Genomic DNA, 139107 nt, shown 5'->3' on the forward strand with positions numbered 1-139107 from the left:
GTGGGCCAGTGCTTGATAGATGTTACTGGAGACAAGCCATCTCGAGGTGCAAGTCCATTCACATTTCATCAGTCCACACAAATTGTTCTCTGATGGTCCTAGAGGCTTAGAATCTTAGGGAGAGTAATACAGATGTTTCAAGGGTACCAGGAGAGGAAGGTCTGCCCTCCAGGGCAAGATACAGGCCGTATTCTTATCTTGGGTCAGTACTTCTGCTTGTACCGGATTATGTCCCGGCCTCTCATACCATACCCTCTGGCCAGATATCTGTGGCTGTATGACTATGTCTGGCACCAAAGGAGGAGTCCTGATCTGCCATAGGGACATGATAGGTGTCCCTTTAGCAATAAAGACCGGAGTATTGATCACGATGTTAGTAGGCCATGTACCTATCACCGAGGAGGTAACTGAACCTCCCACTTCCACTAGTCTTCCCCAAGGTGCAAGTAGACCACACCACTTGGGTCCTACCTGCACCTTCCAGGGCCAATTTATCTTATGGATTCCAGGACACCCAGGTCCCTCTCAGCAGAGCTCCTCTCCAGCAGGTCTTCCCCCAGCCTGTACATGCAATTATTCCTCCCTAGGTGCAAGACTCTACAATTGCTTTTGTTAAACCTCATGTGGTTTCTTACTGCCCAGTTCTCCAGTCTGTCCAGGTCTCGCTGAATGGCAGCACAGCCTTCAGGTGTGTCAGCCAACCCTCCCAACTTCGTGTCATCAGCAAACTTGCTGAGCGTGGTCACTATCCCCTCATCAAGGTCGTTGATGAAGATGTTGAACAAGACCGGACCCAGCACAGACCCCTGGGGGATGCCGCTAGTCACAGGCCTCCAGCCAGACACGGCACCGCCAATGACAACCCTCTGCACTCTGCCAGTCAGCCAGTTCTCGACCCACTTCACCATCCACTCACCTATCCCATACTTCCTCAGCTTTGTTATAAGGATGTCATGGGGGACCGTATCAAAAGCCTTACTGAAATCAAGGTAGACTACATCGACCGCTCTCCCCCCGTCCACCCAGCTCATGACATCTTCATAAAAGGCCACCAGGTTGGTCGAGCATGACTTCCCCTTGGTGAATCCATGCTGACCACTCCTGATAACCTCCTTTACTCTCAGTTGTCTGGAGATGGCATCCAGCACAAGCTGTTCCATCACCTTCCCTGGGACAGAGGTGAGGCTGACTGGCCTATAATTACCTGCCTCACTAAAGTAGCACACTTTATCCCAGGAAAAAGACTTTTTCTCCTGAAAAAGCAACTGTTCATCCCCAAATGAAGCCATTTTCTACACAAAATTCTTCTTTTTAGACTAACCTTGTGCTTTCACCCCAAAATAGACATTTTTGTCTACAATATATACCAATTTCTCTCTTTAACATCAATTTCTGTTAATACTTAGATATTTTTTATTAATATGACTTTTTATTTCAGAAATAACCAATTTTCTTTTATGTATAACACTCCCACTAAAAGACATTTTATCTCCAATATACCTCTTTTCATCCCCAAAAGAACACATTTTCTACAAAAAAATCCTCATTTTAACACAATATGACGCTTTATACCCAAAATAATATTTTTGACTCAAAAATACAATTTCTCCCTGTAATACCGATTTTCTACAAATTTTAAACTTTTATGATATAAAGCATCATTTTGTAGAGAAAATGTCTTCCTTGGGGGATGAAAACTAGTATTTTGGGGAGAAAATGCTATTTTTAGGGATGAAAAGCATCATTTTGGTAAGAAAATTATATTTTTTGCAAGGATAAAGAGTGATAGTTAAGAGAGAACTTCTTATTTTCTAAATTTTGACAGAAATTGATATTTCGGGTGGAAATGTCTTTATTTTGTAGAGGAAAACAGGTATTCTGGAAACTCCCAGATTCCAAGAGAGAGAGCTCCAGCCTGGGATTATGTATGTCCTCTGCCCGTGACTTATCTCTGGCCGTGAAGTCCTCTGGGATACGTAGTTTTCTTCTGAGAGCTGAGTATTTGAGACATTGTTATTCCACGGAACTGGAGTATGAACCTTTTAATGATCCATACTTTACATGATGTTATGATGTGGAATATTGACAGCAACATTACAAAACCATGACAATATATATATTAAAAGGCAGTAAGGTGATGGTAACCAATTAGGATGTACAGGGAATTGTGGGATTTGAACATGCTGTAAATGATATGGAATAAGGAGCAGATATTATGCTGTTTTTAGATGCAACAGAGTTTATTTTCTTCATAGTGTCTGGTTTTGGTAGAAAAACAATGCTGATAACACACCCATGTTTTGTTTGTTGCTGAGCAGTGCTGAACAAATAATCATAGAATCCTTAGAGTTGAAAGGGACATTTAAGGGTCGTGTAATCCAATTTCCCTGCAATGAACAGAAATACCTGCAGCTCAGTCAGGTGTGCAGAGCCCCGTCCAGCCTGACCTTCAATGTCTTCAGGACAGCAACTACCACCTCTCTGCGCAGCACGTGCCAGTACTTCACCACCTTTATTGTAATAAACTTTATCTGCCATCTAAATCTCCCCTCTTTTAGTTTGAAACCACTTCTTCTTGTCCAGTCACAAGAGACTCTGCAAAGGAGTCTGTCCCCTTCTTTCTTACAGCCCCTTTACGAACTGAAGGCCACTCTTGTGTCACCTCAGAGCCTGCCTTCTGCACAGCCCCATCTCTCAGCCTGTCCTCGGAGGGAGGTGCTCCATCCCGTACAGCATTTTTGTGGATGTGCTCCAACAGTTCCATTTCTCTCCTACACTGAGCACTCCACATCTGGATGCAATACTCCAGGCGAGCCAAGGATGTTTTAGCTTCTCATAGTGTCCTGCCAGCAGACAGTATGGAGGCAGAGAGGGTACACAAGTAGCTGAGAGGAGACTGTACCAGGACAGCTGACCCAGGGATATTCCCTACCATATGATGTCATGTGAGAAAGCTATAAAATAGAGGGGAGTTGGCTGGGGGACAGCCACTGCTCAGGAACGGGGTGGATGTAGAGCAATTGCATTGTGCACCACTTATTTTGTAAATATCTGCATACGTATATAAAATCAACATTACTATTATTTCTCCCTTCTCTTTCTTAGTACATAATTTTATCACAAACTGCAAGAAGTTCTACTTTTTGTTGTTGTTGTTGTTCCCCATTTTTTCCCCCATCTCACTGGGAGAGGGGAGTGAATGTCTGTGTGGTGCTTAGCTGTCATCCAGATTAAGCAACAACATGTGTGCAGAGCAGGGAGTATGCTAAAGGCAGGAAGAAGTATGAAAAAGCATGGGGTAGTCTTATTGTACTTGAGTATTTTGAGGTTTGAGTACTTTGAGGCAGCAGAGGAAGGAGGACATAGAATCCAATTCTGGGATAGAGTTAAGAAAGAAGCAAGTATGGATCTAGGATATCTGGGTTTGGGGCCTGAAACTGGCTGTCCTGTTCAGTGAAATACTTCAAGGTCTCAGGTGGCATCACAAGTCACCTGCACAGTGCCTGTGCAACCTGTTGTCACGGGGTTCTCTCTAGAGCTCCCTCGTACAAGGGAACAAACCCAGGGGAGCAGGAACAAAAGTTCCTCTCTTCCCTAACAGTGCGGTGCGGCGCGGCCCGGCCACGTGCGCTCCGGGAGAGGGGACAGGAAGGGAGACCGCGAATGGGTCTAGGAGGAAAAAAAAAAAATGAAGAAAGGATGATCTGAGAACGAACGGCAGTTTAAGAAACCCAGTAACACTAAACAACAACGAGAGAGTTTCAACAAGGAGAAAACCAAATCCCGATCTCACCGAACGGCTGCGGGAGGCGAGAAGTTCCGACCACGCTGTCTCCTCTCAGGGCGCCGGGCCAGAAACCCCGTCCCCTTCCCGACCTCCCCTCCGGTGCCGCTCCCCACGTGCCCATTTAAGGCAGTCCGCAGAAAAAAAAAACTTGTCCCCCTAACTCCCATTATCCTACAAGATGTTTTGATGTGGAATACCAACACCAACCACATTATAAAACCATAACACCTGTAAGCAGTACTTACCACTTTCCAGCTTCTTTCAGCCCCAGGGAGAGGGACCTCCACCAGCGTTTCCCTTCATGGCTTCATCATCAGTGGCAGCCATCAGGGAGGCCACTAAGACACCCAGAAACCTGGAGGCTGGAGGTAATACTGAGACTTGTTCCATTCAGTTCTTTAGGAGCTGCAGTTCGGAAACTTGGCACCAGAGGGCTCACAGAAATGCACGACGCCTTTACAAGCCTCTGCATCTTCTACATTATTAACTTTTCTGTTTTTGTGTGCTCAATTAGAGAGATTCCAGGAGTCTGGTGTAAATGAAAAGATTTCAATATGAAATAACAAGATATTTTCTTTTTTTTTTTTCTTTTTAATTTATTATTATTATTATTTTTCAGCTTTCTTTGTTTTTCTGCTTCAGGAATAAGCAGTATCAATAATCTCCCATTCATATGGATCCAGACTGTTACATTTTAAGTATGAATAGGTGAGAAAAGGAAAACCTTTATGTCAGACACTGTATGGTCTGCCTTCATCCCAGACTTCCTAATTTGCCATTTCTCTCATCAGTTACATGGGACTTCCATTACTCAAGTTAAAGTGTTAGCTTTTCCCATGGCAATCCTGTTGCTGAATGTTTCCACACCAGTTCCCACAAACTCTGCTTGCAGAATTGGCTGCACACAGACATGAGATTTCTTTGCACTAACTAAACGAAGTGCATCTCCTTAGTTCACCAAGGATAATTTTGTGATAACCGAGCATGTTCCTGACATCCACTCATCCTTTTGTGGAATCCAAAAATGTTTGTTAACCACACAACCGTCTACTGAGGACACAGAAGTACATTCCTGGAGCACCCAAGCTTTTCCCCAGGGCAATCAATCATCTCCTTGGAGCAAGCAGCTTTCCTTTTGTGAGTCTCAAGTATCCCCAAGGGTATCCCAAACAGCTCCACGCTGAACCAAAGCACCTCACTAGGCCATACAGGGTCTCTCATGTTGATGATATGAGAAGCTTCCTCTTGTAAATCTGCCTTTAGCGAGCTAGAATCAGAGAAGGGCCATGTGTTTCTTCAGTGATTATTACTTCCATACTGCCCCCACGTGGTCCGAATAGCAGAAACACTAATTGAATCCGAATAGAAGAAACACTAATTGAATACATACCGCAAAACAAGTTAACAGCAAATTACTTTTTACTTTTAGCGCTTTGAGATTACATAGTAGCTCCGTCCTACTGTGACAAGTCCCTGTTCGGTACCTGGCCAGGGCAGCCGGACTGGGTGCTGCGGATGGGGAGAGCAGACATGGCCAAGGGGCACTCCTGGTTCTGGAGCTACAGCCCCTCGCTGTAGCCCTGCAGTAGCAGAGTGGGATGTCTGGCTGACAACAGCAATTTCCAGCAACCGGCAATCTTCAGAAGAGATGAGGCAACAAGTCAGATTCCTTTTGCCTATGGTGTCTGGCCAGGATGGCAGAGCCACAGGGGAGAGGACCACCTCCAGCAGTCCAGTTGCAGGAGAAGGCTTGGGTGCTGGTCCACCATGGTTCAGGCTAGGGTGGAGAGCTCAGGTGAAGCTCTAGGAGCAGTTGTTGCTAGGCAAGGTTCCTGGAGACACTGGGTAAAGAGTCCAGAGGGCAAGAAGTGTGAGGGGCAGCTGAGGCTTTTTTGGGGTTGTTGGGTGGAGTCAGGAGTTGGACTTGATAATCCTTATGCGTCCCTTCCAACTCAGGATAGTCTGTGATCCTTGGCAACCACAGATTTCAACGGCTTCTTGTGACTAGGGAATGCTGACTGGACGCTTTATGTCATAAATCATGACTTATATTGAAGGTTATGAGTACTGTTGCAGCAGTGCAATATTGTAACCAAATAAATGATCAAAGGGAAATCTGCTGGGGCCTCGTGCTTTGTATGCAGGGTGCTGCTGGGTGATCCGGCCCTGACAGCAAACCCTGGGGTTGGCACAACTAATGTCTCCAAACACTGTTTCAGCAAAACCATTCCTCCCCACTTTCTGTCCTGTAGGTGGTAAAGAGTAACCTGGTCTTCAGAGGCGCTTAAACAAGGTGTCTGCATCTAGAAATGCAGGTAGCAAGGGAGAGTCTGGTAGTTCCCCTCCCACACCAGAGAAATGTTCTATCAAATCCAGTCAAAGACAAATCAGTCCAGGACAAGCACAATATGATTCTCCTTCAAGGTCAGCGGGGCCTTCTTGGTGCGGTTAAGCACTCAGCCTGGTAAGTCAGCAGCCAGCAGTTGCTGCAAACTGGAGAGCCTCCAGCAGGTACTGCACACATCTGTGTGGAGGGATCCTTCTACCTATCACAAACCTTGGTTGAAATGCATCTGGCTGCTGAATTGAGCCTTTCCAAAGCAATCAAAACCAGGAAATAAGCCTTGACTGGATATTTCAAGAGGTTTTTGTCCAAGTACTTTTGCATTTCTTTGAACTCCCCCAGTCTCTTATAATTTGGAGACACAGGCAATGACTATGAGTTTGAGCCCGATAAGCTTCATTTGAATATGGGGATAGTGATACAAGCTGCTAGGTCTGCAGTTCTTCCAAGGGGCTGAGAGAGAGGCAGAGGTGTGATTTGGACACTAGATGGAGACAGCAGGATTAAGAATTGACACATAAGAGCCCTGTTCCCTAACAGCAGGTGGATGCTGTGAAACATCAACTGAAGTTACTGTCCTGAAACCGCCTCAGAGAACTACTGAACCCAAAAGCAGGACACAAAGTGCAATACCAAAGTGTTGGAGTAATTGAAAGACAAAGCCTCTGTAAACGAAGAGGGATTTTATCTAAGAAAACAGGTTTATGGTGGCTCGGTTCTGATGTATGACCAGCTCACTCCCAGCTGCTGTACTCACACACTCTCCCTACCTTTGACCCAACCCTGACTCCTCATCTTGTCTCTCAGGAGCATATCAGGCTTCCTGATTAGGGATCTGCTTAGCTGCCAAGATCAGCTGTGCCCAGCTCTAGGTCCTGCCAGGAACAACCTGTATCAGCTGGCTGTACGTGTGCTCAGCGTTAGCTCATTCTGCCCAGCCTGCAGGCATGTCGTGCCACTTGCGGTGCTGCCCCAGCCTATAACAATTCCCTGTGCAGTGCAGTGGTGGCAGTGTAGAGGCAGTGGCTGGGGACAGCAGGTGGTCCTGTGCGTGAGCTGCCTGCTTGGTACTTGCAATTAATTTGCTACAGCGCTGCTTTCGACTGAAACCAGCAGTGCATTGCGGTTGAGCAGTGTCTGCATCCTGGAGTCACTGGAGCCGGGCAGTAGCCCAAAACAGCGGCACTGCAGTGGGTTTCATCTCCTCTTGCAGTCCCTTTCTGAGAGCCAGCCCTGGATCTCATTGCTCCAGTGGAGGTGCGCTGCGCTGCGTCCTCAGGGGCCGGCCACGCTCCGTTCCGGTGCGCTGCCGGCAGCCCCAGTGCGCTCAGGCCGGGTGCGCTCAGGCCCGGCGCTTCCGCCCCGCCGCCGTTGCTAGGCGACCATCGCGCTCACCTCCGATCCTGAGCAGAAGGGGCGGGGCGTCCTCACACAGCCAATAGCAGCCTGCGCTGCTCTTCCCGAGAGCCCGCCCTTTCGTTCCCGTCCATGAGCATGAGGCCCGGCCCCGCGATGCTGCACGCGTTACTTTGAGCCAGTCAGAATCCTCACTTCTCCAGATGGACAGCGCCGCCAGCCAATGACGGGAAGAAACGCTCGGAGGAGGCGGAAGCAGCTCGGCTCCGCTCCCCGGGGGAGGCAGCCAGCCGGCGGTGGGCTCCGTAAGGAGCTCCGAGCACCGATTGGTGGGTTGGAAGGAGGTGCAGCGCTGGGCGGCCAATGAGAGGCGGCGGAGCGGGACGGAGCGGCGCTGAGGCCTGTACCGGTGTGGGCGGTGGAGGCCGAGTCGGCCAGGGCTGACCTGGTCTGGAGCGTCACTCGTCGAGCGGCGAAGGGGCTCGAGCTCGGGAGGTGCGGCCCGGCCGTGACCTCGCGGAGACGCAGCGGTGGCGGGCAGCGCCGTCGGGGCCCGGTTCTAACCGCGCTTTTCTCTTTGAAAGGAATTTGTGACTTTGTGCCGTCCGCCGGGCACAGCGCTCCAAGGAGTTCGTGCGTGCCGCCCCCGGCCCGGCGCTGCCATGCTCTGCGCTCTGTGCCCGCCACATCCCGTGGGCGTCGGGTACTCGTGGCCCCGCGCTGACCTGTGAGCGGCCGGTCCGGGCGTGGGGTACCGCCGGCTGCCCGCTACCGCCGGCTGCCCGCTACCGCCGGCTGCCCGCTACCGCCGGCTGCCCGCTACCGCCGGCTGCCCGCTACCGCCGGCTGCCCGCTACCGCCGGCTGCCCGCTACCGCCGGCTGCCCGCTACCGCCGGCTGCCCGCGTTGCCCCGACTGCGGCACCAGGAGTCTGAACCGCGCTCTGTGGAGATGGGGGCACGCACCTTCGCGCTGTGGTGGCTGGAGGAAGGCCCCGGTGGAATGTTTCCTGGGAAAAGGTTTTGACAAAACTGTTCGCTGTGTGGAACTGAAAACGGCGTTATCTGAACTTCTTGGACAAGGAGACTCGGGACGGCCGGAATGGCTGTGAGCATGGATGATGACGTCCCCCTCATCCTCACCCTGGATGACAGCGGCAGCAGCGCCTCGGCCCCGCTGGACGGCCTGGATCGGGAGGAGCTGCCCAACGAAAGTAAGGTCACGCTGTCTTCTCTCTGCCTGCTGTGATGTCCGTGTTGGTGGTGCTGTCCTGCCTTGGGCGTGCTGAGCCTGGCAACTCGTGAAACTGCTGCTCGGCATCCAGCAGCTGCCTGAGAAACTCAGGCTGGGAGCTGGCTGTCATGCTGCTTGGTATAGGCAGTGCCCACATATAGCAGGTGGGGCAGAGGATGAGGAGGGACCAGCCCGTTCCTTTTCTAGCATATTCTATCTGGTTTTTGAATAACACCTTCTGACTCCTTCTTATTACACTCAGCTCTCCCCACGTTGGTGCAGAGCTTCTCCTTGACAGCAGTCCTGGCACTGGCCTGTGGTGCTGTGCTATTACACTGTCAGGCACAGTAGCTGCGTTTATGTAACTTGGTGTTTTCCTGGAGAGTGGGGATCTGGCTTTCACAGCTGTTGTTTTGCCTAATTCTAGTTTACATTTTGACTTTTGCAGGAAGGACATGGACGTGTGCTGATAGATCTTAAAAATCCTTATTTTGTTGTTATCAAAGAATCAGGAGTATTTGGAGACGATATATACGCAGCCCTATTAACCCTAGCTATTCAGTGGGACATAGCCAGTCTTTGGCTGCTGAGAGAGGGAAAACAAAAGCCCCCATCACTCAGAAGCACTGCTTTCACCTTGGTGTGCATTTATTAGAGCTGTAACCCCTCACTAGGTGCGATGCACAGATGAGGTGTATTTAAACATGTTCAATGAATTTCTTGTTTAATGTGATGCCTCACTGAATGTATTTTAGCAATTTTGTTGCATCTCTTCGACTCCCTGTCGATGTTGCAAGTGTGCACGCCTGCACAGATCCTGTGATCCTATGCAAGTTCTGCTTCTGCATGCATAACACTTCTAATAGATGCACAGTTTCCTGGCCTATAGTTCTTCACTGCATTATACCTCTGTTCCCTATCTCCTCGGTGATTCTGTAGTTTGATTCCCTCTTGCAGTCATACTGGTTCCCTTAGTTTTCTCTTCCACTGACTTCCCGAGCTCGTCCCTAGTTTCTGACAGTCACAGTATTTCCTCTTCTGTCCCACCCCTACAGCACGAATCCCTGGCTAAATCACCCACTCTGTCCTGCACTGCTGCCCCATCACATCTTCTTGTTTTAACTTAAGCAGGAGGGTGCATCCATGTTTTGTTCAGTAGAAAGCCTATAAGTACATGACAATTTTACTCACTTTTCTGTCCTTTTTTCTTCCACCCTCTAAAGAACTAATATTGGTTTTATCATTTGATTAAAACCGACAGGATTGTGTTGAAGTCCAAGCATGAGAATGAGCATATTAATGAATAAAAATAGTCCACAATTTGCTTCCTTTGAAATATAGGGAAATTGTCGAGGAACTAATTTTATGCTTCTTAGAAGATGGCTGTGTTTGAGAAGATTGTGTAGTTTTTGAGAACTCATTTCCTGGAATTCCTTAACCTGGGTGTCTCTTGATGTTGAAAAGCTGTTACTTCACTGTATGTTTTTAATCATTGTTAAAGTTAAACTTGGTGAAAAAATATTAAGTCTGTTCTGTGGAAGCGATCCTGGATTATATGGAGTCTTCTGTGGAAAGACTGATTAACATGTGAAGGCTGGCATCAACATCTTGAGAGGCGTCATTATCTTTGCAAAATGGGAAGCTTAAGTGAATGAGTGGACGCCATCACTTGCAAAATAGGCTTGTTAAAATGGGGCGTGTAGTCCAGCTTTCCTCCTTGCTCGTGAAGAAAATATTTTGTGCAACACAGGAAAGTTGTGTCTGGTGGAGGCTGTGAGAATTCCAGTGTGTTCCTACTCTGGTGAGCACTGGAATGGCATTAATAAAACATGCACTTGTGTTTGTATCAGAGGCCTGTCTTCTGGAGGGATAAAGTGTGTGAGAAGTCCTGTTTTCAGGAGCTTGCCAGAGGGATGAGGATATGAGGACAGGGAAAATCGGCTATTTCCTTCTGTTTTCTTATGCATAAACTCTGGTTAGAGGACATTCAGCCAGAGCTTGGAGCATCAGCTTAGCTATTACTGTGCCTGACTGTGGGCCGCTGGGGGCTGGGTTTATCCCCAGGCAGTAGCTATTCACAGCAAAACACCCACTGTCTGCTTTCCCAGGTGACACTGAGGGAAAGGCGAAGTGTCTGTAACCGCCCTCACCAGCCTCCAACACATGATTTAGTGTAACAAAAAGTTGCACACCTGTTCTGTGTTTTGCTGTGTCATTAATCACTCCAAACTTTAACCTGTATGCTGGGCTGTCTCAGCCCTCGCTTGCTAAGATGTGTATGTGCATTCAGATCTCGCTACTGTGTTCTGTTTCTTTTTTTTTTTAAAGGAACTTCTTGTGCCTTTCTTAAGTTGATCCAGCCTTTGCTGCCAGATCCTTTGGCAAATGAATCTCTAGTTCTAGACTCTGAGATTTGGTTGTCTGGAAATGCAGACAAATTACGAGGTTGAAATAAGTAGCAATAGGATTTTTTGAAAACAAACTTGTTGCTGATGTAAAAAAAGAAAAGTCAGAAGAATAAGAGTATGTTTCTTTCAGAATCTTGCAGAAGATGTCTCTGCTGGGTGAGTGATTGCTTTGGGATTAGAATAAAAGAGCTAAATGAGAACACTATGTAGTGTTCTGACATTCTTGAAGAAAATGTCCAGCTGCAAAAATTAATCTCCCTAATCATGCAGCTCTTAAGAGAGCTTAAGCTCGTAATGGAAGAAAATACTTGCATGGGGAAGAATATTAAAGCTCTGCCTTCCTTGAATTGTGCTGAAATACATATCTGCAAGGGAGTTCTTGTTTTCAGCTTGCCCTGGAAGGTAAGAATCCTGCAGAGCCAACTGGAATTCAGACTGCAGCTAGATAACTGTGATGACTGCATTGCAAAAAGTTCTCTGAATGCAGTGAGGGGGGCTGTATTTCTGGGTAATTTTTCTTACAAGCTCCCGCAGCTGGAGGAGACAGAGAGAAGAGCTTTCATCACTTTCTGTGGCTTACAGTAGTTTATACAAATCTGCCCTTCCTTAGTACAATTTATCTGAGAATCTGAATACTTTGTGCACTGTAATTAGGCTTCCCGACATTTGTTCATTGTGAATGGATTTTACAGAAGGCAGAAACAGAGATGCTGTTGTATGACCTTGCCCAAAGTCGTGCACTGTAAATGGTGAGGAGCAACCCAAGCTGAGTGATTTCTGGTCCTTCCCAGAACTCCAAGGAAGTGTTCAGAGTTCTCAAAGTGTGAGGTATGTTTTTGCTAGACAAAGGCAGTGTGCATAGCCTTGAAACTCTAGGACAGTGTCTCTCCTTGAGCTGATGGGAAGTATAAGAAATAGATGAGTACTCATTGATTTATCTTGTATTAGATCAGATATAAAAATCTCCCTTGCCGCCTGCATGGAAATTGCTGTAGCCTCAAGTGGAGCTCAGTGTGTTCAGTGCAGAAAGTACAGCTCATAGTATTGTGCAGGGAACAATGATATTTTATGTCTGTTTCTCCCACACAATGGATTATGGCAAGTAGAAGTCATCATCTTTAAATTCTGGATTCTTATGTGAAAGCAACTGCATCTGCTGTTGAGGTAAAAAGGAATTACCGTGTATGACCGAGGAAGTGGTGGGGAGCATCCGCAGCAGCAAAGTGTGATGTTTTCTGCAAGCACTGGTGGAAAAAAAGGAATTTATAACTTTGAATGGCGAGGTGAGTCTTTACAGTGTTTGTTCCTGCTGTCTAAAGAGTAAATTTTCAGGAAAAATGGATTTAACGTGACCATTTGTGTAGAAAGCATGGGGTTGTTGGTTATGTGCCTCCTCGTCTGCGCACTGTTGTTGAGCAGAAGGTAGCTCAACGTGCATAAAGAGAGCACGCCTCACTGCAGGTGAGGATGGAGGGGCTGCCCTAGCTGTGCATGGAGGAGGAGCTGGGTTTGAATGAGATGAGGACTGTAGGACAGCAAGCACCTCTGTGACTGCTGCTTGCCTCTTCTGGAGCAGAACATGAGAGTGCAGTGTCTGCTGGGCTCTCTGGGGCTGCTGAAGGAGGGTCTGTTTTCTGGGCTTGCTTCCTTGATGAAATGTGCTGGGAGGCTCTTGGCAAAGCTGTCCTTCTAATTGACTGACAGAAACTCTTGTGAAGTTTTTGAACACAAATTACAGCGTATACTGTATAGAGCAAACTCATCTTTCTTTTGAAAAAAAAAAAAAAAAGCATTTAATAAATCAGGTAAATGCTTGCCTCTGGGAGTGGCACAGCATCCTGGACAGATAATGGACAGCTAATATTCTTATGAAACACGTGTGCACCTTGGATTTCAGTGTTTTCAGTGATCAATACAACCTGAAGTGATGAACTTCTCTGCAGAATCTGTTTCTAGAATATGTTTCTATCAGCAGTAGAAGGAAAACAAGTCTGTCTTCAAAATCTGCAGCTTATCTGGTCAGCAAGTCCCTATTGCCTTCCTTCTCCTGCTTCCTTTAGTGCAGTGAGAGGAAGAGGGAGATTGCAAGCGTTAAACAAGCATGTTTTTTTGTTTTGTTTTTCTGGGCTGCAGGAATGGACAGCCACTGGAAAATGGATAAATACCTGTTTTTTGGAAAAATGTTGTGGCTGCACAAACCTGTAGTAGCAGTACGTTGTGAGGAACTACTGTTGATGTTGTGAAAGCATTCTGACCTTGCTTCTTTTGAAGAAAAATAGGTGTTTTAAATGTTAGCTATCTTGTGGACTTAAGTAATCATCTGGGATCTCTAGGCTTTTGATCTTTGAATTCAAGTGAGTACTTAGAAGCTGTTTGCTTGGACTTGGGCACTCGTTATGCTGTGGAAATGCTGTAGCTAACTTGGGAGGAAACTGGACAAATAAAAAAGCAAATGCTTGCCTTGGCCTTGCAGACCCTGAGATCTCTGACAGCCTTTAGATTATCTGGTTGCTTTCTTGAATGCTATGCAGGGTATTCTCTCTCATCATGGCTCCTAGTTTTACTAATTTGCCTTCAGTTAGTTCCAGTAGCGGCATTTTCTCTGTGGCATTTGAGGTGAAGCATAGCCAGATCATGGGACTGGAACCTTGTCTCCTGAAGCAACCTGACTGTGTTGGATCTGGTCTTTTACTTAAGAGACACTACTCAACATTGCTGTGGTTAACTTGCCTCACCTGCAAAGTGCAGATTGCACTGTTTTTTGGGAATGGGCAAGTGGGCAAAATTGTTTTATTATCAAGAGCGTCTGGTTTGCAATTCTGTGAATGATTTGTTTTTTCTTATTATGTACCTACTTAAAATTTATATACAGGGGATTTGTTTTCTCTGAAGTGCAACTTCAGTGCTGAGTTGTTGCTTGTGCCTCAAAGTCTCTTCTTCAGCCTAACAACCTTGCATTTTTGCAACTCATGCCAGTTCTTCTCTAATCCTTGCCTGGCCTAGATGATTTGTAATGAATGTCTTAAGCAAGCAAAGCAGAGCATAACTGCATCTGAGATGAGCGAGGGGTGAAAATCTTGGAAAGGGAAATGAAGACCCAAAACATAAGGAGATTATTGTTTTCCCCTTCAGTCAATTTTTCCTCTACAGTTCATTTCCCTGGCTGATGAGCTCTGTAAACTCAGAGGAAGGAGGCAAATGCTGCTTATTAGGATATGCTGGGCATCTTTCAATATCATGTTAGAAACAGTGGAAAATGTGTTTCTGCTGTGAAGCTCCAAATACGTCATCCTGTGGAATCTCATTTATACAGAGAATTCAGGTTTTAAGGCAGGGCTGCCTTGGCTGCACTTAAATACTTGCTGTAATGAGAGGGTAGAGCTGGTATCTGTGATTCAAGAGGAGCAGCACTCCATGTTGCCCAGACCTCACAAAAACATTTTTATCAGGAGATTCTCAACATGACTCTGAGAACATGGTACCTGCAGAAGAGAAACTGTGAGCAAAGTACCGAGAGGTATTGTGGGCTGCAATCAGTGTGTGTTTTTTTTCCAAGTCTGCCTTGTTTTCTTAGCCCTGCAGGAGATCAGTTTGCACAATGCACACATTGTGTGTTTCACAGTAGGATGCTTTGTCAAGCAGGATCCCTGCACTGTTGACTCTTCTGTGCTGTAAAAAAAATCATAGTGATTTAGTCTTGAATGCCCTGTGCTGTTCAAATCTGTGCAAGTAAAATGGTATATGAGGTAAAGGCAACTTGGGTTAGCATTCCATTATCCCAGAGTCCAATGGTTCCTTCTCCTTTGTCATCACCAGTGTTCTGGAGATGGATATAATCTTTCATGCCCCTTGTAAATTTGTGAGGAGACTGTAGAGGAGCATGATCCGCCCCTCTGATTATTGGACTGATCCACCCCTGTGATTATTATCCTCTTTCGGTAGTTCAGGCTGGCAGTGACAGAGTCACTGAGAAATGCCTGAGGAATATCAAGAAAGACTTCAGGGGACTGGGGCGGGTAGTTGAAGGAACAGGTGTGCAGGTGTTTTTTTTTCTTCTATACCTTCAGTGGCAGGGAAGGATACTGAGAGGATCCAAAAAACCCACCTCATAAATAAATGGCTTAGAAGTTGGTACAAACACAGGAATTTTGTTGTTTTGTTTGTTTTACCATGGAGCAGTTTACTCAGCACTTAGTATGGTGGCTGCAGATGGAAGTAGCCTGTCTCCAAGGGGTAAGATGATCCTAGCTGAGGAACTGGTAGGACTTATTGAAAGGTCTTTAAACTAGGTATGAAGGGAGAAGGGGACAAAATGAGGGCCACTGGGGTTAAGTGGGTAGTTCGAGGCTCAAAACAGAACATGATGGGTGAAGAGGGTGGAGTTCAAAGGGATGAAGAGAGGCAGGGGGATGCTGCTTCCCTAAAGCGTCTGTACACTAATGTGTGCAGCATGGGAAGTAAACAGGAAGAGTTGGAGATCTGCGTGCAGTCACAAGGCCATGATCTCATTGCGATCACGAAGACATGGTGGGACAGCTCGCATGACTGCAATGTTGTCATGGAGGGCTATGTACTTTTTAGAAAATATCAGCTAGTAAGGCGGGGTAGTGGAGTTGCTTTTTATGTGAGAGAGCAGCTAGAATGTACTGAACTCCACCTGAGGAAGAGTGATGTAGCAGTGGAGAGCTTGTGGGTAAGAATCAAGGGGCAGGCTGGTAAGGGTGACACTATTGTGAGTGTGTACTACAGACCCCCTGATCAAGATGAGGAGGCTGATGAGGCCTTCCATGAGCATCTGGGAGTAGCATCATGATCCCAGGCGCTGGCTTACGGGGGACTTCAATTATCCAGATATTTGCTTGATGGGCAACATGGCCAGGCACATATCCAGGTGGTTCTCGCAGTGTGTTGAAGACAACTTTCAGATGCAGGTGGTGGAGGAACCGACAAGAGGAGGGGTGTTACTGGACCTTATTCTCACTAACAAGGAAGGACTATTTAAGGAAGTAAAGGTCGAGGGCAGCTTGGGTTGTAGTGACCACGAGATAGTGGAGTTCAAGATCTTGAGTGGAAGAAGTAAAGCAAAAAGTAGGGTTGCTACCCTGGACTTTAAAAGAGCCAACTTTGATCTCTTCTGGGACCTACTTGGAGCTATCCCATGGGCTAGGGTGTTAGAAGGTAAGGGGGCCTGTGAGAGCTGGTCAGCATTTAAACAGCTCTTCCAAGCTCAGGATCAGTGCGTCCCTGTGAGCAAGAAATCAGGAAAGGGTGGCGGGAGAGTTGCATGGATGAGCAAGGAGCTCATGCACAAACTCAAAGAGAAGAAGGTCCATGAAATGTGGAAAAAGTCTGACCACTTGGGAAGAATATAGAAATGTTGTCAGCGCCTGAAGGGATGTGACGAGGAAGGCTAAAGCCCACCTGGAACTGAATCTGGCAAAAGCTATAAAGGATAATAAAAAAGACTTTTTTAAGTGTGTTAACAGTAAAAGGAAGACTAGGGAGAATGTGGGTCCCCTACTAAGCGAGGGGGGTATTCTAGTAATGTGGGATGCTGAGAAGGCAGAGATACTGAATGCCTTCTTTGCTTCTGTCTTCGGTGAAAAAGCTCTCCCTCAGGAATCCGGTTAATGAGAGAGTCTGGGGAACAGAGGACTTCCCTTCAGTCAGGGAAGAGGTGGTCCGTGAGTGCATAGGCAACACCAGTGTTCATAAATCCATGGGACCCAATGGGGTGCATGCACAAGTGCTGAGGGAGCTGGCAGAGGTAATTGCTGAACCGCTTTATATCATCTTTGGGAGGTCTTGGAGAAAGGGGGAGGTGCCTGAAGACTGGAGGATAGCAATGTCACTCTGGTCTTCAAAAAGGGGCAAGAAGGAAGATCTGGGTAATTACAGACCAGTCAGCCTCACCTCTGTCCCTGGAAAGGTGATGGAACAGCTTGTGCTGGATGCCATCTCCGGACAACTGGGAGAAAAGGAGGTTATCAGGAGTGGTCAGCATGGGTTCACCAAGGGGAAGTCATGCTTGACCAACCTGGTAGCCTTCTATGATGTTGTCACTGCCTGGGTGGATGTGGGGAGAGTGGTGGGTGTAGTCTACCTTGATTTCAGTAAGGCATTTGATACTGTCTCCCATGACACACTGGGGTGTGCCCCCAGTGGCGCAGTGGTATAAGCTGCTGCTTGCGGCACCGGAGTGCCCGGGTTCGAATCCCCCCTGTGGCGCAGGGGGTAGAAGTGCCACTTCGCTACACAGGGGGCTTGAAACCCGGGAGTTGGACTCGATGATCTCTAAGGTCCCTTCCAACTCGCACGATACTATGATACTATGACATCCTTATAATAAAGCTGAGGAAGTATGGGATAGATGAGTGGACAGTGAGGTGGGTTGAGAATTGGCTGATTTGCAGAGCACAGAGGGTTGTCATTGGTGGTGCAGGGTCTGGTTGGAGACCTGTAACTAGCGGTGTTCCCCAGGGGTCTGTGCTGGGTCCGGTCTTGTTCAACATCTTCAGCAGTGACCTGGACAAGGGGATAGCGGTCACCTTCAGCAAGTTTGCTGGTGATAGGAAGTTGGGAGGGTTGGCTGACACACCTGAAGGCTGTGCTGCCATTCAGTGAGACCTGGACAGGCTGGAGAGCTGGGCAGTAAGAAACCACATGAGGTTTAACAAAAGCAATTGTAGAGTCTTGCACCTAGGGAGGAATAATTGCATGTACAGGCTGGGGGAAGACCTGCTGGAGAGGAGCTCTGCTGAGAGGGACCTGGGCGTCCTGGTGGACAACAGGTTGGCCATGAGCCAGCAGTGTGCCCTCGTGACAAAAAAGCCAATGGCATACTGGGGTGCATTTAAAAGAGTGTGGCCAGCAGGTCAAGGGAGATGATCCTCCCCCTCTACTCTGCCCTGGTGAGGCCTCATGTGGAGTACTGTGTCCAGTTCTGGGCACCCCAGTACAAAAAGACAGGGATCTCTTGGAAAGAGTCCAGCAGAGGGCCACAAAGATGGTGAAGGGCCTGGAGCATCTCCCCTATGAAGACAGGCTAAGCAAACTGAGTCTGTTTAGCCTTGAGAAAAGAAGACTGAGAGGGGACCTGATCCAGGTCTATAAATATCTGAGGTGTGGGGGCCAAAGTGGCAAGGCCAGACTCTTTTCAGCAGTGTGTAGAGACAGGACAAGGGGAAATGGTCAGAAACTGGAGCATAGGAAGTTCCACACGAATGTGCACAGGAATTTCCTTACGGTGTGGGTGACGGAGCACTGGGACAGGCTGCCCAGGGAGGTTGCGGAGTCTCCTTCTCTGGAGATATTCAAGACCCGCCTGGACGCCAAGCTGAGTGACCTGGTGTAGGGAACCTGCTTTGGCAGGGGGTTGAACTCAGTGATCTCTGAAGGTCCCTTCTAACCGCTACCATTCTGTGATTCTGTGAGGGCTCTGGAAGCTTCTTCATGCTCTGTGCAAATGACCTTGCTGCTTAGAGAGGAGCACCTGATTCCTTCACACATCTCTTGTATGGCATGCTGCACTCACCTCCTTGGTGTGAGCACAAAAGAACAGGCAAGGCTTTGTGTTTCCTCCCTGTATGGACTGCTTTAAGTGGGAGATGCATGGATGTGGCCTCATGCCACAGCACTGGGGGGCTTGCTTTTTAGGCAGGTGGTCCTTGATCTGTAATGTTAAGGAGTCTGAAGGTGTCTGAGCTGCAATTTTCAGTCGACAGCTTTCCAGCTCTAACTGGTCACTTCTCAGCCACTGCAGCTGACTTGGGAATATTTGGCTCAGGAAGCAGAACAACAGTTGGAGACAAACAGCAATTACTTTTCTCATGGCTTCCCAGGGAATGCATCAGTTTGTTTGTTTTCCTTCTCATTTTTGTGGCTCCTGTGGATTTTTAAGGCACTGTAGTTGCAGGATATTCAGTTTAGCCAAGCTTTCTTACTGCCAGATTAAAATGAGCCAAGGCTGAGCACGCTGAGTTCACTCATCATAACCAATACGATGCTTCTCAGAACTTCCTTTGCCCTTGGAATCTTCACTGAGGAATCCTGCCTGCTGCTGTCAGCCCCCCTGTGTCGAAATCCCATTTCACCCATTTGAATGCTGTAAGATGTGCTGTATAAACTAAACAGGAGCATCTGTGAAGTGGTTAGAGTTGTTGTTGATTGCCTTTTCCCTATTGCCTTCAGAGGATTTAAGCTTGAATTTGCTGGAAGTAGAATTTATGAGCCAGAACACTCCATTTCTGATCCTTAAGCTGGGAGAAGTGTGGTGAATTTGATAGGTCTTTCTCTCCCCTCCAGTGTCTCTGGCTTTTGATCTGGACCTCACAGGGCTCTCCCTCTGCCTCTAGCATAATTGCTTTTGCATATTGAGACACAGCCTGATTTTTACATGGTTGCTTTCTTTACAGAGGGCAGTTGGAGCAGCTATAGGATTTGGGCCATCTGCCGCTCAAAATGGTGCAGCAGGAAGCTGGGGCATCTGTGCTGTTGGCTGAGCTGGGAGCGAGGTGGGCAGGGGGCTGTGCACTGCTCTGCTGCAGCACCGCAGCACCAGCAAAAGATCTGCGGGGCACTGGGGGGTCTGCTGGGATTGAGTCGTAGCATGGACTATTCAGTGCTGCTCTTCTGATCGCAGTCTGGATTGCAAGGAAAGGCTTCATTTTTTCTGCTCACACAAAGTGAAATTGAGGATGAGTGCCCATGCACTACTGTGTTAAATGTGGGGCTGAATGATTTAGCAGCTCTCTGTGACTGCCTCTCACACGTGTATGTAGATGTTGTCATCTGGGAATGCCTGATCATCTCTGTTTTATTCCAACTGTAACCATATTTTTGAGAGCACTTGCAGTATCTTCAATTGGTTTGAGAAAGTTTATATGCAGAAGCAATGTAGTCCTCTGAAGGATTTCACTGGCATACGCAAATGTGTTCCTGCTCTTGGTAGCTAAACAAACAAGTGCCTGTAGCATTAAGACTTAGTGATCTATCCTGCTCATGGGAATGCTAAAAACTCTCCAGGGTCAAACTGCACTAGCAAGTTGGCCACGTGTCTTACAGTGTGATCAGATACAGGTAGAGTAAGAAGGGGGTACCAACTTCTGCAGCTAGTGTTGTCAGCCTGCAGTGCTGGGGCTTCAAAGGCAGGAGCCTTACCATGGCACTTTCACAGCCTGTCTCCCTATGGGGTGATCACACTGGATGAGGAGTGATCAGTGCTTGCTCAGAGTCACAAGGGCTGGGGCATCATCTGTCCCCATGTGCAGTGTTCCTACAACACTGGCCGGCTATGCCCAGCTGGTTGCTTAGCTCACTAGTGGTGAGTCACCACTGAAACAGGAAAACGCTGCTGTTGGCTGCACAGCTGCTTGTTTTTCCTGGCACAGAGGGGACTGCTGTCTATGCAGGGTGCTGAGCAAACTAGAAACACTGAAATGTGGTTGAGTAGAGGAACGTTTACTGAAACTTGCTTGGATCTTCCCTGTCACCCTCGTAGTATTGAATGAACTGCTTTGTTCTGATCTGCTGGCAGGTTCAAACAAGTGACCACATTGGTCCTGCCGAATTGAATAAATGCTCCTAAGGCAACTTAGTACAGAGAACTTTGGCTTTAGGGTCAGGGAAGGGGGAAAGAAGTAGCTAAGGTTAAGGCCCTTCCTTTTAAATACAAGAATGGTGACAGGGCCTTATCTCTAGCTGCGGAAGGAAAGAGTTCAGAATGCTGAGTTCTCACTGCTTCTGAAGTTCAGCATTTAAGTATCAGCAGATTTTTATTTTTTTTCCTTCAGTCTCTGGGAGTGACCATCTGACTGCAGCTGCCCCAAAAGGAGATCGACAGGACGGCAATTGCACGCCAGCCAGGCAGACAAGATTTCCAAGCAAAATAATGGGAAGCCAGCAGTAGTTCTTCTAAAGCCTGGAATTAAAGGACATTTTTTTATTTTAGGTCAGTCAGTGTGGGCTTATGGGCAAGAGCATTATATGAACCCAAAGTCATGCATTTATTTATTTTGTGAGATGACGAGATACTTGTGTAGCATTTTCAGCTGAGCTGAAACCATGTTGGGATACTTGCTTTCTTAGGGGCACATGTATTCCTGCATCCTTCAAATAAGTAACAGTCATGGTAGGGAGGTGATGTTCCCATCTGTGCTGACTGGAATAATGGATGTGTTAATGCTTGCCGTGCTTGCAGTACACTTGTTCCAGCTTGTTGGAGGGGCTGAGGAGAGCAGCGCCTTCAGCGGGTGGCTGTTGAGATAGGGCAAGAGCAATGCCTGCTGGCGGAAGCTGAAGAGGTTTGTGCAGGTGTCTGACGGCAGGGCTTGGAACCGTGCTGTAAGAGTCAGAGAGGGTTCTGCGGTGCTGGGAAGTTTTGTTATCAAAATGATGCGTTTCAGCTCCATATGAAGTCAGATCTGATGTAAGGACTGATTTGTGGACAGCCCACTGACATCTGGCTTGAAGCTGTCAAACTGATGGTTTAATTCCTTCTTTCTTCTCCAACCTGTGACTTTTCTTGTGGCTGCCAGCAGCAGTTTCCACCAAATAAGCAGGAATCTTTCCTTTGTAAAAAAAAAAAAAAATAGCAGTTGCACAGCACCGAAGGCTGGGCTTTTCCCTGTCGCTTAATGAGCATCTTCCTCTGCTGTTGGCAGCTGTTTTTCCCTGACTGGGATGCTGGTGAGGCAGCGTCAGTGTAGCAGTGCTGTATTTCAACTGGTGTAGTCCAGTCTCACTAACATCACAAACTCTGCTGGGCTTTGTAAATCACTTTCTTTTATCTCAGCCTGCGGCAGAAAGAATACTGCTGTGAAATTACTGAATTTTACTTGTTTTCTTGCTATCACTGTGTCTTTGGGGTAGAAAGGTCAGTATGACACATAACCAATTACCATTGCGTTTGGCCAACTCCATCCTAGCTCTGCTCCAGTGCTGGCACCAGGATGCAATGTGTTCTCTGTCTGTAGTGACTAATGGAGATGGAGGCCCATAATCTAGGCAATGCCACTCTGCAGTAATTGAGAGGGCTTCACCACAAGGTGCTCATCCTCTGCAAAGAAGCTGGCCCAAATTGACCTGGGCTGAGCTCTGCAGAATGTTACTGCAGGAATGTGAATTGGCATTGTGCGGTGCAGAGCATGCAGGTTTGTTGCTCAGATTCTTGCTGCTTTCTCAGGTAAGCAAAGCACTTTCTCTTTGCTTCCTGCCACTGGCATTACAGCTTCTCAGGGAGCTGCATGCGGCTGTAGCTGGAAGGCAGACCTGACAGTGCACTGCTTCTGCTGCAAAGGCCAGGTTGCAGCTTTGGATTTTCCTGATACAGTTTGGAAAGATAAAGATTCTGCTTTGGAGAATCAAAACAATGAACATGTTCTAAAAATGCTGACATTGTGTTGATACTGATGCTAAAGTGCCATGTTCAACATTAACATTTTAACATGTTAAAATCATGAGGTGCTCCTTTTTCCCTTTTTGCAACAAAAAGAGGAAATACATTCGTGTAACAGGATGTGTTTTAAAAAAAATAAACCACAAAACTTTATCCAAGGGTTTCTGATGTTGCCTCTTTCCTTTTCTGCTACTTCCTTAAAAATATGGGCTATAAGCTCACACATACATCTCATGTCTGGCCTTTCTCCGAGTCAGAGCCTCAGGCACAACTTGTCTCTTTTTTAGTTGTGTTCAACAAAACTTCAGTGTGTCTAGTTTGGTTGGTTTCTTATCTGTTCAAAATTAGCTGTTTCAACAGCTCACTTATTTAATTCCAGCTATGGAATACAGAGTCTCTTTATCTCTAAAACCCTGGTTGCTGTAAAATGATTGGGCTGGCAGGATTATAGGGCATGATTCTAGCTAAAATTTGGGTAATGTGAGGTTGTAGGAGATTCTTCTGTTGTGGCTTTGGCTTCCCCTTGTGGTACAGAGGTAAGATTGCAAAGGACATGAAACGCAGCAATTTGGCTGAACACAAAAGCTGGGGTTGTAATTCTTAATTATGTTTCCCTAATGCAGCATTCCTCTTCTGTGGGTCATGCTGTTTGTAAAATACTTTGCATCCTGCACTGCAGTTGCAGCTTTGATAAAAGAAGCAGGGTTGTTCTGTGTACTCAGATTGTGCAGGTGCCTGGTTCTGGCTCCCTTGCAGGAACATGTAGACCTTTTCATGAAGTCTGTGAATTATTCTTATCCCTGTTTTCTTTGAAGCCTATTTCTGTTTATTTTCTTTGATTTTACTTAGGAATGTCTCTTTGTCCCCAGCAGGGAGGGACAGGAAGGAAATGTTCATGTGAATCCTCACAGCTCATCAGTTAGTGAGCATGGAGCAGGTTATTACCTCAGTGCTGACTCTTACTCTCAGAGCAAGAGCTGTGCGGAGGCACGGTGCCTACTGGAACAAAGCAATTTCCTGTGATGCTTTAGTTCTTCTGTCATTGAGTTTAGCTTATGCATTGGTGTTTTGTAGTGTTTGTGGTGCAGATGTTAGTGAGGATATAGCGGTCCTCTAAACTATCCAGCGTTTGAATTGTATTCAGTATAAAAAGATAGGCAGCACAGTTGATAAGAGGCAATAACGTATAAAAAGTGACTTACCATGCTGGGGGACATCTGCTCGTTGTTCGGGCAGATTCAGCTCCCTGTAGTGTGGCAGATGACAGTGTGAAGTGAGCTCGTGTTTATGCTGTAGGAGCTCAATGTGTTCTCAAATAAAAGCGAGGACGGGAACCTTCAATTGTCTTTTACCACTAACAGGAAGTGGCAATATGCATGTTCTGAAAACTTGTGTGTATTACCTAGGAAGCTGAAGTGGCTTTGCTTGTTGGGGTTCACAGCCAGTGAGTGCTGTCAGAATTCAGCAGGACAGAGAACCCAAGGATGCTGTGTGTGTTCTGACTCAGTTCCACTGACTTGATGTATTCAGCAGTGTGCTATTTCTCCTGCACCTATGCTCTGCTGGAGATGCCCTGTTTTTCCCATTCAACAAACTGATGGTAAATTGTTTTTAGGCTTCCTTGTGGCTGCTAAGTTCCTTTTCATCTCCTGAAAACAAGAGGGGCACTAAGATATTTTGGGCCTAAAGGATTTGTCATAGGATGCTTCAACTGGTGCAGAGATGAACTGGCAGCCAAGCACTAACAGCAGTGATTCTGCTCTCACCTCTGAGATTGATAGCTAGGAGCTAAATCACCTGTGCATTCCAGGCAGCTTCCAGCTTGCTTTCTTCTGGGTTGGTGAGCCTGGCCTTGGAGAGACAAATGTTTGTTCATGCCTCAGCACTTGAATAAAAGAAACAGTTTCTTATTGACTGCATTTGTGGGGAGTGAAGCAATAAATCAGCTGGGGGTGAAGCTATGTGGCACTGTAGACCCTTGGAAGAGAAAATGCCAATGTTGATGCTGATGCACTGCTAACAGACTTGACACCTTTAGGATCTGCCTGCATCCTGGACATTGCTGGGATTTATAAGCAGCCTTATATGCAGTTTAAAATCTGGGCTTTGGGACTGAAGGTACCTTAGAGCTTGTGCTGGGGAAGGGTTGCCGCCATTTTTTCACGTTTTCATGGAGTTTCATCTCCTGTAGTGGGCAAACCATGTGATTCAGCTGATAAAGAGCTATCCAGGAGAGGAGTGCTTCTGAGGGTCTTTGGAGGTAACAAAGACTCTTTGTCATCCTTTTTCTGTACTGTCAGTTCATGCTCTTGGGAGCCAAGTTACTGAGAGAACCAGCATGGCAATCTGATGCTACAACCAGTCCCATGTGTGAGATCAATGGGATCCCCAGGACAGCTTTGGTGCTGCTGGAATCTGCCGTCTTCCATAGCGCACGTACAGTGTTGCTGGATTCCCGGTTACGTTTCTCTTAAACTGAAAGCATAAACCTGTCTCTAGCAAAGTTTGGGTAACAACAGGAACGCAGTCCAGATGGATGGTGAAAGAAATTGAGGTGGTATGGCACTGAGAAATGCGGTGCTTGAAATGAGAAGGCACCAATTAAATGCTGAAGTGCAGCAGTCAGTGAGAAACTGCAGCCTGGGCTGCTTTGTGCTCTTGCTGCTTGCACAGTGATCAGATGAGGGAGGTGCTCACACCATTGAGGCTGAGTTGTAAGTCTGTGCAGGCTTGTGCAGCACGCTTAGGAAGCATGCCCAGCTCCAAGTGCCCTGGTCAGCAGGCACTTCTGGAAGGGTGTCCAGCTCCAACCGGAACCCTGCTCTCCCAGGGAAAGGTCTCTGAAAGCATGCTTCTTGACTGAGAAGTGATGTGCCCATTTGCCAGGTTCTCTCAAGGCAATGTGAGTGAAGATGTCCTGCCTCCTAAGTCTCACATCCTCTGCACTTCTTTGCTTGCCAAGGGACATGCAGCTAGTGAATACAACTCCTTACATTAGTAGATTGCATTTTGTTGTTCTACACTGAGTATATGGGGTATGTCACTGGTATGAATGACATATGTAGCTACAGGAACATTTTTGCTGAATTACATTACTTGCCCTGCCTTACATGCAGTTTGCAGCTCTGTCAACAGGATATGCTTACTGAAACAGCATTGTGTGGACAGGATGGCAGCCAGCAGCACCACCAAGACCTTTCTCAGCCTTCAGAGAAGGCCCTCTTAAGTCAGGTGAAGACATGTGGCTTTGGAGTCTTAACTGGAGGCATCTAAAGCTGTTTCAGTGAAACACTGTAAGCAGCCTGTTGGATCTGGAAAGCAGAACATCTGCAAAACAGGCTAATGAGAGCCAAAATGGGGAAACTCTGAGGCAAACATAAGAGCTAGCCTGTAGCTAGCTGATAGGAGGTTACCAGCTGGATCTTTACATTATTTTCTTTTACTAAAACAAATGCAAGCACCGAAGATCAAACACTGAAAATCCTAATTATCTTCAGCTTAGCATAAAATATCCTGGCTGGGAAGGATGGCTTCTCCCTGGTTCCTGTGAATGTACTTTGTTCCCCATTCCCTCCTTGGCACTTTCCTACGCTCTCGATATGGCTGTGGAAACCCGCCTGCCCCTCTCCCCTCTAAATGAGAGAAATTTGTTTGCCTGGAGAGCGTTTACTTCCCCTGAGTAGGAAGTTTGTTTTGTGAAGGGAAAGGTTTGGGCTCTGGAGAGTTTATGCTCATTCTTCCTTTCTTTTTGTTTTTTGTTTTTTATTGTAATGATGACATATGGAAACTATTTACACAGGAGCATGCTCCACTGCACTGAATGGAAATATTGGAGTCCCGGCAGTATCATTCCGGATGCCTTGTGTAAGCAGCCAGCTGGTTTTGCTTTTTCTTTTTTTTTCCTGTCTTTCTTTTTTCTCCTCCCTCTTTCCCATCTCAGGGAGCACCAGGGATGAGTTGCACAAGTGTGGAAGGAAGCTCTGCCATCTGTAAGCAGCTCCATTTGTTTGTCGTCATGCCCCTCACACCATGAATTTCACCAACCTCTATTTTCCTTTTTTTTTTTTTTTTTTTGCTGAGAGAGGTTGGGGAGAAGTCTTGCTACAACGAGTCAGCAGTGTCAGCACTCTGACTTTTCCCATTAGTTCCTCATACTCTCTGGTGAGCAAAATCCTGCCAAAATAAGAGAGCTTGATGTGCGAAGCTTTGCTTTACAGCCATGCTCATACTTAAAATGCCTTTGTCCAGCAAACAGCCATCCTGTGTTCAAACATCCTCCTCTAGGACAGCAGTAGGGAAGCACTTCAACTGAAGTCTGAGCCACCTTCCTCAAAGGGGAGGGGAGAATGCATGTAGTTATGCAGAGAGCAGAGGAAAATGCTTCTCCATTAGTGAGAATTGACTTTGGAAGGGGGGAGCCCTGGCTCTGCCTTACCTCCTGCTCCCCAGCTCCCACCATACAGCACTCCTGTGCCACAGTTGCCATGCATTGGCGAGAGTGGCCTGCTACCTACCTCCGGGACTGTGGGAGCACCGTGGAGAGATCCTCCTATTTCAGTGAGCTCAGTACTAATGGTAAAGCTGCTGGGGATGTTCTGCAGCACGGAGCAGAGGTTGTATTAGTCTGTGTCATTGTTATCATGGGAGCAGCTGAGGAAATTAGCTAGCTGGAGGGCTGCCAAGCAAACAGTCAGAGATGCTCTTCAAATTTATTATTGTTTTTCATATTTGTTACACAGATGATGTTCTTGCCTCAGGGGTGCTAGAGCAGCCTTCTGGTACCTGATGGGGGAAGGAACTGATCCTCAAAGTGTGGCTCTGCACTGAAGCGCTTTGCCAATACACTGTTTATTCTCTGTCCCTACAAAATGCTGCTGGTATAGACAGGAGGAGGATGTCTTGGCTTCTAGAGTGTTTGTTGTTGTTTGTTTGTTTGTTTCTGGCTTCTATCTCTGATAACTGTTTCATATTCACAAACTTGATCTCGCTGGGACATCTCTTCTGTGTCTTCTGTGTAGTAAATATATCCTCATTGTTTTTATTTATTTGTTTTTTCTTGTGGCACAGCTTTTCCATGAGTTAGTCCTTTATAAAGCATTATTTGAAGACTGGAGGTAACTTGGTACCTTTTGGTATGTGCAGGATGCTGGTGTTTCGTTCAGTACTGCACAACGTTGTAGATTTGCACATGGTATGCTCTGATGTCCTTAAACACTTGAACAGGTTCCTGTGACATGGTGGCATGGTTGGTAGCCTGGTTTATATGTCCCTTTTCCAAGGATGAGCTAGTGTAGCCAAGGCATTGATTCCATGCCATCTCAGTACCTTCTGAATTGCAGGAGATGGCTGGATGCTCGCCAGGTACTCACTGATCAAAGGAGCTATGCAGGGGTCTGGGCTCTACTCCTGCAGCTCTACCACGCAGCCCATGCTGTTTGGAACAGGGAGTGCAGGAGCTGTGGTGTCATGCTGCAGAGCTGCTCAAGTAGTGCTACAGCTGGCACAGACAATTTTCAGTTTGGCATGATAGAAATAGGCCGTGCTTGGCACCTGTCACCCAGCAAAGTGTGTGGACGTTGGGCAGCAGTGGGCTACACTGAAACATGCAGACTTGGCGTGGTGCTTTAGAGAATGGAGAAAGCAAAGAAGAGGAGCAGGCTTAATGCTGCAGGAGTCTCAGCAATCTGCATAGTCTGGAAAGCTTTCACAGCTCAGGTAAGTGTTACCTTGTGTGTGATGGGGTTTTCTAACCTCACAGGGGCAAGCAGTGCTATTCCTCTTGATGTGCGCAGAGTCTTGGATGCAGACTCTTGTAACTCCTGAGAGTTTTGTAGAAAACCTGAATCCCCCAGTTTAGCGAGGGTTATTTGATCATAGAAAAGAGGTGCAGCAAATCCTCAACATACCTTCATAAGAGAGGAAAATAATCTTTCTGTCACTTTTCCCTACTTCCCTAACACAGAGAAAAAACTACTTTATTACAGCTTCTGTGCTTTTAAAAGGGGGAAATCAGCACTTTTTGCATTATCAACATATTTTAGATGTCCCTCTTTGGCAACACAAGGCTATGGAGGATGAAAGTGCTTAAGGGTGAGACCCGTGTGGTCTGGGAGCTGTCAGGGCTGCAAGGACCTGAGTGCAGGGGCAGCCCTGCACATGGCCCTAGAGCTGCAAAATAATTGTTCCTGTCCCAGAAGAAGAAACAAAGAGATGCTATCTTTTTGCAAGATACATGATGACTGTAACATTTTTGGTTTTGTTTTCATGTGTCTTAATAACACTGAGGTTGTAGAATGCAACACGGGCAAGTATTGTGGTGTTTCCATGTGTCCTACTTAGCTTTCCCCTGGGAAGGGCATTCTGTGTGTCCATGCTTGGGACTTGCTTTTTTGCAATTCAATTGTATATTTAAAATGGAATTTTTATTTTTTGAAATCTTGTACAAATGTTTATTTAATAAAGTATTGCTTTATAATGCTTTAATGCATCCCTTAAACAATTTAAATAAGTCTCAGATCAGCAAAATCTGGTTTTTGTCCTTTTTTTTTTTTCCCCTTTCATTGGAAGGATATCAGTACTCAAAGATGCATTGTTCAGTGACTGTGGAAAGCTCTGCCAAAATGGCACATTCTCCTGTAAATACTGTGCTACTGCTGTTAGTGTACTGTACAGCCTCTGCTCTTAAACTGGTTTCTCATGTTATCTGTAGTCCTGTTCTCCCTTCTTCCCCAGTCCTCTTGCTGTTAAATGCAAAAAACAGTGTTTCTCTTGTAAGGTCATGTTTACTTAGTAAGTTGGACATCCTCAGAGACTTCTGTTAGCTTATTTATAGTTTGGCTGTTGGTTGTATTTTGTGAACGTGACAGCACAGATCTTGTGAAGGGCAGGTACTGCCTGGACAACTTAGTGGACTTTTGTGGTATAACTGTCCGTGGACAAGGGATGTGGTACTGGTGTCATCTGTTTGGACTTCATTAAGGTCTTTGACATGGTCCCTCTCTATTATCCTTCTCTCCAAATGGGAAACATAGATTTCACGGGTGGACTCTGATGGATGAGGAACTGGTTGTGAGACCATACCCAGGGAGTAGAGGTCATAGTGATAATGGCTCAATGTCCAGATGGAGATCTGTGATGAGTGATGTCCCTCAGGGGGTCAGTCAGTACTGGGACCAGTGCTCTTCCATGTCTCCATCAGTGACATTGATGGTGGCACTGAGTGCACCCTCAGCAGTTTGCAGACGACACCAAGCTGTATGGTACAGTCCACACACCCAAGGGATGGGAGCTTCAGCAAATCCACATGAAAGGTTTTGCACCGGCATCATGGAAATCCACACTAGCAGTACATGCTGGGGGATGAAAGGATGGAGCACAGCCCTGCCAAAAAGGACCTGGGGGTACAGGTGGATTGCAGCTGGACATGAGCCACCACTGTGCCCTCACAGCCTAGAAAACCAACCATATCCTGGGCTGCATCCAAAGCAGTGTGGCCAACAGGATGAGGGAGGGGATTTGCCCCTCTGCTCTGCGAGGCCTCATCTGGAGTGCTGCATCCAGATGGGAAACGTGTTGCTGTGTGCGCCCATGGTTCAAATCCCCTTACCCCAGGGACAGCAGGAACGGTCAGTGCAGGAGAGATGTGGAGCTGTTGGAGCACAGCCAGAGAGGGGCCACTAAAATGCTCCAAGGGATGGAACACCTCCACGGACAGGCTGGGAGAGCTGGGGCTGTACAGCCTGGAGAAGAGAAGGTTCCAGGGGGACTTGAGAGCAGCCTTCAGTATCTAAAGAGGCTGCAAGAAAGAAGAGGACAGACTCTACAGCAGGGTTTGTTGAGATGGGAAAAATGGAAATAGTTTCAAAGTAAAAGAGAGTAGGTTTAGATTGGATATAAGGAAAGTCTTTTACAGTGAAAGTGATGAGGCGCTGGCACAGGCTACCCGGAGGGGTGGTAGATGCTCCGCCCCTGCAGACAGATAGCTCTGGACAGAGCTCTGAGCACTGATGGAGCTGTGGTTGTCCCTGTGCATTGCAGAGGTGTTGGCCAAGGAAGGGGCCTTTAAACATCACTTCCAACTCAAGCAATTCTATATTCTCCTGTGCCAGGAGACCCACTTACTGCGTTAAATGGGATTCTGTCTTTTCTGTTGATTTTCTAGGGGCATTCTGATGTCAGTGCTGAGTCCCAGTGTGTCTTTTGAAAGATCCTGTTGGAATGGTCCATTACTCTGTGTACAAACTGCCAGTTTTCTTGGGTTCTCTGTCACATCTTTATGCTTTTATCTTGTCCTACCGCCTGGCTACGTGGTATTCTCCCTGATCGATCTCTACTCATTTAATTGCAAACCAATTTTTCTCTTTTTCTCTTTGTACTGCTACAGATGGAGGTAGCTATGACGTTATTAATGAAGCATCCAGCTCTGCTCCAGGGGACTGCTGTGCACAGCAGAGCTCTGCCCAACGCAACTGGGAAATGAACTACCAAGAGGCAGCAATCTACCTCCAGGTGAGCCCTGATGCTTGGTGTGTGGTGCAAAAATGGTTTTCTGATGTTATGATAGTTCTTGATTATAAGAATGGCTTCAGTCTCCAGGGTTTTTTGTTGTTGTTGTTGTTCTTGTTGTTGTTTTTTGTTTGTTTGTTTGCTTTTGTTTTTTAATTTAGAAAGGAGTCTGCTTAAAGAATGGGAATATGCTAGAGTGTACCTCAGAGGGTTTGTCAAGACATTTGGGGGACCACTGAAAATGGTGGTCCTGGCTCCCTGGCCGTCCTTCCTCCCTGATCCTCTTTGTTCTCTTTTAAAGAGAGTTGCATTGCAACTTTAGGTACTTTGGACTTGATTGGCTTTGTTGCGTAAATTGCTGCAGTGTGTCTGATGTTTGTTCCTCCAAGCTCCTACCCTGCAGAACTGAGGACTATCATTCCCCTGACACATTATGACCAGGCATGCTAGGACCTTGGTAATGCTTCAGCTTAGTTGTATGCTGGAGCAGCAAAGGCAATAGAATGGTAACCCCAGCCTCTCCTAGGCTAACTCATGATTACTGGAGATGCTCTGCAAAGCTTCACTAAGTTGTTGCAGTGTCTGATGTTAATGTACACAGCAGGCTTGGTCCTTCAGATGCAGATTAGTTTTGCTCCTGCCTTGACCAATGGCCATAATTACAGTGCCCTTGAAATGGAGTAGAGGTAACTTTAAAAGTATGCAGATTGTTTATGTGAACCAGTAGCTGCAGGCAAACATCTTGTCTAAATAGGAGGCCTTTACTGTCCAGCCACATTTATAATTCTTTGGCTACCAAGAGGCAGAATTTAGACTGTTTTTTCATTCTGCAAATGTGTTTTTTCAGGCATGAATAAGAATGTCCTGCTGATCTAAGCTTGCTCTCCCTTGGAGTGGGGGGCTTACATTGGATGGAGCTTGCTGCTGCTTTTGTCCTGCCCACAGTCTGGCTCCCTGACCTGGCAGTGTTTTTTGTTGTTGTTTTTTTTTTTGCTTTTACTCAGAATGTGAGCTTGCCTGTGTGATGGCAAAATAAGAAGCACTTCAGACCGTCTCCTGATTGATTGAATCTAGAATGCCTCCTCTGTCCTGTTTCCCGGTCTTATTATCCATTTGCGATCACAATTATTCTGTTGCAATGGTAGTTGTTTAATATCCTTACAGAAATTGCTTACCTGGAAATATATTTAAATAAATATATACATGAATATCACATCTGGGGAAAAGTGATCTCTTAGGACAGTTTCCTATAAGTGACAGAAGCCCTCTGTCTTGGACCATTGGCTCAAGAAAAAAGCTGCTGGATGGTTCTATGTGAAAACTGCTCTAAATTCTCAGCAAACTAAGCTTTTTTCGTAGGAGTGAAAATAGTGATGATGCAGATATTTAAAATCAGCTGTAGGCAATTTGTTCAGGTGGAGTATTTGACCCCTTAATATTAAGATTTCTTGTTAAGAGAGAGTGACAAATCAGCATAGATACATGTTACTTTTTCATGGAGTTTGTTTCCTTTCTTATAATCCTTTACTGCCTGTTCTGAAGCATGTTTTCACACAAGCATCCTACAAGGCCAAGATAAGGAGCAGAGCAACTGTCAGCCATGTGCTCTAGAGTTTATCTATGTGTTTTTGTGTTCTGTCCTGGAGAAGTTTAATGAAAGAAAGCTGCAGACATGTGCAAATGGTTGCAAGTAAATGACGTGCAGTGTTTGTGTTGGGATGCAGACTGAAGTTTGCCTGCCTTTATAAAGCTTTGTGCAGCCGCTCTTGTTTTTGAAAAGACTCGAGAGTTCCCAAAATGGAGGTTTGTGGATTTTAATGAGTTTCATTGCTGAAATGTGCTCATGAGTGGAGTGAGATGCCCCATGCATCTTCAGTATTCTTTAGTAAGCAGAGGAATGTCAGGCTGTAAAGTGGGAATACTCTGGGAACTATGTAAAGTTAGGTGGAAAGCTCTGGTATAGTACTGAATCACTAATGCTGCTCTCTTCATTTTATCCCTACTGCCATAGGAAGGAGAAAACAATGATAAATTCTTCACTCACCCCAAAAATACCAAAGCACTTGCTGCCTACCTCTTTGCACACAATCACCTTTTCTACCTAATGGAGCTGAGTGCCGCTCTGCTTCTCCTGTTGCTGTCTCTCTGTGAGGCACCAGCTGTTCCTATGCTCCGTCTTGGCATCTTTGTAAGTACTTTGGGGACATAATGTAGAATTCTGCTTGTTATGCAGGGATGGGTAAGAGTAAAAAAGTTTAAAAGGAGAGGAAGAAGGTAGCAGTAGCAAGAGAACCATCTGTCTTGTTCTCTAAAATGGTTGACAGCAGATATGCCAGCCAACAAAACATGCTATTTTTTTCTTTTTTTCATCTGAGGTGCATAAACCAACTTTGAAAGTTACACTTTTCTAGTTACCAAGTTTGTGCAGATCTTAACTCCTATAGCTGTGTAGAAGCATGTTTGGGTGGTGGGGTTTTTTGTTTGTTTTTTGTTGTTGTTGTTTTTGTTTTTCTTGAGAAAGCTCAGGAATGTCTGTGTGCTTTGATAGGGTGGCTTAATGAAATATAACTGGGGCAAGTCTTGCATCTGGACAAGAGAAACCCCACGTACCAGTATAGGTTGGAGACTGACCTGTTGGAGAGCAGCATAGGGAATAGGGGCCCGGGGGTCCTGGTAGACAGCAGAATGACTGTGAGCCAGTGCCGTGTCCTTTGTGTGGCCAAGAAGACTGATGGCATCCTGGGGTGTAATTGGAAGGGCTGTGGTTAGTAGGCCAAGAGTGGTTCTCTTCCCGTCTCCTGCCCTGGTGAGACTGCATCTGAAATATTGTGTGCAGTTCTGGGCCCCACAGTTCAGGAAGGACAGGGAACTGCTTGAGAGAGTCCAGTACAAAGCCACAGAGACGATAAAAGGGAGTGGAGCATTTCCCTGATGAGGAAAGGCTGAGGAAGCTGGATCTCTTTAGCACTGAGAAAAAGAGACTGAGGAGTGACTTCATTAATGTTGTCAGCATGTAAAGAGTGAGTGTCAGGAGGATGGAGCCAGGTTCTTCTCAGTGATATCCAGTGACATGACAAGGAGCAATGGGTACATAGGCCTAGAACGCACTGGTTCTCAGCATGGGACAAGTCGCTAAACCTTCTCATGTCCTCTCCTCCTGCAGTTGTCAGAACTCTTTTTAACACGTGTTTAACTTAAAGCTTTACATCTAACCCTCAAAAAAAAAACAACAGTTTTCAAGAAGGAATGGACAAGCTGGGGTGTATAGTATTGGTCCACAACTGCTTCATAAGGTACCACTGTCAGGCACAGTGCTAGGAGCTGTTGATCCTAGAGGGAGAATTTACATCTGCTTTTGGAGCTGCTAGTGGCACCATGAGTATGTATCAAGATGAAAAAGAATTTGATAGCCTTTGAATCTAAAAGTTCCTTAAAATGAGTCAGAGCTGCATAACTGCATTTGAATTTTAAGCTATGATTAAAGTGGAAGTTGTAAAATGTACCACAAAGACTGAAATTTCTTACAAGTCTCAACAGAGAAGGGGTCCTTCCCTGTGGCAAGATGCTCCCGTGTTTTTCCTGAGCTTGATCAGGACACTGTGGTTATTTGCAACCTATTTCAAGAGAAAACTCTTCTCTGTGTAAATCACCTCTGCAGTTCTGCTTTGTGCACTTCAGCTAAAAACTTGTAGTCCCAAGCTGCCAAACTCACATGCTTCTTGGAGAAAGAAGGGGCGGAAGCATGGCCTCTGTGCTTGTGTTAGTAATCAGAAGCACTGGTTTATGCTTTGCTGTATTCTAACAGGTCCATGCAACCCTGGAGCTGTTTGCATTAATGGTGATAGTCTTTGAGCTCTCAATGAAGATGAGATGGCTGGGCTTCCACACGTTCATTAGACACAAGAGGACTATGGTGAAGGTAAGTTCATGGGACTATAAAAATATAGGGGGTAGAAGGGACCTCTGGAGATTATCTAGTGCAGTTTTTTCTAAAGCAGATTCCCTGCAGCAGGTGGCACAGGGAAGTGTCACAGGAACGTGTCCAGGTAGATTTGAATATCTCCAGAGAAGGAGACTCCACAAACTTTTTTTGTAGCTTGTTCCGCTGCTCTGTCATCCTCAAAGTAAATTTTTTTTCTCATGTTCAGATGGAATCATAGAATCCTTAGCAGTTGGAAGGGACCTTTAAAAGTCACCTAGTCCAACACCTCTGCAATGAACATGAATATCTACAGCTTGATCAGGTTGCTCAGAGCCTGGCACAGCTTGGCCTTGAATGTCTCCAGGGATGGGGCTTCCACCACATCTTTGGGCAGCCTTTGCTGGGCAGCCTCACCACCCTTGCTGTAAAAGACATTTCCTTATATCCAATCTAAATTTACCCTCTTACTTTGAAACCGTTTTCCCTTGTTCTGTCACCTCAGACCCTGCTAAAGAGTCTGTCCACTTCTTTCCTGCAGCTCCCCTTTAGATACTGGAGGTCTCTCTCAGATCTCCCTGGAGTCTTCTCCAGGTTTGAGGTTCTCACAGCCCCAGCTCTCTCAGCCTGTCCTCGTGGGACAGATGTGATCCATCCCTTGGAGCATTTTAGTGGCCCTTCTCTGGCTGTGCTCCAACAGCTCCATGTCTCTCCTGCACCGAGCACTCGCCATCTGGTTGTAGCACTCTAGTTGAGGTCTCCCAGTGCAGAGCAGAGGGGCAAGTCCCCTCCCTCCCCCTGCTGGCCATGCTGCTTTGGATGCAGCCCAGGATATGGTCTGCTTTCTAGGCTGTGAGGGCACAGTGGTGGCTCATGTTGTCGTGATTTTTATAATTTTTGCTATTGGTATTCCAAATCATGACATCTTGTGGAGCACAGAGAAGAACTACATGTCCCAGAGGGCCTCACGGTCAGAGTGTGAAACATGTCACAGAAGTGATGCTGGCTCACTCTCTCACTGCCTGGTAGCAGGTGTAGGCGTGCTTTCAAGCCATGGTGCCTTCAATTTCAAAGCAGGCTTCTCGGTCTTTGGAAATCTCTCTCTCTCTCTCTCTTATTTTACTTGATTTATTAGCCTCAGTTTCAATTAGATTGTACTCTATTGTGTTATCTTGTATTCTAATATCATAGTTAGTAAAATAAGTTTTCCTCCTTAGATCGTTGCTGCTTCTCTGTTTGTTTCCTTGACCCCAGCTCCCATCTCCCTACCCCTTTCCCTTTTTCTCCTTCCCATTTTGTTGGGGGCCGGGGGGCCCACGGGCCTACTGCCCCCCTGTCACGGACATAGATTGATCTAGATAACTCCATGACACATGTCCAGCTGCCATCCACCAGTACCCCCAGGTCCTTTTCGGTAGGGCTATGCTCAATCCTTTCATCTTCCAGCTTGTATTGGTAGTGGGAATTGCTTCAGTCTGCATGCATATCTCACACTTGGCTTTGCTGAACCTCACAAGGTTCTCCTGGGGTCATGTCTCAGCCTGTCTAGGTCATAATGATGAAACTTCCTGTGTTAGAGTTTGTGCCCATTACCCGTTATCCTGTTGCAGGACACCACCAAAAAAGGCCTAGCCCCATTCTCTTGACTCTCTCCCTGTAGATATTAATAATTATTTATAAGATCCCCTCTCAGCCTTATCTTCTTCAGGCTGAACAGTCCCGGGTCTCGCAGTCTTTACTCATAAGGCAGATGCCACAGGTCCCTCATCATCTTTGTGGCCTCCACTGGGCTCTCTCCAGCAGTACCCTGTCTGCTTCAAACTGGGAACCCAGAACTGAACACAGTGCTCCAGATGTGGCCTCACCATGGCAGAGCAGAGGGGGAGGAGAACCTCCCTTGCCCTGTGAACCATGCTCTGTGCAGTGTATCTCAGGATACTATTGGTCTTCTTGGCCATAAGGATGCACTGTTGGCTCATGGCTAACCTGTTGGCCACCAGGACACCCAGATCTTTCTCTGCAGAGCACCCTTCCAGCAGGTCAACCCCTAACCTATTCTGTTGCATATGATTATTTCTCCCTAGGTGTAAGAGCCCTACACTTGCCCTTGTTGAACCTCATCTTCCTCTCCCCCCGTATCTCAGCCTGTCCAGGTCTTGTTGAATGGCAGTACAACCTTCTGGTGAGTCAGTCACTTCTCCCAGCTTTGCATCATCAGCAAAGCTGCTGACAGCCATCTGATTGTCAGTGTTTCTCCATCAGCATCCTTGGGGACCAAAGAACCACAGTAACTGTTGCCCTTTACTGTAGAAGTGCAGCTTAAAGATGCGTCTCAGCTGCCAAATGATTAATGTGAAGTTTCTTGGAGACTCTTCCCGCTTTGCAGCTGCCTGAAGAAATGGGTGATCAGTGAGAGCTTTGTCTTTCCTAAGGAATACTGGAGCTGTGCCTCACATTAAACCCCTTTTTTGCAGACTTGTGTGCTGTTTGTACAGTTTATAGAAGCCATTGTGGTGTTGGTGCGCCAAACCTCACATGTCCGCATAACGAGAGCTCTGCGCTGCATCTTCTTGGTGGACTGCCGCTACTGTGGTGCAGTCAGGAGGTGAGTGGTCAGATCACTGGGTTTTCTGTTCTCATGCCTATGGCAAGGGTGGAGGATGCAGGTCCAGCATGCTGGTCCTGCAGGCACCTCAGGGAAAAGAAGTATCTTTCATAAGCACTTCAGTTCTCAGCAATCTTGTGTAATTGAGATTGTTTACTTGTTGTCTTGTCTATGTAGGGAAATACTGTAGGTAGTAACTTTGGCTATAGTTGCAGACACAAGCTTTTGTGTACTGTTCTCATCAGCATAAGCTACCTCAAAGACCACCATGTGATTGGCTATGCATTGCCTCTGGCTCCTATATTTGCCTTTTAAGCTGCTCAGTGCATTACAAAGGTAGTGTCTTGAGTCTGGAGAAAGAAAGCTGACAGAGTAATTCTCATCACTTGAAGTACCTGAGCTGATTGCAAAGGGAAGATAAGTAGCTTGCAGTCAGTTTACCTTGCTCTCTACCTTTAATACTTGGAGAAGGTGTGGGAGGAAGGTCATTCTCAAGTGTACTTTGTTGTTGTTTGTTTTTTGTTGTTTTTTTTTTTTTTGTCCACTTATCACATAGAAGATAAAATATGCAAGTTTTAGTTTATTAATGTTTTCTCCGTTTTCAGAAACCTGCGTCAGATCTTCCAGTCCCTCCCACCATTTATTGACATTCTTCTCCTCCTGCTTTTCTTCATGGTGATCTTTGCCATTCTGGGTGAGTTTTATTTACGGAAGTATGTATTTCTGATGCTCTGTCAACTTCAATAAATTTAGTCTAAACTTCCATGAAGGCATGTCTGTAGCATACCTGTTATAGTCCTATCTTCAAAATGCCTGTTTTCCCAAAAGATTGGTGAAATGTCACTGAGATGTATTAACAAAAAGTATGGAGAAGACCTTCCAGGTATTTGAGGAACATGGGCCTGGCAAAGAGAAGAGTCAGGACCCTGAAATTCAGGAGGGCAAATTTGCAGCTCTTAAAGAAACTGTGAGATCACCTGGAAAACTGTCCTTAGAAACATAGGAATGGAATGGAGATGGCAGCTCTTTATGGACACCTTCCTGAGACCGCAAGAGCTCTCCATCCACCCACTTAGGAAACCAGGCAGGAGAGGCATTCAAGGCCAGGCTTGATGGGTTCCTGGGCTGTGTGATCTAGTGGATGGCAGCCCTCTTCGCATGGCATGGGGTTTGGAACTTGGTGGTCTTTGAGGTTCCTTCCCCAAGCCATTCTATGATATTCTCCACTTCATGATGCAAAAGAATGGCTTTCTGGTTCTTGGTGTGACTTTGTTCTTTGTGAACAGAGATCCCATGATTTTGCTTGAAACTAAACAGACTCTGTGTTTCTTCTCTCTCCTCTTCTTCCTTCTGTTTCTGTAGGTTTTTACTTGTTTTCTCCGAACCACTCGGATCCAGTGAGTGTCACTGATTCTTTGAACGGGAGCTGAAGAGCCATCTTGTCTAGTTTAAGAATCAAGTATTACTGTGTAGATGTGGCTGGGAGGCCAGATGTTAGCTGTTGCAGAAGTGCAGAGGGTGTGTCTGACAAGGCAGTTGGCAGTTTTACCCAGGGTTAACGCCTGCTGGGAAGGAAAACAGTACATGGAACTTCCTCAGAGTCCCAGAGGGAGCTTTCATGTAATTTGTTCCTTGTTCTTGGTGTCTTAATTCAGTCAAATAAGCCACTTGCTCCTGTCCTCAGGGAAGGGGGGTATCTATCACTTTTCCAGGCAGTGACTGTCAAAGTCCAGCAGCCACTAGTTGCTGATGTGCTATAAGTCTGTAACTTACTGGTGATTACTGCAAAATGTGTAGATGAGCTTTTAATTAAGCCTCCGCATACCACCTTTCAGGGGCCTTTAAAAATGACCAGTGCTGAAGTACCCTCCTACTAGGAGGCATGAGGGAACTGTAGAAGTGCCTGTATTGACATGTTGGTTTTCTAGTTTCTTTTTGAATGAAATGTCACTATGAAATTTTGCTTGCATTATATCATGAGTGTTTTTTCTTTTAGTACTTCAATACCTTAGAGAACAGCCTCGTGAATCTCTTTGTCCTTTTGACCACTTCAAAGTAAGTTTGGAGCTGGAAAAGCATGTCTTTCCCTTTATCCCAAAATAAATCCTAGCAGAGTCGAGACTTTATTTGCAGAAATGCTGTCTGCAAATATAACCACTTCCCTCCGCACGAGAGAGATTTTCCTAGGTTAGCCTGCATGGGGAGGACTGGTATTTTGTTTAAGGGTGCTGTGACCTCAAATACAGAGTTATCTCTAGGCCACTCAGGCCAGTTCATCATTGTGAGGGCAACAAGGGCAAGATTAGACCTGGGTCGAAGGAGGGAAAGTTGCTGTTTGTACTCCTTTGTTAGATAACAGTTTATTGTTGTGAAGTAACTTTTTATTCCTCTGCTTCAGTTCCCCTATCTAGTAAAAAAGGGGATAACAACAGTGAGTAAATATTGACCTGCAATTAGGGAGAGCTCTGAGGACTAGAAAATTAGCAAAAGGCAATAAATCTTAGGTTGTCATTCTGTAGTTCTCCTTATACCAGGGCTATATTGCTGTCATTGATATGTGTTAAAATCCTTAGCCATGCTACAAATCCACTTTGTTTTTTCAGGATGTGCAGGAAACTTGATCTTTCTTTTTCTTTTTACTGTGCCTCCATATTCTTGCTGCTTGTTGCTAGTGCTGTAAGCAACTGTGATTTGCAAAGAAGTGCAAGTTCATGAATGTGGGTGCACACACAAGGTGTTACCTATGTAGTGGGAAGTGTAGGATTTGAGTGCTTCAGCCTGTCTTTTGGATACAGTTTCCCTGATGTGATGATGCCGTCTTATGCTCGGAACCCTTGGTCATGTGTCTTCTTCATAGTGTATCTCTCCATCGAATTGTACTTCATTATGAACTTGGTGAGTACCCTGTTAAAGCATTTGACTTCTCTCTGCCCTAATTTGGAGTTCATTGCCCAACAGTCTTCCCTGTTCCCAGAAGTGCTCTAAAATAATCTGAGACTCTTTGGCAGAATAATTCTAGAAATGGTAATTTATCTACTGATAGAAGCCTACTAATATTTGACCATAAGGAAATGAACTAAATCACAGAAAACAGAATGATACTGAGTATCTTTCAACTTTCCTCACATTAATATCATGCTTGGAGTGACATACTCAGTTATACAAAACATATTGTCCTTCCCTGTCTTAATTATTCATTGTAAAATAGCATTTTATTATTTGGACTTTCCTGAAATCCCTTGTAAATCGGTTGGAAAGGGGTGGAATTGCTACAGATGGCAGGATTTGAAGAGTGCTGACATATGGAGTGTGACAGTGGCTGTTATACTTTCTCTGTTTCTTGCACCATCCAGGGCAGGGCCAAAACCAGCTCAGGTGAGGATGCAGGCAGTGAAAAAGGGGTTTTCTAAGTTGTTGAGGAATTCTGCAACCCAAGTGATATGATTTTGATGCCTGGAAGAGGCTTAGATTTCACTACTGCCATACTAGATGGAGGGTTAGTTTTGACATATATACCAAAGCTCCCATATAAGGGATGAGTCCAGACAGCAGCCCTCAAAACCCACTTTCCGGGAAGATTTTCAGCATTTTAGCAAACCTTTTCATATTGCTTTCTGTTAGAATACATGAGGTGTAGCCTTAGCTATGGAAAACAATAGTGAATAGATAAGAGACCAGGCTCTCTTTGGCTTTATGATCAGTGAGACCTCACTAACTCTGTTCTGCTTCAGCCAGCATAGCACTTTATAAGATTCCTCTTGCAGGCAGTCTCTCTCTAGACTGGATGTTCCTGCCTGTTTGAGGAGCTCCTGACTCAAATGGTTGCAAATAATGATCAAACCTCTCATCTTCTCTCTGCAGCTTCTTGCTGTTGTGTTTGACACTTTTAATGATATTGAGAAGAGGAAGTTTAAGTCTTTGCTGCTGCACAAGCGCACAGCCATACAGCATGCCTACCGCTTGCTCATCTCCAAACAGGTACAGCGTACTGCAGAGGAGCTGAGAGCAGCTTGTGGTGTGGCAGGTGGGGAGGTCAGCCTCTGCAGAAAAGTAATTTGAACATCAGCCCCCATGCAAGGCAATGGAAGTACCTCAATAAAATGAGAGAAGCTTGTCCTGGAGTGCAGGTGGTCATTGAATACTTCCTGTTTCCATGTGGGTTACTTGAGGACTTGTCTGTTGAGCACCAGAGCTTACAGGAGGAGTGTGTTATACTTGTGAAGGTACAGTCCAGCTGCTAGCTACTGCATGAATAGATGGTGTGAAGACAGTACTAATTCACCTGCAAACAATTCTTTAGGGGGACAGAGTTCTTTAGGAGAGAGTTGGTTTCTTGTTTAACTTACAGAGTGGGAAAAGAGGTAGGGCTCAAGAATAACTATATTTCCTCCAGTAAATTCATTCATATTTAAGTCATGTTGATTGTACTAAGGATTTCTGAAGAAGAGCTTATAGTCTGAAAAAGGTGGTAGTAATAGGGGACCTGTTAGGACATCTGATTTCCCAAGAAGAGTGTTTGAGCTCTGCTTGGGATATCTGGTTGAACAGCTCTTAAAGGGTGGGTACAACAGAGAACAGCTCTTCATGAGCTGGAAGAGCCAACTGCCAGGAGAGCTTTCTGTGTTCTGGGATAAACTCAGCAGCTTAAAAAAAGCTTCTGGTACTTTGGGGGTCAGTTGTCATAGCATCTTGTGGTCATTTAGAAACCCTGCTTAAACAAATCCAGAGCGATAGTTCAATGTGGTAGTTGGTATGTGTTTCTGTCTGATGTCCCTACCCATGACATTCCTTTTTTTCTTTTTCCCTAGAGGCCATCTGGGATTTCCTTCAGGCATTTTGAAGGGCTGTTGCGGTTTTACAAGCCTCAGATGTGCACCCGGGAGCGATATCTCACTTTTAAAGCACTGAATCAAAGCAATACTCCTTTACTCAGGTTGGATGGTCTTAGTGTAGCACCCAGAGCTGTGTGCCTTAATGTGCCATGAAGAAGTGTTGAAAATGGCATAAGGAGAAAGGCTGAATTCTTAGATGTTGACACCTAGTGATGGCACTAAAAGCCTGAGAATTTCAGCATCCTAGCTTTCCAACATCTAAAAGCTGTTCACAGGTCTCACACAGAGCACCTTAAATAAGCACTTATGTTGTAGTTTCTTTGATTTTGTGTCTCTTTTCACTTCTTGTTACATTGAAAATAACATTTTCAAAAGTGCTTGAAAAGGGTTATACAAGTAGTTAAGACAGTCCAAGATTTCTTTATGGAGAGCAGTACAATCTCTGTCCCTTTGAGCTTGCTTTCCAAGCCTGAGGTCTTTCCTCAGTGGTAGAGTTCCAGAGTTTAGCTATCAGTTTCCTCTGTGGGCTTTAGATCTTACAGAAGAAGGTAGCCTTGCATGCTCTTCTGAGTATTGCCAGCCAGTAACCTCTGGACAGATGAGGAAGAGGTCAGTGCTGAGTTATTAGAACTGCAGCCACAGCTGATAAGGAGTGTACAGTTTCCAGGGACTCTCTACTGAGAGAGCCTGACAAGGATGATTAAGGTTTTAATCAACTCCAACGCTCTGATCAGATGTTTCTTTCTATTTTGCAGTCTAAAGGATTTTTACAATTTCTATGAAGTTGTTGGCTTAAAATGGAAGGTAGGTGCATATTGGGTAGAGAATAGTGGAAATGTGTGGGGAAAGGATCACAAAAGAAGCCAGTGATTAAAGAGAAGGTGGGAAAGAAGCAAAAACAGTTTAAAAGCAGATGGTAGGGATAAGGTGGGTCTCCATCACTGCGTGTGTTCCAGGTGGATATAACATTGAGTTATTTTGATCATGGCTCTTGTGCATCCAGGCAAAACGAAATCGTGAGCACTGGTTTGATGACCTTCCACGGACAGCATTCCTTATTTTTAAAGGTAACAAGCTATTTTTTAATGACAGCATGCGCTGAAATAAGATTAAAAAAATATATATTGTAAAAGTTAGTACAGAGTCCTCTCAAAGAGCTTCATTGTTTTATGTAGAAGATAATTCCTGGCAGTAGTGAACTAAACCCTGTGTGAGATCATGGAGGGCTGTTTTCTTTTATCAGCGGAGATGTTTTCCAGCACAGGGGATTTATGGTTACTGAGTCTAGCAGAGCTCACAGTTTTTTTTCCTCCATATCTCAGGTAGCAACTCAAAGCAGAGATTGTGGAGTGGGGCTTCTGTTTTCACAGAAGCTGCTAGGCTTCCTAGTCCCATTATGTGAATGCTGTGCTCATACAGATCAAGTGCAGCTGTGGGGAAGGAGATCGGAAATATCTGTCCATGTAATCTGCTTTGCAAGTGTGGTTTATCTTCCATGCCCGAAGTTTCCTGATTGAATGTAGCCATTCAGAAATAAGTTCTTATTTGTAATTTTGTTTTTGGTGTTGTATGCTGGAGGGAAGCAGTTAACATCTTGATTCAGATGTACAGCTGCCATAAGTGTCCTGCTTATATCAGCATTTACTCTTTCTTGACTGCATGTGTTGTTCCAAAGATGGGTTGTTCTTCATCAGTTGCTTTTACCTCTGTCCACATCACAGAATTGGTATATGGGGGTGGGGAGAAGGCATCTGTAGGTTAAGGATACGAAGTTCATTGCCACTAGAATTCCTCAGGTAATTTCAACTTGGTCCCAAAGAGTTTATAATCTACAATCTATTAATTTTTGTGCTGAGGATTGGTATGATGTGTAAGGTGTAGAAGACTGCTTAAACATTTATTTTGTCATGCTTTCCTTCCTTCAGGCATCAACATCCTTGTGAATTCACGTGTATTCCAATACACCATGTGTGAGTAGGAGCAACAGTCTGTTTCTCTGTGATGCTCCCTTGATTGCATGGGTCAGGAGTGCAGTCTGTGCTAGGCCCTTGAAAGATGCAGCATGGGGAGGGGCTGGTCTTTGGGCTGAGCTATGGTTCCTATATGAATTCTGGAGTTTGGATAGAGAGGGAGGGAATGTGTGCTTGTACCAGCCACTACTGCAGCCTGAATTTGCAGCTCTCACTGTGTTGAGTCTTCTGGAGAAGACCATTTCACCTTATTCTTGTGGATCTTACTGTGGAGGAATTGTCTTGTTGCATTTGGATACGTTGGTGGTTAGCTCTCGCAAGCCTTGAGGTTTTTATCTTGCAACTGAAGGGTGCTGGATAAGGAACTGTCTTGCCAGTTGGCCCGTTTATCCTTCAGAAGGTGCATGCATCATTGCTGCTGGAGGGATTGGTAAAAAATGGCTGAGCGTGATTCAGATCATTGGTTTGGTTTCTTTCCTTCTGGAGACAAAAGTCTGGGTAGGAGTTTTGAGACTCTTCCAAGCTACAGTTTAAGTTAATTGAATTGGAAATATTACCCCTTCCGCATGCCTTACATTGTAATCTTTTTGTTAACCTATGAAGTAGCTATCCTCTGATACAGGAGTGTTTTTGTAATGGATTTTTACTTTGTTTTTCAGATACTGTGGTGGCTGTGAATGGAATTTGGATTCTTGTTGAAACCTTCATGCTGCAAGGTAGGAAACTTAGCAGCTCTTTTCTTGGCTATGATGCTGGGTGATTGAATAAAGGGAAGGCTAGAAAAAGTTCTTCTTGTGTCTTGCAGGAGGGAATTTCTTCTCCAGGAATGTCCCATGGAGCTACATAGTCTTCCTCACAAGTAAGCTGATGCCACCCAACATGGCTGTGTCGTTTCATAATAAGCTGAGAATGTAGTGAGGAAATAGACAGCTCTGTTTCCAGAGAACGCACTCACAGGATGCTGCCAGAACAGAGGGGAAAGTAGATAGTTCCTCTTTGAGGTCTCTCTCTGTGGGCCAAGGCTAGGCTACCCACAGCATCCATATGCTAGATATTTTTCCATGGGATAAAAGGAAGTGCACAGGCAGGACTGAATTCTGGCACAATGTTCTGGCCTTATGTATGAGAGCATTTTATAGCATGTTAGCCAAGTTAACTGCTTTGTAGGCCACTGAAGAGAAATGTGTTGTTTTAGAGGGAAATTGTTGTCCTTTTCACCTCACCAAGAGTAAGGATGGCTGTTGGGTGTCTGTGAAACCAGTGTTCAGCATTCCTCTGTTCAAAAGGCTGCTCATCTCTGAAAAGTGCAAGACTTTGTATAAGCCCTCCATGTAATGCTGCTTATTTTTGTCCATGACTCTCAAATTGTTTTACAGTCTATGGTGTGGAGCTGCTCCTGAAAACCACTGGACTGGGGCCCGTTGAGTATCTGTCCTCAGGCTGGAATCTGTGAGTGTACAGTAATGTTTTGAGAGGTGATAAAAATTGCTGCATTAGAAAGACTGACTACTAACAGGAAGCAAGCACAAGCTTCTGCTCTTAGCCTTGTGCATCCTGTTAGGGTGAAGCAGCACCAAGTGCCTGCTCTCTGCTGAAGTACTAGGGACGTATCATTGCTCTTGCTTTTTGTTGTTGTTTTTGTTTCCAGCTTTGACTTCTCAGTCACCCTGTTTGCATTCCTGGGGCTTATGGCACTGGCGTTCAACATGGAGCCATTCTACTTCATTGTTGTCTTGCGACCTCTTCAGCTGCTGAGGTGAGACAGGGACACAGTGTGGGGAGCACAGAGAACAGGTGGGGAAGAAAACAGCAGTGTGTGTTTTCCATCATTTCAGCTGGGGACTGAGCTCCTAACCAGGAGAGGGCAAGGATTGCTCTGTGGGTATGTGACCATGGCAAACACAAATCATGTAGAGTAATGAGATTAGACAGTGTTATCAAAAGGAATGATAACAAAAAACTTCGGATGGGATATGAAATCCCGTGCTTTGGAGCTTAAGCTGATCTCTAATAGAGATCAAGGGATTTACCCGGGGGCAGATTACCCTATGTTTGCCTTCATGGGGTTCTTACACCTCCTCTGAATTGTCTGATGCTGTTCAGAGAAAATCTCCTCTGTCAGGGTGAAACAGTCTGAGCCAATTTAATAATTTCCATTGAATTACCTGAAATTACAGTTTTCAAAGGATACTGCTTTCTGGGGTGAAGTACAACCCTGCTCTGGCTGCATTTCACTTTAAGCGAGGCTGAGGCTTGTAGCCTCTGCTGCTCACTAAGATTTGTCTGATTAACCCTCTTGTTTTAAGGTCCATTCACCATTGTAGACCACTGGGAGAGTTGTATGTGGAAGGCATTTGAGAAGCAAAGTATTGCTTTGTTAAAGGCAAGCTAATGCAGTTTAGCTCTTCAGTGAGGATTTAGAGAACAGTTTGATGCTCCAGTGGGGGGATGGAATGTTTTCTCTGCTGCCCCCCTGCCAAAGCCTGTGTTTGTCAGCTTTGCTTCTCCATAACGGCTGATGACGTCACCAAATTTGGAATCAGCAGGCTCAGTGTGGTTTCCTTACATCAGTTTTTACTTGATCACAGAGTAAACTCAGAAAAGTTTGTGTCTGTGGAAAGGAGTATTGAGTCCTGACTCTGTGGAGGACTAGTTGAGACTCTTGTGGCTTTTTTTTTTCCTAAAAAATAAGAATAATGTAAAAATCTTTGGATCCTGCTGCATAAGAAGATGTGGGGGTCTTTCCTTGAGAGTCGTTAATCCTGAAGGCACCTACCTGGATGTGTTGCAGGCATTCAGATGAAACAGCAGAATGTTGTTTAGTAAACAGAGATCACTAGAACAAGTAGAGATCCTGTGAATTTGGTGTCAGAAAACCTTATCTCTTTGTTCACCTGGGAGGTTCAGAGAGCTGTGATATTCTTTTTAATATTCCCGCCAGCTCCAGAGAAGTAGCAGTGCATATGTAAGCTCTGGCTTCTCCTTTCAGGCTCTTTAAATTGAAGAAACGCTACAGGAATGTCCTGGACACTATGTTTGAGCTGTTTCCTAGGATGGCCAGGTACTGATTCACTCTCTTTGAATGGAGAAAGGGGGGTGAAGTTTATTGGCTAGGGCTGTGGTTCCTTTTTTTTTTTTTTTTCCTTTTTTTTTTTTCTTTTTCCTTTTTTTGGAGCAATTTGTGATGGGAAGTTCTTCCGGGACACCTCCTGCTTCTATAAGGATAAGTAAGAGCTGATGTTTAACTTTTCTACCTCGACTTTTGATTAGAGGGAGTCCCATTTGTGAGGAGTATTGGCATGAATACATTCAGTCCCAGGTGCTTCCTTGTTCTTCATACACTTCAGAGCATTACTGTGAAATTGTGTGGCAGAGCTTGGTGTTTGAGTGGGGCGTCATTGGATGTTATTGTCTTGGAGCAGATCTGGGCAGAGCATTTTATACGTAGAGAGCATTGTTCTTGGCACTGTCCCAGCATCTGAGGATGTGGAGAGGGCAGAACCAGTGTGTTGGTTTTCTAACTAAAGAAAGTTCTCTCCACGGTTTTTTTAGCAGAAAAAAATACAGACTGGGAGAAAATCTAGATTGTTCTATAATGTTTTTTAGAACACTTCTGCCTTGAGTGAGTGGAAACTCCTTGAAAAGGCCTTTTGAATGAACGCATAAACAACAGCAGAGCGATGCTGGCAAAGAGGGTGGTGTGTGGGCTTTCAGTGCTGCTTCCTATCCCTTGGGAATTCCTTCCACAGCAACCAGCTTGTGACTTTGTATTTTCCCTGCTTTAGTAACCTCTCAGTATTACAGTATTTGTGGTTTTTGCCTGCAGCTTAGGTTTAACCCTGCTGATCTTCTACTATTGCTTTGCCATCGTTGGCATGGAATTCTTTGCTGGTGTGGTCTACCCGAACTGCTGCAAGTGAGTGCTGCAAATCCATCCCTGTCTGTAGTGTGTTTGGTGCTAAGTTAGTTAGCAGTAGCGCCTCTGGCAGCTCTGTCTTTTCGGGGGAAAGGGCCAGAAGATGTGTCTAAGTGGGGCTTTGTAGCTAAGGCAATGTTCTGGGAAAATCTATGTGATGTGCTTCACTTCTCTTGGTAAGATTGGATGAAATGGCTTTTACACTGCTTTTGGGAAGGAAACATTTGACTGGTTTTAATGAGATGTGTATTGCTTCTCATGTAGATGTACTGGGAGAACTTCTTTCTGATATTGTAGCTAGGAATGCTTTTAATTTCTGCTCTAGAGCAAAGCTGAGACTTTCATTTCTGTTACACTAGGGCTGCTCTGCCACATGAGGCATCTGGGTTCTCTGGTCTCATGTTTGCTGAATGACTAGAAAGGCTCTCTGGGCTTGTGCTAAGCTCTGAGGGCTTTTTCTTAAAGAAATAAGTGTTAGCCAAGAGGTAGAAGCTGGGTGGCAGATTCCAAGTGTTTCTGTTTTTGTCACCCTAAGATACTGCAGCTCTCTTCTCATTCTTTGTCATGGTTTCTTCAACCAGCACAAGCACAGTTGCAGATTCGTACCGCTGGGTGAACCAGACAGTTGGCAACAAGACAGTTGTGGAAGAAGGTTATTACTATCTCAACAACTTCGACAACATTTTGAACAGCTTTGGTAAGGACAGTTTTTCTCTAGCAAAGATTGTTCTGTACTGCATCTGTGTTCCTGCAGAGCTGGATAGCATCACTGCAATGCTCATGTAGACCTGAGACTCTCTAAGAGTTGTCCTAGCACACCTCAGATAACATCCTTCTCTTCTGGACAATATCAGCTGAGTAATAGCCTGCTTGCTTTGCAACAAAGTCAAGACACAACTCTTAAAAGCCAGTGTTGCATATCTGTGCTGACTGGTAAGGAGACCACATTTCCAAAAATGTGTAAGGAGAGCTTCAGCTTTCTGCTTCTGCAGAGCTAGCAGTAATGCTAGTATATTTATTTAAACCCGCTGATAAAGAATAATTTGAATATGGTGGTTACTCTTAACAATTGTTCTTAATGTGTGAGCAGAGATACTTATCTCCTGGCAATTTCAGAGCTCTCTGTACTTTGTTGGGAAAGGGTCAGGTCTGTTTCTGACTCTGAAGAAATACTGATTAAGCCATGTTCTATTTCTGTGTGTCTGCTCCCTTTTGTCATCAGTGGGAAGATGACAAACTGCAGTGATGAGGGTCTGCATTCTGTATCTGGAATTGCTGGCTGTGTTGAAACTTGGTATCTTGCTTCAGTCTTCCCTGTCAAGTACCTTATTAAGAAATCATTCTAAAGTAGGTCAGGTTGGATAAAGCAATTGTCTTTATTTTTCTCTTACTTGTATGCAGTTACACTGTTTGAGTTGACAGTCGTCAATGATTGGTACATAATCATGGTAAGTAACCTTCAGCTACAAACATCACAGTCTCTTGCCGGTTGAGCTTGATCTTTCGTGCAACCACTGCTTTCTCCCCCTCGCATTTGGAGATGGGCAGGATTACTCCCAACACTGTCACTTGCTGTGGTCATGTGATTGTTCTTTTTAATCCTTGAGTGATATTTTACGTACCACCTGACATGTTTTCTTGTTAAACTTGACCAGCCCTCAGGCTAAATTTTGCAATCTGGACAAGTGAAGTCACGCTATATTCCAGTGTATCACCCTGCTGTCCAGGCTGTGTTCTCATAGTAGCAGTGGTTCATACAGCCACAGGCCTTAAGTGTTTAGCGTGTTTGCATATAGGATCATCTCATTTTGCCTTTAGAGACAGATTACCTGCAAGACCCAGTTGGGGCACTGAGCATTGTGCAGTCAGTCTCTGTGGTTAGCTATGGAGCCATGAGTATGAGACAGACAGACAATATTTATGCTGCCTTACTTCTCTTAGCAAGCAGTTAACAACTAGTTCTGCCTTCTTATGTGTACTGGTGACTTTTTTCCTTTCTTCTCTAGGAAGGGGTGACATCTGAAACCACTCACTGGAGCCGCCTCTATTTCATGATCTTCTATATTGTGACCATGGTACGTTTCTAAAGATGCTTCCTGTATCAAACTGGGGAGATGGTGAGGGAAAACAGCTTTTGCTGTGTTACAGAGGGAGCTTCCATCCCTAAATGAGCACAGCTTTGTTCCTCTGCATAATGTCTTCCAGAAGAAGGTGCAAGCCCACATCACTTACAGGAAGTCACGTTTTTAAGCCCTGACAAAGTTGGTGCTGCACAAATCTGGGCCTGAGGTAAAGACTAGGGCAGCACAGCCTTTTTCTGGCCTCTTTATGGTTGTCACTGGTTGACTTTCAGGCAGATGTGTGAATTGGGATATGTGCATCTTGAAGCACCAGGAGCTGAAGCACAGGCCAAAATGCTCAGCTTTCTGTTGTTAAATTGGACTGCAAGAATCCCCCAGCAGCAGCCTCCTGATCTCTTCTGTTCATGTTCTCTCCCAGGTGGTGATGACAATCATTGTGGCATTTATTCTGGAGGCTTTTGTCTTCCGCATGAACTACACTCGGAAGAACCAAGATTCAGAAGGTTAGAACTGAGGACTGGCTGACATTGCATCTTCTCTCTGGTGTCTTAAGTTCTTTACCAAGGGAGTGGTGAGGTGCTGGCACAGGCTACCCAGAGAGGTTTGTGGAGGTTTTCAAAGCCAAGTTGGATGGGGCCCTGGGCAGCCTGATCTAGTATTAAATAAGCAGATTGGTGGACCTGCATGTGGCAGGGGATTTGGAGCTTTGTGATTCTTGAGGTCCCTTCCAACCCAAACCATTCTGTGATTCTATGATTATGTCTGGAGGAGAGAATCAACTGACTAGTAAGGACCAGATTTTTTTTTTATTTTTATTTTTTTTAAAGCCTGAATTCCTAAGCTTATTCTTATCTTTTTGTATGGTATTTCTATCCGACCTTTCTGTTCTGCCCATCACATGCACAGCAAAGAATGCTGCCTATCTAGTCCTACCTGTCTCCCAGTTGTACTTTGACCGGTGACCATATGCTGGGTTTGGATGTACCTTTTAAGAACAGACTGTGACTGGTCTCCATCCTGTCACGCCTCTGTCAGTTGTCACTTCCTCACTGTCCTTTGTCTCCTGATCTGTGAATCTGTAGCTTCAAGGCCTGCTAATTTAGATACCATCAACATATTAATTTCTTGAAGGCCTTCCCTGCTATTCCTAGGTGATTTACACCCAGACTTTTCTATTCAAACTTTGTGTAAACTAATCTTAATTCTCTACAATTTTCTGCAGAGAATCTATACTTCAATACATTCAATGCCAGAGAATCTTCCTTGCAGGAAGATGCAGTGAAGGCTGCAGTCAGAGGAATAGCTGTGATTAGCTCATCTGATCTTTCTTAGGTGCTTAAAAGATCCAGATGTATGGCATCGTGTCATTAGAAACCAGGCATTATTAGTTAAAAAGCCATTCCTCATCCTGACCCTTCAGGTTCCCAGTTTGAAGGGTGCAGTGAAAGGCATTAGTTAACATTTATTTCTCAAGCTGTGTTGGGCAGCTGAAGGTCAAAAGGCAGCAACTAGTGCTTGATTGTTTGTTTTGCTAGTTAGCTTACAGGTAGCAAAAAGCTACAAGGCTTTAGCACATCAGGCTTCTTGGTATCTTAAAAGGTGAGACATGCTCGCTGACCCTAAACACTAATTTTCTTCATCCTTCTCTTGCTGGGGAACAAAAACATATGTGTTCCAGTCAAAAAAGTAGATGTAGACTGTGCCTGACATCCAACTTAGACCTGCTTGCTTTGCCTTCCAGGGTTATGGAAGCAGAATTCATCATGCTGGCTACTTTCTGTTTCTTTTTCTTGCCTGTTCAGAAGACAATGGCATTGTGCTGGAGAAGGAGATCTCCAAGGAGGAAGTGATTGGGATAATCGAGCTGTACAGGCGGAGTTCAGCTGTCACTGAAATTTCTCAGCTGCAGAAGATTGTTTTGCAGATGGATAAACATGGGGTAAGAGGAAACCCATCATGCAGGTTCTTGACTTGAAGGGAGGAAGGCACACCAGGCCCACAGGTACCTTTTTGCTGTCTTCCAGAGGAAATCCATGTGCATTTTTGTCATGTTTAGAGCTGAGCTGTAAAGAGGAACTGTGTGGAACTGGCACAAAGTTGTGCTGCTCTGGAAAAGTAGCAACTGAATGTCCTCTGTAGCCTTGACAAAGACTGATTACAGCCTGCAGAATTCACATAGAGCTGTCTTGGCCCAGTACTGGCTGGAAAGGGAATATTTATCTTTATCTAGAAAAGCCATTCTTATTCTCCCACCTCTCTTTCTGTGCCATCATACACTTAGGCCCAGACAGTCCTGAAGCATAATGCAACAGTGCGTTCATACTGATTCCAAACACCAGCTTTCTGTCCTCTGAATCATTTTTGTTCTGGGACAGGATGGACAATTGGAAAGATGAGATGACCTGTCTGGTTGGGTTGATTGTTAAAAGTTGACTTCTTGTTCGCACAGAATAGTGATAATAATGCTACTTAGAAACCGATTTCAAGTCAATTAACCAAAGGATGGTGTCTTCAGACTTGCAGTGGAGTACAGAACAATGGTCTGGAGTTCCTTTCGTTCTCAGTGCTGTTCAGAGAGTAGTAATTCATAACTCAGCCCTCTGCTTATATGATCTAAAACATCTAGGCCTGTGGAGTAAGTGGTATGTGCTAAGCAGATGAGACCTGAAATTCGTCTAAGCTGAAATCTTCCTTTGGAAGGTTGGGTTTGAGCCTTATTTCAGATGGTATGTTCCTCTGACAAAATTGAGTGCCCCTGTGTCCATTTGAGCTGGTGTCCTGCAGCACTTTGTAGCCTTCAGGGATCCCTGCAGTGAAATACATCTCAGCCTGGAGCAGATGCCTGCATTTAGTCAGGTGATGTGTGCTCTAAAATAGCATTGTCTCCTGGCAATGAGAAGAGCCTGGAACAGCCTAAGCGCTCCAGTGGGTGACAGATGTCTGCCTGGAGGGTCCCTGAAGGGTGCCTGAAGCTCCAGCACTGCTCCTGTGAGCTGCTCAGTGACTGATGAATGCCATCTTTGTGTTCATCTCCTCCTTTCCTGCAACTCCTTAGCAAGTGTCAATGCTGTTTCTGGGACGCAGATCGAGGACCAAGAGTGACTTGAGTATGAAGATGTATGAGGAGGAGATCCAGGTATGTGGGTGTGAGTTGGAAATACCAACAGGCCTCTGTCATTAACAGAATACTTCATGTTGCCTAGAATAACAAACTGATGTTTTTAAATGCAAGAGGCATTCTCCCTCTGAGATGCAGGCAGCTCTGTGAAAGGAGCAGGCAGTAGATGCACCGTGCTTTAGATTCATTAGTGCTGGTGTTCAGGGGCTTTCTTAAACACATCAGAGCCTCCTTGGTGCATTCAGAAGCCCAGCTGTGTTGATAACATGCATCAGCAGTGGCAGTAACAGTGCTGGCTGCACGTACATGCTCAGCTTGCCAAGCTTACCCACACTCATGAAGGTGGGCAGTGGTTGCTGGCTAAGAGCACATGCGCGGTGTTACAGGGACTTAACTGCATGATACTAATTTATTAAGGCTCTGGAATGTGATTGTGTTTGAGCTTAGGTGTGTCTGTCCAACAGAAACCAAGTGCGCTGCAAGTGCCAGTTGTTCCTTCAGAATAGTAGGCAAATGAGGATGAAAAATGTTTAAATTAGCTGATTCTCTGGATAGTTTAAGGCATTGCTGTTAAGTGTTCTTTGAGGTTAGGAACCTTATGCCATGAATTTAGTTACTGTTGAAGAGTCATGGACTAGTATAATGATTATCAATGAAGGCATTAATCTCATAACCATTTGAATCTTTCCTTTGTCCCCTGAGCAGCTAGTTTGTGTACGAGTCTTCAGTCATGGTAACAAAAATAAGCACGTTAATTGTTGTGGAGCTGGATGGTAATCTGCAGTGAAGCTCCCTGCTTCTTGTGCTTGGTCTCTGATACAGGGATGTAATGTCTTTGTTGTCTCTGGATGCAACTTTGTAAGCTGCAGACATCATAACTGCGATGTCAGTATGACAATCCCTGGGCACTGGGCGACATCTGAGTGTGATGTTTTCTTGCTCTGGTTTGTCAGGCCTGACAGCTCAGCCAGCTGTAGCTGAGCCACAGTTGCTCCTTCTTGCCCAGGCTGTGAATGCTGATATGTGAGTGCACCCTTCATGGCTGTGCTGTGAGACTGGCCCATAAACAGGGCCTTGGAAAAAGCCCCTCTGAGCACACGCAGACTGGGGTCCTGCTGGTGACCGTGTGGCAACTTTGGTGCAGAGACTGATCTGTTCTGATCTTCTGTCACAGGAATGGTATGAGGAACATTCCAGGAAAGGGGAATCCCAGGCACCATTTCAAGACTCTGCATCTGCTTCCCAGAGCTCTCTGAAGCCCCTGAGCCTCCGACAACGTTCCCAGACCATCATCTAGGCCTGGGTGCAAGCTGCCTTCTATGCAATAACCTAGAGTATTACTTCACAGCGTATATGTTGAGATGATGTATATAGATCTGTTCCATGTACTGGTTGGTGTTAGGGATAAAAGCTCTTCCATTAAGCAGCAAAAAAAAACAAGAGGACTCTGCTACAACCAGACTGAGCACAATGTCTGTGCTCAGCACAGAGCGACCTTCTTGGATAGAAATGGAGACCTTCTTCCTCTGAGCTGCTTCCCAAGCTCAAGCCAGCTGTTTGTTTTAGCAGTAACAGACCCTAGGGAAAGGGATGTGTAATCCATTAACAGCAGGAAATGCGCTGAGGCTATGTGCTTACAATTTAACCAAACAAAAGAAACGGTCCCTTTTGAATGTAGAGAACTGTTCCTTGAGCTGGCAAACGCTGACTGGGTCAGGCCTTAGGATGGTCATCTGCTAAAGGTCTTTACTTTTCCCTTGAATTCTGGATGCAGAACTGTGGAGGACAACGATTCTTCTCGCCTGCCTGCTTTTCAGTGTCTGGCATGGAGGGTGCCAGACCTGGTAGCTGGCAGAGGAGGAAGGAGGGGAAAAGGGGTTCCCTTGCCAACTCTGATGAGTTAATTCTGGGATCATGGCAGGTTGCTTATCTCTTGTGTTTCATTACTGCAAAGTGGTAACAGCCTGTCTCTGAGTTCTTTTCTTATACTGTCACCACAGAAAGTGCTGAGAATGAACAGTGTCAGCATGGAGGTTCTCTTGCTGTTTGGTCTTTTCTCAGGTTCAGATTACATCTGGCAGGGATGGGAGGCTTTCCCTTCCTCTGGGTGAATCAGGCAGTGGGATGTAGGGAATGGGCACACAATCCCACATACCTGTTTTTTTTTTCTAAGCAGTACCAGTACGTGGCACAAAGACAGAGGGACAGGACTGACCCTACATGGATGCGCAGAGAGTGTTTTAAGGAAAACAATGAGATTTTCAATGGCAGGAAACGTGATCTGTGCTTCTCATCTCTGAACAGCCACATTGCCTGGGTGCCTCAGGGCAGCTTTGTTTCCCTGCTGGGTTCTACAGGTGGTATGAAAGTACTTCTGAAATGAACCTTGTAGGAAAAGAAGTTTGAGTATGGGGCCTCCCCTACTATTTACTCTTCCTCCCTACCTTACCCACAGACTAATGACAATCATTTTGTAGGGAACGAGGGAGGAACACTGGAGGATTTTGTATGCTGGTCTTTTGTTTATAAAGATAATTTTATGGACGTGTCTGTAAAATGTTCTATTTTTCAAGCACACTAATAAAGAGCATTGCATTCTCGGCTTTGTAGAGGCAGCAGCTTTTCTCCTGCCTGCTCCTTCAGAAGCAGGGCTTGGTTTCAGTTTACAGATTGCCACACCCTTTGGAGATGAACTGTCCCAGCCCCTTGCAGGAGCACTTGCCACATGTGTGAATCCTTGCTCCTGGCCCTTGCTGGCTCACAGCCCAGCTTCTTTCTGTCCCCCGGCCACTATTCCACTCTATGTTACCATAATACTTTCAAACTTGTATTTTGTTTTTATAGCTACCCCCAAGGGGTAGGAGGGGCTGCAGAAGCTGTTGCTCCTTCTCCTTGGTGTTCGGTGCTGTGTGGTGGTTGTTGGAAGCTGGGGCTGGCTGTGGTAAATCCAGGGCCGAGCCAATAGCAGCCAGCAAACAGCATCTGAATTCTTGTGAAAGCATTTATCCCAACAGAGAAAGGAGGAGCGATCTGGGTCCAAAAGGAAAGAGTAGCAGGGCTGGAGATCAGGGCTGGAGGCTGCAGTCAGTGCTGACCTGTGCACTGTGTTGCAGTGCCAACAACTTCAGCTGCATGTGACTGCTGTTGGGAAACATGCAGGCAGTGACCCCAGAGGAAGCTGCGGGGCCTCTGCCTCACCACAAGCAGCCTCAGGTCCTCCCTGCAGCCCAGCCAGGGCTGCACACACACCACCTCACAGCGAACACCACCCGCAGAGGCTGTGTAGTTTTTAGTTGCAAGTTGTCCATTTTTACAGTACCTAAACCTAGTTTTACTGTGAGTATCTTAAATATTGCTTAAATAAAATAAAAAAGCAGGAGAAAGCAGGCTTCCATCAGCTTGTTATCAGCTTCATATGTATTAAGCCCAAGAGCTGCTCTGGTGCTTTGCCTCAACACCTCCACCTGCTCTTTCAGTTCACCTGCTGAAGGCTTGCTACCCCTTACAATGACAGACTATCATGAAGTTATCTAGATCAATCCATGTCTGCGATGGGGGGGTAGTAGGCCCATTGGTCCCCCAGCCCCCAAAAGGGAACGGGGTAGAGAGATGGGAGCTGGGCTCAAGGAAACAAACAGCAGCAGCAATGATCTAAGGAGGAAAACTTATCATAGTTAGTAAAATATCGGAATGCAAGATAACAAAATATAATACAGTCTAACTGAAATGAGGCTAATAAATCAACTAAAGACCAAGAAACCTACTTTGAAATGGAAGGCGTATGGCATGGAAGCACACCCACACCTGCTGTCAGGCAGTGAGAAAGTGAGCATCACTTCCGTTATTTTCCTCTCTGACCATGAGGTCCTCTGGGACACGTAGTTCTTTATTACTCCACATGATGTCATGATGTGGAATACCAACAGCAAACATTAGAAAACCATGACACAGATATTGCTAAGTTGCACTCAAGCCTTTACTTTACCATTTTTCTATAGTTCATGGCTGTCAGCCCCAGAGGAGCCCAGATGGGGAGGTGAAGGGGTGTCCCAGCATGTGCTCCCTATGGCTGCTCCAGTCCTATGCTCTGGGGCAGCAGCCAAACCTTTGCCCTCATCCTTTTTTTAGAGACGTCCCAAGTTAAATGAAGTTCAACAGAGCAGAGCGAGGAAATGGTTAGTGCTTAACAAATCCTCTTCCTTTCCCAAAACACAATCAGTTCTTTCTCCATAGAGCAAATGTGTGGCCCAGCAGGCTGCAGCAGGGCAAGGATGTGGCTCTGCAGCACTCAGGTGGCAGCCAGGTGGATCACCCGGAATTCAGTGAGCAGAGCAACACATATAAAGGCCAAGTAGTAGAGGATGAGACAGGTGCCGTATGCCTTGCCCAGCTGGAAGCACTGTGCTGGCACCGCCACAAAGGAGAACACCAGGCTCAGTCCCAGGGCCCCAGCCAAGATCCACACCAGGAGACTGTCAGGCTCCAGCTGATGGAGAGACAGAGGGACACGGAGTGACAAGGGGATCCTGGCAGTGCCAGCCCGACTGCACTGCAGCCAGCAGCCTTACCTTCACCACTGTCTGGCTGCTGGTCATCTGCAGCAGGCAGCCCAGCCCCATGCCTACCAGAATATCTGAGGCTAGTTCAGGATGAAGAAACAGCACAGCATCCCCCCGAGCCCTTGGGGTGGAAACAGCACCATCCCTCTCTCCCAGCCTGGGTAAGACCATCAGAGTACTCAAGGACAGGTGGCTCTGGCATGGTCTGAGGCTCCCTGGGCTGGCACAGCCTCTTCTCCTCCCTCCCTGTGGTAGATTCCAGGATGGATCCTGTGCAGTTCAAGTCCCCTAGAAGCAGGGCCAAGTAGCACCCTGCCCCCAGCAACCCAAAGGATACTGAAGATAATGCCCCCAAAGCAGGCAGAGAAGGCCATGCGGGGGTAGCCCTGCCGTGCCATGGTGAGATCAGAGAAGGTGTCTGCAGGGCAAGAACAGGAAGTGCTGGGAGCCAGCTGCACCCCACTGAGGTGTGGCATGCCCCAAGACAGATAACACAGGGCCATTACCTCCAATGCTGTTGCCCCAAGCCAGCAGGGTCAGGCCCAGCACAGTGTTGCTCAGCTCGAAGATGATGCCCAGGGTCTGCAGGATGTTCACCACCTCCGTGGCTGCTGCATTGATCCACAAAGCACTGGACAGGAACCCAAGGAAGGCAAATACCTGCCGGGACCAGGTGAGCTGGGCCCTGGCTGCACTCTCTTGGGGCAATGGAGGCACAGTCCTTGCCCACGTGGTGCTCAGGGCCAGGGGCACCTTACGCAGTGGTATTTGGGTGGCACTTCATTGCATGTGGTCACAAAGACAATGATGGCCAGGATGGAGCCAACCAGTGCAACCAGTGCCCAGACTGGGAAGACACCCTGGATCTGGTACAGCCCATCTGTGTCATGGAGAGAGAGAGAGAGGGCAACTGCATGGCCCCACAGGCTGGGCAGGACCCCACCAGGCTCGGGGCACAGCACCAAGCCCTGTCTCCTGAAGCCAGTGCTCTCCTGAGACCTGGATAGAGGGGCCTCAATGAACTCAGTGCAGGGCCGTGGCTGCAGTAGCACAATGGGAGCCCCCCATCCTGACAGAAGATCTTGGGGGGGATGGAGAGGATGATGCCATCCCACTGCAAGCCAGGACTCCAGCATGAGGCTTTGGGGCCATCCCAGTCTTGGCCCCTCCTCAGGGGTCATGAGGGTAGCATAGACTCTTACAGGCTCCTGACTTGAGGGTGAGGACGCAGAGCAGGGGCCCAGTGATGATGTGCAGGCAGTTGAGAGGTCTCTTCCAGTTCTGGTCATTTTTGTCGGGGTCCACCACAGGCACAGTGAGCAGCAGTACCAGCTCCACAGGGACCTGGGGAAGAGGGGGCTCATAAGTGCCACATCCCCCAGCACAGTGCATTTTTCCCATCCCCTCCTGCTCACCTTGAGCACCTTGAAGAGCCGCCAGTACCAGGGCTTCCTCCTCCACTTATGCTTGTCCAGGGGGTTGAGTGCAGTGCTGAGGATGTGCAGCGAGGTCTCGTGGTAGGGCAGCAGGGGCCGATACTCCTCACCTGTGTGGGACCACAGGGCTGTGCTCTGCAAGACTCCCCCAGTTCGATCCACTACTGAAGACAGCCCCACAGCACACCCTACCATAGTCTTCGCAGTTGGCGCTCGAGGACTCCTGCTCCACAGCATCTGTTGGTACGGCTGTGGGGCAGCAAGGAGAAAGTGTGTGTGGGGGTGCCAAGGGATCCCCCCCCCCCAGCACTGCAGAGTGCTCCTTACCTGGCTCCCATGGCCCAGGGTGAGACGACCCATCCCCGCGCTGCCAGTGGTGAATCCAGGTGCACACCACCACAGTGAAGACATAGAAGACGTAGAGCCCCAGGTATCCTGCCGTGGGGCCAGAGAGGTCAAGGGACCCCTGGGCTGACCCACCCTCCCCTGCACCGCCACAGTGCTCACCTAGAGCCTCCCAAAGCGTGATGTGGCCGAAGTAGAGGACCAGGAAGGTGAGGAAGATGGCCACCATGTAGAAGATGATGTCCCGGAGGAAGGGCCTGGAGGCTGCTGCAAACGGCTTCACCAGGGCAATGCCGCCAGCCACCATCGTGGTCACAAAGATACCAGCGCCTGCCAACACGACACAGCCCAGTCAGCGGGGTCCTGTGCCCCCCTGCACCCCCAGCCAGCACAGGTCTTACCAAAGACGGCCCCGACCGCCAGCCCAGCTGTTCGCGGGTCAGAGAAGGCCACCACAGCACTGAAGACATCCGGCGCCCCATTGCCAAAGGCCAGGAAGGTGACACCATGGAGGGTGGGTGTCAAGGAGTACCCCACCAAGCCGGGTCCCCGCAACTCCCTATCCCCCCCATCACCCTGTAACCCTGTGCCCCCATCCACACGAGGCCAAGGATACTGCCACGTTATGGGACAGCTTCAGTTTGGTGGAGATGGCCGACAGGTTGGGGCAGAAGCTGGAAGAGCACAGAGGGGTGGTGGGGACGCGGGGCCGCAGCGCGGGGCCGTTCTCTGCTCCTCGTGTCCCCGGGACTACTCACAACTTCTCCGCCGTCACGGCGAGGATGACGAAGAGGTACAGGAGCCACAGCGCCTGCGGGCGGAGAGACGCCGCGTCGCCCGTGGCCGGCATCCCCCAGCAGGGGCCGCCCGCCCGCCTCCCCCGTCCCCGCGCTCACGTAGAGGCTGACGGACAGCGGAAGCAGCGCGGCGGGGAAGGCGCAGAACGCTCCGCCGAGGTAGTCGAGGAACCCGCCGTCCAGGCGGCAGTCCGGGGTGCCGCGCACGAAGCGGCACCGCTCCGAGCTGTTGCGCCTCCGCACCTCCCGGCACTGCGGGAACAGCCGCGTGTCCCGGACGCGTCCCCGGCGGGCGGCAGACGCTCACCCTGGGGTCGCGGCCGCCTCCGTCCCACATCCGTGTGGCGGCGGCAGAGGCCGAGCAAGGCCGGGACCCGTCGTGCCCGCCGCCTCGTATCCCCACTCACGTCCAAACCCCGCTCGTGTCCCACGCTGTCAGCGCGGGTCCCCGCGTCCAGAGCCGCCGCCGGCTGGGACCCGTCGTGCCCCGCCAGCGCCCCGGCCACGCTCAGCGCCCCGGCCACGCTCAGCGCCCACAGCGGCCTCATCGCACCCCACGGCTCCGGGTCAGCTGGGGCTCGGAGTGGGGGAGGGTTATTACTCGCGGGGGATAGGAGCCATGGCCGAGGGGAGAGACGGGGTTAGGAGCGGGAGTGGAAATACGAATGGAAAGACAGGGATAGAAATAGGAATAAAAACGGGAGAGAAAAATAGGAATATAAAACAGGAATAACGTTAAAAATAAAGATACAAATTGAAATCGGAATTAAAAGAGGCCACGGGCGGCAGCCTGGGAACGCGCCCTGGCGCCGGACCGAGTCGCCGCGTCCGCACTGCGCTCAGGTCCCGCGGGAGGGGAAAACGGAGCTGAGCGCGGCACGGGAACCCCGCAGGGAAAGCCCCGAAGCCCGGGGAGCGCACAGACCCGACGCAGCGACGAGGACGCAGCCCGCAGGAACCGGGGCTACCCGGGAACCCTCCCGCCCCCGCACCCACCGCGTCAAGCAGCACCGCCACCGTGCACGGGCAGCTGACTTCCCCCCTGCCTTAAAGGGGCCGCCACCCCCCGCTCTTAAAGTGACAGCGCCTCTTTGTGGCACAGGAAGGGGAAAGCCGGGGGTGGAAGCCGGCAGAGCCCCCGGTGTCCCTGCGCTCCCAGGGCACCGCGCTCAGCGTGGCTGTGGGCGCGGGGCCGTAGGTCGGGCTCGCGGCGTAGCGCCGCTGACACGAGCGTGCCAGGTCTCGGGCGGGCGCCCGCGGGGCTGTGAGGGCGCGACCGGGCGAGTGCTGCAGGGCCGGGGGAGCTGCGTGTTCCCCGCGGGTGGGGGAACTGCGAGCCTCCTGCCCTCGCTTGGCGCCTCCCGGGGACTCTGCCCGCCGGGTGCAGCGGGGAGGGAGGTAAACAGCCGCGATTGCGTAAGGTCAGGGCCGCTGCCGCGCTCCCGTATCACCAGCGGCCCGACTCACGCCGCTGCGCAGAACCGACGGCGGGGTTGGGCGGCCACGGCGAGGAGGGGCCGCGGAGCCGCCCCCTGCCGCGCACGACGTGGCCGGGTCGCTAACGGCCGTGTCCGCCCCGCGTGGGTGTGGGAGGGAGCGATTGGGACCGCGGGGAGGGGGTTTGGGATGGACGACGAAGGAGGACGCCCGCAGGGCAAAGGGATGCCGGGGGTCCGCAGGTACCGACGCAGGAACGAGGACCGATGGTCCGAGGGGCGACCGCCGCCTGGAGGGCGCGGCTTATTTCGTAGCCCGCCCGCCTCCTCTCACCGCACCGCCCCCTCGGGCTCGGCACCGCCCCTCCCGCGATGGCGGCGCTGCGGGCGCTGTTGGCGGCCGCCGCTGTGGCGGTGTGGGTACCGGGGGTCGCGTCCGGCCCGACCCCTCCGCCCCGCAGCGCCTCCGTGCTTCTGGAGCCCGGCTCGGGCCGGCTCCGCGTGCTGCCCGGCCGCCAGCCCGCCGCCGTCGCTTGGGCCGAGCTCACCGACCACATCCAGGCCGTCGGGTAAGGGCCCGGGGCCGGGCGCGGCCGCCCGCGCGCTGCCCCGCTCTGAGCGCGCCCCGTGCCGCAGGTGGGCGTTCCTCGAGGTGTCCGCCAACGCGTCCTTCAACGACACCCTGCAGGCCTACGCCGCGGGGCTGGCCGAGGCCGCCGTCACCGAGCAGGTGCGGGGCGCGGGGCGTGGGGCGCGGGGCGGTGGCGGCGGCGGTGTGTGCCAGCGCCGTGTCCGCAGCTCGTCTACATGCACTGGATGAACACGGCCGTGGGCTACTGCGGGCCCTTCCGCTACGAGACGCAGTACTGCCGCCGGCTGCGGGGCTACCTGGAGGCCAACCTGGCCTGGATGGAGGAGCAGATGGACTCCGGACGCGACCGCGCCTACTGGCACCAGGTGAGGCCGTCCGGGCCGGGAGCCGGGCAGCCCTCGGGAGCCGTCCCTGTAACCGCGGCCCGAGATTGTCGCCTATCCCCATTCCGCCGTATCCCTGCCCACCCCCCAGGTGCGCCTGACGCTGCTGCAGCTGCAGGGGCTGGAGGACAGCTACCGCGGGCGCGTGGCCCTCCCCTCTGGCCGCCTCTCCCTCTCTCCCTTCGGCTTCCTGTAAGGAAGGGGTCCGCCCCCAGGACGGGCACACCGAGCCCCCCTTACCGCGACGCTGGGAGCGGCGCTCGGTGCGGGGTGCCCCAACCCAACACCCCGCCGCCCACAGCCTGCTGCAGCTGGGGGGGGACCTGGAGGATCTGGAGGCGGCCTTCAACTCCTCTGCCCAGCAACGGCCACTGGGCTCTGGTTCCTGCTCAGCGCTGCTCAAGCTGCTGCCGGGCTTCCAGGACCTGCTGGTGGCCCACGACACCTGGGCACCCTATCAGTCCATGTTGCGCCTCATCAAGAAGTACACGCTGCCCTTCCATGCCGAGCCTGGTGGTGCGTGCGGGGCTGGGGTGTGCTCTATGCCCCTGCTTGCTGCCTGACCCCCTGCTCTGCTCCCCTAGGCACTGCCCGTGTCCCAGGTAGTGTCCAGGTGTTCTCCTCCTACCCTGGCACCATCTTTTCCGGAGATGACTTCTACATCCTGAGCAGCGGGCTGGTGAGTAGCACTTGCATCCTCAGTCCTCCCGCCAGCCCCGCTCAGCCCTCCCATCCCCACAGGTCGCACTGGAGACCACCATTGGGAACAGTGACAAGTCACGCTGGCAGTACCTGCGGCCTCAAGGCAGTGTCCTGGAGTGGCTGCGGAACATTGTGGCCAATCGGTTGGCCCGCAGCGGTGCTGAGTGGGCCAGCATCTTCCAGCGCTTCAACAGTGGCACGTGAGTGGGGTTGGGGGGAGAAACATCCCCTCCTCGGGGCGACCACCAAAGGACATTGTGTCCTCCTGCAGGTACAACAACCAGTGGATGCTGGTGGACTACAAAGCTTTCTCACCAGGGCATGCTGGCCCACAGCAGGGCCTGCTGACAGTGCTGGAGCAGATCCCGTGAGTGCCTTTCAGCCCCCAGTGCCCATCCCACAGGTTGCCCAACGGGCCAAGGTGGGCTTCCTTTGCTGGTGGTGGTCCTTCTGCTGTGGTATGACAGCAGCGGTGCTGCTGCTGACAGTTCTCTTGCATGTGGGTGATGGCCCCCGGCACCCTGCTCAGGACCCCCAGGTGGGTTTTCCCTCATCCCCATTGTGCTTTGCCTTCTGCTCTGACTGCTGCCATTCCTGCCACAGGGGCTTGGTGATAGTGGCTGATAAGACAGAGCTGCTGTACCAGCAGGGGTACTGGGCCAGCTACAATGTGCCGTAAGCTTCATCTAGCCTAACCTTTCTGTCCAGCCCTGCCGTCCCGTGTTGAGAGCAGGTGAGGCTGACTGTCCCTGCCCTCCCATGCAGGTACTTTGAGGAGATCTTCAATGCCAGCGGGAATCTGGAGCTGGTGCAGAAGTATGGTGACTGGTTCACCTATGACAAGAACCCACGCGCCCAGATCTTTCACAGGAACCAGTCGCAGGTCCATGATGTGGACTCCATGGTCCGTCTGATGAGGTGGGTGCTGCCCCCTGGAGTCTCCTCCCAGCTTTCACCCCCAGGAGTTTACTAGCCCTTGTATCAGATCTTCACTGCAGTTGTTGTGTTCCTTCCTGTGCCCCATCTGTCTCTCTCCACTGCCCGGCAGATCCAACAACTACCTGCAGGACCCGCTGTCGCAGTGCCGGGGCTGCGACCCACCCCACAATGCTGAGAACGCCATCTCCGCCCGCTCTGACCTCAACCCGGCTAACGGCACCTACCCCTTTGCTGCCCTGCGCCAGCGCTGCCATGGTGGCACTGACACCAAGGTGGGCACAGCCCTGGCCCCTGCCGTGCCGTCACTTCCTGGCACTCACATCTTCACGTCCCCCCCTGCCAGGTCACCTCCTTCGGCATGGCCCGCAACTTTGGGCTGGTGGCTGCCAGCGGACCAACATGGGATGATGTGCCACCCTTCCGCTGGAGCACATCCCCCTGCAGCCACCTGCTGCACATGGGCCACCCCGACCTCTGGAGGTTCCCTCCCATCAAGGTCCGATGGGACTGAGCCGGCGTGAGACATCCCCACGCCTTTCCCTGTTTCTGCAGGATGGTGGGGGCTGCAGGGAACTGCCCCCCACATTTTTCTTCCCCTGCTTCTCTCACCATTTGCTGCTGCATAATGGGCTGTGCCCCATCCATGCCACTGTGCGCAGGATCGGTCAGTGGGCTCTGACCCTTGTCCCAGAACCAAGCACGGAAGGAACCCTCTCAGAGGGCTCCTCATTCAGGGAGGCCGTCCCTGGATGAGGGGTTCCAGGAGGTGGGGCTGGTGCTGGGACAGCTGCATGGCAGGGAGGGATGAATGGCTGGGGTTGGCATAGCAAATAAAATGCCCTGTGTGCAAGAGATGCTGGTGACTGCACTTCATGTTCTGCCAACGTTCTGTGGTGCGTGCTGTGGTTACCCCCATGTGGGGATGTTTTTCTGGTGTGTTCCCCCCTCTGCTGGGTGCTGCTTCGGGAGCATCGAGCAGTGCATGCAGTGCAGTACTGGGACGCTGCAGATTGGGGTTCTTGGCCTCTGTTCAGCAAGGATTCCTTCAAGTTCCTGGCAATAGCAGTGTGCACAGCCCCCATCTGTGGACCAGCTGGAGTAAGCAAGCAGTGAGAGAGTGGGAGCACTGCCTGCCCCAGGTGACTGTCCTTGTCCCTTTTGTTTCCCCTCCTCAGCCACCTGTGTGCTTCCCCCAGCCCCAAAACCTCCAGTGCAAAATCTTCATACTGCAGCTCCCTTGATCTGCTCCATGCAGTGCAGCTTGTTAGGAATAACGAGGTAATTACTGGGGGATTAATGAGCTGACATTAGGCAGTGCTTTGAAGGTATGAGGTTCCCACTGGCTCCAGGCTGGCTGATATCCTACTGCCTCCCACTTGGCCGTGCCCCCGTCACTCCTGGCACACACTGGCATTTGTCACCTCCAGAACAGCACAGCCTTGTCCTGTGAGGACCCATCCTCCTTCTCCCTGCTCAGGGCACAGCCGTCTCTGAGTGTGTACGGTGGGGGGGGAGGGTGGCCTTACCTGGGGGTTGACAAGAAGGGGCTGTCCCAGGGCAGAGCAAGGCTGCTGGCCCCACAGCAGTGCAGCATTGCCAGGAGCCCTTCCCCCAGTACTCGCTGTGCCTGGGGCATGCTGTGCCATTTCCGGTGCCAACAAGCCATGGTACGGCTGCCTGGGAGAGCTGGCTGCCATCCTGGGCCAATGGGACAAAGTCCTCAGACCTGCTGGGAAAGGGCACTGCTGGCGCAGGACGCAGGGACATAAACGCAGCCCCTCCGACATCACTTTGCCCTCCTCGTTCTCCAGACATCATTCTGGGACCTGCAGCAAGCCCTGCAGAAACCAGGTACCACGTGTCACCCTGTGGCCATGGCAGCCCAGTGCAGGGGGAGCGAGAAGCCCTTCCACATCGTGTCCCCGCTCCTGGAGAGCCTGGCCCTGTCCCGGGCAGCAGGGACCCAGGTGTACATGAAGCTGGAGAACGTGCAGCCCACCGGCTCCTTCAAGATCCGGGGCATCGGAAACCTCTGCCAGGAGGTGGGTGTGCTACGTGGGTGTGTGGCCTCTGGATACCATGGGGGGCGCATGGCCACGTCCTTCTTCTGTCTCCTTCCCTCAGGCTGCCAGGAAGGGCTGCCAGCACTTCGTTTGTTCCTCAGGTAATTGGGATCTGCGCAGGGCTTATTGGGGGCTATAGCATAGGGGTGCTGGGGAATACCCCCCTGCTCCTGGCCCCTTGTACCTTCCCACTGGATTTTGGGGCTGGGGCTGCTCCAAGTTGGGTGTCCCCTCTCTCCACCCCCCTCAGCACAGTTCATCCTGTGGGTCTGGGATGAGTGGGGGTGGATGGGGAGGTGGAACTGCTCAACCCCTCACTCTTGACAGGAGGGAATGCAGGCATGGCCGCAGCATATGCAGCCAGGAAGCTGGGGCTGCCGGCCACCGTGGTGGTGCCCAGCAGCACCAGCCCCAGCACTGTGAGCAGGCTGGAGGAGCTGGGGGCAACAGTGGAGGTCTATGGAAAGGTAAGGCACTCACACCCCAAACTGTGGCTGGGGGGGGTGTTGCAGCCCTCTGCAAGGCTGTGGATATGTGCAGACCCAGTGTCCCTGTCCCAAAATGCATCACCCACATCCTGCTTGGTTTTCCACTGTCCTTGTGGCAGCAAGGGAGGGGTGATGGGAATGGTGCACTAGAGCTGGCTGCAGCCTCACTGAGCACCCACCACCTCCCAGGTGTGGGATGAAGCCAACCAGAGAGCCCTAGAGTTGGTGCAGAATGAGGGCTGGGCCAGCATCCACCCCTTCGACGACCCCTTGCTGTGGTGAGTGCTGCCCACCTCTGCGCTCTGGGCAGGCCACAGGCAGCTACTCACTGTCCCCAACCTGCAGGCAGGGTCATGCTAGCCTGGTCCTGGAGCTGAAGGATGCACTGGACACAAAGCCTGACGCCATCGTGCTGGCAGTGGGAGGTGGGGGGCTGCTGGCTGGTGTGGTGGCCGGGCTGCAGCAGGTGGGATGGCTCGATGTCCCCGTCATTGCTGCTGAGACCTGGGGGGCCCACAGCTTCCATGCGGCGCTGAAGGCTGGGCACCTCGTCACCCTGCCCGACATCACCAGGTGGGTGCTGGTGTCAGCATGGGGACACCTCCATTAACATAGGGGTCCCCAACAAGATGGAACATAGAAAGTGCAGGGGCCTTTGCTATTGGTGCATGTCATGAGTTGGCAGGTCTCAGACAACACTGTAGTAGAGCCCTAAGGGACAACAGGTCCTGGGGCTACTCTGATTGTTCTCCAGTGTGGCCAAATGCCTTGGGGCCAAGACGGTGTCAGCAAGGGCACTGCAGTGTGCCCAGGAGATCCAGGTCATTTCAGAGGTGGTGGAGGATGCTGAGGCCGTGCATGCTGTGGAAAGGTTCCTGGGTGAGTAGGGCACGGGGATAAGGACTTTAGAGGGGTGTGACAGGGACAGGCACTCGGCATGTCTCCATCCCTGCAGATGATGAGCGGATGCTGGTGCAGCCGGCATGTGGTGCAGCGCTGGCCCTATTCTACTCGAGGCGGCTGCAGCAGATGCAGCATGAGGGACGCCTGGGGACCCCACTGGGCCGCGTGGTGGTGGTGGTCTGTGGTGGCAGCAGCATGACAGCTGCACTGCTGCGAGACCTGAAGAACCAGCTGGGCCTGGAGTGACCCTCCTGCCACCCCACGGCCTCCTGCACTGCACTGATGGCTGCTGGACGTGCCTTGCGCCTGTGGCTCTGCAGGATGGGGAAACTGAGGCATGGCAGCATTCCTCCCTCCAGTCCCAACAAATGGCCCTGGAGATGGCCACATCCCTTGATCCGCTGTGTCTGGCACTGACCACAACTCCCCACTCCAATTATCAAATGCTCCCTCTCTGACTGATTACTTTGCTGCCGTCTTGGTGCTTTATTATTCTAACAAGCTGTGAGCTGTGGGGCCTTGCTCTTGCTGGGGCTCCCAGCTCTGACTGGGGCCCCGTTTACCACCATTTCTCCAACTCACACCAGTTGATCTATTTCACTCCAGTGTCCATTTCACCCTTTTCTGCCACAAAAACCCCCTCTCAGCCTCCTCCTGCCCCTTCCTAGCAGCTAACAAAGCTCCCCTTGCCCAGCTGCCTCCCAGGAGCCCCCTCCTCCCCACCTTCTTTTTTCCCTTTTCCCCAGTAAATCCCCATGGCCTGGTAGGCCAGTGCCATGCTTCCCGGAGGGCCCACTCCATATATATTAAATCCCCACTGGTCCACTGTGGGCAATATCTTATGTAAAAACTTGTATCTAGGGAGTGCCAAGAGGCTGGAGAGTCTTATTGTAAGGCACACAATTAACCATAAGGAGTCAGCACAACCTCCTCCCATAGTTTTTTAACCTGGGTCCACAACCAGATTACTTTCCAGCTTCTTCACCCTGACCTCCTCACACGGAGCCCCCACTTTACCCCAGTGCTCCCCTCCTGCAGCCTGGGATGGGTGCTGCGGATTGGTGCACCCTGCAATTAGTAGAACAGTGATAATACGGTCCTCATAACAATAGCAGCCAGTATGTGCCCTTGTGTCCCATTTTGCAGCCCTCATAATAACTGGCCCACACGCCACCCATCTGCACCCTATTGCCCTGGGGTCCCACTGGGGCTGTACCGTGCCTCAGTTTCCATTGTGCTGAGTGTTTCAGGTGCCCCTGGCTTGCCTGCAGCCCCTCATTACCACTCATCATGGCACAGGAAGGATAAATTCCTTCGCTTGGCTGAACAGGGAAAATACACAGCAAGGTGGCTGCCTGTCATCCATCACCAGCTCTCAGTGGCACCACCACGCCAGGACTTAAAATTCAGGTCAGAGAGAAGGGCTCTCGGAAGCCAGCAAGGGAAGGTAATTTATTCTGTTTATATCTTTTTACTACAAGACAAGGTGTGTGTGTGTGTGTTGGGGGGGGGGGGGGGGAGGGGGGTAAACTCTTGCCTTGATTTTGCATTTCAAATATTAGCTCAGTGCCGCTCAGTGCTCAAACCCCACAATGAAAGGGACCAGGTGCCAGAGCAGGTAACTAAAATGGTTTTTATTCACATTTAACAACACAAGCTGGTCACACTGACAGCCTCTGCAATAGGCAATGGGGACAGGAAACCCATGGTGCACTCAGAACACAACTTTTTGTCTTCCTTTTTCATCCTCTTTTTCCCTTCCCCCCCCACTCCACTCTGTCCTCTCTCCTTCCACTCACCACCACCCTTTCCCAGCCTCCAAAATAGAAAAAAACTCAGCTTCCAATGACTAAAAGTACAATAAATAATCAGTAAACACAAAAACATACTTTATTTGTTTTATCCTTTATACAAAATAAAGAAACTAGAAGCAAAATCTATAATACATCCTCAGACTGTGGGGCCAGGGGGGCTTGGCTCTCCTCCACTGCCACACTGCTTGGGTGGGTTTTGTTCTATCTGGTTTTCTCTCTGTTTCTGTTTGTTTTTCCCATTTCTGTCTCTTCCTGGATTTCCCAAGCTCCGTGCACCGACCCCCTCCCCACCCCCACCCCCCCACCCCAACTCCAAGATTCTGGTCCGAAACCACATCCTCCTTGGGAATAAAATGGGATCAATGGGAACAAGGGCCCCAAGAGGGGGCTAAGGGAGGGTCCTGCTGTCCCCCATTCCCCCCACCATAATGCTCGGATGAACGGAGGCTGAGGAAGGGGATAATTAAAAAGGGTGCTAATTAGCGAGGGGGGAGCCGTGTGGCAGCCCCCGCACCGGTGGGACCCATGTCCAGGCGAGTTCAGCTTTGGTCCGAGAGCGGCAGTTCCAGGTGGGGGGAGCTCCAGGCTGGTGCGCTCCGCCGCCCCTCCCCCTCGCTCATAACAGCACGGGGGCGCTGAGCGGTGCGGGCGGGCAGGGAGGTAGCGCGGTGTCCCTGCACGGGGTTGGACACAGCGGGAGGGTGCAGCACTGGGGTGTCAGATATCCGTCGATGGGGCCGCAGCGAGCTGTGCCCCGTGGCTGAGGGGCAGCGGAGTCCTCCCGCTCGGCCCTACCACACCGCTGCCTCGCTCAGCTCCGGGTTGGGGTGTGCGAGGGCCCCGCTGTAGCCGCTATTGCTGGACATGGAGAAGGGTGGGCTGGGCCCCCCGCTGAAGACCTCCCCCGGGATGGGGTGCAGCGAGCCCGTCATCCCTGGCTCAGGGCTAGGGGTGTCGGGGTGTGAGATCATATCCGTGTACCTTTGGTTTTCTGAGGAGTGGTGTCCGCTAAGGGGGGGCTCCAAGGGTCCCAGGGGCGTGGAGCCGGGTCCTGAGTTCTGAAGGTAGCTGGGGTCGGCCGGAGACTGGGCCTGGGAGGGGGGCCCATGGGGAAAAAAGTCATAGTTGCCTCCTGGCCCGTAGTAGTCACCTTGGTAATCTGCAAAGGTGGGGAAAGATTGGAGCTGGTCCTAGGGGTCACCACCCTGAGCGCTTGCAGGAAGTAGAGCTGCCCTCCCACTCAAGGATGAGCATGCCTCCCGCTCCTCCCCTCCAAAATACCCTCCTGGGGTGCTTGGTGCTGCTGGAATGAACGTGGGGCTGAGCAGGGAGAAAAATGGGCCCCTCCATCCTAATGGCTGCAGTGCCGGTGGAATGGGAAGGGGAATAGATGGAGAACAGGAGGGGCTGAGGGCAACCCCGGGGCAGAAAAGATGGGCATAATTTCATTCTTAGCAACAAGTGAAAAACATATGCATATATATACATATGCATATATATATACATGTATGCATGCATTTATACATACGGATTATATAATACATATATATATCTAATAGGAAGATATATATAAATGAGATATATAAATAAAGAGGAGGTATAGGAGAAATATAAAAATAAAAATAGGGAATACTTATAGATAGGAGGGAAAATATACATCATATCTACATATATATTAGTCACATAGGGGTTCTGGCAGCAGTAGGGCCAGAGGGGAATTGGTGAGAGCACTTTGCCCAAAAGCAGGATATATTGTCCCAAATGCCATGGGGTTCCCTGTCCCACCCCCATCCTGTCAGGGTGGTGGTGACCTTCCATATGCTGCAGGCCCGGGGGGTAACTGGGACAAATGCAGCCTGAAAGGGGCACAAAAGCCTTCAGCTGAGGCTTTGTTTCCCGAGAGAGAGACCGTGCTGCTGCCACCGCCGCCACGGCCCCGAGTCTGGGCGGCAGGGGAAAGGGAGTGCCGAGATGGGGAGGAACAAAGGTAGGGGAGGAAACGGGGGAAGAATGCGGTGGGATGGCATGGGGACGGGACGGCGGGCCCACCTCCGTAGTACGTGTAGGGCGTCGAGCCGAGCATCTCGGACTCGTCGAGACGGCCGCCCAGGGGCCGCATCCTGCGCGGGCTGCGGAAGAAGGCGTGCCGGCGGGCACCCAGAGCACTCAGCTGCTTCATCCGGCGCTCCTTGGACCGGCGGTTCTGGAACCAGACCTGCGGCCGGGCTGGCGTCAGCACTCGGGGCTGGGTTGCCGTGGGGACCCCAAATCCTCAGGGCCAGCCCTCCCCACTTAGGCCAGGGACGGATGGGGGCAGGGATGGAATATCTCGCTGGAAGGGATTTCCCAGCTTGGGGTTGTTTTCATGCTACACCCTGCTGACAAAACCCTGGGAGGCAAGGAAAGCCCCGGCACCTCACTGCATCCCATTTGGTGTGCCGTCCTCACAGCCTACCTGTCCCCGGAGAATTTTCTCCAATGGGAGAGAAGGATAAAGGAGGGGATAAACAGGGGGGTCACGGCAGGAGGCGGGGATGGGGCTGGAAGCGAGCCGGCCGATGGGAATAAAAGGGAAGGGCGGTACAACAGCCTTCCTCGGGGGCATTCTCCCTTCAAAGCATAGCTCTGGTGGCCGGGGGGGGGGGGGGATCTGCATTATTTCCCTCCACATCTGGGCACGTCTGGAGTGTGCACACGTCCCACGGGTCCTGCTCCCCTCTGCCGGGAGCTGAGCCGCCTGCTGCAGAGCCGGAGCTTCCTCCCCTATTAACGCCGCTAATAAAGCCCATTAATCCCTACATTTCCGCAGGGACTTTCTTGCCGGGGTGGGAGGGGGGGGGGGGGGATGGGAAGCGCGGTAGGAAGGTACAGGGACTGTCTGCAGGGCACAGTGGCCTCTCCTTGCTCCACCTCCTGCGCTCACATTCAGGGCCCCATCCACATCCCTTCCCTGCTGCCACCCCAAACTCTGCTGTCCTAGATCTACGTGGGTTGGGTCGATGATGCCATGGGCTGGCCCGGTGACATCACGAGGCGTGGGGGGGGTGGAGGGCTGTGGAATGGCCGTACCTGGATGACCCTCATGTTGAGGCCAGTCTCCTGCGCCAGTTGCTCACGGATGTGTCGGGTGGGCTTGGGGGTGGCCGCAAAGGCAGCTTTGAGGGTCTCCAGCTGCTTGGCCTTAATGGTAGTGCGGGGCCCCCTCCTCTTGGTGCCAGAGTTCTGCTCCTCATTCTCGTTGTTGGCGGTCTCCTTGTCTGAGGAGGTGGAATTGTCTGTCTCCTTGGTGTCATCCTGCATGGGGTCCTGGAGATCCGGGGACAAACTCCTGTCTGTACATGAGGACACTGTAAAGGAGACCCGGGGAGGGGTGGGTGGGGATGGGCTTAGGAGAGAGAGATCGACCCCCCTCTCCACTGCTTTCCCCTTCCCACCGAGCCCAGATGCTTTCCAGGAGAGGGGAGGGGGTGCTGGGCAGAACCAAGAAGTGCAGATGGCTGTTGCCCCCGGGAACCCCTGAGGCACTCCAAACAACTATGAACTCGGGCTGAGCATCTCACAGTTAGGCCCCCTACATCTGAAAGGCGAACTTGGCGGCACCCCCCGCCCACTGCTGCACAGGGGCCGTGCAGCCGGGAGGGGGCACGCTGGGGATGGGGCGTCCCCACCGAGCACCCCGCAGCTTCCGGCACTTCCCTTATCCCCCCACACTGCGCTTCTCACACTAGGATCCTGGATGCGCCACTGGGAGAAATTCAAAACTATAGGGGCTTGTGGGGCGATCCGGTCACTGCCTTGAACATGGCTCTCCTCCCCCAGCCGCCTCCCCCGGGCCCTGATGCCGGCACTACCCAGGCCAAACTCTACTCGCCTCGCTCGCAGCAGCGGCCCCACTGACTCGAGTGACAGGATCCGGCCCCGGGTGCTGGACGGAGAAAGAGCCCATGGCAGGGGGTGAACACGGGCGGCCGGCACTGCTGGGCCAGCAGGAGGGGGCCTGATCCCGCGGTCCTGACGCAGAGACAGCTTCCAAGGAAGTCAAATGGGAGCTTTGCCTCTGGGTGAAAGGAGGCGGAGGATCAGGCCCTCGGCGCGAGGGGACAGGGCAGCCTCGCAGGGAGGGGTCCCGGGATCGGAGGGTACATGGGGAGCTCAGTGGGGCCGTGCACGGGGCAGCCGCGGGATCCACGCGTGTCTGCATCCCGCGGGGAGCACGAGGTGAGCGCTCGCATCCCAAATCCATCCCCCCAACACCCCCCCAAGGTCCACGAGGCGCTGTGGGGCCAGAGAGAGAAACCTCGGCACCGGCAGCTGCTGGAGCAGCTCCGTTAGCAGCGCCGGGAGCGCTGCGCTGCCCGTGGGAAGCGGGCAGGACTTGGCCCCACTGCGGTTCTGTTCCCTGGGCTGCACCGCGAGTACCTGAGTTGAGGCTGCCTTCCTTCAAACTGGGAGAGTTCAAATAGTCGTCTTTGCAAACAAATTTGTTTTCATCTATGATATACAGTTCCTCGCCAGTGGAGAGCTGCTTGTTGCAAACCATGCAGGTGAAACAGTTCAGGTGGAACACTTTGTTCCGGGCTTTCCGGACCAGGTCGCTGGGGGATATGCCCTGTGAGCAGCCGGCGCATTTGGTGCCAAATCTCCTGGAGGGGAGAAAGATGTGAGCTGGGACGGGAACGCGCTACTCCCCTCGCATCTCCGAGGCTCCTATCCCCACCCCATCCGAATTTCGATTTTCATGTTCCCAGAGAGGCACACTGGGGCCACCACAAAAGGTGAGGATTTCTTTCTCCGTGCCCACCGGGGCAGAATTTTGGTCTCCCCGTGCCCCCAGCACATCGCTGTGGGACTGGGGGGGGGGGGGGGGGGGTGACAGTGTCAGCAGACCCGGAGCCCAGTTCACCCCACATTTCTTTTTCCCCTCTTCTTGGAACCGCCTCTTTGCAGAGCTCCTCTTTCCCTTCTCCGGGGTATGCTTTTATTTTTATTTTTATTTTTATTTTTATTTTTATTTTTATTTTTATTTTTATTTTTATTTTCCAGGGTAGGCAAAAATTCAGAAAACAAACTTCCAGAGGGGAAAAAATAAAAATAAAAATAAAAAACAAAAAGTCAAAGAAAATAAAAGACAAAAGCTCTCACAGCGGCTGCCAGGCTTTGGGGGGCCAGGGCTGCCAGGCCCAGGGGGACACCAAGGCTCTCCTTTTCCCTCTTGGCTACGGCACAACTTCAGCCCCCCGAACTGCTGCCTGTGACGTTGATGTAGTGAAGGCATTACAAGTCGTAAGTCATTTTCCCCTTCCCATGCCGACCCCTAATTTCCTCCTCGGCACATTATCGCAGTCATTAGGGGCGTTTAAGGTACGGAGCAGCGTGGGGGCCCCCGCGATGGGGTGCTACACAAAGAGAGGAGTTTAGGTGGAGAAAGGCTGTGGTAGTGAGGAGGTGAACGACCCCAGTGCTGAGGCCCCCGGGCCTGCTGCGAGGCGGGGGCTCTGGCAGAGCGGGCCACGGGCCCGGCTGCTTTCGGAGACAAGGTCACCCGGAGCGGGGGGACGAACAGCCTGTCTCTCCGGCTCGGGATGCAGCGCAGCCCCTGGACACCGAGGGACCGGGGCCCCGGCCAGAGAGATTCGGCCAAGACCCACGGAATAGATGGACGAGGATTGGAGGGAGGTCCCCCAAGCGCCCACCCCCTGCTTTAAGATCCCTAAAGGAGCCCCAGAATCTTGCTGCTCCGCTGGGCTGGGAGCGGCGGTTCCACAGCCCCTGGAAGCGATTGTGATTGCTGGGGGCTCACTCACCTGAAAAAGTCGTTCTTGCAGTACAGTTTTCCTTCCCTGGAGAAGCATTTCTCGGTCAGGTTGCATTTGCACTCGCAGCACTGGACGCATTTGATGTGCCATGCTCTGTCCAAGACGTTTAGCAGGAAGCGGTCCAAAATCGGCCTCTCGCAGCCCGCACAATGCACCATCATCACCGCGCCGGGAAGGAAACGCGCGGACGAAAGGAATCAGCCCCGCGCCAGCACACGGCGGGGTCTCAAAAATTCAGACGTCAGGAAGAAAAATGCTATTAAAAAAAAAAAAAAAAAGAAGAAGAAGAAGAATCCCCAAAACCAGAATCAATCACCCTAATAATAATAATAATAATAATAAAAGGGAGAAAGAGAATAAAAATATAAGGAGAATTAAAAAAAAAAAAAAAATCAGAAAAAAAAATCAGGGAGGGGGAGCGGAGCTGCTGTCAAGTTCTTCCCCCTCTTCTCTCCGGAGTCTCGGTAGGAAAAAAGCGATGCCCCGAGTGAGAAAAGCCCGAGCCCCCCCGCGGAAGCCCCCCGAGTCCCTGCGGAGCGGGTGGGGAGCGGCGGGCGCGCTGCGTGCGGGTGCGGGAGGGGTGCATGAACGCCCCCGCAGCGGCCGGCGGCCCCGGTGCCTCGCTGTGCTCCGCCGCCGCGCCGCCACTCTCATGCTGTCCCCATCGCCAGCTTTGTCCCCCGCCTTAGTAATTCGCGCATCCTTATTCAGATTTGGTGACGTGGGGGCTCGCGTCGGGCTGCCGGCGGCCAATGACAGCGCGGTGGCCATGGCAACCTCTTAATTTATAGCATATCTAAATTGGCTCCAGCCTTGTGCTTGGCACAGAGGGAAAAAAACAACGCGCCTCTATTGTTGAGGGTGGCTTGTACCTGCGCCGCCAAGTGAGTACGCACCTGGCCTGGGGTGCCGGGGGGGCTCTGCTCAGCCTTTCTCTCTCTCTCTCTCGTTTTTGGATTCTTTCTTTGATGGGGATGTTCGTTCCGGGGGTCCCGAGGGGACGGGGCGGCCGTCACCTGTTCTGTCACTGTTCGTAACACTCCCGCAGCTGTTCCCCTCTCAGCCCGCTCTGTGACCGGGGTAGGCGGTGAAAGCACGAAGGGGGTGAGGGTGGTGGGGTGGGAGGAACCCGGTGGTGGGGACAGAGGAGACGAAAAGTTACGCGGCTCCTCGCAGTGTTGTTCCCCCCCCCCTCATCCCCCCGAAGGCCTTTGTATCGCAACCGTGTCCCCTCCGGGCCGCTCCTTCGGGAGAGGGGCTGACGCTGAGAGGGAGGGATGGGAGGCGAGGAGGAGGAGGGAGATGCCGGAGCCAGGGATCGCCGCACTTCTCCGCTGTTTGTGCTTTTCAGTTTCAGGTGCGGCGGAGCTGCAACAACCGGCGGCGACGAGGGACACCCGGACACCGGGTTTTGGCGCTGGGGTGGCCCTCCGTTCCTCTCTTCCCCGCAGCCGGCCGCCCACATCCGTTCCCTCTCGTTCTCCGCACCGTGGAGGAAGGACTAGAGCGGCCGGGCTGAAAAAATCTCAGTCGCAGCCAAAAAAGAAACCCCAAATCCGCAGGACAAGGACATCGCCGGGCAGGGGAAAGAGGATTGCTGAGTTTGGGGATAGAGAACCGAAAAGGGGAAATGAGGAGACCAGCAACAAATTTAATGAGAAGAGAGGAGAAAAAAAAAAAAAAAAAAAGAGAGAGGGAGAAAGAAGAGAGAAAGCAAGAGGGAAAATAAAACGAAAAATACAGAAACAAATCAAACAATAACAACAAAAACAGAACAACCTCAGAAGAAAACAGAAGACACGATAAAAAGGGGAGAGAAAGAGGAGGAAATAACTAAAAATAAAATAAAATAAAATAAAATAAAATAAAATAAAATAAAATAAAATAAAATAAAATAAAATAAAGGGAAGTGGGGAAAATAAAATAAAAAAAAAACTAAAGGAAAGGAAAAATAAATGAAAAAATGAAGATAAAAGAAGAAAAAAAGAAAAAAGAAGATAAAAGAAAAGGAATCAAAGGAAGGTGGGGTAAAAGAACGAAAAAGAGGGAAATAAAAATCATGAGAGAAGAAATAAATGGAGAAGAAAACAGGGAAAACAACAGAATGGAAACGAAAGGAGGGAAAAAATAAAAGGGAGGAATAAGGGAAAGAACGGAAAATAAAGGAAACGAAAAAGGAAAAGCCAGGGGAGAAGCGTCTGAGAAAGTGAGCAAGAAGAGGAAGGACGTGAAAGAAAACAATGAGAGGAGTAAATTCAGAAGGCGGTAACTGGAAAAGAAAGAAATAGGAAGGAAAATGGAAGCGGAGAGCAGACGCCTCTCGGACCCCGAGCCCCCTCCCGCTGCGCCTCCGCCAAAGTTTGCCCTTGGTCCTCTCCGCTCCGCGGTGCTTTGTGTTGCGGGAAGCGGCGGTGCGGGGCCAAACCTCGGAGCCGGGCTCATCTCGGCTCAGCCCCGACTTCTCAACTCTTTGCTGCAGCGCAGCCGGTCCCGAACCCAGAGACCTGTTCGCCCGTGTGCGTGCGTGCGGCGATGTGCGCACACAGCCACGCACACCGATGCGTGCACACCTCTTGGCGAGGGCAGCGTGTGGGCGGCGGAGACGCTTTTCACTCTAAATTTTATTTCTACGGCTGCTCCCTGTGCGCCCCGTCGGCTCCGTGCGGGGCTTCGCGGCCGCGATGCGGTACCGACCCCGAGACCCCCCCGCGCACACCATGAGGGTACGGCCGGGGATACGAAGAGCTGCACTTCCCCCCCCCCCCCCCCCCCCCCACCGGGCTCGGCCCTCCGTTTCGTTGTAAAGCCAAAGAATAAATAAAGGCAACGGGGAGGGAAGAACGAGAACGCAGCCTGGTGCCCCCCATCCCGTCCCCGCCAGACGCATTCCCTTATGGTAACAGCTGGTAATTCAGGCTGCGGAATACCGCCTAAATGTAACTAATAAACCTATTGTGTTTTAACAGGGCAACAGTGGAGAAGCGGTGTCGCTTATACAAGATGTTGATGGAATTTACTATATAAAAAAAATCCCCTTTCAAGAATAAAGTGTATCAACTTACAGCACAACAAGCGACAGAGGGATAAGTGAAACAGACAAAAGACAAACAAGATAATAATCTGTTTCCAATCAGTTAAGCCCTGTAGAATTTGTAATACGCGGTTTGCATATTCCCCCTGTGTTTTGTAATTAATTGTCTATCTGTTAGGATGCTCCTCAGACGACTTTGTTGATATTTCCAACTAGTTTTGGTGGAGCCGCCAGGGAGCGCGGAACAGCGCGGAGAGCGGGGCCGGGAGACGAGCCCGATCCGCACCCGTCCGCGGGGCTGCGCGGGGCTGCGCGGTGCTCCCGCCGCTCGCCCCCCCAACCCCCTTACCCAGCAAAAGCGGGACAGCGCGGTTTTAACATTAAACAAACCCAGCAAGCATCTCCTCGCCGGGCCATAGGCGTTTCTGAGTGACTGCGTTACAAATTGTAAATTTAAATAGCTCACAGGATTCATTACCTCCCGCGTCTGATTTCACCCAGCCGTGAAAAATTGTCCTGGTGTACCACTGAGAAAGGGTTTGCTGCAAAGAGCCCCGGTCTAATCACCAGCTTTCTCTCTTTAACAAAAGTGTAATAATTTTGTTTTAGTGTAACTATAACCCACGGTACAAAACCAAACCAAAACAAAAAAACAAACCAACCAGAAAGAAAGAAAGAAAGAAAGAAAACTTCCAGCGTCTGAATGCATTAAGGAGACGTTTAAAAAGATCCGTCCTAAATTAACACCAAGGTTAAAGGGGGGAAGGCATCTGGGACGTGGAAATTTCCTCGTGCTACGGGTGGCGGAGGTGAGAGCGCGGACAGGGTGCACTCCCACTTCCCGACTCTGAGCACAAAGAGCCAAAGAGCCGCGCAGCGCTGCGCAGCGGAACAACTCCCCCCCCAACCTCCCACCAGGGCCCCCTCTTTTCCCATCTCGGTGCCGGGGTGCGGCCCCCCCTCTCCCCCCCCAGACCCGGGGCTGTTTTGTTGACGGGTGGAGAGAGGGTGGGGTGGAGAGAGAAAACAAACAAACAAACAAAACAACGAACAAATTCCCCCTCCCCCCTCCCCCGCCGAACCGCGATGAGGGGGATTTTCATTCTTTTTTACCCCTCTCTTTTCTTAATTTTTACGAATTGATTTTTTTCCTTCCCTCCGAGCTCCAGCCCGCTGTCGGAGAAACTAGAGCCACAAAACGAAAGCCGGCGTCAAGGTGAGGCCCCGGAGAGGCGGAAGGCTCCGCGATTAGGTTTGCTCGGTGCCGTTTGAAGTGGGTGGAGGGCAGATGCGAAAGGGGAAAAAAAGAAAGAAAGGAAGAAAAAAAAGAGAAAAGAAAAAAAAAAGCAAGTAAGTAAGCAAGCAATTAAACAAACAAAACCGCAAACCCACAAAAGCAGCAGAGGGGAAGCCGAGCGGCTGCGGATCCCCGGTGACGGCAGCCCCGATTCGCCGTCTCCCGCTCCGCTAATCGGGCGCAGTCAGTCCCAGCCCCGTCCGCAGCTCTGGGCAGGATTTGATGGGGCACAGATTTCTCTGGTGTTTCAACGGTTGCTTCTCCCTTCCCTCAGTGCTGTTTTAATTGGCTGATTTTATTAAATACATACATACACACACACATATATATTATATTTATATATGTATGCATATATATATGTATATTTATTTTTATATACTTATATATATAAGAAATATATATCACACACATATATTTTATATATATATAAAATATAGATATAATATCTATTTCTTTTATACATACATATATATATTTTAAAATATATATATATATATTTTTTTCCCTCGCTATATCAGGGCCCGGTTCCCGTCTCTGTTTCCCCGGAGCTGGCCTCTCCCTGCTTTCCCTCCGCGGGGTCCCGCTGCCCCCGCGCCTCGGCTCTGCCGCTCCCTGCGGTGCCGCCGTCGGCTCGGACAAAGCAGGGCTGAGCCACGCGTCTCGCAATAAACGAAGTGGAGGCTGCCAAGCCCGCAGCGTCGGAAACTTATTTACTTGGGGGTTGTGAAGAACTCTCTTCAAATTTCCTCGAGCGATCCCCGGCCCGCTCTAGCCTTTCGTTGCTGTGACCGCCCCCCCCCCCCCCCCCCCCCCGGAGGGGCTGCTCGGGCCGTTCCCACCCGCTCCCCCGCCGCCTTTCCCGCTAATGAGCGTGTGTGTTGACACGGCGAGGCGATGCCCCCGTTTGCCTTTGTTTAGGAGGTGTGAAAGAGGGAATCTGCATAAGAAAAGCCGGAGGCAACCGTGGAGCTCCGAATAGCAGCGGCGGGACGGAGAGAGCCGGTGCGTGGGGATTGCGCCCCTTCGGGCAAAGCCCCTGGAGCTGGGGGTGGCGAGGGGCACGGCTGCACCTGAAGCTCGCCTTGGTGTTGGCAAGCCCGAGCAGGAGAGGATTTGTCGTGTTGCCATCGGGGGTCGAGGCTGATCCGGCTTTGAGATGGTGGGGGGGTGGGAGCTGGAGCTCACGTTACCCCAGAGGAGGAGGGGAAGAGCCGACAGAGTGGTGAGGCTGGGTCGCACCGAGCCCAGATGTGGGTCTTGCCTCACACCGGGAATGATGGGGAGGAGGCACGCGTGGAGAGTGCTGGGCGCGCCTTGAAGCCGCATACAGTGGCGGACAGCGGAGCCGACAGGGATAGAAGGGGCGGTGGGAGCAGCTCCTGGAGGGGGTCGGGGGTGGTATTTGGGGTGGTATTTGGGAAGATTGTTGGCGGCGGAGAGCGGCGATGACTTTCTTCCATGTCTTGGGTCAGGGAAGGGACACGAAGACAAGAAGTTTTCCTCCGAGGCGGGTCTGGCACTGTCCTTCGGGACGAGCCTCGGGCGGGGGTCACGGGCCCCGGGGGGTCACGGGCGGCCCCGAGCCGAGCGGGGTCCTACCTGGACCGTCACCGCGTTGCCCACGAGCCCCCACCGCGTCCTCGCTCTGTGAGCAACCCGCCGGCGGGCCCGGAGCTATCCAGGGTCCTGAAAGGAGAGGCGCGATCTATCCCGGACCTCGTCCCCGCCTCAAGCCGCGGGTACCAGGAATCGCGCGCAGCCCACTTTTTCCACCCCCGACCCCTCTCCTTTCATTTTGTTCTTTAGCTCTTTCACTCTTCCCCGTTCTGTTTTGCTTCTTCTTCTTTTTTTTTTTTTTTCCTGTCTCAATTTTTTTCTCCCCCCCCTCTTCTTTTCTTATTTTTTTCTCTTTCCTCTTTCTTTTTCTTTTATTTTTTCTCCTTCCTTCCTTCCTTCCTTCCTTCCTTCCTTCCTTCCTTCCTTCCTTCCTTCCTTCCTTCCTTCCTTCCTTCCTTCCTTCCTTCCTTCCTTCCTTCCTTCCTTCCTTCCTTCCTTCCTTCCTTCCTTCCTTCCTTCCTTCCTTCCTTCCTTCCTTCCTTCCTTCCTTCCTTCCTTCCTTCCTCTCTCTCTCTCTCTCTCTCTCTTTCTTTTCTAACATATCCTTCTTTTTGCTTTCACTATTTCTCATTTTATCCTCTAATTTTTCATTCAATACCAGTCTCCCTGTCTGCCTCTTTGTTATACCCTCCTTTTCCCATCACACTCAGAAAGATATGTTTGCCAGAAAGCAAGGAAATTTGGCAAACATGATGATATAATTAGAAGACATTCATTGGAGCCTCCCTGTCTTCCCAGTGCTGTGGAAGCATTAACAACTTCACTCCAATGCAAGCCAAGCTATGCTTCCTGGATAAGCCACCAGCTCCAGACACTGGATCCAGGATAGCTGCTGGCAGCATTTCAGTGTTATGCTCTTACTCAGCTCAGTGGTTATGATTAAATCTGGAAACCAAACTGCCATCGGTGGGGTGGACAGGCACAGCCTCTGCCCCCAGTAACTGTTATCGAAGAAAAAAAAAGTAATGAAGGAAAAGACATGAGTGTCTTGGAAATGTGATTCTCGGAAACATCCCATCTCTTCTACAGAGATACTCCTTCCCTTGCACACTCCTTTCATTGCCCCCAGGGTAGTGAGTAGGCTGGGCCACCAATATTTTTGGGACATCACTGTCACCTGGGCACATAGACACATTTTTTTCACTCCTCTCTTCCCCTCTCCACCAGCCCCCACAAAAGAGGTGCTGACTCCTCTCCATAACCATGCCCAGGGGCATAAAAGCAGCCAACCTCAGTGTGGTCCCACATCAGTACCACTGTACCATATGTGCCATGGACCAGGCGAGGAGGAGAGCAGAGTCCTTGTGGGATGGGGAAGCAGTTGGTTGTTTGCTTTCCATTTTTCTTTAAACAATTCTTATATATATACATATTTCTGGAGCGAGACAAAAACCAGTATGGGACAAGCAGGTTCAGCATTTCGATGGGAAGCAACCTCTTCCAGCTGAGCTGGACAGGGATGCTGATGGAGGTCAGCTGGGCAGTGTGAGCAACATATGCCATTGGGCCTCAGAAATGCTTGGTGAGGCAGAGACACCTCAAGGATCATCGTGGGCACTCAGCAGGTGAGTCCCAACATGGAATGGCTTCAACTTTTGCAGTGCCTATGTGGTGACAAAGCTCCCTCGTCTCAAGCACAGTCTGGTTCAGTGGATTAGCAAAGGCAATAACAAGCATTCAAATGAGAGTTTGTTGGGCAGTGCTCTGCTTTATTATGTTACTTTAAACAAATGATGTTTTGGGCAGCCCCCTGTATGGGCTTGTGTAAGTTTGACAAGTGGATTTGGGTAGGGAATACAGGCAGGGCTGATGCAGGCTTGCTTGTTAAGAAAAGATCAAGTATCTCTATTGGTATATGCAAATGTGATGGCAATGCACACATATACATCCAGCATAAAAAATACAGATGAGGCCAGGGGAGCACAGTCTTCCCTTGGCACTCTGTGCAGCCCTGGCTTTGCTCATGTATCCCAGTGTATTTCTGCCCACATGTTCATGCACACAGGTATAAATGGCATGGGGCTGAGGAGTGAGCATGTTCCTCTGTGCCCCACCTCCACAAACTCATGGCATCAGAGGCTGTGTTCTCTCTGCAGAGTCTGAACCTGATTCTGTACCTGAAAGCCAATGGGGATGAGACTCAGCAAAGGCAGGTCAGGTCTTTGGCTTGCAGATGCTTTGGGCTGCAGCAGGGACTGTACAGATACTGCTGAGAGCAGACCTTGCTCTGGCTCACAGTTTCTTTGCACTGGTGAGAACAGCACAGAACACAGGAGCTGCATCTCACAGCTCTGTGGTCACTCCTCACACAGCATCTCTCATTGTTTCCCTCAAACCCTTTGAAAACCAGACTTTGGCTGGCTGCAAGCTGCAGACAGCAGACCTGCAGTGGGCTGGGGACATTTATGTGTTTTTGTTTTTCTTTTCCTCCAGAAGCATAAGGGATAAACACAATAATTTCAAAGAAGTGATAGCTTCCCACTGGAGAAACCAACAGGGACCTGCTGCAAAGTCCTGGTACGGTGTGTCGCTGACACTGATTCAATCTGACACCTGGGTGCCTCCAAAGCCATCACATTGTGCGCTGCAAATGTATATTAACATTAGTATGCATTGGCACAATATGGATCCATTATTCCAAATGCTTATGAGAACTAGGTGCTGCATAGGAGCAGCTGCTGCTTTTTAAGCCTCAGAGCATCAATACATTCATAGAGTTTAGGGCCAGAAGGGACTCTGCCGAAGGCACAGCCTGACCTCCTGCAGAGCGCCAGCCACAGAGGCTCACCCTCTAAACTCAGCCGGGTAATTCGGTGATCTTGGCATCCTGCCTGGCACCTCCCTGCCCAACACCGCTGGCCTGGGCTCAGAGCTAACACCAAAGAAGTTGCTGCTGTCCTCGGTTTCATCATTCTCCTAGTAATTCACTGAAGAGGATTTTTTATTCCAAGGTTTGTCTTGTGCTGATGCAGCTTCACACCACCAGGTCCTCCAGTGTCCCCCCTTCTCCCACACTGCCTTCTGGTAGATGTGAGGAAAATGCTTTTCCACTTTTATTGAAGTGGTGACTGCATAACAGAAAGGGAAAAAAGAAAAGAAAAAACAAGCCAAACCAAAACTAAACAGCGTTTTGGAATGTCCATCTTGAGAAGGATTCCTGTGGGTGGGAATTGCATCTGGGAGTCATTGCTGTTTGGGGTTATTTCCTGACTGTAAGACAAAGCAAAAGCTTTGTTTTGAGAAATCTGCATACGTGCTTTCTGCAGCAAAAAGGTAAGGCAGCAGAAGGGCTTTGGCTTGCATTCCTTTGCCTTCTCTCAGGAAATGAAACAACAACAACAACAACAAAAATCAAAGAGAAAGAAAAAAATTCAAAGAGAAAAAAATCCAGCAGATCAATGAAATAAAAAGGAAGTTCTATCACACACACACAAAATCTTCAGACACTGCTGGTGTGACTTTTAAAAATGGAAAATGGGTGGCTGTAATTCACACACCCATATTGGTGGTAAATGGCCTGAGATCAGCTCCAGGGTTACCTGCATGGGAGTTTGTCTCTTTGGTCTCAGCTCAGTCCTGGGGACAGCAGCGCTGCCACGGAGGAGGAGAGGCAGTGCCATCCCATATCCATAGGACAACCTTGACACCGAGATTCATGCAGGAAGTTATCTGTGCAGCTCCTGGCCGGAGGACCTTAGTGGATTAAGAGGAAGCTGGACCAGCTAGCAGGAGGGCAGTTCCTGGTGGCATGGTGGAAGCACTGAGAGTACAGCTGGCTGTGCCTGGGAGAGCATCCCAGGGAGCTGCTCCAGCCCTTGCCCTGCTCTGCTGCTCAGCTGGGCACTGCTCTGCTCTGTAAGAGGTTTGTATTTCTCCTGCATGGGGTTTCTCAGGGTCTGAGGACGGAAGGACTGCTGGCACTGCTGGAAAAGATGCCTGCAGCACATCTCCTCCTATTCTATCTTGAGTGAATTGCCTCTTTCTTGGTTGCTAAGCTGGATCCTGGTTTGCCTTTTCTGTTCCACTGCTCGGCTAATGTCACAGCAGACATATCCCTCACCTCTCATAATATCTGACAATGATGAGAGGAAATGAAAAAGGATTATTTAGTATCATTTTTTCCTTCTACTAGACGTTTCATGTAGGAAACACTTTCAAAGAAGAGGGATGAATCACACAGCCACAGAAATTAGAGATGGAAAAGACCTTTTAGGTCAGCCAGTCCATTTCCCTGTGAATGCAGAAAAGCTTCTGAGTGCAGTTAGATTTTCAAGGACTTTGTCCAGTTTAAAACAACTCTGGTGAAAAAAAGCCTCAACTTCAGTCTATTCTGAGCCAGCTGTGGCTGACAGAGGGCTGCTTTTTGGCCAAGTGTGGTTTGAAGGCTCTAGAACTTGGTGCCTGGAAAGGTGCAGACCTGCCATAGAGCTGAGTGCTGAGAAGATGCCGTGCAGCTGGGGGCACAGGGTGACAGGGTGCCACCCTTGGCTCTGTGCTAAGGGCTACCTAGATCCAGCAGAGATCTGCTTCCCACAGGGAAGGGAGAGAATGGAAAATATAGGGAAGAGGGGAGGAGATAAACACAGTTACATTAATGATCAAAGACACCTCCACTCCAGTTCTTTGCTGCTGAATGCAGCCCTTTGGCTGTATGAACTTCCTCCTAGCAACTCTGTGAATCCTTACATTTATTTATCTATCTATTTTTTTTTATTTATTCATCATTACTGGGAGGCAGAGGGTCACTGAGCATGGTTAGCTACCCAGAAGGATTTTTCTAGGGGACAGCAGGAGGGACAGCAGCACCCTTCATTTGTGCTGACTGTGCTGTTAGGGATGGAGCAGGCTTGCCATCACTCCCCTCGGCACTGAGCCTTAATCTCTGTCCCCAGGCCCAGCCCTGAGCCATACAGGGACAACCACGTTCCAGAGACAGTGCTGTAACATGCCACCTCCTTCTCATAAGTGGTCACCTGCCAGTTTCAACTGGAGGCATAATTACCATCCTTTACGCCTGATCCATCTTATTCCCCTTGAAGTCAGTGAGAAAACCTCCCAGACTCTGCTGGAAGCAGTATTAATGTCCCCCCATCTCTTTTGCCAGGATTTATCTCCTCTGAGGACAGGCGTCCGCCGGGAGCAGGAGGTTTGGAGGGAGCGGGTGCCTTGGGGAGCGGGACAAGGGAGAGAGAAAGCAGAGCAAACACAGGTCCATTAATCCGCAGTTAGTCTGCCGTTTTTGTTAGGAAGATGAACTTGATGAGTTAATTAAGCCACAGCCTGTAAAACCAGTTTATTTGCATAGCAAACTCCAGGGCCAGTGTGCTGTGAGTGGGCATAGACGTGCAGACAATTCCGGGGAAATTACAGCCTCATTAATATGCTAATCTGGTTGCAGGCCTGGAACGAGTTTTGGGTTTGCGATGCTTTGGGGGGGTGGGGGGGGGGAGGGGTTCGGAGAGGGTGTTGCTTAGCAACCCTTCCCTCCAGGTATCCCTTCTCTTGCTTGCCCTTGATATCCCCCAAGGATGGGGAGGAACAGGGGCAGGGGGAGCCCTGCTGCTGTCACACACCAGTGAGCAGTGTGCCAGGGCCCAGCACTGCCTCCTGGTTGCACCCTACTCCCAAATCTGGGTACAGAGGTGTACGTTCTCTCCATCTCACCCTGTCCACCACTGTCTCATCATTCTCACTGTCCCCTCTTGATGTCCCATAAGCCTGGTGGTCCCTGTCTGCCCCAGTGTTAGGTGTGCAGGTGTCTGCAGCACCTCGGACCCAGAGCAGATCTCCAGGTTGTGTCTTCTTCTGCATGGTTTCCTCCTATGCCTTCAGAAACACGGAGTGAGCATTCATATCCTGTCACGACTGCCAGGGTAAGAGACATGCCCTGTTGTCCCTGTGTCCCCCAGTGCTGGGGCCCGCTGGCTGCCCCACATTGCTTCTACTGCCCTACCAGCACATTCCATGGGACATCTGCAAAACCAGGCCAGGGCTGAGCAGGAGACCTGGGTCAGTTCCATCCCATCCCATGCCTCTGTCTTGGGACCATTTTTGCAGTGAGTATCAGCTGGAGGTCACAGCAGGGTGTGCTCAGACACACAGTTCCACCACCACTGTCCCAGACCTGGTGAACCAAGATGTCACTGCTGCGGGATTGAGATGCCTAAATGGCTCAGAGGTCTGGACACTCTGCTTTTCAAACCTGGATCATCAGATAGAGATAAAAAGCTCATGTGGGGCAGATGGCTCTCCTCTTCCAGGATGCACTGCCTAGGCAGATTAAATAGTTTTCTCTGAAGGGTTAACCAGCATGTAACCCAAAAAGTTGTTGAAGCAGAAGCAGCCAGAGGAGGCTGATATAGTCCTTGGATTAGTGGGATCACTTCTGGGGACTCTGGTGTGAGACAGGAGCTGCTGCCTTCCCAATGGAGACTGCCAGACTCTAGGACTATCCACACATTAACCTTCATAAGCTCAAATATTTATTGTTCATATTACCCCAAAATGTGCTAAAAAGATGAAAAAAAGGAATTAATGTGCCAGATCTTGCATCCACCTTTTAGCTTATTATAGTGCTAAAGCAGTATTAACATTTACAGTATATGAGCTCTGCTTTGCTTGTGCCTGAGGCCAGGCGGTTTAAGCCAGTGCTGGAGTTAATAGTGAGTGCTGGTTAGAAAAAGCCCATTATGTCATAAAGTTGAAATTTCACTTGGGCTGTGGCCATGGCTCCTTCCAATCAAGATGCAATGCCGCTCTCTCAGAGCACTTCATCCCCGTTGCTTGCTCTAGCTCTCTCCCACTCATCCTCGAACAAAACCAGAATGGAGAAAATTGTTTTTCTTCCTGGTACTTGTGAATCGAAGAGCATTGTGTAGGTAATTGGTTCAGATGCTGGCCAAGGAGCCTTGTCCCATCCCAGTGCTAAGGGCTGCCATGTGGCCAAATGCTCTTGGGCACCAGTCAATCTGTCATGCAGGAGACATCATGTCAGCTTGCTGGACACCTCCTTTGTTGCCTGAGCATATTGATTCAGCCTCCATGTGTGTGTTGTGCTTCAGGTTGGGGTTATGAGCATCTCCTTCTTCTGCTGGGATTTGCAGGAGGAAAGCTCCACTCCACTCCCCAAGGCACCAGGCTCTCTTGGCAGCCCTTAGACTTTAACCCTGCTTGTGTGGTGGCTGTGGGGGGCAGCTGTGTTCCAGTTTGATGGGAATTCCTCCAGGTTCTCCCTGCACACTGTACCCCACAGTGACATCGTTAGTTCCATCCAAAAGGACAAGCTACCTCAGACAGTTCTGGGGATACCAAACGTCACCTTTCCAGAAGCTGCCACAGACATGTTTTCTGGGGTTCCAAAAGTTTCAATGTCCATCTGAGATCCAGTACCTTTATTCATACCAGATAACACCTCTTCATTTTGCAAGGATGCTGAGTAAACACTCAACCCATGTTGTAACAAAGCCCCCATTTGGTGCATCCATACCATTGAACTGAGGCAGCTGTTGGTCACTGTGAGTACTGAAAAGCTGTAAAGATCCTGACTAGCCTCACTGACTATCCACACCCTCTACCTACACTGGGAGCTCCTGTTGGAGCTCAGATCAGAGCCTTCCCTTGCTTTGCTCTAGGTGCACCTATTTCAGCCTTGCCTATCCCTGGCCATAGACCCTCTTGGTGAGGACATCAGCCCCCTTCTGGTCTTGGTGTTGGGCCTGTCATGTCATTGGAGACTTGCCTGTTGGTCCCTGGGCTGTGCTGCTGGATCAGACCCTGACTTGCATTTCCAGATGCAAATCTGCCTCATTACTGATGGTTTAGAGGTGGTGAATCCTGCGATGATCCTGGGCACTGCTGTATGCTGACACAATGGGCAGCACTGTGTGGAGCCTTTGCCAGGCAGAGCTCTTTGCTGATGTGAACGTGACTTTGGCAAATCTCAGTTTATCTTTGCTGTATCTGAGGCTTGACTGACCTTCTTTTAAGCACAAAGAATATTACAGCTGTGGCTGCTTTTACAATTCAGTGCTCCTATTATGTTCCCATGCATGGGGTAGCTATTTAAGTGATCCTACTGAGGAAGACTCTGTAGAGAAGAGAAGGCTTTATTTTTTAGGAAATCAAATATTGCCATCTAGCTTTCCTCAACCCCAAAGAATGCAACTTTGCAGCCACAAGCTGGGGGTAGTAAGTGTCCAGCAGCACGAGTGACACCCCCACAGCACTGTGCACTGAAGAAACAGATTTCCAGAGGGTTTGTCATCACAGATCTGGTTTTATGCTGTGGGAAGGCAGTGGAGTGGTACCTGCATGCTTGGAGAGCCCAGTTATCCTGGGCAGAGTGCTCACCACATCTCCTAGCTTGTTGTCTGACCGGTTCAGTGTCAGATTTTTGGACTCTTTCCCCTGTGGTTATTTGTTAGCAGAGCCACACAGACTATGAAAATAGAGCTGAGCCCTATTTGAAATTCAGAGGGCACTGTCAGCCCATGTCACTGCCAGGGAATAAATAAATACCTCCTCTGAACAAGTCTGGAATGATGTGTCGCTGGGCTTATTCAAGGTCATACCCATAAACATGCAAGAGAAGGAAGGTTTGCAGGAAGCAAACCTGAACAGGACTGGAACTCAGTTCCTCATTCTCCTGCAGGACAGAAACACCCACAGCTGCAAGAAGTGCCAAGCACACAAGGGACAGAGCTTGGGGAAGTACTGGAGTGGACCGTGAGCCTCTGCTTTTGTCCTCTCTGGGTGATGGGTGGTTGAATGGGAGTGTTTCAGTAGAGCTGGCTGTGCCAGTGGGTTTCAAGGAGGTCTGATATTGCAGCATGCTGTGCATCATCCAGTGTGTGGGCTGGTAGGACTTTTCTATACAGGTGATGGATCCTGGTCCCAAGGATACCCTAGGTGTCAGAGTGACTGGAGGATTTCCCAGGATCAGTGTTTGGGGAAAGGGGCTCTGTTTTTGGCAGCTGAACACCAGGATGCTTTGTGGGTATCCAGGTGCTTGGTCACACACCAGCAGCTCACACTTCTTCTGGTAGCTTTGCAGAATTTTGCATTGCTCCTTTCCTTCGTTGTGTTGGGTTCCAGGTCTCTGTTCACCGTGGTCCTTTCCTCCAATCCCTGTGCTAAACCTGTGGGGAAAAGCAAATAAAGAGGGAGAATCCAACCAAAAAAACAACCTCATCCTGGCAAGAGTCCTCTAGGGCTCTGGCTATGTCTCAGACTCCAGATCCAGGGCTGTTTAGCTCTGACTCTTCATCTCACTCCTCACCCTTTGACAAATCCTGGCATTTACGAAGTTATTATACCTTATTATGAATTGGATTTTAATCTACTGTAAATAGTCTGACCATTATAGTGTCATAAGAAGCAATTAGCCCCCCTGCTTGCTTATATGCATGAGGGGAAAGCTTTAACATCATGGAGCTATGCGGACTTGATGGGGCTTCAGCCTCCATGCATACAGGAGTAGGCTGTGCTCTCAGGGTGTTAAACTGTTCATGCCTGCTGCGTCTATTGCCTGCAGTGTCTTCTCTGAGTTCTATAGATGTCTCCAAAGGGAGCATCTCCAGCTCTGATGCCAGCCTGGGATCTCTCTTTGGGTGTGCTCTGCCACACAGTTGGAAATCTGGAGGGTGGATGTGGTTCAAGCAGGTGATAGATTGTGGTTTCTCTGTGTGGCCCATAACTCAGTCACAAAGGGGATTATCATCTGCAGGGGGGAGAAATGTCTGGAGTCCAGTGCCTGCCTTGCCTCAGGGTGATTATTTCTAGTCTTGGCAAACTTTTCCTCCTTTGCAGCATGGAGGAAATTCGTTATCTGGAGCTGGTGTCTCTGTGGGTTATAAATGAGTCTACCTTCTCTGTGCCCGTGTAATAGAGCTGAGGAGACTGGGTGCTCAGACGTCATGGCTGTCCCCATTGGGTGATGTTCACGATGAATTACACCTCCCAGTTAACGGGGAGTCAGTGTTCCTCTAGCAGCAAGGAAGGGGTGGTATCCTCAGCCCTGGTTGCAGCTGGTGCACAGTGGGAGCTTTGGTCATTGTCTTAGAGGAACACTGAGGTGGCTCTGCCTGGTGCTGTGCCTGCAGATGATCAGTGCGTATGGAGCAGAACTGGGGGTGGGGGACTGTGCTGCACCACCCACCCGTGACAGGGGCAAGGTGTGTGGTGGATGTAAATGTTCAGTGCTGTCCCTAGGCGTGCTGCTGAGACTGGAACGGAACTTCATTCCACATCCAGCAGGGATTTGTCTGGGAAAAGGTTTTCCTTGCTTCCTCCAAGAATGGCCTATGTTCTCTTTCCTTCCTCCTTGCCCTTGAGGTCCTATGTTTGGGAAGGGCTGTGATCCCTGCTCCCAGGAGCACTCCTGAAGAAATCTCCTCACATGGGTTTGCCCCAGGAACATAACCTCCCCCCTAATCTTTTCTTCGCCACATGAAAGGAGCTGGCTGCCTGTTTAATTGCATGAACCTTCTCATGGGCAATTGAGCTGTCTGTGTGTGTGTGCATTTGCGCTGCCTGCAAGTTCTCGTCTGATTCATGCTCACAGGTGACTGAAACAAAACCAAATGTTTGTAACAAAGCTCTGTCCACCTGCATCCAGGCAGCATCCTTTTTGTTAGTGCCTGTTTTTGCCCCATACATTGTTTTTAAGTCGTGCAACGACACATCCCCATTGCTGAAATGCTGCATGTCTGGACACACCTCTGGCTGTGAGCTCCGCTCTTTGTGTCTGGTTACATTTATTGGTGAATTAGAATCCCTCAATCCTTGGGGATGTGAGCAGTGCGCCCCTCTTTCCCCACCACCTTCCTTTGCTTATCTGCTGACATCAGGGCCAAGCTCCCCCGGTGGGTGAGGCAAGTCTAAGCAAAAACTTAAAGCAATGCCAGCTTCTCCACTTACACATGGAGGGGGCTGGGGAGAGGGGAGAGGGAAGCAGCTTGTAATTACAGAGTAAGAGGCGATGATAAAATGATAATGGGAGAGTTCTAACACAGCCGAGCCAGTTCTGTGAAGCTGTGAAATAAATTTAGCAAAAGAGTGAGGGCACAGGGACTCTCAGGCTGGGTTACAGCTGAAATACTGGTTTCACAAACAAGATGTAAATTGGATTGCAAACATCTAATTAACCTCTTTGCTTATTTTTGTTGGGAAAGGCGACAGATCCCAGCCAAAGCTGGCACTGCTGCTTGGTCTCCCCGCGTGACAGATCTAGAGGAGAGGGGAGGAAAACGCTGGTGTGCTCCTTGCTGGGAGGCACTGAAGAGAACAGACCTTCAGACTCATCTGTCCGGGATGGAAGCTGTGCGTGATGTCTGTCCTCACTGTGAGGAAAGGCGCTGCTGGGATTCTGCCTGAGGTTCTTTGTTCCTTGCACGGAGCTCTCAGCCTGCAGGGGCTGTCCTGTGTCCCCTGGCTGCGTGCCCTGAGCCGGGGCTGCCTCTTCCAGATCAGACCCAGGCTCATCAGAGAGCAGGAAAAGGGCCTTCTGTGCTGCTCCCTGGGCTCCAAGGGTTGCTGTTTATCTTCCTCGAGGGCAACCGTTCCACATGGCTTTCAGAAGTGTAACACTGTGACACCCCTCCCCATACTCTCCCAGCCTCCCACCTCCCCCTCAACCCAACCTCTTCTCTTTTTCACCCCACCTTCCCCCAGGGGCCTCCAGCCAGTGCAAATGGTCCCTTGGCAGCAATGATGAAGATGGATGTCTGATTGATTCTCTGTGCAACCCCCGCTCCAGCCCTCTTTCCCTCTCCCCTCCCTGCCCCCCCTTTTTCCATGCCCTTCTGGCAGAAAATTAAAAGGCTATTTGTTAAAGGGTGAAAGCCCTCAGGTGCAGCCCCCGGCTGGACAATTTGTCTCCATGAAAAGGATGCTATTATGAGAGCGGCTGGATCCAGGAGGATAGGGAGTATTTGCCAGGAGAGACAGGAGCAGCAAGGGAGGGGGTAGGACGGTATCTCGGAGGGACAATGCAATGGTGAGGCTTATTGCTGGGGCTGGCCATCCACAGGGCTGGATGCTTCTCAGTGGGGACAGCCGTGTGCCAAAGGGAGCAAGGCAAGTGGTGAGCAGAAGTGCCCCCCTACCAATGTTGCTCCAGCAGCAACTCTGCAAACCCTCAAGTCAAAGGAGATGGAAGGCTGGGCATAGCGGGGGCTGCCGGGGAGTTATGCTGAGCTTGGACAGCCCTGTAGATCCCTGTTTCCTTCTCTGGGGTCTCTTCTTGTCCAGTGAATGCATCAGCCAAGCACAGCTGGCATGGTGCAGTTCATCTCAGCGTGTACCTGTCCACAATTTCACACACCACTCTTTGTCCTTCTCCTGCCTCTGTCACCAAGCACCCTTTTTTTCCGTCCTCTCCATTTGCTTGTGTCTCTGACTGTAGGTTTTAATATGAGCACACCTTTGAGGACCTGCAATCCTTAACCAATGAGCAAGATCCCCAGGGAGCTGGTGGAGACTCTAGTCCTTCCTTCCCCAAAACATATCTCCACAAATTAGAGCTGGCCAATGAAATACCATTGCTATGAGGAAGCTACTGTGGCAGTGAGATGTGCTCAGATGTTGGCTCCAAACTGGAAGATGCTGAACACCACTGAGATGGGAGAGACCAGGGCAGGACTGAAATCCTTGGCTCACTCTTGACCCCTGGCATCAGCAAAGAAGAAAAATGAGGGAAGTGGATGGGCACTTGCCTTGGCAACAAGAAAAGCACTTGTGACACTCCAGTCTGGGGAAGAAGTGACTCTGCTGGAGCATTTCATGGAATCAGTCACAGAATCACAGAACTTTAGGGGTTGGAAGGGGCCCCATGAGATTTTTTTATCCAACAGCCCTGCTAAAGCAGGTTTCCTACAATAATCCATGCTGGGTGCCACTTTACGGCTGCTGGATGGGAAACTGATGGTGAAGCTGGTGAGATACCAGTCCTCCACCTCACTGCGAAGCTGATCTGGAAACAAGTAGTGGAGTTTTGGTTTTCAGCCTTGTGGCACACAAAGTGTACCTCTGCAGAGGTCAGAAGGTCAGTTGGTGAGCCTCCAAGAAACAGAATAGAGCATGGAGGGCATGCAAGAATGGGAGAGATGGGGTGTGGAGGGGGGATGTGGGACCTATCAAGGTTATGTAAAGGGGGCACTGTGCCTTGTCCAAATGCCCTATCTACACTTCTCTGGGTTGACCAGGCAGGGTCCTTCTCTGGGGGCTTGTGCTCTGACCTACTTGAGCCTCAGGTGGAGACAGGGCTCATAAAGGGTCTTTGAGTTACCTGCATGTTGTTCACCTATGGGGTACAACCCTGTAGCACCTCTCATTTGGTTCATTTGGAATGCAATTCTGATACTGAAGGCAGGAACGTAGGGCAGAAGGAGGAGAGAACAGGGTGGCCAGTTGCTGACCTACTTCTGCAGGAGTTGATGAACCACCACATTTCCCTGCCTTGCAATGGCTGCAATGCTACAGACAGAGATGTTGCTTTCTTCCTGTGGGTATGCTCTCCCGGCAGCTCCTAAACCCAGCTAAGATCATGCTGCAAGATTTAATGATTCAGCATTTCTGCTGCTTCTGATTTACTGACTGATGCTCAACTTTTTATCAGCGGAAGAACTGCTTGGCCATCAGGATCTGCAGGCAGCTGTGAAGGGAATTAACAATATTTTTGGGATGCAAAGATGGATAAGTTGGATGCAGCATCACGGCCATCCAGGCAGTGAAGTAAAGGCCAAGATAGGAGCTAAAATAAGGAGGGAGTCTCCACTTGCTTCTGCAGCCTGCCAACACTAACACAGGCTTAACCTGCACAAGTGTCCATGTTTCTGTTAATTCATTTTAAATTTCTCCTTGCCAAAATCACCTGTTTGATCAAAGGGATGCAAGTGATGTGTCAGTCATGTATGAGGTTTGTATGATGGGCAACAGCATCCTTACACAAGCAGTGTAAAGCAAAACCAGAGGGATGTGCAGAGGAGCCCATTACCATCCCCAGGTGATTATGATGATGATGTTGATTCTGGAGAACTTGAGAGCATCACAGTTGGATAAGATTGTATCTGTGGCACAAACTTCAGTTGAAGGGCAGTCACTAGTGGTTTGCCTTAGGCCAATGTTATTTAATTAATTAATGCTGCTGGGAGAGGCACAGATGTGCTGAGAGGAGGCTTTGCAGAGTGGCTGGAAGACACACGAGTAGAGAGGACAGCCAGAAAGAGCCTAAGCACAGCTGGAGCTGCAGCTCCCCTCTGACCTGGCCCAGGTGAGCAGAGCTCTAATGGGCTGGGGGATAAAATGAGGGGAAAAAAGCCAAGAGAATAAAATGGTCCAAATCTGAAAAGAAGGGGTCTCTGGAGATGGCACAGATCTGCTCTGTGGTGGGGACTGAAAACTTCAGTGAATATGATCTGGAAACCAATGAAGCACTGTGAGCGTGCTGGAAGCAGAGCCTAATTGAGAGACAAAACTGGGAGTGGATGGGTAGCCCTGTCCAGCACTCTGGGGGCTGTGGGGCATCCTGTGTCACATCCCTTCCCATGCCCTCACTTGCTGGCTCATCTCACTTTACTCTGGGTCTTCAAGACTCTGCTTCAGCAGCCAAGTCCTGCGGGGTGCAGATGCCCCAGTTCTGTTTTTTTCAGGGCTAGATTTGGGGGTGAGGCTTGGGGACAGGTTATCCCACTGCCTGTTCACTGTCTGCTCTTCCTGCTGTGGTCTAATGAATTAATGCTAATTAAATGCTTTCAGGTAGTCAGATAAATGTGTCATGAAAGTGTTTTGCAGTGATGATGGTATGCTTTGTGGTGAGGAGAAAGTGATGATCCCAAATAAAATGCCCATATTAAGCCACAGGAAAATACAAAGGTTGCTTCAGACCTGAGGTGAGCTCTGTATTAGAGGCAAAAGCACATTACAGCCCTGGCCAGGCTTGCACCTCTCCCTCCACAGAGCCTCCTCCTGATCCAGCCTTCCTCTCCTGGAGCTTTCCTGTGGTGACCAAGATTAATTACCTCCCTCTCAGCTCTTGGGCTTCCCCCATCTGATAATGTGTGAATGAGGCTGACAGGTTCTTGCAGCTTTCCATCCTACCTCCCAGCACCACCAAGCTCCAGTGGGACCATGGCATCCTCAGCCCCCTTTCTGGGCTCATCCCTCAACCTGCAGTACCTCTGGAGGGGAATGCCATGAGACTACTCCTGCTGGGATAAGGGGAATCAGCCCTCAAACCTGAATCTGCTAACACAGATTTGCTCATGAGCACATTGCAAGCCTTGCTGTGTGAGGCTGCCTTTGTCCAGGGACACTGCAGCTGGAGGACACATGTCCAGCTGATGGCAATTAGAAGGGACACCAGCCTCCTTGTGCTCAGCTGTAAGCCAGTGCTCCCAAGTTACTTGCTGGAAATTGGCTGCAAATTCAGCAGCTGGTGCCAGGAGGCTATGCCTGCTCAGCCTCTCTAGCAGCTCTTCTGTCTTGTTCTCTTCCAACAGTATCTCCTGGCAGGCATGCAGGTGGTGACATCTTGGTCTCTTACTCCATGCTTCTTCCCTAGTTCTGGTGCCTTTTGGGTTGCTTCCAAGGGAGATTATTTCCATTTGCTTTTTCCCTCCGCACCAACAAGGGTTTTCTTTTTCATCAAAGCGAATGAACTTGTTTCACCTCCAGGTTAAAAGCATCAAGATGAAGTTGTCCAACTTCTCCTGCGTGCTACCTGTTAGAAGCACCTGTTTAGCTAAGCAGGTTTTCCAGATTTGACAAGAATTTGTATTTTTGAGGTGAATTTCCCAATCATTCTGCAAAAGCATTCTGAAGAATGAAAAATTTATCTTTAAAAAATAATCAATCAGGTATTTTTCCAAGCTGGAGTCTACTTAACTTTCTGTCTGAAAGACAGGACAGCATCCCAGAGGAACTGCTGTTCATCCTGGCAATGAGGCGAGCCCTCATGACTGCAGAAGAAGATGGCTTCAGTCAGGTTTGCACAGAGAAGGGGAAGGATGGTGACCCTGAGGTTCCCTTTGACTTCACCTCCCTATGAGCTGATGGCAATAGTCACTCTATGGGATCAATTGACCTCAAATGGTTGAGCTCAAATGGTTGAGCTCAAATGGTGTTCCCATCTATCCATCCCTCCCTGTGTGTTCCTTGCTCCTGGCAGCCCTGTGGGGTGAGAAGAGCTGCTGAAGAGAAGGATGGTCTTGAGGTCTCCCAAGATCCCATACGGTCAAAAATTCCTTTGGCTTTGGGTCAACAGTGGAGGAAAACTTGTGGTGCCCATAGGTGTGCATCCAGCAGTGTTGAGCCTGCTTGGGGAAATGTGAGATGGGATAATACAGGGCCATTCCTGCAGCAGCCTGTTCTGGGGCTGGGGCCGCTCTGCTTATGGGATGAGGCCATGTCCATGCTGCCTTTGTCCTGGCCCTGCATTTCATCTCCTGCCAGCATACATGGGCTGGGGAAGCGCGGCATGGGGTCATGTTTGTTGTGTTTCCAAGAAGCCCCTCCAGAAAAAACATCCTTGAAACACAGAGGTTTCCCTTCTGCTGGCATACAAATGAACCCCAAACAGAGCCCACTTCAAAGCCACTGCCTAATGAGCTGCTCCCCACCCCAGTGTGATGAGGGCCCTAACGAAGCTTCAGGATTACAAAGGCAACAGCTTTGCTTTTTGAGCTTGCTCAGTGGAAAAAAAAAAAAAAGAGAAGAAAGAGGGGGCAGGGTGCAGGATGCCAGCACAGGAGCAGCTGATGCTTTTCTTCAGTGCCCCCCAGCCCCGCTCCTCTCCTGGAGTACCAGTTCAACCCAAAGCCCCCAGGCATGGAGGTGTGGGTCTGTGGGATTGGCCCTGGCACACTGGGGGCTGCAAATATCTCCCTTAATCCCCAGCAGACATCAACCAGCTACAACACACTGGCCCCAAAAGCCTGTGGCAGGTGCAGGAATCAGCTACAAGAAAACAAGGGCAGCAGCAAACACTGGCAGCAAATCCCACAGGAAACTCCAGGCAGGGAATGGGCTCATGGGTTTTCCTCCTGATGCTGAGCAGGGAACAAGCAAAAAGAATTTGTTTGTGCAAAACTTTGCTTCTATTGCTTTTTCCCCACCACAGAAGATGCTTCCTTTCCTCCTGAGTTTTTCTGGTTCTGCTCACAGATATGTTGTTTTTCTACTTTCACTTTGTTCACAGTATCTTTGGCTGCCTGAGGTAGCATTTTCTGCCACAAAAATGTGAAACAAAACTAAAAATGATACAGCCAGACTCTGCATCTCCTTGTGTTGCATGGAAGTTCTGCCTTCCGGCAAGCAGGGGACATTTTCCTTGGGGGCAGATACCCCCAATGCACCCAGAGCTGCTTCAGCCCCCAGATCACAGGGTGGTCCTGTGTCCATGGTTGGTGTGTGCTGATCCCCTGTGCAGAGCCAGGAGGGATGCTCTGCCTGGGCTGCCCTATTCCTCTGAACTCAGCCTTCCCAGAACAAAACTCCTCCCCCCAGAGCAGCACTCCCTTCCTCCCCAGTATAAATAAATAACCTGCAGTCTCAATTCACTCCCACTCCAGAGGGCCACACAGTGATGAATATGCCCAGCTGGGCGTTGTTCCAGCACGAGGTAATAACAAATCTTCGATTGCTGGCTGCTAACACTGCTGACACCCAGCTGTGTTCAGAACGACTGTGTGCAGTGGATGGAGTGCCAGCCCTGTGGCCAAGATGCCAATACTGCTGATCGGCCCCAACACTGATTTCCACCCCTTCTCCTGTATTTTTTCCCTCTTGGTCAGGGAACATGTAAGTATGGGTGGCCCCATGTGCCTGAGCTGCGTCTTGTCACTTGGGAGCTCACAAGAAGGTCATTCTGGGTAGGAGTACCCCACGCTTTCCGTCCACATGGAGCCCTGAGTATTGCCCTGCACCTCCAGCCCCGTGCCTTCCTGGGGCAGGTGGCAATGCTGAATGGGGATTTGCATTGCTATTTTCATCCATTTGCAAAGCCCCCCACGAGCAGGGGCTGCACCAGGACACTTCCTGGCTTCTCCTGCACGGAGCCAGCCTTGAGGCATGTTCCAGCTTGGATCACTGCTGGCAGCAGTGTGGTGCCCTAAAGCTGCCGTCTGCATTGCTCCCTGGAAGTGCGGAGCTGGGGCTGGAGGTGAGCCTGTGCCCCATTGTGTCTCATTCCAGTGATCCCGGAACAAATTCAGCCACTGCCACTGTTTAAAAACAAGACAGCAAGCAGCCTCCCCTGCCACACTGCCGAGGGAGGAACAAAACCTGCAGTAAGGCCCTCGAGCGGGTAATCTCTCCTTCAGATGTGTCCCAGCATCCCTCCGCCATGCACAGCCCCAGCAGCCACCACTTGAATTAGCACCAAAGGATTATGGGAGCCACAGTCATTAATCTAGGTGACAAACAGGACTCTGAAGGAATATTTGCACCCCGAAATTGAAAAGATTAGGCCATATTTGTCAAGGATTGGTAGGCTTTATCGCCTCCAGAGCAGATGCTGTTAAATATTCATGAGCTGCATAAGTGGGAGAAGACCTCGCTAGGCCTGATGACTTTCAGAGAGAGGAGGGAAGGGGGGGACAAGGATGCGGGGTTGGGGGGGGGGAGTGTGGCATCGGCACATGGTGCTGGTGTGGGGCTGCCCCATGGAGCCTGTGCTGCTGTGTGGGCACTGCAGGACCAGCGGCCACCACTCTGCCACAGCCATGGCCCTGCTCCTGCCCCTCAGCTGTGGGTTGGGTTCTGGTTTGGAGATAGCCCCCTTGGTGTCCCCCTCGGAAGTTCTGCAGAGCACATCCCTGTCTTCTGCCCCTACAGAGAACCCCGGCTCAGGGTATGGAACACACTGCAGTGTCCGTGGGGGTGGAGTCGGGAGTGAGCAGTGGGTGGGGAGGTGTGGACATAGGTGAGGGGATGGGTTTGAGAGTGCGGAGATGAGGGTGTGAGAGCAGCCTGGAGAGGGGAGGCATGGGAATGAGGGGAGGGAGAGAAGATGTGAATGCAGAAGGATGCTCAGGGAAAGAAAAAAATGGAGCAGGAGGAAAGAGAATAAATAGGAAGAATGCACACTGACATGCTCCTCCCTGCCCTCTGTTCCATCCAGGTTTAAGGGTAGCTTCCACAAGGGCTGGTGAGCCCACTTAGACCCCCCGCCTGTCTTCCCAGGTGGGTTGGGGTGTCTGTGGCACACGGGGTGACCTGGCCAAGTGCTTGGGCTCAGTGTTCTTGCTCAAAACCCCTGATGCTGGCTGAGGTTTTTTTGCAGCCTTTCAATACCTGAAGGGAACTTACTCCCAGGAGGGGAGCAAACTCTTCGAAAGGGCTGATAATAGCAGGACTAGGGGAAATGGTTTTAAGTTAAAAGAGGGAAGATTTAGGTTGGATGTTAGGGGGAAGTTCTTTACTAGGAGAGTGGTTAGGTCCTGGAACGGGCTGCCCAGGGAGGTTGTGGATGCCCCGTCCTTGGAGGTGTTCAAGACCAGGTTGGACGGGGCTCTGGGCAACCTGATCTAGTAAAGACGTATGTTTGGTGGCCCTGCTAGGCAGGGGGGTTGGAACTACATGATCCTTGAGGTCCCTTCCAACCCGGGTCATTCTGTGATTCTGTGATTCTGTGACGCAGCTCTGGATATCTGGGGTTTCAGGCTTTGTCAAAACAGTAGGGATGTGGGGAAGCTCTTTCCTCCCCATGTTTTGGCAGGAGGCCGATGCTGCGCAGGGGCTGAGGTCTCCCTGCCCTCCCCGAGTTCCTCCCTCTATCTCTCACATGCACACAGTTGGTTTAGAGCCAATTTGAACCAAAACTCCAAATCTCAAAGAGCCAGGGAGAATTTTCAGCACACCAGAAACCTTGATTTTCAGCCAGCTGTTTCCCCTAGTGTCATTCAACTGATAAAGGGGAAAGCCGGGGCTGGCATTAGGAAAAGCACTTCGTAAGCTACAAAACCAGCAGAAAAAGCTTCCATTGCCAGGCTTGTGGGGCGACAGACAATTTAGTGCAGTCCAGGGATTTTTATTTTTTTTTCTCTCCAGTGTTAGTGGAAAATCCTGATTCAACAAAACCACAATTCTTTGAAAGAACGGGTTATTCCCAACAACGTTTTTACTAATTTAAAGAGAACCCCCGCCAATAACAGTGAGTCAGATGACATTTTGTGCCCTGTCTCTTCCAAAAGGGAAAATGACATACTGCTTGCCTGAAATGCAGGAAGCGCTCAGCTCTTTCACTGATGGTAAAAACAGATAACATCTACAAAACCATCAGAAGCCGCTTCTGTGGCCCCACAGAGAAGTTCAGACAGGTCAGAAAGGATCAGGTTTGCTTGTCCTGCACATGGGTGCTGAGCCCCCTCCCCAGTGCAGCACCAGGTTTCCCTGGTGCCATTTCCCACCACACTGGGAATGGGCAAAGCAAAAAAATGGGAAGTGTGGTGATGCTGCACCACCTGCTCCCCCAAACCCTCCTCTGCACCATAACCTTCAGGAGGACTCCAAATTCTGGCTCAGGAGGTTCCTGGCTCTGCTCCCTCCTGCCCACTCTCCCCAGAATCCCCCCCCCCCCAGCCTCAGCACAATTTAATGTCTTACAGATCTGTCCCTGTTTGACAAACAGGTGATTTTGCTAATGAGGAATAAATGAGATTCACAGGATGAGAGAAAGGGAACAGCAGCTGTCGTGAGTGCAGGATGTGCTGGCTTTATTAAAATAATATATGGCCACATGCTTGGTATTAGGACTCACAGTTTGAGAACTCCCATCTCATCCCACCCCGCTCCACCCACCCTCACCCCCCTGCTCCTCTCTTGGTCCTTGGCCCCTTCCCTGGAACATTTTTCAATCAGCAAATTACTGGCTGAAGAGCCCTGGCCCTCCCAGGTCATGCACGTGAAATAGGGCTGAGCTGGGGAGGTGGAAAGGTGTGCACACTTGTGTGTGTGAGAAACCTCCTTTTTCTGAAAACTTCTCCTGATGTCCTTAATTCAGATTTCCATTATTTTCCTGGATGGGTTTCCCTGCATTCCCCCTCCCAGTACCCGGGGAAGTGGTGCAGGACAGCATCCAAGTTACCAAACATGCACCAAACATGGTGGGGCAGATATCATTTTTTCATGTGTTTCCAAAACTGGGGTTTTGCTGATCCCTTTTCTGCCAGCACTCTGTGCAGCCAGGAGGAAGGTGCCTACTCAGCTGTCAGGAGCAACCAGCAGCATTTGCTAAAGCCAAGCACTGTCTTCAAGGGGCACTTCTGCACTGGAGCAGCAGGAGAGGAAAGAGCAGTCCTTCAGTGACATTTCTACTATTCCAGGAGCCCAAGAATAAGGAAGAGGTACAGTGGTAAAAATAGATAAACAAATGAATAGTCCTCCAATACACAGCTCATTTTTCATAGTATCATTTGAGCTGGAAGGGACCTTTAAAGGCCATCCAGATCAAACCCCTGCAATGAGCAGAGACACCCACAGCTCCATCAGGTGCACAGAGCCAACCAAGAATTTCCATGATGGGACACCACCACCTCCCTGGACAACCTGTGAAAGTGCCTCATCAACCTTAGCTTAAAGAACTTCCTCTGTCTTTCCTCTCTTAGTTTGAAACTAATTCTCCTCGTCTTATCACCAAAGACCCTCTTGAAGAGTCTGTCCCCTTCTTTCTCACAGCATGAGGTGTCATCCCTTGCCCACTTGCTCAGGGTGGCTGCAAGCAGCTTGGGCCAAGCAAACAAGCAGTCTGTAAATGATGTACTCACTGAGTGACAGGAGAGTTGCCATTTAACAATTTGCTGGGCAAATATTATGTGACCATTTCTAGAGCTGCCTGAAGAGGACAAATATAACCTTCCCATGTGCTGCAAATAATTCATTCAGTGAAAGCAGGCAGCAATTCACCCAATGAATTATTGACAGGCAGGTGGAGGGGTGGCACCACCAATGTGCCATGGGTCAGTGCACCATGAGTGGGGACAGGGCAGGGCCTGGCAGCAGGGATGTCCCCATCTCCCTAGGCTGTAATCGTGGCTTCCCTGCATCTCTGGGTGATTAAGCTCTCATATGAATGCTTCTCCTCACTCTGAAGGGGGAAGAGAGGAAGCATATGAGTTTCTGCATGTGCGTTGGAGGAGGGGACGTGGAGTTAGGAGGCATTCCTGCCTCACACGGTGCAGGCTGTGGAACAAAAAGCCGGAGCTGCATGGGGAGCATCCCCTGCTGTGGCCCTGGAGCTGGTGCCTGCCCCTATTGAGGGGCTGCAGCATGCATGGTTCAAGGTCTTCCCAAATACCCCCGCAATGTCTAGCCCACAGCCCATGGCTGTTCCCGTCTGGCTGTGGTATCTCTCATCCCTTCCTCCTGACCTCCTCCCCTCCAGAAGGCTGCAGGTTGGATATGGGGGTGCACTGCTTGGGGTCATCCTATGCCTCAGTTTCTCCAAGAGGTCCCAAGCGCAGTGCCTTCTGCTTGCTAGCTTTGTCTTTGGCTAAAGAGAGGTTGGGAAATGACCCAGAGACCCAGGAGCAGCCTCTCACCTCTCTGTATGGATCAGAAAGTGAACACTGTCAGGTACCAGAAAACAATTAATTACAGAATGATCATTGCAAAGGGGAGCTTATTTATTTATTTATTTATTTTTAATCAGAACGTTGAGAAATTTAATAGCAGTGAGTGAAATCCAAAACTCACATGGAAGCGATGTTCAGAACAAGCCTAGTTTCAGCCCTTTGCCCTGGGGGTCACTGTACCTCTCACCACTTCATTCCATCATCATTCCACCCAATGATTAAGTGTGGTATTATCTTATTTATTTTGGCTTGCCTCCTTGCCAGTCCCCTGCTGTAAATTAAATGATTGCCGAGTTAGATTAGCAGAAAGCATATGTGGAAATTACCTTTTAATTTCTTAATTACATTGCACTCACCTGCAGCTCAACCTGCCAGGGTAAGGAGAGTGTGAAGTTAATTTCCATTGATATATTATCTGCACTCTTTTAAATTAGGATCCTATTAGAGAGGAAGCATACCAAGAATTCATTGTTCCCAGCTAGGCTGTGGGACGTGGATGGGATCAAGGCTGATTTACAGGCACTGGGCTGCCTGCAGCTCCATGGGAAGAGAATGCCCACACACACTGTAGTAAGTGTGCTTTCTGAGCCTTGTAATGTTGGCAGAATTGTGAAAGAAGAGCCCCAGAGCCAACATTTTTTTGACCTCAGCCTCTTGTTTCTGAGGGATGTCTTATCAGCAGACCAAGCTCCTTCAATTACAGGACTTTGGTCAGGACTAGAAAAACAGTAGGCAGGTGGCATCTTTCAGTCCCTTCAGCAAATTAATTGGGAAGTCTGAGTTCTCCCAACATTTCCCTTCCTACTGGGCTGTTTAAGATGAGAACAAAGCCTAAACCTGACTTTTAAAAGGCCTCCCAAATCCCCTGCTCCTTGCATTTACTATTGAGGCTCAGAAGCAGTAGCAAGCCATGGGGCCATGCTGCAAGGCACTGATGGGGGATCCTCTTCAGCATGTGCTTTGCCTGTAGGAGCATGGCATCACAGGGCTGCTGGGGTGTTGAACTTGTATGGACCCAAGGAGACAAGTATGTGGCAAGATTCTGTGCTGCACCTCCAGTGTCTGCTTTGTTTTGTGAGACAACAGATGTGTTTTGTTCTCTTCTGGAAATCTGATTTTTTTAAATTCAGTTGTCAGTGGCTTTCTGCAGTCTGTAATATTTTCATATTCCCTGAGCAGCCTGTGTCAGAGAAAGGGGAGACAGCAAATGGATTTCCTATCATAATCCCTGTCCTGCAATGAAGAGGAGGTGGTGAGAGCTGTGGCAGGAAGATCACAGATGTTGAAACTATTTTGTGTTGACCTTGTGTCCCAACCTAGCAAAGCAAGGGTGGCAGAGTGACAAGGTAAGTGTGGGATCCCTGTTTGGAGGTGTTCAGAAACTGACTGGAAGCAGCTCAGCCTGAACCCAGCACTGAGCTTCCTGTAGGCAAGAAATTGTATCAGAGATCTTCTGAGATCACTTTGCACCTGAAATATCCCATGGTTATGAGTTGTTGCCTTGCTGCAAAGGGCTGAAACTGTCTTTTCTGATCTGCCCATCACACTAGTCATGCATCTTAGCACTTTTCAGAGTGGGACTGGATACGAATGGATTTCATAGCACTGTTCTTCTATCTATATTAACCTCTTCCAACCACACCAGAAATTCATCAGGAGGTGGCACAGTTCAGTTGAAAAACAACACATTTACTTTATATATAAAATGCCCTGTTAAGTTGGAAGAAGTTGGAAGGTGCCTGATTTTTTTCCTCTCTGCTCAGAGCCTCACCTCACTTGACCATGCCGCAGTCATTTAAAACTCCTCATTCCCCACACAGAGGTCACATCACCTATTAATCACACTGAAGAGCCCCTCAATTATCTGAAACCATGATTACCCCAACCCATTCCACGTTCCCCGTGACATTTGGATAACTGAGGTTCTTCTGTATTATTATTATTTTTCAATTGTGGTAATTATTGTACATTAAACCATTAGCATTCATTACTCCTACAGTGTGTAATTAGAACAATGGTGGATGGATTACTACCGATGCTAATGAAGTTTTTATAATTGTAATTTATGACTATCAAATTACCTTTCTTAAAAATGAAGCCTAATATTAGCCTCTTAAGTTATGGGGAGGGGGTGGTAATTAATTCTAATTGATGGTTCTTGTTTTCTCTGCATGCAGAGCAATGCTGATCCAACTTCACCCTTGTTCTCCACCTAAGAATGGGAGAAGTGTTGTCACGCACCGTGCCAGCCCTTCCCAGTGTCAGTGACAGAATTGCAGAGCCGTGCTTGGGCCACTCCCGGCTTGGTGCAGCTGAGAGATGGAGGCAGCTGGAGGCCAGGCCGGCAGTTCTTGGGACAGAAACTGGGGGAGCCCAGAGGATTTGGGGTAAGCTTCATGGTAGGGTGGAGGTTACGATGAGATGGACGTCATAGCGGGGCCAAGCGCTACAGCGGGGCGAGCAGTGGCGTTGTCCGCGGTGCTGAACGCGGTTTTGGGCTCGGGACGCTCTGAGGGCCCTGCTGTTGGTTCCTCTCACTCCGCCGTTTCAGCTGAAAGGAATGCATGTAAGGCCATTTTTTTAGTTATTATTCTTTTTTGTTGTGGTTGTAGTTGTGAGTAAAAAATAAATCGTGCCTTTGCTTTCCCAGTAGGGATTTGAGTTTTGCTTTAATTGCCTCTGTTTGAATCAATTCAGGCTCAATTATGCTCGTTCTTCAGGTGTAATTGAGATGTTTGTGCCTATCTGTCTGAGCTAGATGCAATTATCCCCCGAAGCACTCTACAGATCAGAGACGCTGAGGGCAGTGACTTGATCACCTTCCTAGTGGTTGGCCATAGGTGAGCTCATGAGGAGGATTCCCATAATCAACTCCTTCCTCATAGCTGGGGCACACTAGGGCTAAATCTGAGCTGGGAAGTCCCTAGGCAAGTTAGGAAGCTACAGGTGTTGGCACCATTCTGGAGTACAAAGCTCTGCCAAAGGGTCATGCTAATATAATCTGAGATTTGCCCGGTTCTGGAAAAAATCAATAGCAGAGCCCTTGCCACAAGAAGGTCTAAAAGTTTAGGCTCTACAGTACACACACACAAGCAGGAACTGTTTTTTAATCAGCTGGTTATGGACAGTGGTTCACATATGTATTTCATCCCTGAAAAGCCATTGTGTATTGGACAAAGGCCATCAGATAATAAATATGAGTGCGCTGTTACACTTGAAACAATGACTAAGGAAACTCAGCCAAAGCGAAAGAACTCCTGTGGGACATGATGTCAAACAGGCAAGCTTAATGCCCATCTCCCACCATGACATCCTTGAGAGGCACAGATCTTGCTTAGCTGCAGCAGGAAATTTTTATTGTAGCACTTGAGGAACAGGTGAATTTTAACAGTTGAGAAAACTCCATCACTAGTATTAAGGTGACATTCTTTTTCTTCGAACTAACAAGAGAAAAAAAAAGAAGGTTTTTGTTTGTTTGTTTGTTTTTGTTTGGTTGCTATTTCCACCACCACCACCACCATCACCACCAGCCCCCTCTTTGCCTCTGTTGGACATTTCATTGCCATTTTCCAACATTGCTGGGATCTGAAACCAGGCTTATCAACAAGGAAATGGCTGATCCTGAGACTTCTGCTTCAGTTTCTTGGATGCATGGTCACAATTAGAGAACTAGCCAGTGGCTGTATTTTTCAGAGGTTTAAAAAATAAAACATTTCTCAATTTCCAGATGACCTCCAGGAGGTTCACTTTTCTCCCTTGAAAGTAGTACAAACCCAACACTTACATCTTGGTCTTTTAACAAGATGCTAGCTGCTTCTCATTCTCAGCTCTTGCAAAAAATGGAAAAATATGGAGTGGAGAAGGATTGCTGAAAAGTGTCACTGATGAGTAGTGGTTCTTTTGTGAAGGGTAGTTGAGGTTTTTCTAACAAGCCCATTTTCTATTAAAAAAAAATAAAGGGAAGGGGAGAGAAGGGAGGAAGGAAGGGTGGAAGGAAGGAAGGACGCTTACAAGCCTATGCAGTAGTTTTAAAACGAAGGACTATGTTTGCAAGTCTCAGCATGCAGATCTTGGCTATGAAACACCACAAGTGCCTTCCTCTTCCAGAGAAGAGTGCTGGTGATGGGATCTAGAGCTGGCCTTTTCCTCCTTCTTCCCCAGCTAGCCTTCTCCCATCACCCAACTTTGGAGCACATGCAGAAAAAATGAGAACTGATTAACCTGTGAGTTTCAGTGCAGAGGAAAGCCTCAGTGCTTTGATTTCCATGCTGGGGCTGCACCATTTGATACCCAGCACACCATCTAACGAAAGGAGTGTCATGCTGCTGCTACCCTCTAATTTCAGCAGTAATTTTGTCAACCTGGTTCATGGTTCGCTTGGCCATGGCACATAGTTCCTACCCTACTCCCACCTGCACACACCAAGGTCTCACTGTGCAAGCCATCAGGCTTATCTTGTCTACTCAAGCAGTCCACCTTGAAATATTCCAGTTTCCTTGTCCATGGTGCACCCATTCCATCCTCGACACAGGACAGAGTCCCCTCCTCATGCCATGCTCTCCCCCCACCCTCCCTCCCCCCCCCCCCCCCCCCCGGTGTGCAGCTCACTGCTCAGAACTGCTGGCACAGGCCTGGTGCAGTGCTGATTAGATCACTGTCACCAGGGAACAGGAAGGTTAATTGCCATTCTCTTTGTGTGCCGCTCAGAGAGGAGACCAATTTCAGCTCAGTAGCAACAAAGTGTTGCCTGCTTGCTTTGGCTGGGGGCAGGGGAAAAGCAAACCGGAGGGGAAGGGGGGCTGGACAGGCGGGCAGGATTGTGCATGGACTTTGAGCATAGCTGTGTCTTGTCTGGTCTAGCAAAAGAGAAGTGCTTAACAAGTATTAAGAGACACAAATAATTCTCCTTTTCTCCTCTCACCCATTCTTTTCTCTCTTTCTCTTTGCTTGTAAATCCTGCTTATCGCATCTGAATAGCAGAATGGTTTCACGCTGGACCTTTAATCTGGCCCAGAGCAGCCCCCAGAGGGGCAAAGTGGCTGAGGATTACCTTTTATTTTATTTGATTTTTCTTAGCTTTCTTCCACTCCTCCCCTCCCTCGTGGGTTTTTTTATTTTTCTAGTTTTTTTCCCCCCTCTGCATTTGTTCTTGGAAGGAGTGAGGAGCAAAGGCTTAAGGGGGGGAAGGGGAAAAAAGAAGTGTGTAGGGGGTGTTACAAACTTAAGGGGATCTGGATCTATTCAGAGGGACTTGTCCATAGCCTTGCTGCTTTTGTTCGCCTGCCATTCTTTAGCTGATTTCTTCACTCCAGTAAAAGCGCTTTAATTCCCTTGTAGATACCGAGAATCCCTCCTTCTCCTGCTCTCCCCTCCTTCTCCTTCTGCAGCCATGCGCACCCTCTTTCTCAGACTCTTTATCCAGTGTCCTCCTTGCCACCAACAAAGCCCAGGAATGGCAGTTTTCTTTCAGAGGACTGAAAGAGTTGGAAAGAACAGGAGGAGACGGGGAGTGAGCGGCATGCTTGTGTGTGCACGTGCATCATTATGTGTATCACCTGCCCCAGCTACAGGTTTTCATCTCCCCCTGGCATTGTGGATGTGGTTTTTGATCCCAGAAAGCTTTATGCATGGCCTATTCGGCTCCAAGTGTAAGAGACGTGGCAGTAGATCCCTTCAGGAGCAAAGCTGGGGGGTGCTAAGGGTTATCACTAGTGCTCCAGTCAGGGGCTCCAGGAAGGGTCTTCCCATGTTCACTTGAGTCAGCAGAACCAAACCAGGAGGTTGAAGGCCCTTCCAGTGACCTGAGTTTGGCATAATGGGTCTGGTCTCTGGGTCAGTAGATGATTGTTCCAGTCAGGCACTGGGAGCAGCTCATGTATTCCTGCTTCTTTAATTTTATAATTGAATATTGAGGATTTCAAAAGGCAGTGAGGATTTCAATGACTGTCCTTGCTCTAGCCAAAGGTTCAGTTACTGTAAATCAAGAACAGAGATTAAAATTGCTGAAGGGTGTTCCATGGCTCAGCCCACAGCTATGAAATGAGTTTTAGCCATGGAAAGCCTTCAGTCTGGAGGAACTCCCAGCTGATGTGGTGGTAGGCTGGAGGCAATTCTCTGGGGCACAGGAAGGGAGATGCATGAGATTTCAGATGGTGAGCTGCAGCTGCTGAGATACATGGAGATATCTCCCAGCACTGGTCCAGCTGAAGAAGGTGGTAATTCCTCCTTCTCCTTTGATCCCACCTTTTGACTTCACAGTAAAGCCCCGTGCCTTCCTGCAATGCTAAATGCATTACACTTAACCGAAGCCCTCTTCAGTGGAAGGAGATACTCCGTGGTCTTTTTGCAGCTACACAGACTGCACCTAGTAAGCATATGAGCTGAAAGCCAGATGCCAGAGCTCAGCTGAAGAGCTCTGTGGGCTGGGGAAGACGGCCCTGATGTCATAAGGAGTTATGTCACCCCAGCTGGTAAATTCAGCTTGCTGCGGGATCCCAGAGCTTGCTATGAGTTCAGGGTCCTGCTAACATTCATTTAGCCACACAAGAGACCTTGTATCTGCAGAACATGACATTCACGTGTCCATTCCTCCATGGCCTACAAAGCACTCACTGAGATCCATCCGCAAAGAAAGACGTCTTAGTGCCCGTGTTACTGTAGTGTGTAACAAGCAGAGAGCAGGGACAAGGCCAGGTGTCCTGCACTAGGGTGTCTCCTGGGAGGTCACAGCGTTATTGCAGTTGATACTTGACGGAAAAGGACTAAAGCCAACTCATCAGGAGGGAATCACGAATGTGTGTGCAGAGATAAGCCTCATCAGAGCCCAGCAGGCACTAATTGGCTTTAATTACTCTGATGATCCTCACCTGGGGTCCTACCCCCATCTCCGCCCAAAGCCCAACACTGCTGCCCCTCTCTGGCCCTATACCATAGGCAGTTTGTATCCAGCCCTATCTTATGCTCTTGCTGGTTGTGGACCCGCTGAGCCTTGTTCAGGCCCTTAACCCTGCCTGGGGTCGTTGCAGGGCTCTGTTATGGGTACCCTTGCTGCTGGGCAGGCTCTGTGTGCATGGGTACATACTCTAGTGTAGAACAGGTTAGGGGACAGAGGGCTTTTTGCAACTTGTTCCTGTGTTGGCCAGGATTAGCACCCCTCCCCTCCCACACAGTGTGGGACAGAAGCTGAGGCATTTCCTGCAGTAACTAATTAGATCTAGCTCCTGACAACAACACGCACCACAGAAAAGCAAAGCACTGAGCAGGACAAGGTAATGAGCCTGTTCCCCTCCCCAACAATTCCTCCCGCTAATCCCAGACAAAGCCCCAAAGGTTGGACAGAGCTGCTGTGTGGTGTAAATCAGTGCTGCTCCATGTACTGCAGCAGAGCTCTGCTGATTTACAGCAGCTGAAGATTTCTCATCACCTGTAATTGATGTCTTGAGGAGCACTAATTTTGTGCATTTTGCTTTCTAATCCTTTCCCCCGGGGTGCTATTGGAATACCAGGGCAGAGCTCTCTTTGCCATGTTAATGCCACCATCACCACTGGCAGTGCCAGTGCTGGCAGAGGTGCATATGGGGCTTCTGGTGTTCTTAGAAAATGCTGGATTTCTCCTGCAGCCTCTGTGGTGACACTGGATTAAGTTGCAGGCTAAACACACAAGCAGTTTAATAATAAATGGTGTATGCATTGCCAGTGATGAGTAATTCACACAGCAGTGTGTGTAGCACAGCTGCTGTCTAAGCACCTGGCAAGGGTGAATGAAAATTAAGGCTACTCCTAAAAGGCCAATCCAGCAGTTGTAGAGGGGAAAGTTTTGTGAATGGGGCGGCAACCTGGACATAAGTATTTTGGCAGTAGTTTGCCAGTAAGGGAAGATTTGCAGTCGAGTGACATGGAACATCAACATGTGGGGAGACAGCTAGGGCTTCCAGAGATGATTTATCAGGATCTGCTTAGAAGTCAGAAAGGGCTGAATGCGCAGTTCCTGTCTTCCATCCTGTCCATGAAGCCAAAGCCATTGAATGTCACCATCAGCAGCACAGATGACTGACAAAGTGTGCTTCAGGACTGGTCTGCTTCCATACCATCAAAGTGTAAGTTTGGGCACAAAGATCTCATCAAGGAGATTGTGACTGCAGAAGATCATACCTGGGCATGCAGGCTCTAAAGACTAAACAGAATGAAGGAGCTGAAAGAAAGGTTGAGCAGCTCCCAGTGAGTTGGATACTGATGAAGTCTGGCCAGCAGGTGAGATCCAGTCTGCTCTGGTGCCTTCATCAGTTTCTTTCCAGAGCCTTAAAGCTCCACCATCCTTACTACTAAGCTGCAATACACTGAAATGAGATTTGTCTCAGCTTATGGCTGGATGTGGGTCTGCCACTTCAGCTTCAGCATGGACCCCTCCAACTGAGGATGCGCATGCTGCATGATATGGCACCACTGCTGTAGCTCCTGACTACTTCCAGATGAACTCCTCCCCCTGGGTCTGCAGCCAGGAGGGGAATTTGAGATCAGCACCAGAAACACAGGAGCCAAGTGAGGTCCAAAAGCGTTCTGCCTTGGCTTGCAAGAAACACTCCTACTCTGTAGCACCAAGTCCCAACCTTCTCTGCAACGACACCTAACCCTGGCAGGATACCCAGTGCTCCACAATGTCCTGAGTGTCTTCTCTCTCCAGAGTGCAGCTCAAGCAATATAGAAAATAAATAATGCTGAATGTGAACATAGGTTTTAAATAAAATTGCTTTCTGTTTCTGTGGTGCAGACAAGCTGGTGAAACAAAACCATGCTGTCACATTTTCTTTCCTCTTGGGAATTCCACCCCTCCTTGCCTTGGGACACACCATCCTGTTCCTTTGGAGCACAAACTCAGGAACACTTGGGAGGAAGGGGGAGGGAGAGGAGGGAGATGTTTGCTAACAAATAAAGGACTGTGTGCTTAAACACTCTTCCTCTGCCTATCCCCACCCGGCAGCATTTGCTCAGCAAACACTGCTAATTCACCAGCTTCCCAACGTTTGATTCAGTCTGCAAAAGCAAACCTTGCTTCCCACATCCCTCCCCTCCTCACCAGGATGTGCTGCTCCGCACCAGCCCAGCTCACCTCCCTGATCCCTAGGATGTGCACTGGTTGGGGTGCATGTGTCTGGTAGGGCTGCAGAAGCACCCCTTGCAGCAAAGTTCTCCTCCTGCTGGTGGCTGCCAACCCTCAAACATGAGGAAAAGCTGGCCCAGAGTGCTCTGCTGGGATGCCACCCCAGCCTGAGCAGCAGGCACAAACAAACTGGTGAAGTGTGAGCAGGTTTGGTCCTTAGCCAGGCTGTGGGGAAGCAGAAGAGGGAAAGCTGTCATGGGACAGAGGTAGTGATTTATTTTCCTTTTGGAGATAGGCAAGAGGTTTTACAGGAGTTAAGGGGGCTGCAGTCCTACCTGCAGGAAGTAGGACAGCACCTTGTTTCCTTGTGAATGTTTCCTTTTAACCAGCTGCTGGTTAAAAGTCAGCTGGGACAGGGCTGAGCCCCTACGTTTCCTTTGGCTGCAGATGTGAGAAGCACTTCTTTTACTTGAGAAACCCCCATATTCAACCAGAAAGTCTCACACACGAAAGTCATTGTCTACTGAGGAATCACTACAGGATGCAATGAGGTGATGTGGAGTGATCAAAATCTTACTCACATGCCAGATGCCAGAATATCTCAATGGCTCCAAATCATAGCGTTTGAGTCAGAGGATGACATTCTTTTTATTTTGGGAGAGCAGTGAGAATGTTCTGCTGAAACTGTCATTCATTTCTGCCTGTGGCTTGGCCAGGAGCTTGGGAAGATTTTCCAAGACAGGTTTTGCATTCATGCAGCCCTCTAGCAAGGGTAGGGATGCTCCAAACCTGTGGGTTTCTTGCCTGAAATGAAACCGTTTGAGCCTCATAGTGATGTGGGCACACAGAGGTAAGCCCACAGCCCCTGGGGTCTGTCACAGGGAGGGTGTTCGTCCTGCAGGCTTTTTGTGCCACTGGGAGACATCATTGCTTGGCGCTGCTTTTGGCAGAGAGGTTGTGCAACTGAGTGAGGAGTGAAGTGGGACTCTGGAGCAATCAGATCTGTAGGGAAGAGGCAAAGCATGTTCTAACTTAGTCTCAGGTAATATGATCCGGAACCTCAAACTCATGGCTGACTTTGCTTGCTTGTTTTGAGTTTGCTTTGTATCCTGGCTTTTGTTATAGCTGCTGTGAAAACAGCAGTCTCTGTCCCAGCATGACATAGTGCCGTGGGCACCCAGGTGTCCCTCACCCCTCAGGATGCAGGCATGAGGGTACTGATGGCCTCGGCAGGTCCCTGCTGCACTCTGGAGGGAGAAAATCAATGATCTCTGCCTGCCTATCTGCATGGGAAGCATCCTTCTGTTACTTCACACCAGCCCTGGAGCTCTGGTGGTGACATATGCTCCCGCCTCGCCCGCCTTTCATCACAGGTCCTTGCAGGAGGCCCATTAAGCACTTAGCTGACCTTGGACCTCTGCCCACACCAGCTGCCCGTGGAAGCAGGCAGGCACACGTGCACTGTGCCATGCACACCAGAGCTGCCACCAATGATGTACTGTGGCCACAAGGTGGGTGACAGAGACACTGGGGCTGGGCTGGGGATTGAGGCTGGCACAGCAATGCCACAGGGCTGTGGCTGGCTAATCCCATCCCTGCTCGCCCTGAGCTGTGCCCTGAGCTGTGCCCCTCTGGGTTCAACCCTTAGTCTTTATTTTTCATCTGAGTGCACTTGCTGCTGGCTAGGTGGGGAGGGGGATGCAGGCTGCAGGGGGCAGCACTGGTTCTGTGGCTACAGGAGGATGCAGGGAGTGAGTAGCTGTGCTGGGCTGTTCCCCTCCTTGTGCTGTCCTGGTGGGACCAGGCCTGCTGTGGAGGGATGGTACCATCTCGCTCAGGTGGCCAGGTGAGCATCCCTTGGAACATGGCATGAAGCCTTTGTCACTTCAGTTCTTGATGCTACACCCTAAATCTGAGCCGTCACCCCACCCCATCCTCCTCAGCCTTGCAGCTTAGCCAGCATTATCTCAAAACCCAGAAAGGCTACAAATTTTCCACAACATTTTATGAAATATCCTCCGAGGTCTTAAAGGGCCCTGATGGCCTCTTTCCCCTAGCCCCTCCTGCCCCACTTCTGGGGTCCTCTCTGCTGCTGTATCCCTGGAGCAGATCCTTTCCCAACCCAGCTCAGAGAGACCTCCAGCCTTTGCTAGGGCTGCCCCAGGACACTTCTTTCTTGAGGCTGTAGTACTGAACCTCAGGCTACTTCATAGGAGGAGGCAACAAGTGAGGGTTGTCTCTGGCAGCCTGCTTGCAGACAGCTGGAATAGAATTATTCATGTCAAAAGATGAGGGTGGGGAGTCCTGAAGGATGCTTCAGCTGCACCAGCAGCAGCAGCAGGCAGCAGGAAGCTGAAGAGCTGCCTTTCCCTTTTCTCCAAGCTGTATTTGGAATGAGCGTTAGGGAAATGGTATTAAACCACTGCTGTAGTGGCATGTCCTGAGGCCCAGAGGGAAGTAATCTCCACCATCCCTGCTTCTCTCAGGTCACCTTTGGGGGTGATGATGTTCCTCTGGGAGCCTGTTGTGGTGTGCAGTAAGCTGCCAAAAGGAGACACTGCTGCTCTGCATCACAGACAGAGGATGGAGAGTGTGTCTGTCTGGGGGAAGTGGATGGTGGACCAGGGAACTTCTTCAAGGGGTGGGAACACTTCATCCCAAGGTCTCAAGAAACATTTCCCATACAGAAGAGCTGCAGACAGCTGTTAAAATGAGAGCACCATGCCCACAGCAAATCTATCCTCTTGCACTGAGACAGTGAGCTCACTTGAAGCTTGGGCACCCAAACCAGCATGTAACAACCCCCAGGGAGACTTACAACACAGTCTCTCTCCTGAGGATGTCCTCAGGACTCTGATGTTTTTCACCCACCAGGAACTGGTGGCCAAGGTCTGCAGCTGTGGTAGGTGTCTGGATCCCTCTGCACCCAGAGTTCAGCCAGGCCATGAATTTCAGACACAGACTTTGATTTTGAATGCTTTTGTGAGTGATGCAAGGCAGTTCAAAGGATGCTTAGCTATAGCAGGCTGCTTGCACCACTTGTACCATACTTCTGTTGGACTTGGCAGGACTTGTACAGTCAAAACTGAGGATCTAAAAGTGTGTGCCTTTGAAAATCTTCACTTGGAGACTGGGTTTGACATACCAAGGAACAAAAAAGGATCTGAAGCTGCTCAGGGGCAGGCAAACAGCAAGATGTGGTGGAGAAATGCTGCTTCTGGTGCTGCCTTGGTGCCTTGTCTCTGAAATAAATGCCCCAAGCGGTGCTGGCCTGAGGACTGCTAGATATTTCTCTGCTTATCTGTGAAAACCAATCCCCTTTTGTTTTGTTTGACTTCAAAAGGAACCTCCTTTCTCTTTGTCTTTATTCCTCCTGAAGAATGTCTTGTGATGGAAAACGCTTTACAACCAGATGTGCATGTGCTGCCGGTGGGAGTTGCTGGTGGAGATGTGGGGTGGGCAGGTTCCACCAAGAGGGAACTGATGCAGGGACCCTAATGCTTCAATACAGTAATGGAACACTTTGCTGTTTCTGCTTGGGTCTCCGGCATATGCCACCTTGTAGAAGGAGTCCTTTATCCCCCCCCTTCACATTATTATTTCCCCCCCTCTTTAAATTCATCTTCCTCAGCCATCCGGGGCTGTCCCTGCTGGAAAATTACTCTCACAAAAGCTCCCTCAGCAGTAATTACCTAAATGGGGGGAAGGGAGGGGAGACCCATTTAGAATCCACTTCATTGCAGGATTAGCTAATTAATTAACGGTTTCACTGACAACTGGAAGGGGAAGAGTGTGTTAAATAGGAAGGCTCCGGAGCTTGATTTATGTGATGTGACACCCACAGTCTCGCTGCCACATTGCCATCCTGCCTGCCTTTTGTAGGGAGGTCTCACTCACTGGGGACGCTAGGAGGATGGGGGGGACCATGTGGTGGGCACAAGCAGGGGGAAATTAGCCAGCAAATGATGCTGGATTGAGATGGGGTTGTGGTCATTGAGGTGTCAGGACAGCCCATCTGCCATGGTATGGTCATGCAGAAGAGAGGACTAGTGTGGCCCCATCCCCATCATGGGATGCCTGGGGGAATGCTGGCAGTGCCATCTTCCACTCTCCCCACTGCCCAGGGTACTACCCATCCATAGCTGGAGCGAGTTTGCTGGGTCTCAGACATGAGTAGGCTGCCCCAATGCACAAATCCAGGTCTTTTCTGCCCACTGTAGAAATCTGGTACCTATTGCCTTGTGTCTTTCCCCTGCACCGGCATCTTGGGGGACAAACAGCTGTGTGTTTGGATGGGAAAAGTAAATCTTGAGAATTTCCAGCTGGAATTATTAATTTGAGGCAAAGGCCAAGATGTGCACTGAAAAAACATGTTTTTTTAGGGTTAATTTGCATTTGTTTGTTTGTATTCTGCAAGGGCTGTAATTCCCCTCAGAGGGAACAGAACTGCCAAGTTTCACACCTTCCCTGGAGGTGAAAATTTCTCATGTTGGTAGCAAACCCACAGACTGGCTTGGTGAGAGGCAGGGGGGGGGAGAGGGGAGGACCTGGTTTTCATCGCACTGTCACCTGAAGTGCTGGGAGCAAGGGGAAGTACTGAAGAATAATGTCGCCAAAGCTGCCCATCCTTCCTGCAAAACACAGGGATGAGGTAGGACATTAATAGCAGCTGTCAGAGTCCTCAGCCATGGGATGGGCATAGGGAGCATCATGGGTTGGGGCTCATCCTGGCCTTCAGCTTGCTGCTGTTGGGATGGGAGGATGCTCCAGCAGGAGGATACTCTGGATGGAAGATGCTCCAGTGGGATGATGCTCTATTGGAAGGATGCTTTGGATGGAAAATTCTCTGGTGGCATGATGCTCTGTTGGAAGGATACTGTGGGTGGAGAATGCTCTGGCAGAAGGATACTCCTTCTCCAACTAAACTCTCCCCACTGACTTTTTTTATTGTTTCAGCCACTTGAATAGCAGAAGCGGGGAGTGGGTTAAATCTAAATAAGTGTTAAATCTCAAATAAATAAAGAAAAGCTGCTCTGGGGTGGGGCTGAGCTGTGCCTGTGTCTGGCAGGCCTGTGCTCCCCCCACTGTGCTCCCCCCAGCACTTGGATGGCTTTTTTTGATGGCTTCTAAATAGAGGCGCCCGATCGCATCTGGAAGCAAAATGAAACAGATTTCATTTTTCACACGCGGCACAATGGCTGTGCTGACAAAAGAGGAAGGCAGCCCATTGTCCCACTCTGCATCTTCACATCCTACCTCTGTCCCCTGAATTAACCCCTTTCACCTCGGCCATTGTGGTGACAGCACTTCGGAGATGCCAAACAAAGGCGGAAGAAAGCCCTCTACATGTACTGGGGGGGTGGTAGAGGTTGGGGGGGAGTGGGGGAGGCAGTGGGCTAGTGTTCCTCTTCCCGTGTCAGACTGTGGCTGTCCTCAGCCATCAGCCGCTGCCCAGACAGGACCCTGCCCATTGGGGATGCCCTGCCACCCTGTATCCCTGGCTGCAGGGATACCCACAGGTGTGGTGACTCCAATAACCACATTGTCCTGGGCATGTTCATGGTGCTTTTTGGTGCTTCAATACCATTTTAGTATTTTTACCACCTCTGATGATTTGGCTTACTCCATTTAGATCCCAGCCATGAAAAAACCCACAGATAAGGGGGGGGGGGGGGGGGGGAGGGGGGAAGTGCAAAGCACTCTTGATAAAAGCCTGGGTGCATTTGGAGTTTACTCGTCTTGACTTTCCCCAAAGCATTGTGCCTTCTGAACTCAGAGTGCACAGATATTTACACCAGTAAGAAAGCAATCACCAATGCCTGGATTTCTGACATTTCACTGTGGCCCCACCTCCTGAACTGGTGGACAGTTGGGGACATCTTACCCTCTCCTCAGGGTCTTGTTTCGAGGGGGCTGCCATGCTTTTTCTCTTCTGATCTTTCAATTTGCATGCTCACATTTATCTGACAACCTGCTCCATTCAACGATGACACCACTGAGATGAACCCTTTGATAATTTCCTCCACTGCTGCAATCGATGCAGTCTCATGCAAAGGCTTCATGCAGCCACAGTGGTATTTTTAGATGGAAAATCACACCTGAAGCTTCATTTGTCCCTGCTTGGTCTCCCCAGCTTGTTGAGGTCAGCTGTCCATGGGGCTGTGCATCCACTTGCTGTCACCACAGGCTTTCCCATCTGCTCCCGTTGCCCACCACTTGAAGATGATGTGTTGAAGGATTAAGCCGGTCAGCCATTTGGGGGTGCAGTCACTGGAGTTTCCCTGTGGCCAGTTCCCCTGACCCCAAGGCTCCTCATGTCCTATGGGGAGGGCAGGGACCAGTGGTAGCCATCCCACTCCTTTGCTACAGTGTTCCCAGCTGCAGCATCCTTTTAAATACCAAGGGACTGCTCTCATCCAGGCCTGCAGGAAGTTAGATAAGAGAACACAAACCACAATGCTTGCCCTTTTTTTTTTTTTTTTTTTTTAATAATCTTTCCTTTTTTTTATTATCTGCTTATGGCTTTAGAATTATCTTCACAGACACTACATGAATTTAGTCAGGGCAGGTAAGGTCACACACAGACACAGTTGATCATATTTATGTATATTCACCAGGCAGAGAAGATAAATGGGAAAACAGGCTGGGGGAGGGGTGAATGCCACCCTGGGGTACAGGGTGGGCAGCAAGGAGAGGGCTGCAGCTGGGCAATGCCATGACTGCTGCTGCCTGTGATGGGATGGTGAGCAGGACTTGCTGCATGGCTGGTGGGAAGCCTGAGGCCTGGTCAAGCCCCAGATTCTGCATCTTTATGGCCTTCAATGTTGGGCTCACAAGATTAAGTTCACTGTCAGATCAAGCTGTGAGAGCTCATTTAAGACACCAGAAGTTAGAGGACACAGCTCTCAGCCCTGGTCCTTGCCACAGAAGGTAGTGCTGTGTTGAGTGTCAGATCAAGTTTCTAACCACCAGGTGAGACCATGTTGTGATGAGGTAGAGGTCGCCCTGTCATGGATGTGGCCATGGAGGTGACTGCAGCGTAGATGGAGGTGACCACACCATGTAGAGATGGAGGTGACGACATCACAAAGATGAACAGGTAATGGAGAGATGGGGGTGACCACATCATGGCAAGCTGGGCATTATGTGAATTCACACTGGCCACAGCTGGGAAGCAGGTCATAGAATAAGGAAGAACATCCATGAGCTGCAGTGCAGGGACCAGCTTTGTCTATATGGGAGCACGGAGCGGGAGCTGGTGCAGCAAGCACTGATCCATGCCAAACCCTGTCACTCACCCAGGGAGAAGCTGGGTGGGCAATGGGACCCCAGAAAGCACCCTCCCTGAGGATATGGGGATGATAAACAGGGATCTGTTGCAGCAGCAAGCTGGGATGGGCACCCCCAAAGCTGCACATAGAGGCAGAGACATTGAGTCCATGTAGACAAGGTTTGGGCTGGTGAGCTGTGACAGAAGGGCTAATGCTAATGGCAGGAGGTTTTCTAAGCAGCTGGATACTGTAGCACAGCATGCTGCTATTTCAAGGAAAATATATAATGCACCTAAAGAAACTGTACAGAAATTGCAAACAAAGCATGCTCAGGAGGGTATAAAATAACACTTACAAGGGCACCCACCGATTATAACTTGATTTAAAACTACTTAATTCACTACAGAACAAATGCAGATTTACCAGAGGTGTCAGGACAAAAAGCATGCCTAACAATGCATTTATTTAATAACTGTTTGCTCCCAATGTCAGGGCATGTTATCTAGAAAACACAAGCAGCAAAATAAAGGCTTTTTTAATTATTATTATTATTTTTTCTTTTTTTTCTTTTTTAATCCCTCAAGGCCTGGTATGTCTGGGGAGGGGAGAAATCAAGAAAGGGATGCTAGAAATTGTAACAATCCAACCAATGTGAGGCGGTGCTTCCCCTTACCCAAGAAGAAAACAGGAGAGCCTGATGTGAGCGGGATGCAGAACATGCTGAGTGCTGGATCCCTGTGTGTGTGAGTGGGAGGATGAAGGAGAAGCACGTGCTGCTTAAATGAAGCCTTCATAAGCGGACACTAGCCAAGAGAAACTGCCACAGAAATGCCACCAAAGTTTGCAGATGGGAAGTAATTAAAATATTGGATTGAGTGTTTTGCCAAGCAACACCAGAGGCAAGGAATGCTCTTCTAGCTGAGGCATCTGGATGTTGGGAAGTCAAACAAATGCAGAGCTGGGCTGGTTCACACCCCGGCAATTAAAGGAATAAGTTTTGCTGATCTTCTGAGGGGTGTTGGGCCTCATGACCACAACCAGCTCCTGTGCACCACTATTTACCCCCTTGTTGGCACCAAGTGGTCATTAGTGTATAAAGTTCCTGAACCTGATGAGGAGAGCAGAGTGCTGGCTGACCCTGCTCAAGGCTCCACCGGGTGATGCACTCAGGAGAGGGCTGAAGGACCCCCAGGATCCATCCCCAAGGTTCCCACTGCCTTCTGCTCTGTGCCCAGTCCATCCCAGCACAGATCAGGAAATCCAGGTTCATCACTTTTTACACCCTCTTGTTTTGGTCTTTTCAATCAAACTCCATTTGTATCTCCATGCTGGTGGGCATTCCCTGGCCTGCATAATCTTGCCCTGAATCCTGAGTTATGGCTCTCGGGAATTCAGGCAGGGCAATTTTCAACAACTCCCCCAGTTTCCCAAGCACTTGCTATGTAAGCTGATGTTGACAAGGATGTAATGTTCTGCAAGAGAAGCTACAAATCCCTGTTAATAAGTAATGCTCAGTTTTCCTGCAATTTGGGAGCTATCAGCCTGGGTTAGGGCTACCTCTGTTTTTCTCATATGAAGGGGTCTGTGCCATGCATCTGTGCCAGGAAGAATAGTACTGTGTATAAATATACTCTGTAGCCTTTGAAAAGCCCATGGCTGCTTGCTTACACGAGATGCTCTGTGTGCAGAACTAAGGTAGCCCCACATCTCAGAGAATGGAGGTCTGGGAAAAGCAGCACATGTACAAGCTTTGTTACCATATCCCCTCTCTGCAGAGCGTGGTGTTGACATAAAACCCTGCAGCTGGGTGAATGCATCCTGCAAACCTTCTGTGCAAACATTGGAGTGGAGAACGGTGGCTCAGCAACAAGGACAGAAGCAGAGCTTCTGAACTGGGGGATGGGCAGGGGGCTGCTCTGGGGTTGTGGGGTAGGGCTGCGGGGCAGGGCACCCTGCCGGGGGCATTTTGCAGGTGGGATGAGGGGAAGCCCTCACTCCTTTCCACTCATTGTGACACACACCCCTGGAAAGCTATTATATGCCCAAACCCCGTGGCTGACAAAGAGCCCCCAGCCCAGCCCCACGTCCAGCACCAGCAGAGGTATTTGCTGGACTCTTCTCCCCGATTCCCCCTCAGCCTCCCCCAGCACTGTCGCCCAGCCTTATCTTCTGTTGTCTTCTTGTGGAAGAAGAGATAAAAGTAATTCTTATGGATGCTTCTCCAGCAAAGGCTTGCCTCTTTCCCCCCTTGCCTCCCCCAGCATCTCCCTGCTCCGTCCAGATAAAGGGTGAGGACCAAGCACATGTCATTTTCTTTGTGCAAAATCAATATTCAGCAAAGTTTATCTGTCCGACATAGCAGGAAGCGCTAATTTCATCCGCGTCAATTACTTTGATGAACGCTCATACTGTTCAGGGTGCAAGAACAAGATAAAAGAATTACTGAAATAAAAAGCATACACCCGCCTGCATGGCCCCCTCCACTCTGGCCCCCGCCCCAAAGCCCTCTGGGGCCGTGGGGATGGGCTGCCCGCATGCAGCCAGCTGGGTAGTGATGGAGCGGATGAGACTGATTTGGGTTCAAAAGGTGGAGATTTGGGATGGAGACACAGTGGAGTCACCCTCTGCAATTGAGCACAGGTAGGCACAGAGGTGCTGCCATGGGGATGAGTGCACATAGCACACATTTGCCTGTGGTATTTGTTTTGTCCATGCAAAGTGATGCCTGGGCAATGAGGAGAAGAGCTGCTCCTGCCCCAAACCACTGGTTTCTAACTGTGGTTGTAGCCACTGTGGCTGTAATTGTGCGGAACACTTTTATAGCATTATTGCTGCAGAACAGAATAAGCAGATCTCAGGGCCCAACACTTTAACTATCCAGCAGGGCTTGATTTTCCAGCGAGGCTGAATGCACAGTCACACAGTCATGCGTGTAGTGTGGCCCAAAGCCTGCTCTGAGCTTCATCTCCAGCCCCAACACCACGGCCTCTGCACTGGGGCAGCAAAAGGGACTGAGCTCTGGACCTTGCAATACTCAACCCTTGGAGCACAAATTATTGTCTTTGTAGAAACTCATCGTTTTAGCACTTGGCTTCATCTGACCTCTGCAGCAGCCCCTGCCCCTTTGGTCCTACACCCAGTAGGAATGGTTCCCCCTGCTCTGTGCAAATCTCTGGCAGGAGTGGTGACAAATGGCTCATGGAGTATCTCTGATGCTGCCCATCAGAGGCTATTTGTCTGTCCTTGTAGGCTGCCTGCTGCTCCCCTGCCACTGCAGTGGTCACAGGGGGCATCCCCACTGACAGCAGCTGGCACAGTGTGGGGGAGGTTGGCCCACAGATCACCCCAATCTGCAAAGCCTTCATAGCCTGAACCAAGGTGCACAGGGAGATCCCAAATGCTGGGTCAGATGGGGATGGACCTGCGAGGAACAGGCTGGACCCTGCCCCACCTGGCAGCAGAGGAAAATGCGGCTTAAGCAAAACCTGCACATGTGCAGGGGCCACCAGTGCATGCTGGAGTGATTTCCACAGCTCAGATAGGCAGCGGGGATTTGTTAAGTCACAGCAATTTGCCAGCTCTGCGTGGTGCGATCAAGAGGCTGTCCACATTTCTCCTCTGGCTGTGTGCATCCCTGCAGCACAGGCTCCCGAGCACCATGCTGGCACCAGGTACCTCCAGCAGCAGGACTGCCATTCGCACACCCAATGGGGCATCTCCAGCATGGCTTGGGGTTACGTCCCATCTGCTCTGTCCTAAGGAGGTGCACGGTGATCCCTGGCTGTATGTGTATGCCATGAAGTGTGCATGGCTCCAGCTATCAGCCCTCCTGCCCCAGGGAGGATGCTCTGTGGGAACACCCTGTAATCTGGATATTTGGGTGCAACTTGACCTCACCACTACTCTGCAATCAGGCAGTGCAGGTTGCTGTGGCATATTACAGGCTGGCAGGGCCCCCACAAACTTGGCTGGTGGAGGGGCTCCCCTCTGCTCCCGTGCTGCTGTGCCTCTTTCCCGGTGGCTACAGGGGGAGCCATGACATCGAGCTATGTGGTATGCTCAGTGCCTGCTGCTGCTGCTGGGCTCTGTGGGGACCCACAGCCGCTCAGGGGTCACCACGTCATCCTGCAGAGGGGGCACAGAGCAGACTGGGGCAGATGCTGCCCTGCTGGGTCTCTGCTCAATGTCCCCCACCTCTGTCCTCCACTCGGAGCCAGAGAAACAAAAGAGGAATGGAACCACAGGAGGTGTGCGAGCCTCAAATCCATCACAAGCAGTGTGCATACTGTACGGCACACCAAAAAGCCAAGCAGATGCACAGCACGAGATGAAGCCTTGAAAACTGCCCAGTGGAGGAAAATTTAATCTGGGGGATAATACACACACACACACACACACACACACACACACATATATATATATTATTTTTTTCCCCCCCATCCCCTTGAGTTAGACTTTGTTAGAAGCACTTTGGTGGCTTTCTTGAAAGAGTGTCTCATTAGTAAGAGTTTGGGAAGAACCATCCTTTGTTGCTTTGATCTGAAAGAAGCAGAGCTGAGTGGGGGGCGGGGGGAGGGAGGGGTGCAAGGCAGAGTGTGGCCCCCAGTGCATCTTAGAGCTGTGCAGAACCTCCAGGCAGCCGTGAGGCATGAGGCTGTTGTTCATGTGTGTGCAGATGGGGTTGAGACTTTGGGGTCTCTGTGTCTTCCCCAGGCGGGCAGGATCTGGCCCCATCCCCCCCCGGCCCCGCTGCCACCCGCTCTCCTGCAGAACACAAAGCGAGGCCCTGGATTATCTTCATTTCCATATGGAGAGAGATGTAAGCCCGTTCAATGCATGGCCGGTCATTTTGTTCACAACTTTGCAGTGAGCAGGAGCAAAACCCACTGGGGACATTAACTATTCATCTCATCTCACCTTGTGTGTGCACGCATAGATCAGGCAGCACAGCCTGGGGAAAACAGAGCCCACTGCCTCTCTCTCTGTGCTCCTTTGTACTTTATCCATGGACTGCACACCACCCACAGGTGCCGTTCTGCAGTCACACATCAGCACAGGGAGCACATTTCCCTTTCAGGGGTGATGTTTATTAAGCATTGCCCTGTCCCCCTGCACACCATGGCTGTATCCTGATCCAGGCCCTGTTCTCCTCCACCCTAAGTCCCAGCTGCTCCATTCCCATCCCCAAAGTGTGCCCACAGATGTCACCTCTCCCACTGATCTGCAGTCCCCTCTGCTGTCCACGGCCCCTCTGGGCTCTGGGGGTCTCACAGTGCCCATGCATTGCCCGACTCCAGCAGCCCATGTGTGCAGCTGTGTCCCCTCTCTCCCCATCTCCCGGGAGTCCCAGAGTCTCCCCCAGCCAGCACTAAGCAGTAACGGTGGCCTTTTGGGCATCCTCCCCAGTGCGAGACCAACACAACAAAGGGATAAGAGTACAAAGAGACAAGATTCAAAAACTCAGCCCCAGTCTCCCATTCCATTTCCCTCTTACCAGGGTTGGGGACATGGCTGGAGACATGGCCCTAATGCTTACTGTGGGGCTGAGGTTGCAGCCTGAATGTTGCACAGGACACTCACTGGTAGGACGAGGAGCCGTGATGGTTCTGTGCCACCAAATTTTCCATTGGGTATTCAGACCTCATTAACAGCAATAAGATAACCGTGTTTGAGTGGGTGGCCCATCTCTGAGCCAAGCTACCCTGCTCATATATTTAGCTGTGGCCTGATACGCTAAGCTCCCACTGCACTGGAGCCAAAGAACCATCCGAGCTGCCTTCTGAGCAGGAGGAAGGGCCAGCACTGTGTCCTCAATTCCTTGGGCTCTCAGGCGTTCCTCCAACACCAGTGCACAGGCAGAAGGCACACCAGCATCCCGCTACCCCACTGCACTGCCAGTAGTCTCACCCACCCCCAGCACTCCCCATTGCCTTTCAGCCCCTCTCCCCTTGCAGCTCTCTGACAGCAGCCCCCCACTGCAAAGCAGCCTCCAGGAGCAGATGGAGGCAGGATGGAGCCTGCCGGAGATGCTGACCACATCTGCTCCTGCCTGGTTCAGGGAGCAGCGATGTGCTGTGCCGAGACAGCTTTTTTTCTTGTTTCTATTTTTTCTTTTTCTTCCTCTTCCCCATCCCTTTCCCCATTCCCCCTTCCGTGCTGCTCTCCCCTGGTGTCAATGCGGCACGGGTGATAGGACACGGTGATAGATCTGCCTCGGACACACTCCACAATAGCTCTCAGACAGTCTATTAGTCAGCAATTGTCTGCCAGGCAGCCTGTCCGGGCCCGTGTGCCGCAGCTGATAATGGCAAAGAACAAAGATGGCAGCTGCTTTGTGGGGGAACAGATTTGTGGCAAATCGAGATAAAATAAAGAGGAAGGAGAAAGGAGTGTATGGGAAAAAATGCAGAGAAAAAGGAGGCAAGTTGGGAAGGGGTGGGGGGGGAGTGAGGCGGCTGTCAGCCTGCAGAACATCATGCAGGAGGGAAAGCAGCATGGGGGAAACAGAAAGGCTGGCGAGCATGAAAATAATCATTTCCAGGCTCCTGGAGTCATGGGTGCAGATAAGCAGAGACACCATGGCTATGAGGTACAGGGCTGCAGAGGGCTGTGTATCACAATGCATCCCCACACCACTCAGCCAGCAGGGCCTCTGGGCCCTGAAAGCCTTTCCCCAGCTTTGGGTACCCAGGGGCTCACACTGAGGGGCCCTGCTGTAGGGTAGGTGGGAATGGTGCACAGGATTGCACATCCCAACCTGCCCCTCTGCTCTGGTGTGGAGCAAAGGAAACTGGGCCTTTGTGGGTTGTGGTACATGGCTACAGCAGTGCGAGAGCAAAGGTGGGGCTGGCAGAGAGCCTGAAGTGTTGATGTGCACACAAAGGTTTGCATGGAAGGATTTGCACACAGTGGTTTGCATGCAACAGTTTGCACATGAGAGTTTTCATGCAGCGGTTTGCGCAAAAGGATTTGCACACATGGGTTTCTATGGAAGGGTTTACACATGTGGGTTTTCATGCAATGGTTTGTTTGGAAGGATTTGCACACAGTGGTTTGCACACAATGCTTTGCATGCAATGGTTTTGCACATATGGGTTTGAATGCAAGCATTTGCATGCAAGAATTTGCACACAATAGATTGCAAACAAGGGTTTAAATGCAAGGGTTTGTACACATGGGTTTGCATGCAGGAATTTCCACTCATTCATTTGCATGGACAAGTTTGCACTTGCAGATCTGCTACCCCAACCTCACTAGGACACCGCAGCCCCCTGCAGCCCCCACAGCTCCCTGAGGCCATCACGCACCCCCCCGCTCAGTACATGGGGCTGTGACTGAGGGAAGTGCCTGCAGAGGGTGCCCCACAGTGGCACACTGCATCCAATGTGCAAAAGAGAACTCTGGTTGCTTTCCAGTTCCCACCTAGGCAGCACTCTATGCAAAATTAAAATTAAATAAATTAATAACCAGTGAGAGAGGTAATTGGCCATTTTGTGATACATCAGGGCACTGCCGAGTGTTCGGTGCTCAAAGCAGTAGCACTGTGCTTGCAGGCAGGTGGAAGCTGGCTGGGTTGGTGTTGCAGCGCGGGGTCATCTGGTGTTGGGGCTGTCCCTGTGAAGGGGTTGGGCTGGTGTGGGGCTGGGGAGCAGCCCCATCTGTGGGGTGAGTGCTCTGTGGATGATCCCTTGCTTTATGGGATAGGAAGCATCCTTCCCATTCACGCGATGAGAAGCATCCTTCCTATTTCTGTGGTGGGAACATCCTTTGATTTGTGGGTTGGGAGCATCCTCAGCTTTGTGGGCTGGTAAGCACTCCCCGGGCAGGGCTGCAGGCAGGTTCAAGTGCAGCACAGCAGATAACCTTTGGTGGGCCCATGGGAGCAGGAGATCCCGCAGGAGCAGCGCTACTGAGAGCTGACTGCCTAATCTCCTTATCGCTGCCAGCCTCAGCCTCAGGGCTGCTTATTGCTGCGGATAACAGGGAGGGACATGGCGCTGCCCCCACCCCAGCACACAGCCCCATAATCAGCTGGTGCCACTTCTCTTTTATCCCCCTCTGCAAATCCCCGGCCCCTTCACGCCTGAGCAGCACCGGGATGCTCTTATCTCTCACACCTGCAGGGAATGGGGCATGGGGGCTGCGCACCCCATCAGTGTCCTCAGCAGGCCTGACTGCCAGGGGCAGCTCAGCCCCACGCATGGCCCTCTTGGCACTGCCTTGCTTCCATTCCAGCTCCATCCCTATTCCTCTGCTGCGGGTTCCCCTTCTAAAACACACACTTCCCCTCTCATTCTCATTCCTACTCCCTGTATTTTTCCCTCTCAATTTTCCCACCTTTTGTGCATTTTGCCTCTTCCCCTTCCACGGCCCTGTCCCCACTTCCTTCCTCCCCCCCATCCTTCTCCCTTCTCCCTCTCTCTTTGCTCTTTGTCAGGTTGTTCTCCATCCCTCAGCTTGCCTCTAATTTCTGATTAATATGTTCTTAGCCAAGGAAAAGAGAGAGAGGGAGAAGGAGAGAGAGAGAGAAAAGAAGGAATCTTCTAAATAAATCATTTAGTCATGTGAGGAGCTAATCTCCAAGTGACGGCCTGTGTTTATCTAGTTTTTAGCAGTGCATGTTAAATAGTGATATGGGACTAATTTTTTTTCCGCTGGAGCTGCTGTGAAGGGATTTTTAACTTCATTTCCCAGAAAGAAAAATGGTGAAAGCAGAGATAAGGCCCCCGAGCAGCTCTGCCCCTGAACTGTTAGCCAGTGCAATTAAACACCAGGCAGCAGAAGGGGCAGTGGAGCAGGGGCTGCCAATTACGGAGCCGGCCTCATGCAGGGCATGGTGCTGCCCTGGCCCCCAGCTGCCCGATGCCCTGGTTTCTCTGGCTGGAGATGTAATTTTTCCCCATTTGGCAAAGTTGGGCTCAATTTCAAGATTTTCCTGGTTCCCTCAAAGTAGCAAGGATGTATTATTTTCCAACACATACAGTATTCCCTAAGTACATTTCCACCTTATTGGTGGAAGCAGAAACATTCCCATTTGGTCTCATCTCCCTTCTTCCAGCAAACTCCCACTCCTGCTTTTGCACTGATGTTGCACAAACCCTTCCTGTCCTCCTACAGTACAGGATGGATAAGATGGTAAATGGTGCAGAGGGGACTGCAAACCACCACTGCAGCTCAGCCTCCTCGCAGCAGCTTTTCCAGGGGTTGTCCAGCCCCAGAAACACAGACAGCTGTAGGGAAACATTCAAAGACCTCATCTGACCCCATAGGCAGGCGTTTCCCAGGAAGAGCCCGGGGATCTGCCCAGACTATGGGATCCCAAGCAGGCAGAGGCAGGCAGTTCCTACTAAGCCTCAGCAATTAAGCTCTGAGCATTAAAATCCCGGTAATGAGAGGCTAGGTTGAGGGGAGGCAGAATGGTAATTTCAGTGGTGGCCAGCTCAAATATGGAACATCTAAATGTTCTCTGCAAGTGATTTATATGCGCTCAGGCCTACCTCACTCATTTATTTTGTTAACTGGCTCTGCTTGGTGCAGCTCCAAACTGTCCTGCGGTGACAGAGAGAAGAGGGGTGCAGGTGTGGGAGGTGGGGGTGTACATGTGTGCTCCCCACGGATCTGCCCACCCCATGTACTGCTTCTTCTGCTTTACCCCATAGGGTGTGGAGTTGCCGAGCTCTGCAGCCTGAATTGGGGCAGAGCAGTGGGTCTGCAGGTAGCGCCTGCCTGCCCACAAATCCCTCCTTGCCCATGTTACCGGCTGTGCTGCCTTTGTTTGCAGCGAGCAGCTTCCCACCAGCATGCCTGGTTTTGGAAGGGGGGGGAGAGGGAATCAATTAAAAAAAGGCTGATTTCTCCCACTTCCCCCTCTACCACCACTGGGGTGGAGCAAAAGCAAAGCAGGGCTGTGCAAAGGGGAAGCATGAACCCTGCGTCCCTGCTGGGAGAAAGCAGCCCCTAAAATAAAGCCGTTTTGCAAGGGAATAACAGTGCCCCATAAAAATCCTCCAGCCCTGGGGGCTACAGCACTGGCACCCCTCCCCACGGCCACCCCTGCTCCCCTCAGTCCCCTGTCTGCTCCCCACAGCAGTGTCCCTCGGGTGGGCGGCTGGGAACAGCTGTTGGAGAGCGAGGATCTAATGGCTGCCTGGAGAGCAGTTAGCAGATAATTAATATTTGCAGCACAGAGCTGTGATTGCTCTACATCTTCCTCCTGACAGCAGCATGAGGATGCTGGGGTTGGCGAGACGGGAGCACAGAACCAAGGCAGTGGGATGGAGCTGCCCCAGATCCTTGGGTATCCTCCTCTGTGCATGAGGAGGGAAGCAGGAGGCACACATGCAATGCATGCAGCAGTGGGGGGTGGGAGATCCAGATGGGATGGGAGATGCAGGTTTTCCCCCTGGGAAGTCCTTCCCAGAGGCTACAGGGCTGCATGCACATTACATGGGTGCTCATCAAGGGTCTGGCTGCTGGGAATGGTGCGGTTTTACCTCCATGGCTGTGAGAGCACTCCTTCTTTTCATTCTGTTGTGTTTGTTTAGTTTTTGATTTTTGCAGAAAAAGCATCAGATAAAAATAAGTAAGTAGGAAAGTGCCAGCAACTTCCTTTGCAAATAGATTAAAAAGAAAGCAAACCAGCAGGATCATATGCAGGTGGGCAGCAGTGGAATGCTCTGTGCACTGAAATGCTCATGAGAAGCACTGGGAGAAAACTGCATAGGAGAAGCCCCCTTCCCTGCCCAGGTCCTGCACAAAACTCCTGTTGCAGTCCACGGCGGGGGTTGGGGAACAGCTGGAGCAGGCTGGGTTGCAGAACAAACCTCAGAGCAGCTCCTTTGAGATGGTTTTTAACAGCAAAGAAAGATGTCGGTGCTGAGCGAGCACGGCTCGGTGACACGGCTGCCTGCATCTCGGGGGCAGCCCCTGAAAGCAGAGCCACAGCACTGCCAGAGCTAAGGAGGGGATGCGGAGAGCATCCACAGGAGCCCTGCAAAAAAATAATTCTGGAAGAAAGAGAGGAGAAATAAAGGGCCCCATGCAGCAGGAGGGGATTTTCTTACCCTTTTTGCTTTTCTTGGTGCGTTTTTTTTTTTTTGTTTGTTTTTTGTTTTTTTTTTTTTTTTTTTTTTGGCAAGGAGCAAAATCAGCTGTCTCTGGCTGTGAGCATGTTTGCTGCAGCTCGCGGCATGCAGCTAATTCCCTGAACTGTTTAATTTAACAGCCTCTGAACATGCAGACATCACACTGGAACTTGGATCCTTGCAGAGCGGCCTGGGGATGCAGCCAAGAAAGGAAAAGCACAAGCCCTTTGGCACTGCAAGGCTGTGGGGGCAACAGCAGCATCCATCTCAATCCATCCCCATCCCATCCCTCTAGCCCAGGAAGGTGATGTTGCCCCATGGCATGTTACAAGCACCCAGGTCACTGCAGGGTGGGGTGTCTCTGTGCCTCAGTTTCCTTAACTGCACGGCATAGCCACATTGCTTCTTTGATCCCACTGAGGTGGATAAAAATATTAATATTTGCCTTCAGCCACCATCTGGATCACACGTTTGGGTGTAGAGGACAGTGTAGTGACTGCTGATCTAAGCAGTGTTCCAGCGCCTGCAGGGGATGGCAAGAGAAGACACAGGAGGCTGGGGACACAAAGGGTTGGGGACACAACAGGTTGGTGACACAAGAAATCGGGGACCCAACAGCTTGGGGCACTAGGGGTTGGGACAAAAGAGATTGGTGACACAAGTGGTTGGAGACGCAAGGGGTTAGATCAGAAGCTGATCAGAGGCTGGAGACACACAGAGTTGGGAACACAAGGAATTGGGGGCATGTGAGGTTGGTGACACAAGAGATTTGTGACACCAGGAGCTTGATAGCACAAGAGGTTATGGACACAAGGGGTAGGGGATGGGTTGGGGATGTAAAAGGCTGGGGACAACAGTGGACAGGCTGGCTTTGTTTCCAGCACCTGATACAGGACATGGGTCTCCAAATGCAGTCTCAGCCAAAGGGCAGGGACCCAACACATCCTCAGCAAGTGGAAAATCAGGGCTGCTTGTGCCACCGCTCCCCAGATTAAGAATCCCATCTGAGGGGCAGCACCACCCCGCGAGGAGCCCGCTCTGGCTGCAGCTTGATCCGCCGCCTCTGGAATTATCCCGCTGCAGCCCCCCGAGTGCCTGGGCTCGCACATGTGGGAGTTCACACCTCCAGAACAGAGCCTTATCTCTGTGCTCTGTGCAGGACAAGGCTGTTTTACTCCTCCCTTCATAACCCTCTTAGACTTAATCCCGTCTTTAACGCCGCTTGGAAGGGGGCTTTGAACGGCTGTGCAGCCTAACCGGCTCTGACCTCTCTGGCTGCTCTCTCATGCCCATTTGGAGAACTCCCGACTTTCAAAGAGATAACAGAAGCCCGGTAAATCCTCGCTGGGAAGCTAAAGCGATTGTCACACTTAGGGAAGTTTACTCAGAAAGCAAACTTAGAGCAGCTTCCTGGCCCCATTGCGGGGGGGTACAGATGCTCAGCCCCTGGTCCCACAGAGCGCAGCATGGGGTGTGGCAAGTGGCTTTGGGGCAATGCAATGAGGGGAGGTCAGAGTTTGTTAATAAGGACGTTGAATAGAGCAGTGAAGGTGATGAGAACACGAGAATGCATGCTCTTCCTCCACTCTTTAGCACAGCCCTTGTTGCATGAGCATGCCCGCTGGGATACAGGAGTGGTGGTGCCCAGCACCACAGTGCAGTGTCTCACAGTATCCCCCCCCAAAACAACAGAGCTCCCAAACATCCCACTGCCAGCACCCTTGTGCTTGCACACACTCCTGGCTGCTTCTCACCCCAGGTACCAGCTGTCCCCATATCCCCCCCAGCTTTGGGTGCTTCCCACCTGCAGCCCATGGCTGCACCCCGTGGGTGCCAGCAGCCCCAGGAACCGACACCATTCCATTCTGCTACAAATTAATCAAACCCATAGCCCCTATATTAATACCGTGGTGGGAATTAAAATCATGCAACGCATTAAAGATGTAATTTAAAATTAATAACTCATAATTATTTATCATGGCGTATCATCAGGGCCATGAATTTTCTCCTCTTTCCCAGTGTTCATTTCCTTCCCTTTCCTTCTTCTTGCACCTCTAATAGCTGCTGGACCATTATGAATATCTGCAAGTGATTCTGGGAGATGCTGAGTTTCAGATATAACGTGCTCCATTTTTTATTTTTTTTATGATTTTTTTAGAGCTTCTCAGGGTAGATGGGAGGAGAAAGCCTTTGCCGTGGTCAGACCCTGAAGACAAGGCATATGCCTGAATGACATGAAAGCATGCCTGAATGACAGCATGGGTTTGCTGACGGCATTGGTTGGGTTTGCACCTACAAGGGCTTGGCTGTGGCAGCGGGGCATCCCATGGAAAGGCAAAAAAGCAGCAGAGAGATGCAGAGAAGGAGGACAGAACACACTCTCTGCCAGTGGCGCTGCTGAGAGCACAAACACCCATATCAGAGCCAGCAGCTAGGGACAGCTCACAGGAGGGGAAAAAAGTGAAGCCAAGGATGGCTCTGTCTCTTTAAAAATAAATAAATAGATAAAGACTAAAAAGAAAAAAAAAAAAAAAAAAAAAGAAAGAAAAAATGCAATAAGTATATGCAAATGTGTTGAGCCGAACATCGCTGTCTGTGAAACAGATGAGGGAGAAAGTGCTTGAAGCTAGAGAGGAATGAGGCAGCCAGTGCTGACCCTGGGGTTAATAATTTTTACTTCTCCATCTCATTCCCTCCATAAAAAAGGATATAAGGGGGGAGGGAGGGGTTGGGAGCTGTGGCCCCGGGCACAGCACTGGAGGTTGAGGGAATGCAGGGGCCCTCCCGGAGTGGAAACAACCAGCACCAAGAGCCACATTATTTTACCTCTGTCACAGCTGCTGCGTCCCACATGTGTTATCTCCTCGTTTCGTGGCAGATGATGGTGGAGGCAAAATGTTCCAACATCCCCCACTGCCATCCCTACAAACATCACCGTCTCTCCCAAATGCTGATGAGGCTGGCATTTTGCTTGACTCAAACCGATGTTTTTCTGGACAGAACACCCACCCAACCAGCAAGGGATTCCCACCATCATCACTCCCAGTGCTGCCTGTGTGTGGGACCCGCACCCTGCTGTCTTTGCCATGTGGATGCAAATGTTGCCGAAAATTACCCAAACAGAGAGGTTAATGCCTCCAAACACATCACCAGCTGGAGGGGAGGAGGGGAAGAGCAGCTTCCTGGCTTTATTCAGGACAATCGAGGATGAATTTGAGCTGCAGCCTGGGAAGACTGAGAGCAGATGGGGAGAACACAATGTCTTGGGGCAGGAGCACTGGGCACAGTGCAGGGTAGGAGCAGAGATGGCAGCGAGCTGCAGGACTAGCGAACATCTCAGAGCCGGGGTGGGATCCCTGGTGCCTGCCTCACCCAAAGCAGCAGGATGGGAGCCCTGGCATTCAAGATGGTGTTTGGCTGTCACCGGGCTGTTCCCACTACAATGTGGGCCCCAGGCTGGCCCTTCCAGCCCCAACCCTGGCCTGCCTGCAAAGGAAAGCATCCTGTTGATCCCCCTGAAATTCTGCACTGCCCTCCACATGCAAACCCGCAACACTCCTTTGCAAACCTGCATCTCCCCATATCCCTCCTTCTATCCCTCCCATACAAACCTACACCTTCCCATACAAACCTGCATCCTTTCCTGCATCCCTTCCTGCATCTCTCCTCTGCAAACCAACATTTCTCCTTCTCTCCCTCATATGCAGACCTTCAGATTTTCTAGCATCCCTTCCATACAAACCTGCATTTTTCCTGTGTCAGGTTGAATCCCTCCCTGCTTTTCTCCCTGTATTCTTGTTGTACAAGCTCACATGCCTCCCTGCATCCTTCCTATGCAAATCTCCATCCCTTCCATGCAATCTTGCCTTCGTCTCTCCCATGCAGACCTGTGTGCTCACCCCCAGAACAGCCCCCCAACTCCCAAACTATCACCCTGTCACAGCCTTTACCCCGTGCTCAGTGATGTTCAGGGCTGTACCGAGGAAGCACCACCTCCACCCCCGCACGTGGGTGCTAAATGGAAGCGGCAGATCGATCCCGAGTGTGCCAAACTGACACGGAGGCTCATTAGGGGTTAGTTTTCATCCTCCTGCTCCCTGGCAGCCTTCACATTATCCCATAAAATTTATTTACTATTTCATGAATACATAAGCAGCAGGCAAACGCTGGCTTTTTATATATTTACACTGTATATATTTCATGGGAGAGTTATGTGTGTCTCTGAGGCAGAGTGGAGGGAGCAAGAAGGGAGCAGGAGCAGAAGGAGAAAGCAGCTGTGAGGGACGGAGGGAGGAGAGGTGCAGGGCAACCGCATGGGCCCTGGGGTGTGGAGCTGCCCTACCCCACTGCCCCCTGCTGCCCTCCACTGCCTCCCACTGACATCCTATTTCCACTTCACTGACATCTCACTGTCCCCTGCTGACATTCCACTGCCCCTCACTGCCATCCCACCGACACCTGCATTGTCTCCTGCCCCCCACTGCAACCCCACAGCCATCCCATTGCCACCACTGCCACCCCACTGACCCCCACTGCTACCCTGCTTCTCACTGTCTTCCACTGCCATTCCACTGAACACCACTGCCATCCCTCTGACCCCCTCTACCAACCCACTGCCATCCCATTGCCCCCCATGGCCATCCCATCACCTCACACTCTCATCCCACTGCTGCCTGCTGTCCCCTGCTGCCCAAGTGGAGCTGAAACACTTCACCTGATGGCTGCCTCCCTCCCCCCCACCCCTGCCTGCTCTGGCTCCAGCACTCTCTGCATTGTGCATGCATTCAGGTCTCATGGCTGGGATCATCATGATTTTAGGGTAAAAGTGGGGAAATGGAGCAGCAGCAGGCAGCACAAGGCTGTGGGTTGGTAGCATTGTGTATCTTCATAGGACCCCTTCGTGCTGGGGTTTCTATCAGCCCTGCACACCACAGAAGATGGTCTCTTGGGTTCCACAAGCTCTGCACCCAGCTCTCTCCACATTCTTTGAATTTGGCAGAAGTTGGATTGTCAGGCTCAGAGGAAGGCAGAGGGACCGAAGAAGGGCTGACACCTTCCCTAGAAACCTGAACAGAGCAAAGGTTCCCCCTTCCTGAGTGAATGCAAGAAAGAAAGCCTGATGGTGTTCATTTTAAGCATTCAGACACTTGTAGCCTGATGCCATTAGAGAAAATAAACAGACAAGAGCCACTCAAGTGGTTTGTGCAGCAGGGAACAGGGACACAACAAGCGAGGGATGACAGGAGGAGGCACGGGGAGCTGGAAGGGAAGGCTGTGCAGCCACCCCTTCCCCCCCCCCCCAATGTCACCCCCATGGTCTCTGTCCATCCCCATGGTGCAGGCAGGCAGCAAGGTCAGGGCCCACAGTGTGCTCCTTGGCCTCCAGGTTGGTTTTAGACCAGATCTCTCTGAGGACATCAGTGCTTGGTCCCAACCATATGCCACCAGCACAAGGCCTGGGGATCTGTACAAGCCTGGCAGTGTCCCCAAATGTCACACCGGCTGTCCCTGCTGTCTCTGTCTAGTGAGGTTCAGACCTAATTGCTCTGTTAACACAGGGAAATACCACAAACAGAGACAAGGAAAGCAAAAAAACCAAAGATGTGAGGTCTCAGAGGGTGGGTTGGTGTCACTGCTGGGGTTAAACACAGTGCCGTGCAAAAAAAATGGGTGTTGGAGGAGAAAGGGAGAGGCACCAGAGCAGTAGAGCTCCTCAAGCCCATCTGGCAGCATTTCCCCATTGCTCCCTGCTCCATCCATTGCTCCACCGCTATCAGGAGCAGAACAAAGGGGACAGCGGTCCCTCCTGCCCAGCATGTGGTCTTTGGTGCCTCTCAGCCTGAAAGTGTGAGGCCTGGGGACAGCCACTGCCATGGCGGTGAGGAGGACCTGCAGCATCCCAACCCTGCAGAGCTGCTGTGTGACCCTGCCACAGCCGCTGGCAGCCGTCACCACAGGCCCTGTTTTCATCCCAGCGCCAGAGACAGCAGTTCCCTCTGCTAAAGTCAAGAGCTCTATGTGAAAAAGAAGCGGCTGGCTCCTTCAGCTGCCAGCACCATTATTTTCCCCTTGGAGATGCAATGATTAAAATACTCTGATTCCCTTCATCCCATGTAGCAGCAGGGCAAGCTGTAAGTGGCTGCCAAGGGAGGACAGGTGAGCACTGAGCACTGCACAGCCTGAGCATCCTTCTTCCCCCATCACAGAACACTGGGACCAGTCTCCAGGTGTGTGCCTGCATCCCCCACGTCTCAGCACTGGCATGTAGTGAAGTGAGGCCCCACAACAGCTCCTGCTTCTCAACCCAAATCAATGCAGTGCTAATTTAAAAAGTAACACATTCCCAAGCCCCTTCCTCTGGCATGCTCAGACTGGCACAGTGCAGCCCCACCAAACACATGGGCTCTCTGCTGCTGGCAGCCTCAGCAACCAGCACCCGACCTGGTGTGCAGGGAGCCAGGGTGTACTTTGCCTGGGCAGTGCCTGCTGATGGCGAGCCTGGTCCTGTATGGGATTTGCACTTGCAGCATGTGCCAATTATCAGTATGTCAACATCAGCACCGCAGCTGGGTCCCTGGAGACTCAACAGCATCCCCTGCCTCCATGGCATCCCCTGCATCCTCTGTATCCACCACATCCACACCATCCACCACATCATCTCCTGCATCCATAGCCCCCTCAGACATGCTCTATGGGAACCATGAGCTGAACAAACCCACACCTTGCATGCTGTCCACCTTCCAAACCTCACTTCATCTGCAGAAGCTGTACTTGGTTTCAGGGCAAAGAGATTCCAGCTGCACAGGTTCTCCCTGGTCCTGGACCATCCCCATGTGCTTGTGAGGGCTCCGGTCTGTATGCAAACCATGGGAGAGCAGAGGTTTTCTAGAGATGCAAAGCCACCATCAGAACTTGTGGTTTGCATTCAGGACTCACAGCTCCCCTCGGTTAATTCTTAGCACTCATTGAAAGGTGACTGTCATTCAGTTTACAGAGTGATCACAACCAGGAAAGAAAACTCGGAGCTCTAATATTCATGACCAAATCCATATGGTTGAAGCAGTCAAGAAAGGTTTTTTGAATGCATTCAATTACTACATGTGAGAACATTGTAATTCCCTCATTGCTAGTCCACAAACAGAGAGAAACTAAATTCATTAGATTAATATTTGTGGAGACTTATTAGTTTAGCTCTAATTTCATGATCAGACAGCATTTTCTGGAAGTTGAGAAGCAAGCCCTGCAGGCTCCCTGAACCCAAACCATGGCACGAAGGAGCTATTGATTAATTTTGCAGGAAGAAACTCTGTGCAGAGCTTTTGCTTTTCTTTTGGCACCACTCCCCCAGCCAGGGGCGCAGGAAGCACACCCCTAGAACTCATGTTGGGCTTAACCCACTG

At 50.0% G+C, this 139107-nt stretch overlaps 5 protein-coding genes across 12 annotated transcripts; 3 read left to right on the forward strand and 2 right to left on the reverse strand.

Annotated features, from left to right (window-relative positions):
• Positions 1-8458: 8458 nt before the first annotated feature.
• Positions 8459-56072, forward strand: TPCN1 (two pore segment channel 1). 2 transcript variants are annotated; one of them, XR_011905413.1, is made up of 27 exons: positions 8459-8700; positions 30907-31031; positions 33040-33216; positions 34834-34947; positions 37422-37552; positions 38158-38246; positions 38915-38949; positions 39549-39607; positions 40348-40447; positions 41414-41530; positions 42361-42485; positions 43140-43188; positions 43388-43451; positions 44310-44354; positions 45014-45070; positions 45160-45213; positions 45731-45803; positions 46003-46110; positions 47344-47415; positions 48181-48270; positions 48852-48967; positions 49672-49718; positions 50277-50345; positions 50770-50854; positions 52093-52290; positions 53407-53487; positions 54644-56072. XR_011905413.1 is itself a non-coding variant. In XM_072350917.1 (27 exons), exons 1-27 carry the CDS (start codon positions 8589-8591, stop codon positions 54764-54766), a joined length of 2454 nt encoding a protein of 817 aa, XP_072207018.1. In that variant the 5' UTR covers positions 8459-8588; the 3' UTR covers positions 54767-56072. The 2 variants fall into 2 exon arrangements, 1 of the variants encoding a protein (XP_072207018.1); XM_072350917.1 differs by having other exon boundaries at positions 52154-52290.
• A 989-nt stretch (positions 56073-57061) lies between these two features.
• SLC8B1 (solute carrier family 8 member B1) lies at positions 57062-62000 on the reverse strand. Of its 2 annotated transcripts, none has more exons than XM_072350747.1 (15): positions 61014-62000; positions 60706-60858; positions 60568-60620; positions 60425-60483; positions 60211-60315; positions 59972-60139; positions 59792-59899; positions 59657-59713; positions 59444-59574; positions 59231-59372; positions 58787-58908; positions 58535-58688; positions 58366-58446; positions 58038-58108; positions 57062-57955 (listed from the first exon to the last, which is right to left on the reverse strand). In XM_072350747.1, exons 1-15 carry the CDS (start codon positions 61152-61154, stop codon positions 57758-57760), a joined length of 1743 nt encoding a protein of 580 aa, XP_072206848.1. In that variant the 5' UTR covers positions 61155-62000; the 3' UTR covers positions 57062-57757. The 2 variants fall into 2 exon arrangements, with proteins under 2 accessions (XP_072206848.1, XP_072206849.1); XM_072350748.1 differs by having other exon boundaries at positions 57063-57955; positions 58038-58102; positions 61014-61999.
• A 228-nt stretch (positions 62001-62228) lies between these two features.
• On the forward strand, positions 62229-65510 carry PLBD2 (phospholipase B domain containing 2). The gene is made up of 12 exons (XM_072350749.1): positions 62229-62611; positions 62679-62772; positions 62841-62999; positions 63109-63209; positions 63319-63533; positions 63602-63696; positions 63759-63919; positions 63991-64086; positions 64323-64394; positions 64485-64637; positions 64768-64930; positions 65002-65510. Exons 1-12 carry the CDS (start codon positions 62415-62417, stop codon positions 65167-65169), a joined length of 1674 nt encoding a protein of 557 aa, XP_072206850.1. The 5' UTR covers positions 62229-62414; the 3' UTR covers positions 65170-65510.
• Positions 65511-65530: 20 nt separating this feature from the next.
• Positions 65531-70176, forward strand: SDSL (serine dehydratase like). 2 transcript variants are annotated; one of them, XM_072350756.1, is made up of 8 exons: positions 65531-65797; positions 66470-66700; positions 66783-66822; positions 67049-67188; positions 67399-67487; positions 67555-67782; positions 67964-68088; positions 68165-70176. In XM_072350756.1, the coding sequence occupies exons 1-8, from the start codon at positions 65531-65533 to the stop codon at positions 68356-68358; spliced, it is 1314 nt and encodes a 437-aa protein (XP_072206857.1). In that variant the 3' UTR covers positions 68359-70176. The 2 variants fall into 2 exon arrangements, with proteins under 2 accessions (XP_072206857.1, XP_072206858.1); XM_072350757.1 differs by lacking the exon at positions 65531-65797 and having other exon boundaries at positions 66241-66700; positions 68165-70174.
• LHX5 (LIM homeobox 5) lies at positions 69980-76399 on the reverse strand. 5 transcript variants are annotated; one of them, XM_072350751.1, is made up of 7 exons: positions 75731-76399; positions 74346-74569; positions 73798-73983; positions 72996-73258; positions 71976-72141; positions 70908-71085; positions 70245-70784 (listed from the first exon to the last, which is right to left on the reverse strand). In XM_072350751.1, the coding sequence occupies exons 1-7, from the start codon at positions 75901-75903 to the stop codon at positions 70718-70720; spliced, it is 1257 nt and encodes a 418-aa protein (XP_072206852.1). In that variant the 5' UTR covers positions 75904-76399; the 3' UTR covers positions 70245-70717. The 5 variants fall into 5 exon arrangements, with proteins under 5 accessions (XP_072206851.1, XP_072206855.1, XP_072206853.1 ...); XM_072350750.1 differs by having other exon boundaries at positions 69980-71085; XM_072350754.1 differs by lacking the exon at positions 73798-73983 and having other exon boundaries at positions 69980-71085.
• Between the last annotated feature and the right edge of the window lie 62708 nt (positions 76400-139107).

The sequence above is a fragment of the Excalfactoria chinensis genome, chromosome 16, assembly GCF_039878825.1.
Source record: "Excalfactoria chinensis isolate bCotChi1 chromosome 16, bCotChi1.hap2, whole genome shotgun sequence".
NCBI lineage: Eukaryota > Metazoa > Chordata > Aves > Galliformes > Phasianidae > Excalfactoria > Excalfactoria chinensis.

Excerpts from the sequence above, each read along its gene's own strand:
- PLBD2 (XM_072350749.1), top strand. The coding sequence starts at position 62,415 with ATGGCGGCGCTGCGGGCGCTGTTGGCGGCCGCCGCTGTGGCGGTGTGG. Across the intron at positions 63,534-63,601 it reads CTTCCATGCCGAGCCTGGTG|GCACTGCCCGTGTCCCAGGT; the intron begins GTGCGTGCGGGG and ends CTGCTCCCCTAG. Across the intron at positions 63,920-63,990 it reads CAGCGCTTCAACAGTGGCAC|GTACAACAACCAGTGGATGC; the intron begins GTGAGTGGGGTT and ends GTCCTCCTGCAG.
- LHX5 (XM_072350750.1), bottom strand. The coding sequence starts at position 75,903 with ATGATGGTGCATTGTGCGGGCTGCGAGAGGCCGATTTTGGACCGCTTC. Across the intron at positions 72,142-72,995 it reads TCAACATGAGGGTCATCCAG|GTCTGGTTCCAGAACCGCCG; the intron begins GTACGGCCATTC and ends GCCCGGCCGCAG. Across the intron at positions 71,086-71,975 it reads GCCCTACACGTACTACGGAG|ATTACCAAGGTGACTACTAC; the intron begins GTGGGCCCGCCG and ends CCACCTTTGCAG.
- TPCN1 (XM_072350917.1), top strand. The coding sequence starts at position 8,589 with ATGGCTGTGAGCATGGATGATGACGTCCCCCTCATCCTCACCCTGGAT. Across the intron at positions 42,486-43,139 it reads AGCAATACTCCTTTACTCAG|TCTAAAGGATTTTTACAATT; the intron begins GTTGGATGGTCT and ends TCTATTTTGCAG. Across the intron at positions 50,855-52,153 it reads GAAGAACCAAGATTCAGAAG|AAGACAATGGCATTGTGCTG; the intron begins GTTAGAACTGAG and ends TTGCCTGTTCAG.
- SDSL (XM_072350756.1), top strand. The coding sequence starts at position 65,531 with ATGTTCTGCCAACGTTCTGTGGTGCGTGCTGTGGTTACCCCCATGTGG. Across the intron at positions 66,701-66,782 it reads TCGGAAACCTCTGCCAGGAG|GCTGCCAGGAAGGGCTGCCA; the intron begins GTGGGTGTGCTA and ends TCCTTCCCTCAG. Across the intron at positions 67,783-67,963 it reads ACCCTGCCCGACATCACCAG|TGTGGCCAAATGCCTTGGGG; the intron begins GTGGGTGCTGGT and ends ATTGTTCTCCAG.
- SLC8B1 (XM_072350747.1), bottom strand. The coding sequence starts at position 61,154 with ATGAGGCCGCTGTGGGCGCTGAGCGTGGCCGGGGCGCTGAGCGTGGCC. Across the intron at positions 60,140-60,210 it reads GGCGGTCGGGGCCGTCTTTG|GCGCTGGTATCTTTGTGACC; the intron begins GTAAGACCTGTG and ends TCGTGTTGGCAG. Across the intron at positions 58,689-58,786 it reads TGCCACCCAAATACCACTGC|GTATTTGCCTTCCTTGGGTT; the intron begins GTAAGGTGCCCC and ends TGGTCCCGGCAG.